At 36.7% G+C, this 122,923-nt stretch overlaps 2 protein-coding genes across 2 annotated transcripts; both read left to right on the top strand.

Annotated features, from left to right (window-relative positions):
• Positions 1-2,545: 2,545 nt before the first annotated feature.
• LOC138711923 (cytochrome P450 6j1-like) lies at positions 2,546-23,889 on the top strand. The gene is made up of 6 exons (XM_069843222.1): positions 2,546-3,250; positions 5,645-5,918; positions 11,297-11,400; positions 16,139-16,357; positions 19,442-19,708; positions 23,535-23,889. Exons 1-6 carry the CDS (start codon positions 2,734-2,736, stop codon positions 23,702-23,704), a joined length of 1,551 nt encoding a protein of 516 aa, XP_069699323.1. The 5' UTR covers positions 2,546-2,733; the 3' UTR covers positions 23,705-23,889.
• An 11,284-nt stretch (positions 23,890-35,173) lies between these two features.
• On the top strand, positions 35,174-117,768 carry LOC138711628 (uncharacterized). The gene is made up of 19 exons (XM_069842760.1): positions 35,174-35,848; positions 38,669-38,942; positions 41,348-41,451; positions 43,789-44,007; positions 44,608-44,874; positions 48,878-49,036; positions 49,786-50,189; positions 50,243-50,702; positions 51,335-52,690; positions 80,199-80,310; positions 81,655-81,806; positions 84,023-84,219; positions 84,631-84,892; positions 105,353-105,898; positions 107,997-108,270; positions 110,801-110,904; positions 113,911-114,129; positions 115,773-116,039; positions 117,448-117,768. The coding sequence occupies exons 1-19, from the start codon at positions 35,332-35,334 to the stop codon at positions 117,615-117,617; spliced, it is 6,063 nt and encodes a 2,020-aa protein (XP_069698861.1). The 5' UTR covers positions 35,174-35,331; the 3' UTR covers positions 117,618-117,768.
• The last annotated feature ends 5,155 nt before the right edge of the window (positions 117,769-122,923 follow it).

Consider the following 122,923-nt stretch of genomic DNA (forward strand, 5'->3'; position numbering starts at 1 on the left):
TAGATATAGAATAGATTTGGTGGGAGTACAGGAGGTTAGGTTAGATGGGACGGCATATAACAAATAGGAGATTACGTGTTGTATTATGTGGAAGGAAATAATAATCACCAATTAGGAACTGGATTCTTTATCCATAAAATAAAAGAAAAAAATCAGTAGTAAAAAAGGTCGAATTTATCAGTGACAGATTATCGTATTTAGTACTTAATGGCAGATGCTGTGATATCGTAGTTATAAAAGTTCACGCCCTTACAGAAGAGAAAGACGACCATATAAAGTACAGCTTCTAGGAGGAATTAATGGAACATTCTTTTGATTAGTTATCTAGATATCACATGAAAACCTTGTTGGAGGATTTCAATGCTAAATTATGACGGGATGATATTTTAAATAGACTATTGGAAAAGAGAGTCTACACGTAACTACTAGTGATAATAGAGTTAGGTTAGTCAACTCTACCAAATAAAAAAAATTACTTGTAAATGTACAACATTCCCTAAGAAGAATATACATAAAAAACAAAGTACATGATTATGTATCATGACCAGAATATTGTACAAAATGGAATTATGAAAATAGGAAATTTAGTCTTTGAAGAGATAGAAAAATTCAAATATCTTGGAGAAAAAGTAAGAAATATAAATGACACTAGGGAGGAAATTAAACGCAAAATGAATATGGAAAATGCCTGTTGTTTTTCGGTTGAGAAGCTTTTGTCATTCACTCTGCTCCCAAAAAAGCTGAAAGTTAGAATTTACAAAACAGTTATATTACCGGTTGTTCTGTATGGTTGTGAAACTTGGACTGTCACTTTGAAAAAGGACAGAGGTTAAGGATGTTTCAGAATAAGGTTCTTAGGAAAATATTTGGGGCTAACAGGGATGAAGTTACAGGACAATGGAGAAAGTTACACAACGTAGAACTGCACGCATTGTATTCTTTCCCTGACATATTATTAGGAACATTATATCCAGACGTTTGAGATGGTTAAGGCATGTAGCACGTATTGGTGAATCCAGAAATGTAAGTAATATAGAGTTTTAGTTGAGAGGCCGGAGGGAAAAAAAAAAGATCTTCGGAAAGGCAGAGACTTAGATCGGAGGATAATATTAAAGTGGATTTGAGGGAGGTGGGATGCTAGGGACTGGATTAATCTTGCTCAGGATAGGGACCGATGGCGGGCTTATGTGAGGGCGGCAATGAAGCTCCGGGTTCTCTAAAGCTATAAGTAAGTAAGTAAGTAAATAAGTAAGTAAGTAAGAAACGGAAAGTGGACGCGGGATATCGAGTGTTCATAGATCATTGGTTGTAGAAGTATTTTCTCACATCTGCAACTACTTACCGAATCCACCAAGGAATGCAAACAAAAGTGAATCTATCTGTTGGATTCCTTACTAAAGATAATTCTGAATTTGTCTTAATTCTAACGACGCAGTGGCACTACACATTCACTTGAATCTCTTCCGTCATAAAATTGGCTTCTTTTAATAGGGTAAATTAGGGTCTGTTGGACAGTCGGGCATGTTGGACACTTTGTAATTTAACGTGTTACCTCGCCACTTGTGGACACTACATTCTGCTAGAAGTCAATGACGGAAGTAGCCACGAGTGGGGCTACTTCCGTCATCGACTTCTAGCAGAATGTAGTGCCCACAAGTGGCGAGGTAACACGTTAAATTACAAAGTGTCCAACATGCCCGACTGTCCAACAGACCCTAATTTACCCTATATCGATATGTGTGATATTCAGCATTATTCAGAAATATGTGTTTAACTTGAACTTATTCACGACTTCACGTGCGGTTTCAGATTTTAAAAAGCATATTGTAGAACAACTAATGAACAAGCCTTTACCCACTTCTATTTTCTTCGTTTGGCTCCTCAGTACATAGTTTTGATAACCCTCCGTTATATCATTTATTACGGCTTAAATATAGTCTATGTTAAATAGAAGGACACGTAAAAAATAATCTTACCTAAAATAAATAATTATCATTCCAATTTCGATACATTTTATGAAAGTTTCTTCTGGGGGAAAACATATTTACCTGCACTTCGCAAAAGTGAATAAAGATTAACTCTGTCAGAAATAGCTTGCGCATGATTTGAGATAAATTCACGTTATTCTACTCATGAAATATTGGCAGTAATAAAAAATACCATGGCATTGGAAATTCCTTAATCAACAGTTTACAAATAGAATACATTGTAATCTTTTGAAGTACCGTATCATCAATGTGCGTCAAATAGAATACATTGTAACCTTATTAAGTATCGTCAATGTGCGTCATACGAGATAATCGCAGATATCTGACTCCTGTATCAATAGTGACTTGTGTCAATCAAACACTTGTAGAGAGTAATTATATCGAGAGAAAAAAATTGCACTATTAATCAGCAATATGTTCCAGACGAATCGTGTTAATGCTATTTACATACACAAAAAATTACTTGTAATTATTTACGCAATTTTTACAAGACGAATTGTGATAGGTCAAATGTAAATACAAAGATAATGAACTAACGATTTATAAAGAATTGTCAGAAACATTCAGACAGTTGTACAAAGGAAGACTCAGAGTACGCAACTACATGTCTGGAAGATTAAACTCTATTACTATTACACAATTCACATCATTGTATCTTAACGAGACGTAAGACAACAAATATAAACAGTAGAGCAGTGTTCTCCAAATTCAACTTAAAAACCAACATTATTTCTTATTTCTAACGATGGCTCTGTTATTCGACTCGTTGGCCCTTAATGTTATAACATTTCTGAGTTCAGTCACTCTCATTCTGTACTTATATTTTACACGTAAGTACAAACTGTGGAAAAATCGTGGAATTCCTTACATTAAGCCCTTGCCCTTCGTGGGTAACTTCAAGGATGTGGTCCTTCAGAAGAATGGAATAGGCCATTATTTGAAGACTATATACGACGAACACAAGGATAAACCTTACGTAGGGATTTTCGCCTTTCATCAACCGGCCCTTGTGATTCGCGACCTGGACATCATTAAGAGCGTCCTGGTGAAGGACGCTCAGGTTTTCATGAATCACAAGTTCACAGTTGAAAAGGCACGAGACCCTCTACTTCACAACGGCATTTTCTCATTGAAGGGACAGAAGTGGAGACATATGAGAACATATCTCTCCCCCACGTTTACGTCAGGCAAGATGAAGAACATGTTTTATCTGGTGGACAAATGCGCCCAGCAATTAGTGGAGTATCTTGACAAAACACAGAGTGAGTAATTTTACTAGTGTTCATTGTATTTCTTTTCCATTTCAAATTGATCCCTGATTTCACTGTTTTTTTTTTTTTTTTTTTTTTGATTTGTGATGCAGGAAACGCAGTGACGCTAAATATAGCCTGGATTATTTTCATATTTTATATTGAAATTTTTACCCAATCTAAAATGTTTAACCATAGGGAAATAGAGAGTTACCTATCTTCATCGTGATATGTGTTGAGTATTTTTATATTTTATCTTGCTTTTCTTTCCGTAATCACCTGACCAAATTCTTCCATTACCAGAAGATGGTTAGCGTTTATTCACAATAGTTTACACTTAGTATCAGAATGGGAAATATATTGAACACATGTGATAAATTAAAAATACAAATGCCCATTTTTTTTTTCTATTTTTTGTTTTCAAATACTTGCTAGTTATCCAGTTGTGCGAAGTCTTATTACGTCTCTTTTCAAATTTTATACTTTATTCCGTGCTTTATCCCCCAGAGAACTCTGCTGTCTCACACGATCTGTCTTGGACGCCATCTCTCTGCACTCCAGTCACAACGCTCCTCCTCACCGGATCATCGGGGTCTGTGGTGAAGATGGAAAATAGTGGCCACTATTTTCTTTTAAGAATCTTTCATTCAGAAAGAAAGTTATCTTAAGAAAGTTAAATTTCTGAAAACAAACCACAATCTTATCGGTTGAGTTTCATTCAAATTTCTTCTTGGAGATTCTTAAAACAAAAAGTATAACCGTTCATAAGTTCAAATCGAAACCCTTCCTCATACTGCAAAACTATTTTCACATAAATATAAAACATTACCTACACATACTAACTCTAACAACGAAAAAAGTTACTTCTAATACTCCAGTAAAAAGAAAGGAGCACTTTGGTAGAGTAGCAGAGTTTCATCTTCGTGAATGTCAACGGGTTACGTGACGTACCAAATATCTCATGCACTCAACCCGCTTTCTCAGTTGATTGCAGCTGAGTAAGCATGACCAAATAATTGCTGGGGAACTAATTACTCAATTTTTCTACAATGTATCATTAAAGCTCTAATTTTAGAACCAATATATAGCTACATAAATGTACCGATGTTAACAGGAGATGCGCGCAATATCAGAGACATATTCCTCTGCGTGTTACATTGGTCTTTCTGTTTCTTATTTTATACCCGTCTACATCTTCTTACTTGATTATTGAAAGATTCAGAATATTCGTTGCCCTAGCAACAGCTCGATATTTCCGGTTCTAAATGGATTTAATTGTTGCTCGTTGGTGTTCACAACCTCTGTTGCCTTCCACGGTGGTAAATATTTCCTCATCCTTTCATTTGAATTACGTCCTTTTACATAGAAGTAATTTAAATTTATAATGATGCGAAAGGAGAGGTTGACTTGTTCGACATAATGATACATGGTTATACAGTTTCAAAATACACGCGTCGTTGGCCAACCATATAAGATGTTGGTTTGAAATCTAAGTCTAGCTGCTCTAAATGCATAGGTCTTATATACGTCAACAAAATCACAACGAAACATATAAAGAAGTGATTTTTTAAGGACCTGGCTTTAAAAATAGTATCCCCTCACATCAAGACACGTAGACACGAATTTGTCCGTGAGCTCTTTGTGAACACATCTTTATTCGTAGGGATGAAACGAGTTAAGGATCACGAAGATATCCAACTCGAATCCACGAAGCTAAATAAATATTATATGTTATTTTTGCTCTCGAGAAAAGTGCATAAATGTGAAGACGGGTAGTTCAAAGCGTGGCACACCAGTTTGTAGTGAGCAGAAGAAGGATATTTCTATACACTGTTTCTCCGCACTTTAAAACTATACCTTTATGTACTGTTATTATAGATGTTATTTTTTGTGTGTAGGAAAGTCATAACTTAATAGTAAAAATGATTTCGTAAATAAAATACTCGCATCTACAGTTTATATGCATGTTAAATGACTGGGGTGCTATTACCAATGAATGCTGTACACTTCATGTTACCAGCGGAGGGTTAAATCTATAGGTCTAAATGCATTTATCTATTTGCCTTGGAAATATGTGTGCGTAGTTTCGACCTAAGCTCTTTAAGGTTCATAGATGGCAATGTAATTCTTAAAGTGCAGTCGGGAAATAAAAAAGGAAACTGATCTTCATACGCAATTTTGACTTTTCATAACGCTTGTATCGTGAAGAAGGATATGAATTTTGCAATCGCATATCATCGACGCGTCACAACCACTGCGTTATCAGAATCATATTATCCAAGTTGTATTCTTAACTATGGTTACACAAAACAAATGGAAAATGGTTTTATACTCTGCACACAAGAATACACATGCTGCAACCCAAACCAAAAATTATCGTTCATTCATTGTAATTTGTGTCCACAGGTCCCACAGTGCACGCGAAAGAGACTATGGCACGCTTCACCACTGACGTGATTGCTTCCTGCGCTTTCGGACTTGATACCGGGTCGCTGCAGAGTGAGGACGCCGAATTCCGCCAGATGCTGCGCAAAGTCTTCACCTTCTCTCCGTTGAAATCCATCGCCTCGGCTCTCGCCTTTTTCTCTCCCAATCTGCTCATGGTGTTAAGAATCAAGATAGTGGAGGATAGCGTCACCGATTTCGTGAGGAATTCTGTGTGGGATACAGTGGAATACAGGTCAGTGTTCGGAGGACACTGTGCGAATTATCTGTAGTAGTATCTATAGTAGCACTCACTGAATCATTTTAAACTATGCATTACTAAGACTATTAACTGGCACTGAAAATCGCATTATTAAAAAGTTTACGGATTTTTCATTCCACAATGTTTGATTGTTGTTCAGTCAAATGTACGAAATCAGGTTTCAACCTCCAGTGACGCCATTAAGGCATCACTCATGAGGAAGCCTAGTCAGGAGTAGGGTTGCCAGATCTCCGGGCGCAACCAGGAGTGTCCGATTTTATTAATCCAGCTCTGGCCGACAAAAAAACCTTTGCCCGTGGTAATTGAGTTTGAAATGTTAATAATTAGCAATTTTATAGTAAAAATTCACAGTACATCAAATAATTTTATAAGTGAGGATCTGTGTCAGGCTTACAATGGCGCAAGCATATAACTTTAAAAGTGAACGTCTGTGGTAGTATTAGAGCGCTTCTTTTTTCGCCAATCAGGCACTAGTTAACTTCTAACAATCACCAACAATGAAAGATGACGTAAATATAATATTAAAACAGATAATTTTGAAATGATTATATATATTTCACAAATATGACTTGAATCAACCATTTACAATTAACTTTTGTCATTAATAAAGTTTTGTAGCAGTATTTTAACGAAACCTGAATGCGTAAATGGAACAATTTCAAATTTAAAACTCAATATTCACTTCCTTGATCCTTCACAAGTCAGTTCTTACAGCTTTATAGTGCAGTGCATTCTGTTATTCGAAGTGCGGGATTTTTTTGGAGTGAATTTGCTCAATAGGACTATTTTCAGATTTTGCGTTATATTCCAGTTCGATGGTTGTCCCTTCAATTAGCTGTTGAACGCCTTGTTAAAATGTGGCGCGCTTTAAAAATGTACGCCTATTACTATGTTAATAGGCCCAATAATACGACATGTTCCAGCAATTCCATTAAGTAACACGCATGTGTTTAGTGTCATGAATGATGTGGACAGATGATAGGAACAGAATGTGAACAGAACTAGTGAAAGCGGAAATTTTTATTAAAATGAACTTGAGTGTAAGCTGTTAGGGATTCTACAAAATAGCCTTGGAAAACAAGACACTTCTGAAATCTGCAAGGAGCTCCAAGAAATACAAATTGTAAGATAGGCCTACTTCTATCTTAATACAGTAAAGATTTGATTATTGCTGAATTTTTAACAATTTTATAACTTTTATATACGAGGCTCTGAAAAAATTAATTAATATGCATTTAAGAGAGAATATTTTTCTGTGCCATGCCTAAAAATTTCACAATGATTGGATTTTATTTGACGGAGAAATAAATTCCTTAAGTCTGCAAATCTGGCATTAAAATTAAAAATTTAAAAGGCATGATGGGGCCGATAAGCTAATTTTAATAACAATCAAGGTTTTATCATATACCGTCTATGCTTATCCTTTTAACAAATTTATTGGTTTTTCAATATTTTGTTACATTTATTTGATTAATTGAAAGTTTTCGGCTCTATTGAGCCATCATCAGAACCATTTATGCTCATATGCAAGACAAAGGTACACATATATACAATACAAATAAATAACCCAAATAACATCAAATAACATATGGCTCCATATAAGACATTAAACATATGGCGATATTACATTGCTATTTAAACTGGCTATATTAGCCATAATCAGGTGTTGAAATTGTTAATTATTAAAATTATTACATGGTAGGAATTTGGAATTCCACATAGACATCAAGCCGTTTTAATTACAATTGTTTTATAATTTTAAAACTCAATTTATCCGTAAATCAAATGCGATATTGTTGAATTTTTAACCGATCCCCTAACTTGCAATACAAAATTGAAATATAATAAATTAATAATAATAATAATAACAATAATAATAATAATAATAATAATAATAATAATAATACAATTAATTTTATAGACTTCATAAACCTCCGGGTTTGGCGATAGTTCAACCTGGCAACCCTAGTCAGGAGATAGAGGGGTAGGTGGACAATTCCTTTCCAACTCCATTGCATGCATCGCTGACTAGTAACATATAATTAGAGTCCTGCGTTTGGTTACCTAAAGCCTCCAAGGGACCCGCAACAGCGTAGGTATGTATGGAGTATAGATCGGAAGCACCAGACCCTATACACATTTCAGGTCTGCTGTTCAATGAACACGCGAAATCAAAACAAAGTTAGGAGTTTGTAGATCAGTGCTCTAATAGAAGAATTTGGTAGCCAGCATTTCATTAGGAAAGAAGAACATACATTTTATCAAAAGGAGAAGACTTTTTCATTTCATCCACTCAGAAAGTTTAATGATTGTAATATGTACAGACTCGTACAACACACACTCATAATTTGTTTCATTTCAAGTTTCTGCTGATATTTACGTTTTGTAAATTCTTAATTCTAACCTTTAATTAACATTAATGTATGTTAATGCGTTTTACTTATTGTAAAAATCAGCAGTAGATAATTTTCTGGTAACAGGTAGCTATGGCGAATAAATACCTTTATGCGGTGCCTGAATTGTTTGTCGAGTTCAAAATTTTTTAAGACTTCGATTTCTTTCATGTCACTACGACTAACATATTATGATGTTAGCAAAAGCGGTTGTAGGATGAAATTCGAATGTGCATTTTAGATTAATGTTGTTGCAATTGTTGTGCAGCTCGAGATTTTGTTACTGCATACCTTCAGTGAAGAACAAAGAGCGTCTCTGAGAGCCTGTGTTTGCACTGCACAGATATCTAACATTTTTAAATATATTTCAGTAAATGTATATTTATCTTAGCCCCAAAGGTTTATTCATTGCATGTACTGGCTCCTAAAAATTAAGGGGCTGGCTCCCGAAATTCTTCAGTTTTGTCTAACAGTAGTGAAAAACCATTTTTATTTCATGTTAGCTGCCTTTAAATATATTTTGTGCGAGATCGTGCGTATTTGCTTGTTTTCCGCACAGAACCAATACGCGGTAAGTGTGAAATACCACATTCAGTATTCCCAACGTAACACACATAACAATTTCCCTCTTCTTACCGCTTAAGCGCGACATTCATTTTACTGCGTTTAACATAGTAATAATTATAAATTGGAAACTTACCACTGCAATTTCACCTAAATTACAATGTTAGTTATTGTTTTTAAATATTTGCAAAAATTAAGTAAAGTCTACTACTCCACGAAACTTATTGCATTCCTGATACAAGTAACATCAAGGAAGCCGTGAAAAAATCAACAAGATTCCAGATGCCGATGGTATTACTGGAATATGTTATATAAATAATATTGTTAAAATATTAAAATGAAAAATAAATGATTACATAACCTTACCGTTTGTTTTAAGTTCGCATTTATAGACTGGGGGAAAAAAAGACAGACGTATATCATGGCCTGCTGGAGTATAGTAAACACAGAAAACATTTTATAGCAACAATGTTGAAGAAAGATATTTTGGTTTTCCGAAGTTGCCGCCATTAAACAGAAACCAACATGGAGATTTCATTGCAACTAATTAGAAATTCGTCTTTCAGGTATGTAATAAACGATCTTCGCACAAAATAATGTACGATACACGAGCGGTATGTTTGTTTTCATGTTCTCGGAAATTAAAAAAGCTCAACTACGTTTCGCTTTTTCAATCTTTTCCTCGACCATGAAAACGTCAACATACCGCTCTTGTAACGTATATTACTATTGTGCGAGACCGTGCGTATTTGCTTGCTTTCCGCACAAAACCAATACGCGGTAAGTGTGAAATACCGCATTCAGTACTCCCAACGTAACACACATAACAATTTCCCTATTCTTACCGCTTAAGCGCCATATTCATTTTACTGCTTTAGGCTTTTAACATATTATTTTTAAAGACGTTCAATATAGTAATAATTATAAATTGGAAACTTACCACTGCAATTCCACCTAAATTGCACTGCTAATTATTGTTTTTAAATATTTGCAAAAAATTAAGTAAACTCTACAACACCACAAAAGTTACTGCATTTGTAATGCAAGTAACATTAAGGAAGCCGTGAAAAAACCAACAAGATTCCAGACTCATCATAGACTGGGGGAAAAAAAGACAGACGTATATCACGGCCTGCTGCAGTATAGTAAACACAAAAAACATTTTATAGGAACAATGTTGAAGATAGATGTATTTGTTTTCCAAAGTTGCCGTCATTGAACAGAAACCAAGATGGAGATTTCATTGCAACTAATTAGAAATTCCTCTTTCAGGTATGTAATAAACGATCTTCGCACAAAATAATGTACGATACACGAGCGGTATGTTTGTTTTCATGTTCTCGGAAATTAAAAAAGCTCAACTACGTTTCGCTTTTTCAATCTTTTCCTCGAACATGAAAACGTCAACATACCGCTCTTGCAACGCATATTACTATTATTCTTTTTGTTATTAAAATAAAGTAGTATTTTGTACATGAGTAGTATTCCTGTTGTTCACCGGCTTATAGACACAAGTATACGAACAAATAGATATAAACACATTACCGGAGCGTGCGGGCAGAGACCGCAGCATGAACTATTCCCTCGCAACTTGATCTCCGTAGAAAGAGCATGCTCGACGTACAGCTAACTTGTATTCAAAGTAGCCAAACACAAGATTTCACACTAATCAGACTTCAGATGTATACAAACAATTGTTCCTCCTCTGGCACACATCGTCAAGTGAGATGTATTGCCGGTAGCCTAATATTAGATGTAAATATCAGAGTATTAATCAGAGGTGCCACCCAGTGTGGTACAATCGGTATTGCTCTGGCCATCTGTGCCCGAGGTTGCGGGTCTGATAGGACTATTGTTACCATTACGTTCCGTCTACTACGTCGGTAGACTTCATCAGTGGTGTGGCACACAACAACACAAAGATCTCCTTGGAGTGTGGAGAGCGACTGTATTGCAAAGTTTGACCCTTTATTAGAATAATAGTGCTAGGTGTAAAATGGGTACCTATATTCAATTTCCCACTTACAATATGAAAATAACGTCATGGGTACAACATTATATCATGTCGACTGAAAGGAAAATAATTCAAATCTTGCAGTACTTACTGTATTTACAAACTTAGAAATTTGAACACTTAAGAACTTAATAATACAATTACATATACAAAACCAAAAACACGGAAAGGACATGTTACCAGGATGGAAAGAGATAGACTTCCGAAATTATCAATACAGTATCAACCACAGGGAAACAGGGACCAAGGAAGGCCGAGACGCTGTTGAATGCAACAAGATCACTTTATAAAATAGAGGCTACAGATCCTTTTACAAATATTCATGATAGTGATGATGAGTTACATATACATACTCTTACGGATGCTTGAATTTTTTTTAGGGAGAAAAATGGAATTATCCGCAAAGATTTTCTGGACAGCATGATTGAGCTTAGAAATAAGATGCAACAAGATCCATCTTCAGGCATCAACACTGATTCGAACAGTAAGTGATACTGCAGGCCCAACATTTCTTAACGAATAACGTTACTATTTGTTTCTGTGAATAGAACATGTCTATGTACTTGGTATTAAGACTTGGGTAGCTAAATTCTATTTAAGTCATTTTTATTACTTAATTTAAATAAGAACGTTAATATGTCTTCGATTAACAATAACTGCAGCACAACCATTTATTAATAATACTTTACTAACAAACACAGGATTCAAGCACGATTGCCTGTTTTTCATGCAGACTATAACTGTATTAACTGTTATGTGAATTAGACATAGCCATCAATCTTAATTTACGATCAAAAACTTTCGTTTATCAAGTGAAGCTGTACAATTTCAGCGATCCTCAGCGCGGTAATCAAGGTTTTTTCATCTATGAGCGTGGCTTTCCTACTTTACTAGTGATGACTATTCCTCGGATTTATAGACTCGTGTAGCGTAGGCTGAAACATACGTTCTTTAATGCAGCTAATTTTAGGCAATATCATCGCTGCAGAGTTTCTTGTGTTGCATACATTTCGGGATTTTTACATAAAATTGTTGCAACCCATAGGCGGAGAGAGAACCGTTTCCTAGGGTAGGAGGGGGGGGGGCAAAGCAAAACCATTCTCCATATAACGGGGTTATCGGGGACATCATTTATCTCCTCCATCCGTTATAGCTTCACCGTAGTACAGTATATCGAAATATGTATGTTCATTTAATAAAGATATTTTCGGAGCCATGTTTCTTACAGTCTAACATCCATATCGGCGATGTTTCGGACCGAGTTGTATAAGGCTTGAACTGTAGGTCTACTACAAATTTTAATAGGGTATAACTTAAAACAATCTCCCTCTTTTTCTCTCTCGTACAGAAACACATGCATACATCAATAAAATTACGTAACAGTGCTACAGAAACTTTTTTAAATGAAGTTCACCTTCCTGAAGATATATGAAATGTAAACTCCAATGATTTTATTTAATCTCGTCTTTAAGTTTACACATTATACCGGGATCACTTTTCTTCTCTCTGCATTATTGTGCAGTGTTATTCATATTTCTCATAATGGCAGACTGAACATCTGCAGGCTTCCAACACATGAGTACAGGCTGTTATAAACGAAAAATTACAGTGCTTCCATTCCTCAAATGAGGTATAGCAATTCTTATACATTCAGAAATTTAAAATAAATATTATAGTTCAGATACGTGATCTGAAGACATTAATTCATTAATTTAAGTAAAGAAACATAACCATAAACAAAACCAAAAAAAGATCTCTTGAATTCGATATTTTATAAGATTAATAGAAAAAGAAGAATTGAGATAAGTTTGGGGGGGGGGATACAGTGCCCCCCCATGCCCCCTCATAACACTGTCTATGTTGCAACCTCTCATTTTTTGAGCCTAAATGTCCGAGGTATAGTGATGACCCAAAAAATTGCCTTACAGTTTCTTGTCCACGAAAGAAAGTACTCCTATTGATAACAATGACCTGGTGGTCTAGCAAATATTTAATCCCTGTTTTATAAGGATTATATTTTAATAATTTCATGGATTTCCAAGTTCACGTACTAGATACACATGTGTATTGAGTTAACTATTTTAAAGATTTCGTGGGATTTTGTTCTAGCCTATAGCCTATGTCATCTAGTTTGTCTTCGGTTAAATATGATTTATGCGCATTCTTTTTTATTTACAAATAGGCCGGCGTTTCTTACTTTTCCACTAATTTTTTATTGTTGAACCGTGTGATTGTTGAACTGCAGGATACTTCTTTAGAAATATAGCACAACACTTTTTTCGGCCTACGATTTCTTTATAAAATAAATACAAAGTATTATGCTGAAACTAAAAAGAAAGAGAAAAAGGAATTGGTTGGGTTACCGGCTGAGAAGAAACTGTCTACTGAGGAATGCACTAGATGGAATGGTGAACGGAAGATGAATTCGGGGCAGAAAAAGGCATTAAGCTATATATGGATCATAATGCGATGACTGAGAGGAAGGCAGAAAATAGGAAAGATTGGAGAAGGCTAGGTTTGAAGTGAAAGATCCGCCCAAAGGCAGAACACTTATGTATGTATGTATGTATGTATGTATGTATGTATGTATGTATGTATGTATGTATGTATGTATGTATGTATGCATGCATGCATGCATGTATGTATGTATGTATGTATTTATTTATGTATGTATGTATGTATGTATGTATGTATGTATGTATGTATATGTTAAGTTAATATTCGCTGTTCTAATATCTAATTAATGAATTACCACAAACTAAACTGCACTGAAGGAAGTCAGCTTCAGACCCTCTAGCTTTGATGTCCCTTCATTCAGTGTTAAACAGTTCGTTTGTAGCTCGGCCTTGGACTGGGTGAAGATTGGATCTGTCGTGAGGGAAAGACGTCTGTGCGCGTGTTATGAGTAAAATTGTGTTGTCTCGTGGTGATAAAGTGTCTATTAGTAACGGTTGAGTACACTTTAGAACAACGTATTTTTCTCTATGGTGCGTATGTAAAATACTCTTCTGTAAGAAGGTGTCGAAGAGAATTTGAATATCGGTTTGCAGGTGTTCGAATTCCTAGCAGGTCAACTATTCGTGATCTTGTCAATATAGTTAAACGTAGAGGATCTTTTTTGAACAAGATAAGTGTTCAACAACGCCGCGTACTGACAGAAGGGAAGCTTGATGAAGTTGGGACCTGCTTAGAGCACTCACCCCGCAAATCACTGCAACGTTTAGTACAAGAGGTTAACATTTCCAAGACGTCAGCTTTTGTGGCAACGAAACTTCTGAAACTTAAGTCGTACAGGATAACTGTAGTTCATGCTTTACAACCACAGGATCCTGTAAGTAGGGTTAATTATTGCAATTGGTTTGTGCAGTCCGTTCATAATGGCGACGTGGGCCCACTTTTAACATTCTTCACTGACGAAGTGTGGTTTCATTTTCACGGTCACGTTTCTACTCAGAACAACAGATACTGGGCTACCGAAAATCCCCATAATATTCATGAAGTTCCTCGCCACGCTGCAAAGATTGGAGTTGGCGTGCAGTGAATGAGAGTAGAATTATCGGTCCCATATATTATCATATTTTGTCCACACCTGTGGAGTAACGGCTAGCGCGTCTGGCCGCGAAACCAGGTGGCCCGGGTTCGATTCCCGGTCGGGTCAAGTTACCTAGTTGAGGTTTCTTCCGGGGTTTTCCCTCAACCCAATATGAGCAAATGCTGGGTAACTTTAGGTGCTGGACCCCGGATTCATTTCACCGGCATTATCACCTTCATCTCATTCAGACGCTAAATAACCTGAGATATTGATAAAGCGTCGTAAAATAACCAACTAAAAAAAATTATCATATTTTTCCGCATTTAACAAGAAATGAACGATTGACTTGCTGGTTTCAGCAGGATTCAGCTATAGCGCACAATGCTGCGAATTCTATGCATGAATTGCGAAATGTTTGGACACAGAATAACTAGTCGAGGACTGTGGCCACCTTGTTCCCCTGACCTATCCCCATGCGATTTTTATTTATCGGGAAAGTTAAAGAATAAAGTGTGCGCATCAAATCCGCACACGTTACAAGAATTCAAGAATTGAGAAATACTGGCAATCATTCAACATGAACTTTCGCGAGTGAACCAGAATTGTTTTCGGAGATGTAGGGAATGTGTTCGAGTTGAAGGTCATCACTTTCAACAACTGTTGTCATGCAGGTAAATCTAATGTTAGTGTTCCGTACTCATGACTTGCAGGTCGTTTACGTGTAATTTTGGCGCCAGGCGCGCCAATTTTCACCCAGTCCAAGGCCGCAGCGGAACGGTCCGGCCGAGCTACGAACACACTGTATGTGTACATCTGTGCAACATAAATTAATCTTTCCCACGCTTGAACCAGGGAACATATAGGCTACACACTATTTCCTCGACAGCCATGTTCTGTAACAGTAAACGGCCGACGGCATTTAAAATTGCAAATCTACTTCGTGGCGAATGCTCTGCAATGTTATCGCTTATTTGTTACAACAGTAATAATTGTTGAGCGTGCGAAAATGTTCCAAGATCTGTAGTGCGATTAATAGTTTAATTCGTTCCTAGCATAGATATGACAATATTTAAACAAAAAAGCGAAGAGACTATCTAGATAACATGAAGACCAAAAGCTTTCGGCACGTAGCATGAGCAGTGTGACATACTTTGACTTAGAAAAAATTCGAATCGCTCATTGTAGCCTACATTCATTCATTCATTCATAGTGTTCTGCCCAAGGGGACATCTTTCACTGTAAACTCAGCATTATCCAGTCTTTTCTATTCTCTCATTGTACAGTACAAGCTCTGTATTTTCAATAGGAATAGCCTACAACTAAATCTACAACTTCAAGTGAGATTTCAGGAAGAATACAACATTTTCTCTGCAACAGTTTTATCTGAATCTCGACATTATTCTTCTGTTAACACTCCTGCAAATTTTCCGATGCCATAGACTTTTATCTGTGTCGGTTTGGCCTCTCTTCTCTCTGTATCAACCATGACTTTGTTGTCTATTTTAAAAGACAGGCTTCGTTCAACTACGTGTTTCGGAAGGGTTTTAATAATAAATATGTCCACTTTATAGTAAGTGTCCATTGCTGTCATTTGAATTTGAATTTCTGGACCTCTTCTTATTCTATAAACATGTAACATAATTATAGAGCAACTATGTATATTTACACACTATTGACATCTTTTATCCAGGGATGGAAGATGATTTTGTAGCGCAGGCCTTCAGCTTCCTCACGGCCGGCTTCGAGACTTCCTCTACCACTATGAGCCACGCCCTATACGAACTTGCCCTTCACCCAGATATGCAACAACGTCTGCATGCAGAGATCACCGATGTCCTTGCGAAGCATGATCAATGTGTCACATACGAAGGAATGCAACAGATGACGTACCTCGACATGGTGGTGTGCGGTAAGTTTTTGCTCCGAGTGTCAATAGTAATATTCTGTTTCTCTTATTTCACCTCACTTACTAATAATTCTTGTACGTTTCAATATTCTATGTCAAAACGTTAGAACCTTCTTTAGGAGCGTACCACTCAACCTCTTATAAGGGCTATTAACTTATTATAAGGGCAAGGCATAGAGAGCTCTAAGCGCTAAGATTGGCAAGTACACAACCAATGTTTTGATTCGTCGCAGGACATGTATAGGCTCCGCGAGTAGATAGCCATGTACTTTGTACACAGAGGCCACCCTTACTTAGTAACCAAACTCTGAAGCGTACAGTTGTGTGAAGGAAATAGCAACGTACAAGTTATTTATTTTACTTTCACGTTAAATACATTACGATTACACCATTTCTATATTATACAAGCATTATTAAAGGTACGTGCAATAAATTAATCTTTCAATATATAGTATCATTATTTCTTAATACTTTTGTAACTTAGTTTTTTTTTTTCTGTTACACAGGTATGAAGTTTCCCAATTAGCACAGTCATATTACGAGACGTTGTACATTACAATGCCGAAACAAAAAACAAATACATATAATAAACCGAAAGCATGTGTTTCAAAGTATGGTGACCATGTGTTTGCTATTGCGAATAATAAACTCTTCTGAAAACTTTGCAATATCGCAATTTTAGGCTGTAAGAATTTCAATGTTGATCGTCATATTCACTCGGATATACATAGAAAAGGACTTGAAAAAACAAAAGTTTAGAATTTACAGTAAGAGCACAGTGATTCGTATAGTACAGTGCATGACTTTAACACAGATTTATGCAATGCATTTATTTCCTCCAACACTCCACTCTTCAAATTAGAAAAATAAGATACTCCATACATTCTTACAGAAATACAAAGGCCGACAGATTCCAGATGAATAAACATTACGAAAAGTGTATGTAAAACAAATTTACGACAAAAACATAGAAGAAATCAGAAATCAACCGGAAAATGAGAGAGTATGGATATCTATAGACGAAACAACAAATTCAAACATAAACATTGGACATTAATCCTTCGAAGAGGTGGAAAAATTCAAATGTCTTGGAGCAACAGTAACAAATATATATGAACTCGGGGGAAATTAAACGCAGAATAAATATGAGGAATGCCTGTTATTCGGTTGAGAAACTTTTGTCATATAGTCTTCTGTCAAAAAAACTTAAAGTTAGAATTTATAAAACAGTTATATTACCGGTTGTCCTTCATGGTTGTGAAACTTGGACTCTCACTTTGAGAGAGGAACAGAGATTAAGGGTGTCTGAGAATAAGATTCTTAGGAAAATATTTGGGACTAAGAGGGATGAAGTTACAGGAGAATGGGGAAAGTTACACAACGCAGAACTGCACTCATTGTATTCTTCACCTGACATAATTAGAAACATTAAATCCAAACGTATGAAATGAGTAGGGCATGTAGCACGTATCGGGGAATCCAGAAATGCATATAGAGTGTCAGTTGGGAGGCCGGAGAGAAGAAGACTTTGGGTATGCAGTATAATATTAAAATGGATTTGAGGGAGTGGAATATGATGATAGAGAGTGGATTAATCTTGCACAGGCTAGGGACCGATGGCGGGCTTATGTGAGGGCGCCAATGAACCTGCGGGTTCCTTTAAAGCCATTTGTAAGTAAGTAAGTAACTAAGTAAGTAAGTATTTGTTGTGTACTATAATAATTCGCAGAGAGATTAACATATTCCTTATATTTCAGTCCAGAATATAGTTTCTTGATTTGTATAACTTATGTGAAGTAACAAAAGTAGCACTTTCAGTCAGTATGTGCAAGTTTCGATGGGCAGACTGTACTAATGCTCGCGCAATACCTGTATCCAGTGCCACGTGCTGTATATATACCAAGTTGCAATATATTTATTACATCTCTCCATGCCTTGCCCTACTTATTATATTGTGACAGCGACGTGAGATTCGAACTCACGACCAGCGTCCCGCAAGAGAGAAGATCGCGCGGAGCACTTTGGGACGGCGCGCGGCGAGAGAGTGGAGAGGGAGTTTGCGCGCGCATCTTCTGCTTGCCAAGAGAGGCCGAGAAATCCGTCGAAGTGGAAGACTCGCGAATTCGAACTTTCGAGGCTACGTCGCTGTGGTTATAAATTACGGTCGCGAAGGAACGACAGAGTTTTCAGTTGATAAGTCAGCCAGTCAGTGAGAAAGCCAGAGCAAGCAAGCCAGTCTTGTGTACCGGAGTTCGACTCGAGTGTGCGTCCGCAACTGTATCAGCATCCGAAGGCCTAAGTTCGAGTGCAGTGGACCGCAGTTGGAGGGACCTGAGTTCGAGTACAGTGAACTGTCTCTGAAGGTCTGTGGTTCGAGATACTGTGAACTCGAGTGACTGAGATAGAAGAACTGTGAACTGAGAACTGATAGTTCTGATTTGTAAATAGTGCTTTGTAAATATTAGTTAAGATTAACAGTTCATTGTTGTTCGTACTAGTCCAAGTAAATTGTCATTGTCGTCGGTGGAGTGCTATAACGAATACTATGTTGAGTGAAAATCCAATTGTTGACGAGAGCGTTTAAGGCGAATTGTAGAAAGGAATTATTTTTGGAAGAATAAAATCCTATTGTTGAGTTGAAATAAATTTACAATATTACTCCCATGTACTATGAGGTTTCGTCTATGCAGGTATACAAATATCATAAATATAGTGAAGAAGAAGTTCAAATGTAAATATGTCTAGTACCACTGAAGTAATATTTGGATAAAATTTCGTATAAATGCATTTTGTCCAATACATATTTCACAGATTTAGGTCCGAATCGAACATCCATTTCTTTGTTGAGACATCATAAGTTGCCTGGGTCTGAAAAAAATACTCTACAACAGACGTATAGTGTATCCATCTTCGCATTCAGTCTAGCTGGTTCAGTGAAGGGGATTGAGATAATTTAGGCCAGTAAGAGTGGCATAAGATCAATGACTGCAAAAAAAGACAATTCCAAACTGATACTTCTTATAATCACGAAATTGTAAAAGAAACAATTTAATTAGAATACTTCTAAATGTATTATATTTGTTACAGAGACACTGAGAAAGTATCCCGTACTTCCGTTCCTGGACAGAGACACAACCACCGATTACAAACTTCCGCCCCCTAATGAGAAAGTTATGAATGTCACACTTCCGGCGGGAGCTGCGGTTTACATCCCAATCATGGGAATTCACTACGACACGAAATACTACCCGGAACCTGACAGGTTCGATCCAGATCGCTTCACAGAGGAAAATAAGAAGAGTCGACCAAATTTCTCATTCATTCCGTTCGGAGAAGGACCGCGAATATGCATTGGTAAGTGAAGAGGGGTCATATACAAACAATTAACTATTTTAGCATTATCCTCATTATCTGTAACTCGATGCTTGTTACTCGTTACATATTATGTTGTAGAATGTAACAGAATTGTATTCCTAATTTCGGATGTCGCATAATGGGATAAATATCAATTCATTCATTCATAGTCTTCTGACAAAGGAAAGAGATCTCATTGCAAGTCAGCATTCCCCAGTCTTTCCTATTTTCTGCCTTTCCTTTAGTCTCCTCATATCAATATTTCTCAATGTCATCTAATATTTGATATCTTATTCTGTCCCGAGCTCTTCACCCGTTCACCATTCCCTCCAGTGCATACTTCAGAAGGCAGTATCTTTCCAGCCAGTGCCCCAGCGATTTCCTTTTTCCTCTTCCTGATCTATTTCTGTATTATTCTTTCTTCACCCACTCTCTCCAACACAGGTTCTTTTCTCATTCTGTCTGTATATTTCGCACCTTCCATTCTTCTCCATATCCACATTTTAAATGCTATTGTTCGCTTCTCCTCACTTCGCCGTAATGTCCATGTTTCTGCCCCACACAAAGCACTCACTAGTCTCTTCCTTACTTCTTTTTCCAGAGCTCCGCCCCTTGTCTATTAAAAGCTGCCTTTGCCATTTCTACTTTCTTTTGACTTCCTGCCAGCTGTTCTTGTTACTGCTTAAAGTACGTCCGAAGTATTTCAAGTTGTGTGCTTACTCTACTGCCTCATTTAAAATTCTCAAATTTACTTTCTTTACTTTTCTTTCTATAAACACGGTCTTCGTGTTGTTTATATTTATCTTCAACCGATATTGCTCACAGCTGGCATTTTGCTTCAGTAGCATACCCCTTAGCATTGTCTCATCTTATTCTAACAACGTCATATCATCAACAAATCTTATGCGATTTATTCTTCTTCCTCCTACTATCACTCATCCCATGTTCTGAAAATAGTGATTTACTTAATTCTCCAAATAGATGTTGAACAGGGTAGGTGATATAGGACATTCTTGACGTACTCATCTCCCTATTTCATTACCTTCTAACGTTTCTTCTCCTATCCTGACTTTGACTCGTTTCATACAAATATTATTGAACAACCTCCACCCTTTCCATTCCGTACCGACTTTCATTAGGATCCCCACCAGTTCATTCCTATCTACTCTGTCAAATGCCTTTTCTATGTCCACAAACATTATATACAATTCTTCATTCTTCTCTAGGTATCATTCGCCGATTCTTCGTAGCAGTCCAATTGCATCTATTATACTTTTTCCTTTCCTCAAGCCAAACTCTTCTTCTCTCTCAGAATATAAACTTCGATTCAGTATTTGCCGATGAATCTTCGCTGAGTGTGATATTAGGCTGATAGTCCTGAACTCGTTACATTCGGTATTCGAAGCAATACTGTCTCCGTAAAATCTTCAGGTCATTCGCCTTTCTCATATCTTTCGTTACATAATGATACAATTTCCTTCTTGTCCTCATCCAAGCATTTCACTAATTGAATGAAGATTCCATCAATTTCCAAGTGCTCTCTCACTTTTCATTTTCCTAAGCGCTAGTTTAACTTCTTCCTTAATTTTGAAGATCCTTTTCCGTCTATAGTCAATAAACGGCGCAAAATCAATTTATAAGTCTTTGTCCATAATCTTTCCACTTTTAAATAAGTGTGACAGGAAAGCTGGGAAAAATTCTGATGTACTGTACCCCATAGACGCCGACACTATGGAGCCGAAGGCGCTATGCCCATAATGCATTTCACACAAAGTCGGCCCACGCCTCAACATTCCCAGGTATTAATAGTAATAACGCCGAAACATTATGGCAAATGAAAAGGATGACATTAAATAGCAAACTTTTCCAGTGACGAACTTGATCCTAATAGTCTCACATTGCATTGCAATGCGATGGTGAGTGTTTGGTGCTATGAAATCAAAAGTTAATACGAACCTCTTACGTAACTTTTCCTCTATTGAACAAGTGTGAATATTAATAAGTGTGCATGTCTTCTGAGGACCGAACAGAAAATTACATTGAAGGCGATGTAGGGTGTTTTGGCACAGCATTCGTAGTATCATCTGATAGCTTCTTACAGGTCAATAAAACAAATGTCACGAATGCGACTGCTAATGTTTTAAGTTTGTACTAGGCTATAACTCTAATAAATATTTATATATTATTTTTGCAACCTTTTAAGAAAGTAAATTTTGAATGCTAGAAACAGTATTCAAGCTTCAGTAATCATATGAATCAAAATCGAAATTGTAATTTTTCTAACTGTCTAACAAAAATATTGAAAATTTCTCTAGAAGAAGTGATTTTATCAGTGGCTTTCCTCCCTTCATGCGTGTTGACATAATAAAATCTCAGTATGCTGAAAACACTTTGTCCTTAGCATTTTGTCCTCTCTGATTTGTGTATAGAACTATTGTGTCCACCATTTCATCATGAAAAAGTTGTTTCAAAATAATATCAGTGTTTTTACTCTCATAAGACCAGCAGGACCACAACTAACACTCACTATGTTAGAACAACTTCTACGCGTAGGTAAGTACGTGGGTAGGAAATCTTACATTTGTCTCCATTTTTTTTTCAAACATAGATGATTCATCACCATTGGTGTTTCATCAATCTTGATCAATTACAACTTCATTTTCACTAGTACCACCATCAAGCTTTTCATCGACGGTAATCGTATCAACAAATTCTTATACTATTTTTGTAACGTCACCAGTTTCAGAATCAAAGAAATTTCATTCGCTATTACTTCTAACACTTCTTCGGAAAGTGACTTTCAGAACTTTTAGATCTTCCACTTTTACGTTTTGACATTTTTTTATAACATCAGTTTGACTAATATGTTAATATTAGTTACTGAGTACAGTTGATTGGATTCAACAGTGGACTCAACATGCAAAACGAGTACGAAGTAAGACATTAAATTTAAGGGAACCATTCTACTAATAATGATAAACTATATTTCTCGCCGCAAAGAGGAAAATAAATAATAGACAACATAGCAGCCCATGTGGGGTACTTCGACATTCCAATTCCTAATATTTAATTTTACAAAGAAAATCGAGAGGCAGGGATCTTTCTCTCATATGGAATGTGAAATGAGAAAGTAAATGTGACACATTTCAGAAGAGCCAACACCCAACATTAAACATTACTATGTTTTGAACTGAAAAGCAATGAATAGGGTTTCAAAATTCCCCACCCGATCCTCAGATGGATTACAGAGTGGGCAGAAAGTCAAACTAAACCTGATAATTTTTCCTGCGGAAATAATCTGTGCATGGAAAATTTATCCTTCATACTCGTATGACATTGGTGTATGTATTTCGAGTTGTCATAGCGGGAGGCATCTGGCGGATGAGGGAAACCATAACACATGGAAATTCCTAGCCATTCCAAGGGTGAAAAGTGGGGAGGAGAATACGAGAGTTTTAGTATGGAGGAGAGGCTTGTTCCTTCCGTGTGTGTCCACGAGCAGCCCCATGCCAGATCTAGAAAAGCCAGCCAACCAGACTGGCTCAAAGGTTAGAGGCAGTAGATGAATATGTACGCAGACACAAATCTAACCTTCTGGTAAAGGTTGGCGTACTGTAGAAAGCCATACACTTGCCTAATCACGGCAGCTAGAATTACGCCGTAATGTCTGCAAGAATTGTATAAAACATTTGCCTACAAAAGTTTATCATATTTTGTGCGTCATTCAAAAATTCATTACCTTCAATATTAGCATTGTTCTTACTGTGCTACGGAAAATAAATCGATGTTGGTAGAATATGACACAAATATTGTAATCTTGTTGCAGGTATGCGGTTCGGAATCATGCAGACCAAGATGGGACTCATCCACATTTTGTCCAACTACGAAGTGTCGCCCGCCAAGGATACTCCTATTCCATTGGTGTTCGACCCGAAATCATTTCTTCTGTCAGCACTGGGAACCTTACCCCTCAACTTCACTAAAATCTCCACATGAAGATTTACTAAGTGTCCGACAGATCTGGTTAGAAAATTATGCCATCACAAAACAATCTCTGCTCACACAGAAGGAGACAAGCGTGAAAATGATGGCATGTGCACTCTGTGCAACCGTTGTATATATTGTAAACTAATTAGAATATTAGCAATGTTATATTTCTTAAATAAAATACAATGAATATATATTTTCTTGATTACTGTTAATAAGCGACCATTCCCTCTTGAGAACTAATCTCTTTTCAGGAATGACATTCAAGCACCTATATGGTCAAAGTGTTTTTAAAACTACAGGGTGAAAAGGCCAAATATATACCTAGGGAACATATATAACAGCGTAAAATGCGACCGAGAATTTGAGATTGTAATTTTATAACGTAAAACGAAATCGATAGAATATACGTCCGAGATTTGTTCTATAACACTTGCAAGGTCATTGTTACGCCACCTGCCGCGTAAGCGCAGTAGCGAAATTAGGACTGGCTATGTACCAGTCGATTCCTTATCAGTTCAGATGTGGATGCCATAGCGTAAAGTCTGTGCGTCCTGATTTTCATCGATATGTCGAATCATCTGAGCAACGAAATCAGCCCTTCTGCGGCAATTGTTTGGTTTAAGATTGGGTTCGAGTTTATAAGCACGAAAACAGAGATGCTTGGAAAAAAAAAAACGTCATGAACTCTTCAACGAGGAACTTGCAATTCCCTACTAACTTGCCTAATTAACTTACGTGAGTTTCTAGCAAATGACTGACGCATCTGATCCATAGTCTCTTCCCTGGTTTTGAAATCAAGCTTTCTGTCTCTAGCAGAATTGTAGACATTATTACAAAAACAGCCCTAGTCACTTTTAATGAAATTGAGTTAAGGACACATTTGCTACTATTTCAAATGTTTATTGACTCCAAAAATGACACATGCCAGGTGCAATAGCCACAAGGATAGACACCAGTTGTACGAAAACAGCTGACATGTGTTCTATTTATTTTTAATCTTCTCCTGAAAAATAACAATTTTGACCAGGGTTGTTTTTGTAACGTCGTCTTCAATTCTATCCCACTCTAATGTGGATTTGCATGTGAGAGGATCCACATTCCACTCTCTTCGTGCACGGTGCTAACACGTGTAACTGATTAAATTATGCTTACCTATGCGTTTTACAAGCTCATATTTGGCATGGTCTACATGTATTTAAAGAAAACTTTTTGACCACTGATTTACGAAAATATTATTAATGTGCATCTGTACGGTTTAATTTTCCATGCGCGTACGCATGCAAGCTGAGAGGAATATTGAAAAATTCAATCTGAAAACGAACGTTCAATTAAGATGTATGAAAATTTTGTGTCTACATGGAGCGCCGAGTTGAACGTCATTTTCACTACGTATATATAATTAATAAATATTAAATGTCAATTTAATATTTAGGCCTACTTGATTCTCAAAATTTTGGTAGGCACTCACATTTGCGAAAATCTTCAATAAGGCTAATCGTACTTGCCGATCTTCTGTTTAAGAGGTCCGCTATCATCAATAATAATGATTTTTTTTTTATTCATGGACACCTAAAAACAATCAGCCGCTCTCTATGCTACTTTTGAACAAAAAACGCACATAATACTCACCGACATACGCTATCATTTTTAGTGGAAAAGGGCAGGCACAATTGAATGCTTTTAGTTGATATTTCATGTACTGCTTTAATACTTGAAATTAAAAAATAGTTGAATCGTGTAGATGGACATTTAGCCCTCTAAAATAACGATACTTCTTCATGGTTCTTACTGTAGAAGCCTTTTTTTTTCACTAAGTATGGCTTGGAATTATCCTTAAATAATTGAGGATCGCCTTATTGACATGACACACACTATTTACTATTCCCAAAATACGTGAAGAGGTATTCTGAGTGTAACGTCAGTACTGTTGTCACAACGACAGAATTGACTTCTGACGTTACAAGTGAAGCACGTGGAAGGTAGAGATTCAGAGCGCTGAGTTGCAGGAAGCAGTATCAATTCCTCTTATTCGGAGGCAGACAGCAAAGGGGGAAAGATTTTGCCTTCATTACGATAAGCTCGGCGTGCTTACAATACAACTGAGCTAACGATCTCTGCGGCAACGCAGTCTTCACTTGTCTTCTGGCGCCGGAATTATAAGTGACAATCCATTTCCTATCGGTAGGACGATGGGGGATAAAAATGAATAAAAAAAAAAACAAACGATATGGAGCTGTCAAAAGTAGGTTCATTCTTTATAAGAGCTTTAAAATGATGCTATGTATATCCATTATGGGCATAACCTACACGAATATCCCTTTTATAGCATAATTACACAGAAACGTTTGAGGGTTTATCATACTACCTTGCATAGCATCCACCGGGGTTAATTATGATACTGACTTCTCAGCTCCATTTATCACCTAGAGGAAGCAATGCAAATAATTTTACTACTCTTTAAAATCAATCGTTCTTGACCTGCTTTAGTCTTGTGTACATCGAATTCAACGGTCAGTGTGGTAATCGCGAGACCACAGAGAATGACATTCCAATTTTTAAGGAGAGAAATCTGCTCCAAAGTATTTTACGAATGAGTAAGATATTTTTTTTTTTTTCAAGTTTGCTTTGATCTTCCTTTACTTCGAACCGCCCTGTGGGTTCGAACCCAATGCTTGCTTTTGGATAGATTCATCTCCTTTCCTCAGAATATATCTTATCCATCGTTTTACTCATTTTAATTTGTTTTGCAGCAGGTTTGTTTCCATCATTTTCCCACAAAGCGGGATCATTTATCGCTTCAAACCAAGTATTCTTCTCAAGCAGCGATTTAAAATCGACCGTTTTGTAGGTAGCCTGATTGGTTATTTTCCAAGTCTCGCACCAGTAAATAAAAATTCATTTTACATTATTATTATTATTATTATTATTATTATTATTATTATTATTATTATTATTATTATTATTATTATTATTAAATATAGGACTTTTATTTGTTTTTGTTGTTCATTTTAACACATGATTAAATATAAAATTTTCTTAAAATTAAATCGTTAAAGTTTAAAAAAAAAAGTTATAAAAATAATACACTTCAATAGTACACGGACTCGTTTCGACACCTGTGTAGTGTCGTCATTAATGTCTCTCGAACTACTGCGGCTCCAGCTCGTTTTCATTTTCGGCGATTGCTGTAGTCAGTGGTGGGTGTGTGCTGCTCTTATGGTGGTAAGAAGGTTGTTTCAACGTCGTTTATTAAATGTACACTGATCATATTCATATTTTTTCATAATGCATACAGTTCTACAAATCGTCTACTATATTTGTTTTTAATAGTGTTTTAACGTCTAGAGCAGCGTTGTCAGACAGAGACTAAACGGAGCGGAGCGCTCCACTAGACTCGTTGGGTGCTCCGGTGTTTCCACAGACATAAGCAAGTTCACGCTCCGATCAAGCTCCACAAGCGGTTTTGGAGCTTACAACTCTGACACTACTGGTTCTAGAGGGCTCCTCCGCCTAATACGGACTGGTAGGATTAAGCGAACCAATACACATCACATAGGTATAAATTTTCAAGTGGTGAGATCTGACGTTTACAGTGATAGGATGTACTGTACATCATTAGTTGTGTTTGGATTGGTAGCCTTCTTCTATCTACAAATCAATAGGAATCCAGTCCAATTCCCACCCTGGGCAGGATGCGTATCCCTTGGTTTGCTTCTCTGATGTTGTCTTTTAAATACCCCATGGGTGTGTAATATTTCTCTCTTGAGCGTGGGAGTAAATGACCTAGTAAACAAGTCCTGAATCCAGATGAAGATGAAATGTATTTCATGCCAATGAGTCCATGTTAGTGTCCACTGTTACTGCATGTATTCTACTAAAAGTCATTCTGAGATTACCCTTAGTGGAACTTCTACATCTGTGGCCGAAGAATAATTTATGCAGTGTAAATGTACTGTACTTTAAAAGTTGAATGAAATTTGGCCGTAATAATAATAATTTTGGTGATATTATTTACTTCTTGTTTTTAATGCAAGGCTGCATTCAATTGCTAACAAAACAAAATAATACCAAGTGTCAACAACGGACATGGCCTACAGCTTTCATTTATGCCTTGAGGTTTAAGTTCACTTCATGATGATGACCTCATTGATATATAGAAAAAAGTACAGAAAGCTCCCATTGAACACGACGACATTCTGAAGGAATGAGTGGTATGTACTAAGAATGCAGCCATGCACATAAAATGTTAAAATATAAAAACTAATACGGATAAATTCGACAACATAATAAGTAGAGGTTGCGCATTCCATTTGGCCAATGCTGTAGTACAGTGGTTCGCAAATGTAGTAGGCCTACATTTAGAATTTGTAGCACTCAACGTCTTAACCCTTATCCTCTAGATCAGTGGTCCCCAACTTTTTTTGACTAACGACACACTTTAGGCCCTACTGAATGTCCATGATATCGCGATACATTTATTTGTTTTTATTAAAAATAATGATATAAAAATAACAACAACCAGTGCTTTCTTCTGGAGAAAAAGGTGGTGGAACTCTGTGTAGAATATTTTATAGCGGAAGGGGAGATGACTACTGTTCACTGCACGGGAATTTCGTTGTTCTTAACCTCCTTTTCGTCCGACTATGAGTGTCATCCAAGATCTAAGCGGAATTCTAAGAAAGACACCTAATATTAAAAACATAGTTATTCACACATTATGAAAAATGTAACAAAATGATGCCGGAATGCCGTTCCAGAGCGTTGCGACAGAAAAGAGCACTAATAACAATTTCTATGTAGTGTCGGACATCCAGTGTTGTAAATAGGTCGATGTTAACACGCAATCGAGAATTCTAAAAAAAAGAAAAAAGAAAACAAGCAGCAACTTCAGTGGCATTATAAGAAAACAAAAGTATGTGTCAAAAATCTCAACCTGTATATTCTGGATATCCGATGAAAGATTTTTATTATCGTTTTTGAAATTCACATATTTAAATTAATGTGAAGTCTGCGATAGGTGGGTTGCATAATGTTTCTCTATACGTGGCCTTATGATTGACATAGCAACACCTAAATCATCCTCAAGATGTTCAAAGTTGACTATTTTCATGGTAGAAAATGCTAATTTACATAAGTATGACATTGAAAACGGCGGTTCTAAATGAATTTTAATTTGTTCGGCACCATCGACTGATTTTACAAAAGATTTCCGCATATAAGACACTCGAGATTTTGTTTATTCATCTCCACGCCACGTAATCTATATTGCAAATATTCACCATTATAATACTTACGAAACACAGTATTTTTTGCGAACCCTGAATGAAACTTTCGCTCACATTATTTGAATTAGCATTCCTGTCATCTAACAGAACTTAATTCACACTGAGTAGTTTAATTAAAAATTTGTCCATAAAAATCTAAATAAAGCACTTTTGATCAAAATAATCGCACTATCACCAACTCACATGCATATATTGAAATTGACCAATATGTTCTAACGATTCTAAAATCTGTTTATTACTAAGTGGGAAGAGTAAACGAATTACTAAGCATTGTTGGAGGCATTCACTTTCATTCGAATATCGCCAAGCAGAAAAATTAAACTGAGCATTGTTGCAGGTGTTCACGTTTCATGGGTAAAGTCTGTCTCAAAATGAAATGTACCATATCAAAGACTTCATTGTAAAGAGGCTTCCTGGATGCCATAAAATTTATTTCTATTTCCAAAAATTCGCGACACGCTCTATGGGGCTGCGCGACACACCGGTTGGGAACCACTACTCTAGATCACCTGTACCGACAGGATTTGTTGACGTAGTATACTTCAATGTGCTTAGTCGTGTATTTACGAGACGTGTATTGACTCGTATTTTTTAAATTAAAAACGTAGTAGGCCTAAATGGAATGAAGTTAAAAAGGGTAGAAAGCTTCATGTCACATGTCTGTGCTGTTGAGATAATTCCAGCAGTTTCAGCACTTGTTATAAGGTAAGTTAATATGTAATGTAATGTTGAAGTCACGAAAATTTATTGCCGAAAGCTATAGCGCTGAATCACCGCTAAGCGGACCGTTACTTGCCTGTGTCACTTTTCCAACGGAGACGCACGCCCTTTACTAACGCTGCGAACAAAAAAGTTAGCAATTTTTCCATGACGATTGCAAAGTTGTATTGAAATGCATTCCATAATCTCTCCTACACAAATTCCAAGTCGGATCCTTGCACTTAAACTTGCTTTGGCCCATTGTGTGCTTTATATAAGCGATGATTATCAGATAGTCTGAATGGCATCCGTGAATCTGGCGCTGACAGGTGAACCATCCTGTCTCAGCCTTGACGGGGCACGGTCCTATTCTCGGACGAATACTTGATGAGCTAGCCCATTTTTAACTACTGAAGATGATGGATTAAATGGGGAAGCTATAGAGAATTAATGGAATGAAAGAGGAAAACGGGAGTATCCAGAGGAAAACTATTTGCAACGTCTGCTTGTGACCAGAAATACAGGGGATCGAACCCGAAAAGGCTAGATGAAAGATCAGCATCCTAGGGCTTGAGCCATAGACGCACGTATTGATAGCATATAGGCCTAAACATGGACCCAAAATACATGATGAACTGTTGAACAGAATTACCAACCAGTGCATTCATGTTGGATATAAATCATAACTCTTATTTCCTGCAAAATATTGATTCAAACATAACGTAACCATAACGAAGGACTGATCTCTATTCAATCTCAACAATCTCTTACCACTCCTCGACAATCACGGTTACAACTACAGTATAATACAGGTATAGAGAGACTATAGAATCTTTAAAATAATATGGAATTAGGTAAAGAACAAATATCCAGCAGACCTGGAAGCAGTAACAAGAATAGCACATTGAATAGCGAGGGGATTTCAAGCTGTAATAGATTGAAATAATGCACATGCAATATAATATTAAGAATGTGTATAATGGTGGAATTTTTGTTAATTGTTATACTGTAGAAATAGATGCTTCGTACAGTAATTTAGATGATGTGTTACAATGTTCTACTATTTTTATTATACTAATATGTTACTCAGTGCACGTGGTATTTACCTGTAAGACGAGTAAACATAAAGAATATCGTTCCAATTCAATACAAAAATCACGAAAAAAATCCCGATTTGCAATATTTTTTGCATACCGTAAAATCCACGACACAAGATGCAGAATCATAACTGAGTTTATCGCAGTTGAAAGGCGAAACGATGACATGACGATAACAGACTCGACACGAAGAAAAATGGCAGAAGGGACGGAAGCACTTCGAGTATTGATTTTTTAGCCGTATTTTCACCAATGAGTTGCACTTCGTGTTCTGCTTCTTATTCAGCAACTTTTTGATGAGAAGTCATTATTTAAGAAACTAGATTTAGCTTAGACGAGTACCTTCCTTATAATAAAACACCTTCACTTCAAATGTGTAGAACGTCTGTTCTAGGGTTGCCAACCCTCCGGAATTTTCCAGGATGTCCCGTATTTGCCCCTAAATTTTAACAGTCTCCCGACTCCCGTATTTTCCTTCTCTTCGAGCTTTTTTTTCTCCCTTATTTTTGCATAATATAAAAACTATTATTGTACACATTTGATTTTGCCGTGAATGATGATTATTTATATCATCAATTTTGTTGTTCAAGAGATGCATTGAAATGTGCAGTCTTCATAGAAAGTAATGTTTGCCAAGAATGGGTTTTAGACTGGACCCGTTTAAAATCAAACCTTGTTAATGTTACAAATCTGGAAAAACTGGCTAGGTTTGTTCTTATCATACCAAGTAGTAATGCTCATACAAAGAGTGTGTTTTACCTCATGAACAATTGGACAGATGTTCGAGACAAGAGCACGACACATCTAATCAAATCAGAGCTGAAAACTGCAGTCGACTTCAACTACGCGAGAGAAATCTGTGTCAAAACACTCGTAATATACGCCCAGCTGGCGAAGTGTAGAATAAAGTTGTTTTTAGTAGCTAACTGAACGGAATATTTGCCAATTTCATATGTAAAATTTTGTCGATTCCTTAATCTCCCGTATTTTGGGAACCCTAGTCTGTTCGTCTTCTTGGTAGGTTAGTTGGCAAAGCATTGGTTTACAACGACCGTGAGAGTTCAAATCCCAGAAATGGTGGAGTTGCATTTGTGGTGGAGAAATCCAAGGTTTTGTAATTCGTCTGGGGATTCCCTTATGATCTCCGATTGGAAAACTAGGACACTACTTCTTTTTGTAAGTCACCGCGTCAATCATGCGCCATGATAAGGCTTACTAACAGTTTATCAAAAGTAAGATAAAGATGGTGGATTCTAAACAATTCACAAATCTCCATAAGAGGAATCGGAACCCTTCAGAATCGTACATTTCTAACAAGAAAATGACGTCTCAGATCTATGTCGTAGGCTACTTATTTTAAGAGGGTTATTTTACGACAACATCTTAGGTTATTTAGCGTCTGAATAAGATGAATGTGATAATGCCAGTGAAATGAATCCGGGGTCCAGCAACGAAAGTTACCCAGCATTTGTTCATATTGAGTTGAGGGAAAACCCAGGAAAAAACCTCAACCACGTAACTTGTCCCGAAAGGGAATCGAACCCGGGTACTTGGTTTCGCGGCCAGACGCGCAACCGTTACTCCACAGTTGTGGACGGTAGGCTACTTCAGACGACCATCACCAAAGGTATGGTATATGGAAATGACGGGTGAAGAGGAATGCATGGACTGTGGAGCAGGGTTAGCCAAAGAGCACAATCGGTACGCAACTCATTCCAAACAAGTGGACCATAAGGATACTTAAGTGTTTAGTATGCCGCCGATAACCACGTATACTTAAAAGTTACCGGTACTTGCTGAATCATTCATTTGCTCCTTACTATCCTATTAAGTTTTATGTAACCTCACATTTTATATTAAGCACACCAAGTTGTGGTACCTACTTCTAGTACATTTCAACGCAAGGTTAGATGTGAAATTTAAACACCTTTAGGGTTGGTTATATAGTAATTCAGATACCTATACTTTTTCTACTGCATTTCAGTGCAACGTAGGTGTGAGGTCAGTAATATCTTAATTTAAAATAAACTGCTGTATTTTAATTGGTTAACAAAGAAAGTTGAAATTTTTACGTAAGTGCACAAGTGAAAGGTATTTTCCTAATCTATTCTGCGTTATACCAATATAATGTAATCCACTTTCACTACGAGAGGGGCAGTACAGAAGGTTAGGTTAGAGGGAACGGTATATCACAAGTAGGAGATTACGTGTTGTATTATGGGGAAGAAAATAATAATCACCAATTAGGAACAAGTTTCTCTACCATCAAAGAAAAAAAAATCAGTAGTAAAAAACGTCTAATTTATCAGTGACAGGTTATCGCATTTAGTACTTATTGGTAGCTGATGCGATATCGTAGTTATAAATGCTTAATTCCCTACAGAAGAGAAAGATGACCATATAAAAGATAGCTTCTGTGAGGAATTAGTAGTACATACTTTGATCAGTTATCTAGATAGGACATGAAGATTTGTTGTGGGATTTCAATGCTAATGTAGGACGAGATGATAATTTTAAATAGACTATTGGAAATGGGACCTACACGAAACTAGTAATGATAATAGATTTAGGTTTGTCAAATTTGACACATAAAAATGTAATTGTCAAAGTACAATATTCCCCATAAGGATTTCCATAAAAGACGAAGTATATGATTATGTCTCGTGATCAGAATAGTGTACAAAATGGAAATATGAAAATTGGAAATTTATTCTTTGAAGAGATGGGAAAATTCAAATATCTTGGCGCAACACTAACAAATATAAATAATACTCGGAAGGAAAATAAACGCAAAATAAATATGGGAAATGCTTGTTATTATTCGGTTGAGAAGTTTTCGTCATTAAGCCTGCTCTCAAAAAAGCTGAACGTTAGAATTTATAAAACAGTAATATTACCAGTTGTTCTGTATGTTTGTGGAACTTGGACTCTCAAAGACGAGAGGAACAGTGATTAAGGGTGTTTAAGAATAAGATTGTTAGGAAAATATTTGGGGCTAACAGGGATGACGTTACAGGACAATGAAGAAAGTTACACAACATAGAACTGCACGCATTGTATTCTTCACCTGACATAATTAGGAACATTAAATCCAGAAGTTTGAGATGGTTAGGGTATGTAGCACGCATTGGTGAATCCGGAAATGTATACAGAGTGTTAGTTGAGAGGCAGTAGGGAAAGAAAGACCTTTGGGAAGGTTGAGACAGATGGGAGTATAATATTAAAATGGATTTGAGGGAGGTGGGATGTTAGGGACTGGATTAATCTTGCTCAAGATAGAGACCGATGGCGGGCTTATGTGAGGGCGGCAATGAACCTGCGGGTTCCTTAGAAGCTGTAAGTAAGTAAGAAAAAAGAAAGTGGATGCGGCATATTGAGTGTTTAAAGTTGATTGGTTGTGGAAATATTTTCTCACATCTGCAAGTACATACCGAATCCACCGAGGAATATAAAGAAAAGTGAATCTCTCTAGTAGATTCCTTACTAAAGGTAATTCTCGATCTGTCTTATTTCTAACGACGCATTGACAGTATTTATTAATTTGAATATTTCCCGCCATAATATTGGCTTCTTTTAATATACGACATCTGTGATATTCTGCATTATTCAGAAATATGACGAGTTGAACTTCAACTTATTCATGACTTCACGTGCGGTTTCAGATTTTTAAGAAGGATATTCTAAAAAAAACTAATGAACACGCCTTTACCCGCTTCTTCTGTTTCCTTCATGTGGCCCCTCAGTACATACTATTGCTACCTCTGCGCTATATTATCTACTTCGGCTTAAATGTAGCCTATGTTAAATAGAACGACACGTCAAAGAAATAATCTTACATGAAATAAATAATTATCATTCAAATTTTGATACATTTTATGAAAGTTTCTCCTGGAGGAAAACATGTTTACCTGCACTTCATAAAAGTAAATAAGGATTAACTCTGTCAAAAATAGTTTACGCATGATTTGAGATAAATTCAAGTTGTTCTACTTATGAAATATTGGTGGTAATAAAACACACCGTGACATAGGAAATGCCTTAATTAACAGTTTACAAATAGAATCCATTGTAATCTTATTAAGTATCGTCAATGTGCGTCATATAGGCTACAATCACAGTTGTCTCACTTCTGTACCAAAAGTGACTTGCGTTAAATCATACTCTTGTAGAGAGTAATTATACTGAGATACAAAGAAATGCACCATTAACCTGAAATATGTTCAAGACGGATCGTCTTAATGTTATTTACTTTAGGAAACAATTATCTTAAATAATTTACGCAAATTTCAGAAGACGAATTGTAATTGGTCAAAGGTAAATACAAAGATAAATGAACTAATGATTTATAAGGAATTCTCAGAAACATTCAGACAGTTGTACAAAGGAAGATACAGGGTACGCAACTACAAGTCTGGAAGAGTAATCTCTATATTTATATTACACAATTCACTTCTTTGTATCTTAACGAGACGGAACACAAGAAATATAAACAGTGGAGCAAAGTGTTCTCCAAATTCAACTTAAAAACCGACATTATATCTTATTTCTAACGATGGCTCTGTTATTCGACTCGTTGGCCCTTAATTTTATAACATTTCTGACTTCAGTCACTCTCATTCTGTACTTATATTTTACACGTAAGTACAAATTGTGGAAAAATCGTGGAATTCCTTACATTAAGCCCTTGCCCTTCGTGGGTAACTTCAAGGATGTGGTCCTTCAGAAGCATGGAATTGGCCATTATTTGAAGACTGTATACGACGAACACAAGGATAAATCTTATGTAGGGATATTCGCCTTTGACCAACCGGCCCTGGTCATTCACGACCTCGACCTCATTAAAAGCGTCCTGGTGAAGGACGCTCACGTTTTCATGAATCACAAGTTCACAGTGCAAGAGGCAACAGACCCTCTACTTCACAACGGCATTTTCTCATTGAAGGGACAGAAGTGGAGACATATGAGAACATATCTCTCCCCCACGTTCACGTCAGGCAAGATGAAGAACATGTTTTACCTGGTGGACAAATGCGCCCAGCAATTAGTGGAGTGCCTGGACGAAACACAGAGTGAGTAATTTTATTAGTGTTCATTGTATTTCGTTCCCATTTCAAATTGCTCCATTTTTTTACTGTTTCTTTTCCTTAATTTCTGATAGAGGAAATACACTGACGCTAAATATACCGTGGGTTATTATAATATTTGATTTTGAAAATGATACCGATTCCAAATTGTCCTTTTGATGGGTGTTGAGTGTTTTCCCTTTTATCTTGCTTTTCTGTACCCAATCATCTGACCGAATTCTTCCATTACCAGAAGTTGGATAGCGGTTAAGTTTACTCTTAGAATCATAATGGAAAATATATTGAACACAAATGATAAATTAAAAAGACAAATGCAAATTATTTTTTTACTTTTTTTTTTTAATATTTGATAGCTATCGAGTCAAGAAGAGTCTTATTATGTCCCTCGTCAAATTTTATACTTTATTCCGTGCTTTATCCCCCAGAGAACTCTGCTGTCTCACACGATCTGTCTGCACTCCAATCACAATGCTCCTTTCACCGGGATCACCGGGGTCTGTTGTGAACAGGCAAAGTAGTGAACGAGAAATAGCTGGCCACTATTTTCTTTTAAGAATATTTCATTCAGAAACAAATTATCTTAAGAAAATTAAATTTCTGAAATCGAACCACGATCCTATCGGTTGAAGTTCATTCAAATTTCTTCGTGAAGTTTCTTAAAACTAACAGGGAACTGTTAATAAGTTCAAATCGAAATCTTTCCTCAATCTGCATACATTAGTAAAAAATACTGTCGGCCTCGGTAGCGTAATCGGTATAGCGCTGGCCTTCTGTGCTCGAGATTCCGGGTTCGATTCCGGCCCAGGACGATGACATTTAAGTATGTCGAAATGTGACAAGCTCATGTCAGTAGATTTACTGGCATGTAAAAGAACTCCTGCGGGACAAAATTCCGGCACAACGGCGACGCTGATATAACCTTGACAGTTGCGAGCGTCGTTAAATAAACCATAATTTTTTAATAGGGTTTGCGCGCAACCTCAACGAGATATTCTTCTACATGTTACATTGTTATTTCTGTTTCTTATTTTACACCCGTCTACGTCATCTCACTTGATTATTCAAAGATTCAGAACAATCCTTGCCCTAGCGACAGCTCGTTATTTCCGGTTTTAAATTCATTTAACTGTTCCCCTGTGTTGTTCACCACCCCTGATACCTTCCACTGTGATAGCCTAAATATTTCCTCTCCCATTTATTTGAATTACTGTACGTCCTTTTACACAGAAGTAATTTAATTTTACAATGATGCGAAAGGAGGAATTTACGTGTTCGACATAATGATAGAGCCCGATCGCAAACACGTGGCACATGCGCGAAAGACGAATTGGCATCCAATTACATGGACTCGCCCAATAGTCTTGCTGGGGGGGGGGTATTTCAACAGTACGCTCTATTAGTAAGCAGTTCCCGCTCATACAGAACCCCAGACTCCGAAGCCTCAGAAAGTAGCGCATGTTGGTGCCACGAGATTGCGATCGGACTCTATGTACATGTTCACACAGTTTCATGATGCACGCGTCGGTGGCCAACCCTGTATGTTGTTTGGAATTCTAAAGGCTCATTCACAATGAAAATTAAACATAACGTAAGAGTTAACTTAAGAACATAAACATTACGGTAAAATCAAGAAGTCATACCATCATTCACGATGGGAACATAAACATAACAGCAAACATACTTGGTAACCATGGAAACATAACAACGACGCCATTTCCTCATATTCTATCGTATACTTCAGCGCTCCACGATTGTGTTCTGTTTGCAAATCACGTAAGCATAAGCATGAATGTTTGGACTTTGCAAGCTTTCATGTTAACGTCTTACGGTAATGTTTATGTCATTGCTTATGTGAATCATTATGAATGATCCCATTTGTTAGCCTGGGCGCAAACTTCTGTGTTTATGTTATGGTTATGTGTAATTTTCATTGTGAATGGGCCTTTAGTCTAGCTGCTCTAAATGCTCGTCAACAAAATCACAACGAAAACTAAAGACAAGGGATTTTTTTAACAACATGGCTTTCCATATTGTATCTCGTCACATAAAAAGACACGTAGACATGAATTTGTCCGTGAGCTCTTTGTGAACACATCTTCATTCGTAGAGATGAAACAAGGCAGGGATCTCGAAGAAATTCAACTCGCATCCATCAAGCTAAACAAAAATTCTACATGTTATTTTTGCTCTCGAGAATAGGACAGAAATGTGAAGACAGGTACTTCAAAGCGTGGCAGACCAGATTATAGTGAGCAGAAGAAGGATATTTCTATACACTGTTTTCGGCACTTTAAAACTATACCTTTATGTACTTTTATTATAGATATCACACTTTTTGTGTGTAGGAAAGTCAGAACGTACTAATAAAAATGGTTCGCAAATAAATATAGGCCTATCCAGAGTATTTATTTATATCCATGATAAATCCCTGGGGTGCTGTTAACAGTGAATGCTGTACAATTCATGTTAACAGCGGAGGGTTAAATCAATATTGCGTTTATCTATTTGCCTTGGATATATGTGTGCGTAGTTTCGACCTAAGCTCTTTAAGGTTAATAGATGGCAGTATAATTCTTAAAGTGCAGTCGGGAAATAAAATAAGGAAACTGATCTTCATACGCAAATTTTGACTATTCATAACTCTTGTATCATATTGCGTTATCAGGATGATATTATCCAAGTCGTATTCTTACTTACGGTTACACAAAACAAATGTAAAATGGTTTTATACTCTGCACACAACACTACACATGCTACAACGCAAACCAAAAAGTATCGTTCATGTATTGTAATTTGTGTCCACAGGTCCCACAGTGCATGTGAAAGAGACAATGGCGCGCTTCACCACTGACGTCATTGCTTCCTGCGCTTTCGGACTTGATACCGGGTCGCTGCGGAGTGAGAATGCCGAATTCCGCCAGATGCTGCGCAAAGTATTCACCTTCTCTCATTTGAAATCCATCGCCTCGGTCCTCGCCTTTTTCTCGCCCAATCTGCTCAAGGTGTTAAGACTCAAGATAGTGGATGATAGCGTCACCGATTTTGTGCGGAATTCTGTGTGGGATACAGTGGAATACAGGTCAGTGTTCGGAGGACACTGTGCGAAGTATCTGTAGTAATATCTATAGTAGGAGTCAGTGAAGCATATATGCATTAATAAGACTATTAACTGGTACTGAAAAAACGCATTATTAAAAAGTTTACGGATTTTTCATTCCACAATGTTTGATTCTTGTTCAGTCAACTGTATGAAGTTAGGTTTCATCCTCATAAGTGACGAAATTAAGGAAAATTAGCCAGGAGATAAAGGGGTGTTCAGTTCCTTTCCAACTCCATCGCATGCATCGCTGACTAGTAACATATCACTAGCGTCCTGCCTTTGGTGACCTAAAGCCTCCAAGAGACCCGCAACAGCGTAGGTGTGTATAGAGTACAGATCGGAAGCACCACTCATTCATTCGTTCAATTATTTTATTCCACCCTATGCACATTTCAGGTCTGCTGTTCAGTGAACACACGAAAACAAAACGAAGTTAGGCGTTTGCAGATCAGAGGTCTAATAGAAGAATTTGGTAGCCAGCACTTCATTAGGAAAGAAGAATCAAAAGAAGGATACATTTTTCATTTCACCCACTTGAAATGTTTATAGTCATTGATTGTAATGTGTAGAGACTCGTAAATCACACACTTATAATTTGTTTCATTTGAACTTTCTGCTGATATTTACGTTCTTTCAATTCTTAATTCTAACCTTTAATTAACACTAATGTATATTAATGCGTTTTACTTATTGTAAAAATCAGCAGTAGATAAATTCCTGGCAGCAGGTAGCTATGGCGACTAAATATCTTTATGCGGTGCCTGAATTGTTTGTCGAGATCGAAATTTGTTAAGACTCAGATTTCCTTCACGTCACTACGACTAACATATTATAATGTCAGCAAAAGCGGTTGTAGGATGAAATTCGAATGTGCATTTTAGATTAATGTTATTGCAATTGTTGTGCAGCTCGAGATTTTGTTACTACATAGCTTCAGTGAAGAACAAAGAGCGTCTCTGAGAGCCTGTGTTTGCAATGCATAGAGATCTAATATTGTTTAATATATTTCAGTAAATGTACAGTATCTTAATCTTAGCTCCAAAGGTTTACTCATTGCATGTACTGGCTCCTGAAAATAAAGCGGCTGGCTCCCGAAATTCTTCAGTTTTGTCTAACAGTAGTGAAAAATAATTTTTATTTCATATTAGTTGCTTTTTATGCTTTAGTTCTTTTTGTTATTAAATTCAAGTGGTATTTTGTACATGAGTAGTATTCCTGTTACTCACCGACTTATAGACACAAGTATACGAACAAATAGATATAAACACATTACCGGAGCGTGCGGGCAGAGACCGCAGCGTGAACTGTTCCCTCACAACTCGCTCTCCGTACAAAGAGCATGCTCGACGTACACCTAACTTGTATTGAAAGTAGCCAAACACAAGACTTCACACTAATCAGACTTCAGATGTATACAAACAATTGTTCCTGCTCTGATACACATCGTTAGGTGAGATGTACTGCCGGTAGCCTAATAGTACACGTACATTTTTTTATTAGGTTATTTTACGACGCTTTATCAACATCTTTGGTTATTTAGCGTCTGAATGAGAAGAAGGTGATAATGCCGGTGAAATGAGTCCGGGGTCCAGCACCGAAAGTTACCCAGCATTTGCTCATATTGGGTTGAGGGAAAACCCCGGAAAAAACCTCAATCAGTAACTTGCCCCGACCGGGATTCGAACCCGGGCCACCTGGTTTCGCGGCCAGACGCTCTGACCGTTACTCCACAGGTGTGGACCTACACGTACATATCAGAGTATTAATCAGAGGTGTCACCCAGTGCGGTACAATCGGTACAGCTCTGGCCTTCTGTGCCCGGGATTGCGGGTCTGCTGGGACTATTGTTACCATACGTTTCGTCTACTACTTCTGTAGGCTTCATCAGTGGTGTGGCACACAGCAACACAAAGATCTCCTTGGAATGTGGAGAGCGACTGTATTGCAAAGTTTGACCCTTTATTAGAATAATAGTACTACGTGTAAAATGGATACCTACATTCAATTTCCCACTTACAATATTAACATAACGTCATGGGGACTGTATTATAACATGTCGACTGAAAGGAAAATAATTCAATTCTTGCAGTACTTACTGCATTCACAAACTTATAAATTTCTAACACTTAAGAACTTAACAATATAATTACATATACAAAATCAAAAACACGGACAAAACCTGTTACCACTATATAATTAAGTAGATTTCCTAAATTAGCAATACAGTATAACCACAGCGAAACGGGGACCAACGAAGGCCGAGACGCTGTTGGATGCAACAAGGTCACTTTATAAAATAGAGGCGACAGTTCCTTTTACGAATGTTCATGATAATGATGATGAGTTACATATACATACTCTTAAGGATGCTTGAATGTTTTTAGGGAGAAAAATGGAATTATCCGCAAAGATTTTCTGGACAGCATGATTGAGCTTAGAAAGAGGATGCAAGAAGATCCATCTTCAGGCATCAACACTGATTCCAACAGTAAGTGATACTGCACGCCCAACATTTCTTAACGAATAACGTTACTAATTGTTTCTGTGATTAGAACATGGTATTAAGATTTGGGTAGTTAAATTCTAGTTGTCATTTTTATTACTTAATTTTAATAAGAACATCAATATTTGTTCGGTAAACAATAGCTCCAGCACAACCATTTATTAATAATACTTTACTAACAAACACAGGATTCAAGCACGATTACGTGTTTTTCATGCAGACTATAGGCAATGCATTAACTGTTATGTGAATTAGACACAGCCATCAATCTTAATTTAAGATCAAAAACTTTTGTTTACCAAATGAAGCTGTACGCGGTACGATTTCAGCGATCCTTAGCGTGGTAATCAAGGTTTTTCATCTATGAGCGTTGCTTTCCTACTTTACTAGTGATGACTAGACCTCGGATTTATAGGCTCGTTTAGCGTAGGCTCAAACATACGTTCTTTAATGCAGCTAATTTTAGGCAATATCATCGCTCGTGAGTTTCTTGTGTTGCATATATTTAGGGATTTTTTCATGAAAGTGTTGCAACCCATAGGCGGAGAGAGAACGGTTTCCTTGGAGGTGGGGGGAGCAAAGCAAAACCATAGATTTCCTTACAACGGTGTTATGGGGGATATCATTTACCACCTTCCTCGTTATAGCTTTACCGTAGTACATATAACGAAATATGATCATTTAATAAACAATTTTCGGAGGGCATGTTTCTTACAGTGTAACATCCATATCCGCGATGTTTCGGACCGAGTTGTATAGGGCTTGAACTGTAGGTCTACTACTAATTATAATACGGTATAACTTAAAACAATCTCCCTCTTTTTCTTTCTCGTACAGAAACACATGCATACATCAATATAACTACGTAACATTGGTGAGACAAACTTTTTTATACGAAATATACCTTCCTGAAGGTATATGAAATGTAAACCCTATTGATTTTATTTAATCTCGTCTTTAAGTTTATGCATTATACCGGGATCACTTTTCTTCCTTCTGCATTGTTTTGGAGCGTTATTCATATTTCTCAAACTGGCCGACACAGGCAGAGTGATACGTAAGAGTGATAACAGAAATATTTTATACGAAATATACCTTCCTGAATGTATATGAAATGTAAACCCTATTGATTTTATTTAATCTCGTCTTTAAGTTTACGCAGTATTCCGGGATCACTTTCTTCTTTCTGCATTGTTGTACAGCGTTATTCATATTTCTCAAAATGGCCGACTGAACATCTGCAGACTTCTAACACATGAGTACAGGCTGTTACAAAAGAAACATTACAGTGCTTCCATTCCTCAAATGAGTTATAGCAATTCTTATACATTCAGAAATTTAAATGTTATAGTTCATATATATGATCTGAAGACATTAATTCATTAATTTAAGTACAGAAACATAATTATAAAGAAAAGAAAAAAAGATTTCTTGAATTCAATATTTTCTAACGTTAATAGAAAAAGCAGAGTTGAGATAAGTGCCCCTTAGTGATAAGATAAGTGAGGCAGTGCCCCTCATGCCCCCACATAACTCTGCCTATGTTGCAACCTCTTCTATTCGAGCCTAAAGGTCCGACTGCATTTAACATTGCAAATTCATTTCGTGGCGAATTCTCTGCAATGTTATTGCTTATTTGTTACAACAGTAATAATTGTTCAGCGTAGAAAATAATCCAAGATCTGTAGCGCGATTCATAGTTTAATTAGTTCCCAGCTTAGATATGACAATATTTTAAAAGAAAAGCGAAGTAAATATCTCGATAACATGAAGACCGAAAACTTTTGGCTCGGAGCATGCGCAGTGTGACATTCTTTGACTTAGAAAAAACTCAAATCGCTTATTGTACAATTCATTCATTCATAGTGTTCTGCTCAAGGGGACGTCTTTCACTGCAAACTCAGAATTCTCCAGCCTTTTCTGCTCTCTCATTGTACAGTACATGGTATAGGCCCAATTAAAGCTCTGTATTTTCAATAGGAATAGGCCTACAATTTAATTTACAACTTCAAGTGAGATTTCAGGAACAATACAACATTTTTTCTGCAAGAGTTTTATCTCAATCTTGACATTATTCTTCTGTTAACACTCCTGCAAATTTTCCGATGCCATAGAATTTTATCTGTGTCGGTTTCTCCCTCTCTTCTCTCTGTATCAACCATGATTTTGTTGTCCATTTTAACATACAGGCTTCGTACAACTATGTGTTTCGGAAGAGTTTTGCTAAGTAAATAAGTGTCCATTGCTGGACCTATTCTTATTCTATAAACATGTAACATAATTATAGAGCAACTTTGTACATTATCGACATCTTCTATCTAGGGATGGAAGATGATTTTGTGGCACAGGCCTTCAGTTTCCTGACGGCAGGCTTCGAGACTTCCTCTACCACTATGAGCCACGCCCTATACGAACTTGCCCTTCACCCAGAAATGCAACAACGTCTGCATGCAGAAATCACCGATGTCCTTGCGAAGCATGATCAGTGTGTCACATACGAAGGAATGCAACAGATGACGTACCTCGACATGGTGGTGTGCGGTACGTTTTTGCTCCGAGTGTCAATAGTAACATCCTGTTTCTGTTATTTCACTTCACTTGCTAATAATTCTTCTACATTTCAATTTTCTATGTCAGTACGTTAAAGCCTTCTTTAGCACCGTACCACTGAAACTCTTATAAGGGTTATTAACTTATCACATTGCTCCAATGTATTATGAGCTTTCGTCTATGCAGCTATATAAATATCATATAAATATACTGAAGAAGAAATTCACACGTAAATATGTCAAGTACCTCTGAAGTAGTATTTGGATAAAATTTCGTATAAATGCATTTTGCCCGATACATATTTCACAGATTCAGGTGCGAACCGAACCTCGATTATTTTTATGAGACTTCATAATTATGTTGCCTGGATGTGAATAATATTCTACAAAAAGCTTACAGTGTATCCATCTTCGCATTCAGTCTAGCTGGTTCAGTGAAGGGGATTGAAATCATTTAGGGCAGTGAGAGTGGCTTAAGATAAATAACTGCAAAGAAAAAAAAAAGAGGACAATTCAAAACTTCTTATAATCACGAATTTATAAAAGAAACAATTTAATTAAAATAGTACCAAATGTATTATATTTGTTACAGAGACGCTGAGAAAATATCCCGTACTGCCGTTCCTGGACAGAGACACAACCACCGATTACAAACTTCCGCCCCCTAATGAGAAAGTTGTGAATGTCACACTTCCGGCGGGAGCTGCGGTTTACATGCCAATCATGGGAATTCACTATGACCCAAAATACTACCCGGAACCTGACAGGTTCGATCCGGAACGCTTCACAGAGGAAAATAAGAAGAGTCGACCAAATTTCTCATACCTTCCGTTCGGAGAAGGACCGCGAATATGCATTGGTAAATGAAGAGGTGTCGTATATAAACAATTAACTATTTTAGCAATATCCTCATTTTCTCTAACTTGATGTATGTTAATCCTTACATATTATTTTGTAGAATGTAACAGAATTATATTCATAATTTCGGGGGTCGCGTAATGGGAAAAATATCAATTCATTCATTCATAGTCTTCTGACAAATGGAAGAGTTTTCACTGCAAGTCAGCATTCCAGTCTTTCCTATTTTCTGCCTTTCCCTTAGTCTCTGCATATCAATATATCTTAATGTCGTCTAATATTTTATATCTTATTCTCTCCCGAAGTCTTCACCCGTCCACCATTCTTTCCAGTGCATACTCCAGAAGGCCGTTTCTTCCAGCCAGTGGCCCAGCTATTTCCTTATTCTTCTTCCTGATCAGCTTCTTTATTATTCTTTCTTCGTCCACTCTCTCCAACAGAGATTCTTCTCTTATTCTCTCTGTGCATTTCATACGCTCCATTTTTCTCCATATCCACATTTTAAATGCTATTATTCGCTTCTCTTCACTTCGCCGTAATGTTCTTCTTTCTGTCCCACAAAAAGCATCCACTACACTGTTCCTTACTTATGTTTTAGAGGTCCGATTTTCTATTAAAAGCTTCCTTTGTCATTGCTATCCTCCCTTTGACTTCCTGCCAGCATCTCATGTTACTGCTTACAGTACATCCGAAGTATTTCAAGCTATCCACTTCCTCTACTGCCTCATTTAAAATTCTCAAGTTTACCTTCTTTAGTTTTATTCCTATAACCATAGTATTCGTCTTGTTTGTATTTATCTTCATCCCATACAACTCACAGTTGACATTTAACTTCAGTAGCATAACCCTTAGCATTGTCTTCTTCTAACAACGTCATATCATCAGCATATCTTATGTGAATTATTCTTCTTTCTGGTACTATCAGTCCTCCCATGTTCTGAAAATAGTGATTCACGTAATTCTTCAAATAGATATTGAAGAGAATAGATGATATAGAGCATCCTTGACGTATACCTCTCCCTATTTCACTTCCTTTGTACGTTTCTTCTCCTATCCTGACTTTGACTCGTTTCCTACAAACATTCAACAGTCTCCTCTCCTTCCAATCCATACCGATTTTCGTTAGGATCTCCATCATTTTATTCCAATCCACTCTGTCAAACGCCTTTTCTATGCCCACAAACACTATATACACTTCTTTATTCTTCTCTCGGTATCTTTCGCCGATTGTTCGTAGCAGTCCAATTGCATCTCTCGTACTGTTTCCTTTAGGGAGGCCTAACTGCTATTCTTCCAACTGTTCTTCCATCTTAGAATAATGCAAACATCGATTCAGTATTCGCAAATGAATCTTCGCCGGACATGATATCAGGCTGATAGCCCTGAACTCATAAGATTTCTTGGCAATAATGTTCTTCGGTATTGGAAGCAATACTGTCTCCGTAAAATTTTCAGGCCAATCGTCTTTCTCATATATTTCGTTACATAACGACAGATTTTCCTTCTCGTGCTCACCCAAGCATTTTACTAATTGAATGGAGATTCCATCAACTCCAAGTGCTCTTCCAGTTTTCATTTCCCTAAGCACTAGTTCTATTTCTTCCCTCAAAAGTGAAGATCCTATCTTGTCTACAGTCAATAAACGGGGCAAAATCAATTTATAAGTCCTTACCCAGAATCTTTGCACTTTTAAATAAGTATGATAGGAAATCTGGGAAAAAAAAATCTGATGTACCGTACCCCATTGGCGCCGACACTATGGAGCCAAGGCGCTATGTCCCACAAATATTTAAAACGTAGCCGGGTCACGCCTCAACATTCCCAGGTATTAATAGTAATAACGTCGAAAACATTTTTGACAAATGAAAGTGATGATATTAAATAGTAAATTTTTCCAGAAGCGATCTTTATCCTGATGGACTCACATTGTATTGCAATGCGATGGTGAATATTTGTTGTTATGAAATCATAAGTTAATACGAACCTCTTACGTAAATTTTCCTCTACTGAACTATTCTGAAAATTGGTAAGTGTTCATTACAAATGCTTCGAGAATTACTAATTAAGCTTGTCCTCTGACGACCGAGTATAGAAAATTATGTTGAAGACCATGCGGATTGTTTTGACACCCCATTCATAATTTACACAATTAAGTTGTTTTCTTAATCTAAACATATTTCAATCAATTTAAAGTTCTTAAGATACACACAACTAATTACTTTAAACCTTACCCATTATATTTTGTTGTCCTCTGGTGGATTCTTAAGGGTCAATAAAACAAATATCACTAATGCGATTGTTAGTGTTTTATGTTTCTAGTATAACTCTATTAAATATTGATATAATGATTTTATAACATTTTAAGAAAACAAATTTTGAAAACTACAAATAGAATTCAAGCTTTAGTAGGTCTAATCATATAGGTCAAAATGGAAATTGTAATTTTCCTGACAGTGTCTCACAAAAATATTGAAAATTTCTCTAGAAGCAGTTGTTTTATCAGTGGCCTTCCTCTCTTCACGCGTGTTGATATAATAAAATCTCAGTATGCTGAAAAACATTTTGTGCTTAGCATTTTGTCCTCTCTGATTTGTGTATAGAACTAATGTGTCCACCATTTCATCATGAAAAGTTGCTTGAAAATATTTTCAATGTTGGTAGTCTCACATGATCAGCAGGACCACAACTAACACTCACCATGTTAGCACAACTCCAACGCGTAGGTCTGAGGAGGATAGGAAGAGCTCTTACATTTTTCTCCATTTTTGCTGTAAACATAGATGATTCATCATCATTGTTGTCTCTTCAGTCTTGATCTATTACAACATAATTTTCACTTGTACCATTATCAAGATCTTCATCGACGGTAATTTTATCAACAAATTCTTATACCATTTATGTAACATCATCTGTTTCAGAATCAAAGAAATTCAATTCGCCATTACTTCAACACTTCTTCAGAAAGTGAACTTTCAGAACTTTTAGATCTTCCACTTTTAAGTTTGGACATTTATATAAAACCAGTATCACTCATACGTTAACATTAGTTACTGACTACAATTGACAGTGTACTCCAGAAGCAAAACGAATACGAAGTAAGACATTGTGACGAATACTTAAATTTAAGCAAACCATTCCACTAATAATGATAAACTATATTTCTCGCCGCAAAGAGGAAAAGAAATAATAGACAACATAGCAGCCCATGTGGGGTACTTCGACATTCCAATTCCTAATATTTAATTTTATAAAGAAAATCGAGAGGCAGGGATCTTTCTTTCATATGGAATGTGAAATGAGAAAGTAAATGTGACACATTTCAGAAGAGCCAAAACCCAACAATAAACATTACTATGTTTTGAACTGAAAAGCAATGAATAGGGTTTCAAAATTCCCCACCCGATCCTCAGATGGATTACAGAGTGGGCAGAAAGTCAAACTAACCCTGATAATTTTTCCTGCGGAAATAATCTGTGCATGGAAAATTTATCCTTCATACTCGTATGACATTGGCGTATGTATTTCGAGTTGTCATAGCGGGAGGCATCTGGCGGATGAGGGAAACCATAACACATGGAAATTCCTAGCCATTCCAAGGGTGAAAAGTGGGGAGGAGAATACGAGAGTTTTAGTATGGAGGAGAGGCTTGTTCCTTCCGTGTGTGTCCACGAGCAGCCCCATGCCGGGTCTAGAAAATCCAGCCAACCAGACTGGCTCAAAGGTTAGAGATAGTAGGTGAATATGTACGGAGACACAAATAAAACCTCCCGTTAAAGTTTGGCGTACTGTAGAAAGCAGTACACTTTGCTATTCACGGCAACTAGGATTACGCCATAATGTCTGCAAGAATTGTATAAAACATTTGCCTACAAAAGTTTATCATATTATGTGCGTCATTCAAAAATTCATTACCTTCAATATTAACATTGTTCTTGCTGTGCTACGGAAAGTACTGTAAGTGGATGTTGCTAGAATATGACACAAATAGTGTAATCTTGTTGCAGGTATGCGGTTCGGAATCATGCAGACCAAGATGGGACTCATCCACATTTTGTCCAACTACGAAGTGTCGCCCGCCAAAGATACTCCTATTCCATTGGTGTTCGACCCGAAATCATTTCTTCTGTCAGCACTGGGAACCTTACCCCTCAACTTCACTAAAATCTCCACATGAAGATTTACTAAGTGCCCGGCAGATCTGGTTAGAATATTATGCCATCACAAAACAATTTATGCTCACACAGAAGGAGACAAGAGTGAAAATGATGGTGTGTGCACTCTATGCAACCGTTGTAAATATTGTAAAGAAATTAGAATATTATCTATGTTATATTTCTTAAATAAAATACAGTGAATATATTTTTTCTTGATTACTCTTATTAAGCGACCATTCCCTCTTGAGAACTAATCTCTTTTCAGGAATGAGTTTTAAGCACCTACACTGTCAATGTCTTTTTAAAACTACAGGGTGAGTAAGGCCAAATATATACCTAGAGTACCTATATGAAGATAAAGGGCAAAATGGGAGCGAGAATTTGTCATTGTAATTTTGTAACGTAAAACGGAATCGATAGCATATACGTCAGAGATTTGTTCTATCACACTTGCAAAGTCATTGTTATGCCACCTGTCGCGCAAGCGCAGGAGTGAAATTAGTACAGTCTATATACCAGTCGGACGATGTAAGATGGCGGACTACTAGTAGAAGTCGAATTATAGTGGTGCGTTATCCTAGCGAAAATTAGCGAGATAAAGGGCGGCAAACCAACCACAATACCACAAAAAGGTCAGTAATAGTTCAGAGACAGCCGGAGAGTGTTAGTAGCAACATCCTTGCAGGATAAAAGCCACAACAGAGAAAAAACAAACGCCACATTAAGTGAGGTTAAAAGATCGCAGAGTGCCTCCACAGGGAAGGAAGTCACACAAGCGCTCCTGACACCGGAAGTGACGCAGGGGAAGTTCAACTCAATAACCGAACGAGTTCAGCGATACCCCACCAGAAGGCGGCAAGCACCAAGAGAAGTAATAAAGAAGCGGGCGAGCCCTAGCGACAGAGGACATTACTACCAACCCGGGAAGTCAGCCCGCCCACACAGTAACAGTGCTAAAAGGGAACCGCCCACACGGCAGCGGGCAGCCAACCACCCTAAACAACACGCTAGGCGGAACCTCCTCACAAGTGCGACAAACCCAGGAGCACGTCCAAAATGGCGGCAAGAAAATCACGAAATACACCTGCACAACGGGCGAACCAACGGAACAGCGGCAGTGAAGAAGACACCGACACGAATCAGACCATACAAGCCATGTTCAGTAACATCCTAGCCGAACTAAAAGACCTAAAGAAACAAAACACGTACTTTAAGGCTGAAACAAGGAAAGACATAGCAGACTTGAGAGAGGAAATAAAAGGTTTTGACCACAGAATAGAAGAAAAGTGCAACAACCTGGAAACCAGAGTACGCAACTTAGATAATACCATGGATGAGAGAACCACACATATAGAGAAAAAATTAAGGTCACTAGAGGAAGCGGAAGGGAGGAGGCAGAGGAGAGAAAGAAGACAAAACATAATCATCAAAAACAAAGAGATACGACCAGACAACCATGAAGAAATGACCAATAAAGTAAATGAAATACTGGCAAAAGTAGAATTCAACAAACCATACAGCAAAGTTATGTACATCTGCAAAGACTACTCCGACAGAGGACTAGCCAGGGTTGAACTCGCCAGCATGGAAGACAAAATGATTATAATGAAGAACAAACACAAATTAGCGGGGGAGGAATGCTTCATCGATGATGACATGACACTCCAGGAAAGGAGTATACAAACCCAACTACGTAATCTAGCTACCGAAGAGAGAAACAAAGGCAACAACGTCAAGGTGGGATATCAGAAAATACTGATAAATGATAGATGGATACGTTGGAACGAGCTGCCCCAGGCAAAAAACCCGCCGCAACCACGGAACCTGCCCCAACCAAAAAACGCGCAGCGGCCACAACAACAAATCAGCATCCCAGGAACAAGCACTATGCAACAAACAACAACTTAGAACCACCAAGAGCGCTAACGGAATCTCACAACACACCAGTACAGACACCACACCATCGTACCACCAGACAAGAATTCAGAATAGCCACACTAAACGTGAACACACTCAGGACAGAAGAAAGAGAAGAGGAGCTAAACTATGCTCTAAAAAACATTAACTGCGATATCCTGGGCCTCTGAGAGATCAGAAGAATGGGGGAAACTATAATCGAAAAGAATAACGGCGACCTCTTCTGCTACATCGGGCAGACCAAAGGACAGAAAGGAGTGGGATTCCTGATTAAGAAACACATCAAACCCATGGTGAAGGAAATCATAGGGGTTTCAGAGAGAATAATAGTTCTAAAGATAAAGACAGCGACATGCGATGTAACTATGATACAAATATATGCACCCACAGAGAACCATAGTGACGAAGACAGCGAAGACTTCTACAGACTGCTAGAAGACACAATTGAGAGACACAGATCACACAGGAACTTCATATTAGGCGACTTCAACAGCAAAGTAGGGAACAAACTCCACGCACAAGAGGACCCAGTTGGGCCGTACGGCTACGGGACAAGGAACGCAAGAGGAGAACGACTGGTACAATTCGCCACAGAACAGAGAATGGTGATACTAAACACGTTCTTCAGAAAGCGTAGCGAAGCAAGGTGGACCTGGAGACACCCCAACGGCACGACAAAAAACGAACTGGACTACATACTAACCGACAGCCTAGCAGGTGCGAGAGACATACAAGTCGTACCAAACCTGAAATTCTCGACGGATCACAGAATGGTACGTGCCACAGTGAATATAAAGAGAAACAGAAGACATTTTGGGAATACAATAGCGAGCACAATTGACAGCTTAGATAGGCACACTTTCGGCCTTGCACTACAGGAACGACTACATGAAATGGACCTATTCTCCCAGCGCGACCCACAGGATCTATACAACTCCATCGAAGAGGCCCTTACCCAAGCATCAATCACAGCCAGGAGAACAAATGTAACTAGAGAAAACAGTTCCAAGCTCAGCCCGTTAACAATTGCATTAATTGAACAAAGGAAGAGATTATATCCAAGCAGGGATGAAACCGAGGACAATAAAAACCAGTACGCAGAGATTGATAAGCAAACAAAAAGGGCGATCAGAAGGGACGTACGTGAACACAACACAGAGGCAGTAAGAACAATACTGGAATCATCCAAATCAACAAGACAAGCAAGAAAACAGAGAGGAAGTGGGAAGCAATGGCTCTTGGGAGCACGGGGACCCAGAGGCAACCGTCTAACAGAAAGAGAAGACATTGTGACGGCAGCCACAAACTACTACAGATCATTATACACCAGCTCAAAACAGGAAGAGAATCCAAGCGACAGTATTCAGATGAACAACGTAGACGACATCGAGGTCCCACCAATACTTCAAAGCGAGGTCAGGACAGCGATAGGGGAACTCAAATCCGGAAAAGCGCCCGGAGAAGACAACATCCACAACGAACACCTGAAACTCGGTCACGACTCCTTGCTAACACCGCTCACCGCAGTCTTCAACGAAATACTCAAATCGGAGACAGTACCCCACCAATGGAAGACAAGCAAAATTATTCTACTCCACAAAAAAGGTGCCAAGGACGACCTGAACAACTACCGTCCAATCAGCCTGATGTCTAATGTCTACAAGCTGTTCTCTAAGATAATCACAAGGAGACTCACGAAAGTACTGGATGACAACCAAGCTCCAGACCAGGCAGGATTTCGCTCAGGTTACAGCACGGTGGATCATCTACAGACAATCAACCAGGTCATAGAAAAAACGGACGAATTCAATATTCCCCTCTACCTCGCATTTATAGATTTCAAGAAAGCATTTGACTCGGTAGAACACTCCTGTGTATTACAGGCGCTGAGTAACCAGGGAGTCGAGCACAAATATATCAACATCCTAACTAAGCTCTACGGAGACTCGCACGCCACCGTGATGACAGAACGAGAAGGACAAATATTCAGAATAGGAAGAGGAGTCCGACAAGGGGATCCGATCTCACCAAAGCTATTTACTAGCCTCCTGGAAGACATATTCCGTAAGCTAAAGTGGAAGAAAAGACATGGAATCAATATAAACGGATATCGGCTGACGAACCTAAGATTCGCGGACGACATCGTACTTTTCGCTAAAAACGCCACCGACCTACAAGAGATGATACAGGAACTAAGCGATTGCAGCGCACACGCAGGCCTAAGCATGAACATGGAAAAAACCCAAGTCATGACGAACAGCCAACCACAACCAATCCAAGTCAACGCAACCATATTACAGTACGTGGAGGAATAAATCTATCTGGGCCAATTGGTCGGATTCAAAAGCTGCATGACGAGAGAACTAAAAAGAAGAATTGCATCAGCATGGAGAGCTTTCTGGTCACTGCAATTCATACTCCTTGACAAGAAACTGAACCGCAAACTAAAGCTGGAGGTGCTGCAATCCTGTATCTTCCCAACCTTACTGTACGGCTGTCAGACCTGGAAACTGACCGTGAACCAGAAGACGCAGATTCAGATCTGCCAGCGCAAAATGGAGAGGAAAATCCTAGGACTCTCCCTCAGAGACAAGATTTCCAACACCAGACTCAAGCAGATGACAAACACCAGAGACATGGCACACCAAGGGGAACGCCTGAAATGGAAATGGGGAGGCCACGTGTCGAGACTCCAAGGCTGCAGATGGGCGCATATTTCCACCACGTGGGACCCACGCATCGGGAGGCGAAACCGAGGAAGACCTGGGACCAGATGGGCGGACTTCTTCAAGAGCCTAGCTGGACCCCTGTGGTCCAGAACAGCCAAGAACCGAGAAGAATGGAGATCGCTACAGTTTGCCAGTATCGAGTGAGAGCGCAAGTGTACACACACAAACGACGAACAAAACTTATATAGAACAGAATCTACAGTCATGCGGATTAGCTCACCGCATGATCTCTAAAGAGCTCCCCTTTTAGGAGGCCATAGCCCTTCACGGGAAATCCAAAGGCTATTTCATTCATTTCATATACCAGTCGATTCCTTATGACTCCAGATGTGAACGCCATAGCATAAAGTGTAGTGCGTGCATCGATGTGGAGAATCATCTGAGTAACGGAATGAGCTCTTTGTGGCAATTGTTTGTTTTAGGATTGAGTTGGAGTTTATAAGCATTAAAACAGAGATGCTTGTAAAAAAAAAAAACGTCAACTGTTCAACGAGAAACTTGCAATTCCCTACTAACTTGCCTAATTGAATTACGTGGGTTTCTAGCAAATGACTGCCGCATCTGATCCATAGTCTCTTCCCTCGTTTTGAAATCAAGCTTTCTGTCTCTAGCAGAATTATATCCCACTCTAATATGGATTTGCATGTGAGAGGATCCACATTCCACTCCCTTTGTGCACGGTACTAACACGTGTAACTGGTTAAATTATGCATACCTAGCACGTACTGCGTTTTAAAAGCTGATATTTGGCATGGTCAAATTGTATTTAAAGAAAACGTTTTCCCACTGATGTATGGAAATACCATTAATGTGCATCTACACGGTTTAATTTTCCATGCGCGTACGCATGCAATCTGAGAGAAATATTGAAAGAATCAATCCGAAAACGAACGTTCAATTAATATGAATGAAAATCTTGTGTCTACATGGAGCGCCGTGTTCAACGTAATTTAACATTTAGGCCTCCTTGATTCTCAAAATTTTGGTAGGCACTCATATTTGCGAAAATCTTCAATAAGGCTAATCTTACTTGCCGATCTTCTGTTTAAGATGTCCGCCATCACCAATAATAATAATAATAATAATAATAATAATAATAATAATAATAATAATAATAATAATAATTTTTTGTTCATTCATGGACACTTAAAACAATCAGCTGCTTTCTGTGCTACTTTTGAACGAAAAACGCACTGAATAACCACCGGCATGCGTTACCATTTTTAGTGGAAAAGGGCAGGCACAATTGAATGCCTTTTGGTTGCTATTTCATGTATTACTTTAATACTTGAAATTAAAAAGGTTGAACAGTATATATGGACTTTTAGTCCTCTAAAATAACGATACTTGTTCATGGTTCTTGGAAGTTCCCCCCCCCCCCCACACAAAGTATGGCGTGGAATTATCCTTAAATAATTGACGATCGCCTTATTGACATGACACACACTTTTTACTATTCCCAAAATACCTAAAGAGGTATTCTGAGTGTAAAGTCAGTAATGTTATCACAGCGATAGAATTGACTTCTGACGTTACAAGTGAAGCACGTGGAAGGTAGAGATTCAGAGCGCCGAGTTGCAGCAACAGTATCAATTCCTCACTTCGGAGGCAGGCAGCAAAGAGAAAAAGATTTCGTCTTCATTACTGATTAGCTCGGCGTGCTTACAATATAACTGAGCTAACGTTCTCTGTGGCAACGCAGTCTTCACTTGTCTTCTGGCGCCGGAATATAATTGACGATCCATTTTCTATCGGTAGGACGATGCGGGTAGCGGATAAAAAGGAATAAAAAAAACGGTATGGAGCTGTCAAAAGTAGGTTCATTCCTTGCAAGAGCTTTCAATGGATACTATTAATATCCGTTATACGTATAACCTAGACGAATACCCTTTTATCGCATAATTACACAGAAACGTGTGAGGATTTCTCATACCTTGCATAGCCTCCACCGGGGTTAATTATGATTAAGTTGCGGATTTATGTCTATATGCCTATTTTAATCCTTTACCTGAAGGCGGAAGATTTTAGGTTACATATCCATTTTAAGATATGTGAGTATTATATGCGAATTCAATAGTGCCTATAATTGCCTATTTCACTAGTAAATGCCTAGTTGCTTATAAATACCTAAAAGTTGCCTAAATATCCCTATTTATATTATACTTGAATTTACTGACCATTCTATCGATATTTTTTTAATCTGTAATTTGTTTCTTTTTTATCCAGCAGAGGGAAGTGATATAGAACTATCGATAATTCTGTGTGTTACGTTTTACTACCACCAGAGCGCGGAGAAATCGAATAATTTAAAATTAACCAATAGGAAAAAAATGTATTTCAAAAGCCGCATGAATCATTGTGGTAGTTGACTAGGGTACTTGTTTTAAACTGTGTATCCGTTTTGTGAGTTTGTGAATTGAGCATGGAGATGAGTTTTCTACTGTAATACGTTTAAGTATACCGTAGAGATATGCCAAAGCAAAAGTCATCAGAAGCACTGATTGGAAAATACACTGACATTACTGCGTTCCCTCTGGTTAGGTCCCCAGCTGAGATTGGATCCCTCAAGTAGGCCTATTGCTCCATCACTTCATGTGAAGTGGAAGGCAGTTGCTCCAAATTTAAGAACAATCTTAGAGACAATAGACATCAGTTCTCATTACACCAATTGGACGAATATTTAATTATTCACTGCCATAATGACATAGAAACTAGTGTATGATGCTACGCTATGGTCGCGTTAGCCATTAATAATTAGAAATTATTACTAGGCCCTTTTTAAATGCCTGTTTTAGAATTTCCAATGCCTATATTGCCTGCCTATTTCAACTGTTTTTAGTGCCTAAAAATCCGCAGCTTGATTATGATACTGACTTCTCAGCTTTATTTGTCACCTAGAGGAAGCAATGCAAATAATTTTACTACTCTTTAAAGTTATTCGTCCTTGATTTGCTTTAGACTTGTGTACTTCGAATCCAACGGACATGTGGTAATCGCGAGACCAGAAAGGACAATATTAAAATTTTTAAAGATAATACGAGAGAAATCTCCTCCAAAATATTTCACAAATGTGTCAGAAATTTTCCTTTTCAAGTTTGCTTTGGTCTTCCTCTTCTTCGTATCGGCCTGTGGGTTCGAATCCAATGCTTGCTTTTGGATGGATTCATGTCCTTTCCTCAGAATATGTCTTATCCATCGCTTTCTTCATTTTATTTGTTTTGCAGCAGGTTTGTTTCCACCACTTTCCCACAATCCAGGGTCATTTATTGCTTCGAACCAAGTATTCTTCTCAAGCAGCGATTTAAAATCGTCCGTTTTATAGGTAGTTTGATTGGTTGTTTTCCAAGTATCGAACCAGTAAAGAAAAATTTATTTTACATTATTATTATTATTAAATATAGGATTTTTATTCCATTTTTTGTTCACTTTAACACATATATAAATATAAAATTTTCTTACAATTAAATCGTTAAAATTTAAAAAAATGTTATAAAAAGTAATATAATTCAATAACACAAGGACCCGTTTCGACACCTGTGTAGTGTCATAATCAGTGTCACTCGAACTACTGCGGCTCCAGCTCGTTTTGATTTCCAGCGACTTGTGTCGTCAGTGGTCGGTGTGTGCTGCGCCTATTGGTGGTAAGAAGGTTGTTTCAACGCCGTTTATTAAATGTACACTGATCATATTCATAATTTTTCATAATGCATACAGTTGTATAACTAGTCTACTATATTTGTTTTTAATCGTGTTTTAACGTCTAGAGGGCTCCTCCGCCTAATAGGGACTGGTAGGATTAGCCGAACCAACACACATCACATAGGTAGAAATTTGCAAGTGATGAGATGTGCCGTTTACAGTGCTAGGATGTACTGTACATTGTCAGTTGTGTCTGGAGTGGTAGCCTTCTTCTATCTACAAATCAAGAGCATTCAACTCCAATTCCCACCCAGGGCAGGATGCGTATACCTTACTTTGCTTCTCTGGTGCTGTCCTTTAAACACCCCATGGGTGTGTAATATTTCTTTCTTGAGCGTGGGAGTAAAAGACCTAGTATCAATTCTTGAACCTAGATGAAGATGAAATGTATTTCATGGCAATGAGTCCATCTTAGTGTCCAGTCTTACTACATGTAATAAAAATCATTCTGAGATTACCTTTAGTGAAGCTTCTACATCTGTGACCGAAGAATAATTATGCATTATAAATGTACTGTACTTTAAAGATTGAACGAAATTTGGCCGTAATAATAATAATTTTGGTGATATTATTTACTTCTTGTTTTTAATAGATGGCTGCATTCAATTGCTAACAAAACAAAACAACAATACGAAGTGTCAAGAACGCACATGGCCTACAACTTTTATTTATGCCTTGAGGTTTAAGTTCGCTCCGTGATGATGACCTCATTGATAGCCTATATAAAAAAATTACAGAGAGCTCCCATTGAACACGACGACATTCTGAATGGATGAGTGGTATGTTCTAAGATTGCTGCCATGCACATAACCTGTTAAAATATAAAAAAAATGCGGATAAATTCTAGAACATAATAAGCTGAGGTTGCGCATTCCATTTGGCCAATGCTGTAGTACAGTGGTTCGCAAATGTAGTAGGTCTACATTTACAACTTGTAGCACTCAACTTCTCAACCCCCACCCTCTAGATCAGTAGTTCCCAACCTTTTTGACTGACGACACACTTTACTGAACGCCCACGATATCGTGACACACTATTTTTTTATTTAAAATAATGGAGAAGGACTTTGTGTAGAATATTTTACAGCGGACGGGGAGATGACTACTGTTCACTGCACGGGAATTTCGTTGTTTTTAACCTCCTTTGCGTCAAACTAAGACTTTCGTCGAAGATCTTAGCGGAATTCAAGGAAAAATAGCTAATATTAAAAACATAGTTATTCACATATATTTCCGTTCCCTGATGAAAAATGTTACAAAATGGAGCAGGAATGTCGTTCCAGAGCGTTCCGACAGAAAAGAGCACTAATAACAATTTCTATGTAGTGTCGGACATCCAGTGTTGTAAATAGGCTGATATTAACACGCAAACGAAAAAAAAAAAAAAACAAAACAAAACAAAAAAACCAAGCAGCAACTTGAGTGGCATTAAAAAAAACGAAAGGTATGTGTCAAAAGTCTCAGTCTATCTATTCTGGATGTCCGATGAAAGATTGTTATTATCGTTTTTGGAAACTCAGTACTTAAATTAATGTGAAGTCTGCGCTTGGTGGGTTGCATAAAATTTCTCTATACGTGGCCTTATGATTGACAGGGCAACACGTAAATCATCTTCAAGATGCAGCAGTCTGTTACTTTGTTTAAAGTGTACTATTTTCATGGTAGATAATGCTGATTTACACAAGTATGACGTTGAAAACGGTGGTTCTAATAAATGTATTTCTAGTTTATTCGGCAACATCGACTAATTTTACAAAACATTTCCGCATATGACAATCGAGATTTTGTTTATATTCATCTCCACGCCACGTAAAAACCATATTGCAAGTATTCACCATTATAATACTTACGAAACACAGTACCGTACTTTTTGTGAACCTTGAATGGAACTTTCGCTCACATTATCAGCATTGGCACTGCTGTCATCTAACAGAACTTAATTCAGATTGAGTTTTTTTAATTTCTTCATAAAAAATCTAAATAAAATAATCGCACTATCAGCCACTCACATGTATATACTGAAAGTGACCAATGTTCTGACGATTCTAAACTCCGTTTATTACTAAGTGGGAAGAGTAAACGAATCACTAAGCATTGTTGGAGGTGTTCACTTTCATTCGAATTATCGCCAGGCAGAAAAATTAAACAGAGCATTGTTGCAGGTGTTAAAATTTCATTGGTAAAGTCTGTCCCAAAATAAAATGTACCATATCAAAGACTTCGTTATAAATAAAAAAAAAAATGCGTTGTAAAGAGACTTCCTGGGCGACACACATTGGTTGGGAACCACTGCTCTAGATCACCTGTCCGACAGGATTTGTTGACATAGTTCTTCAATGTGCTCAGTCGTGTATTTACGAGACGTGTATTGACTCGTCTTTTTGTAATTAAAAACGAAGTAGGCCTAAATGGAATTAAGATAAATAGGGCAGAACGCTTCATGTCACATGTCTATGCTGTTGAGATAATTCCAGCAGTTTCAGCACTTGTTAAAAGGTAAGTTAACATGTACTGTAATGTTTAAGTCACGAAAATGTATTGCCCTAAGCTATAGCGCTGAATCACCGCAAAGCAGACCGTTACTTGCCTGTTCACTTTTCCAAGGGAGAAGCACGCCCTACACAAACGCTGCAAACAAAAGAGTTAGGCCTAGTAATTTTTCCATGACGGTTGCAAAGCGTATTGAAATGCATTCCGTAATCTCTCCTACACAAATTCTAAGATAGATCCTTCCACTTAGACTTCCTTTGGCCCATTTTCTGCTCTATATAAGCGATGATTGTCCAGATAATCTGAATGGCATCCGTGAATCTGACGCTGCCAGGTGTACCATTCTGTCTCAGCCTTGATAAAGTCTGGTCCCATCTCGGACGATTATCTGATGAGCCCAGTCTATTTTTAGCTATTGAAGATGATAGATTAAATGGTGCATACTTTAGTGTGTTAGTGGAAGAAAGAGGAAAACGGGAGTACCTCGAGGAAAGCCCTTTGCAACGGCTGCTTTTTCACCAGACATTCTATCACGACCTGACCGGGGATCGAACTCGAAAAGGTTAGATGGAAGATCAGCACCCTAGCGCTTAAGTCACAGACGCAACTATTGATAGTACACAGGCCTAACCATGCACCCCAGAATATATGACGAACAGTTGAACAGAATTACCAACCATTTCATTCAAGTCGGACATAAATCACGCCTCTTATTTCCTGCAAAATATTGATTCAAACATAAGGTAACCATAAGGTATTCAATCTCAACAGAAGGCTTACCACTCCTCGACAATCACGGTTACAACTACAGTATATAGGCCTACAATTATAGAGAGCCTATAGAATCTTTAAAATAATATAGAATTAGATAAAGAACAAATACCCAGCAGACCCGGAACCAGTGAAAAGAATTAGCACATTGAATACCAAGGGAATTTCAAGCTGTAACAGATTAAAATAATGTACATGCAATATAATATTAAGAATGTGTAAAATAGTGCATTTTTTGTAAATGTTATAATGTAGATATACATTCTTCGTGCAGTAATTCAGATGTTGTGTTACAATCTTCTACTATTTTTATTATACGAATATGTTCCCAGTGCACGTGGTATTTACCTGTAAGACGAGTAAACATAAAGAATATCGTTCCAATTTAATACAACATTCAATACAGTTTGCATATCACGACAGAAGATGCAAAATCATAACTGAGTTTATCGCAGTTCAAAGGCGAAACGATAACATGACGATAACACACTCGACACGAAAAATATCCACAAGGAAAGAAAGCGCTTCAAGCATAGATTTTTCAGTCGTATTTTTCACCAATGACTTGCACTTCGTGTCCTGCTTCTAACTCAGCAATTTTTTGGATGAGAAGTCATTATTTAAGGAATTATATTGAGCTCAGACGAGTACCTTCCTTATAACACAACACCTTTACTTAAAATGTGTACAACGTCTGTTCTAGGGTTGTCAACCCTCCCTATTTCCCGCCGTATTTGCCCCCAATTTTTAACAGTCTCCCAGCTCCCGTATTTTCCTTCTCTTCGAGCCTATTTCTCCCTTATTTATGCATAATATAAAAATCATTATTCTAAACATTTGATTTTGCTGTAAATGATGACTGTTTATATAATGAATTTTGTTGTTCGAGAAATGCATTGAAATGTGCAATCTTCATAGAAAGTAATGTTTGACAAGAATAGGTTTTAGTCTTGACCCGTTTAAAATCAAACCATGTTAATGTTACAAATCTGGAAAAACTAGCTAGTTTTGTTCTAAGCTTACAAAGAGGGTGTTTCACCTCATGAACAATAATTGTTGAATTATTGAACAGACGTTCGAAACAGGAGCATGACACATCTAATCAAATCAGAACTGAAAACTGCAGTCGACTTTAACTATGCGAGAGAAATCTGTCTCAAAACACTCGTAATTTAAGCCTAGTTGGCGAAGTGTAGACTAAAGTTGTTCTTTAGTAGCTAACTGAACGGAACATATGTCAATTTTATATGTATAATTTTGTCGATTCCATAACCTCCCTATTTTCTTTTAAAAAAGTTGGCAATCCTAGACTGCTCGTCTTCTTAGTAGGTTAGATGGCAAAGCATTGGTTTACAACGATCGTGAGAGTTCAAATCCCAGAGATGGAGGAGTTGCATTTGTGGTGGACAAATCCAAGATTTTGTGATTCTTCTGGGGATCTTCCGTTTTTTCCTCGATATTCCACCGACGTTCTATATAATTCCTCTTTCATTATGATCTCCGATTCGAACACCAGGGTATTACTTGTGTTTGTAAGTCATCGAGTCAATTTTGCGCCATGATGAGGCTTATTGACAGTTTCATAATGATGATGATGGTTGACCGATAGGCGGAAATAATTTATATATATAGACTATATATTGTTCAGTGTTAAAAATAACAAAGCGTGACTAGCAGCATTATGATGCCAGGTTCATACTATAATTACATACAATATTGAACGTGCTAAATGCATTATTTGTTTTGAAAGCAATAAGTGTTAAGTATAAAATGTATATTATAAATAGAGGTAAATATAAAATGTTCAATGTTAAAATTACAAAACGTGAATGCTGGCTTGATACGTAGCAAGATGCTATACAACTCTTCCGACGGAAGGTATTGTCATGCTTCGAGAGTCAGCATGGCCGAATTTCGTAATGATGGTGGTTACGAAAGCTGAATGCATACTGCGTGGCTGCTCGGCAATTTACATTTAACTCAATTTACACTGTACTTTTCTGCATTATTTATTGATTCGGAACAAACCATGTATTTAGCATGATCAATTTTTGTGAGTAATTATCGATCTGAAGATGGCATCATAATGCCCAAAACGTTAATATCTTAATAAATGTACTACAGTACCTAACACTACTTTGTACTTGGGTAAGCAAATAGAAGGTCCTCACAATATATATTTATAAATTATTGACAGTTTATCGAAAGTTAGGTAACAGCACTGATGGTGGATTCTAAACAATTAATAAAACTCCAGAAAAGGAATCGGAACCATCCAGAATCGCACCTTTCTAACAGGAAAATGACGTCTCATATCTATGTGGAAGGCTCCTTCAGACGACCATCACCAAAGGTATGGTATATGGAAATGATGGCTCAAGAGGAATTCATGGACTGTGGAGCAGACGTAGCCAGACAGCACAATCGGTACGCAACTCATTCCAAACAGATGGACCATAAGGATACTTGGGCTGAAGTGTTCAGGCTTCCACCGATAACCACTTATATTAAAAGCTGCCAGTACTTGCAAAATCATTCACTTGCTCCTTACCATTACGTTTTATGTAGCCTCACATTTTATATTATGCCCATCATGTTGAGATACCTATTTCTAGTACATTTCAATGCAAGGTTAGATATGAAATTTATACACCTCCAGAGTTGGTAATATGTTAATTGAATCGTTTGTTTCAGAAACAACACTTCTCCACTGTTTGACGGTATATGAGTTGTTAGCACAATCGCAATTACCGACTGAAATGCTACAGTTTTGTGCAGAAACAACACTTCCATCACATAACTGCTGCTTGCAAACTTAGTCGAAAGTTTCCGTTTTGTGCAGTAACAACACTTATCCTGGAGAGGTGCTGTTTCTGTTCTCCACAACGAGCGCTGCTAGTTTCCCCCAATAGTACTATTCCAACATGGCGTCTAGTAGTGATGAGGGAGCTGTTTTGTCCGTAGTGAAAAAACGAAAGAAAGGATTAAAAAGTGTTGAATACAAACGAGAACATGTGAAAAGAGGAAGAGTAAAGGGGTTAGAACATATCAACTATGCTTCTAAGGTGGTCGCAAAGAAGAAAATTGGAAATGATTGCAAGTGAGTATGCCACAGTATTAATGTTTACCTGTTCAATAGCGTTGCTGTTATGAAAATCATACTTTGCAATGTAACATGATTCATAATATGTTAAATCCATATTTACTCCTGTTATACTTTTCGTCACATAACATAATCTCTCTTTCCTTCAGGTGTAAATTGAAATGCTTTGGAAGGTTATTGGAGGGGGATCGAGAAGAAATATTTATAAACTTTTATGCCAAAGAAACTAAAGACGAACAGGATTCGTATTTACAAGCATTAGTGGAAGTAGTGCAAGTTAAAAGGAGACGTCAGCAGGGAGATGAACCAAAGAAGCCACGTTCGCGTAATTTCAAGTATTATGTGACATGTAGTTCTGGACGACAACAAGTGTGTGCCAAAGCATTTCTAAACTTGCCTGGTGTGACAAAGGGTCGCATTCGTCGTCTAACATCTTTGTTACTGCTTGGAAGATCTCCAAAGGATTTGAGGGGTAAAAACACTTCTGGAAATGCAACTTCTGGGGAGGCGTGTATATTAGTGGAAGATCACATACGCTCATTCCAACCAAAAAATCTCACTACTCATCAAGAGAAATAGAATATTTGAGCGAGAGGTTAAATATCACATTAATGCATGCCTCCTTTATGGAGAAGTATCCTGGCCAACAGGTATCCTACTGGTTATCCCGCAAAACTTTTAAGGAGCTATTCAGTCTAACATTTGGGAGGCCACAAATTGATACCTGCTGTACATGCGAACAACTATCGGTAAGGATGAAAAGTCCATCGCTGAATGATAACGCCAAACGTGTAGCAGGAGTAGAGTTTATTGTCCTTAAAAGAAGAGCCAAAAAGTTCACCAAAAAATGGAATATTGTTCTAATCTCTGAAAAAGAAGACAATGAAATTGCTTCAATATGTATATATTATATGCAGAATTTGCATCTGCCAGAGATACCTATGCAGGAAGCATTCTATCTCAGGCAACTTAATGTTAATGTATTTAATATACATAACTTGAGGGATAACACAGCAAAATTGTACATATATCACGAGGGACTGGCTAAAAAAAGATCCAGATGAAGTCTGTTAATTTATCTTAGATGACATAAGCATCGAGTTACCAAACACAACAAAATACCTACACATTTTCTCTGATAGCTGCCCAGGACAGAATAGGAATAACACAGTTGTTCGATTTCTCCAAACTCTTGTTACTACTGGCAGATTTAAAAAACATATACCATTATTTTCCGATTCGTGGGCATTCCTTCATGCCCTGTGATCGAGATTTTGGTGTTATAAAGGGGAAGATTCGCACATCAGACAGAATCTATTCAATAAAAGAATACATAGAGTTAATAGTTGCATCAAATAAGAACAACAGATTCTCTGCTCAAATGATACAAACTGCAGACATTTTGGACTTTAACCATTGGTGGAAGACCTATTTCAAGAAGTCTGTTCTGTCCATTGAGTCCATGGGAAGAGGAATAAAAAGAGATCAGAAAGTAACTTTTCATGTGAATGACTTTATGGAGTTCCAATATGAAGTGGATCATATCTCAGGAAGGAATTTTATTGATGGACTGACTGTTCATTCTTTCAAGTTGTTCCATTCTAGAAGTGTGCTTCCTATGCTGCCCAGTGTTCCTGCTTATCCACATGGCTATGTGGCTTTAAATGAAAAGAAATTATCAGACATTAAGAAATTGGAACCATACATTCCAACAGAATATCATGATTTTTATAATGAACTATATACTTGGCCAACGACATCAACTGATGACTAATCATGGTGATGCAAGAAAACGTACTAAGGAAGAGTAATGTTGTGTGTATGCTTTGATGCCATCATGAATTTATTATTGACATAATTAAAAATGTCCTGTTTGACAGAATCTTAGTGAACTTCTTTTTCTTTGCAAGTAATATTTTCTGCATTTTAAGTTGTGATTATTAGGCAGGTTATGCTGTGAAGTTTGAATGAATGGGTTTAAAACATGTTCTCTAACTTATATTAGCATTTCTATATTAATTTAAGGTTATTAACATTGAGAATCTACTTGTTGTTCTTGTTATTCCTACTGTTTGTTTCAGAAACAGCACATCTCCTCCAAATTAAACAAATTCTGTAGATGTGGGTATTGAACTCATTCAAATAACCAAGATGTCAGGATGTTTGTATTTAGTAAATGATCAAATGAAAAAAATACCACAAGTGTGAACAATAAAATATGCCTTACAGAAAGTTTTTTCAATTTCCTGAAAAATGTTACTGGAGGGAGAAGTGCTGTTTCTGAAACAAATGATTCAATTCAGGTATCTACAGGTTTTCTAGTGCATTTCAGCGCAAAGTAAGATGTGAGGGTGAGTAATATCTCAATTGAAAATAAACGGGTCTGTATTTTATTTGGTTAACAAAGCAAATTAGAACCTTTCTTCTCCCTCATGACAAAAACATTCATTCATTCGTTTAGTGTTCTGCCCTAGTGTAGGTCTTTCACTACAAATCCAGCTTTCTCCAATCTTTCCTATTTGTCTTTATCTTTCATGAATGTTGAAAGTTGCATTCTCTCATTGTATCAGAAACACGTATATGCCATGTAGGTTATTATTAATTCATTCTTGTTATGTCAGACATACGTGTGTCGAATATTCGTTGCTTTCTGCTTGTAAACCGGCGTTTTTTTATACAGTAGTTAATAAACGAATCTGCCACATTCATGAGTTTAGCTAGTGCTGTCGACAGTAAAAGCACAACTGAATACCTATACCAGGCCTGCAGAACTCCCGAAGTAGGAGAACTATGACGTCAGCCTCACTCCACTTCTATTGGGAATGACCGACTTCCGCCCCGAGAATGAATGTTGATGCAAACGAGCGTAACTAAAACTCCGTAACCGCACAGGTAGAAAAGGTGGGTGGGGTAAAAGAGGGGAGGAAAATAGTCGCTCTCAAGAGCTACAGTTCTGCAGGCATAACCTATATTGTGGTAAAAGCGTGGAACTATGCACATACAGACTTTTATTGGACTCGATTTTCTGTAATTTTGTCTTTCTTTATGCTGATGTTGGACAGGAAGATTCAGTATACAAGCGTCGATTGCGGCAGATTCATAAATTTAGCATGTATTGTCGATAGTCAATGCGACAGGAAGATTGAGTTGGATTATGTTGAATTTCTCCTTAAAATTTTACTCGTAGTTATAATTTCAAAATGAGTTAGAGGACAAGGAAGTTAATTCGCATGGTTATTGTCATGCATAATGAAACATATAATAAAGGAGATTGTAGTACTAATTTAAGAAGTACTCCTGAATTTAATGAAACCGTTTCGTCGCTTATAGTATACAGTCAGAAAAAAACCTCTACATTTGTTGGAATGTGTACAAAACGTTTGTTATAATCAACCCAACTTTGTTTCCATTGACCACAAATGCTTTGAAACTGGTCACACAGAAATGAAATGCGATTCCGTGCATTGTAAAATTGAAGAACTCTATATATATTTCAGTTTATGTCCCCGAAGGTTGAGCGGAGATAATTACGACTAGCAGAAATCCTCCTCGTCTTTACATTGTTCGTACCATGTTAAATGACGATTTTTTTAAACTTTAGCACTGAAAACCAAAGGCCACCTACATTGCACCTGCGCTTTACATGCTCGCAACACTATAAAAAGCCAATATGTTTTATACAAGGAGAACTTTGAAGACTCTTCTTTCATTGAGTTATTTCTGAAAAGGAATTTAGGTCGTCCAAAGAAAATTCGTAATGTTTCAAAAGCCTACATTGGAAAATTTCCAATTTCAGTTCAAAAGTTGAAAGTTCTCCCAAAGTGCGGGAAACTAATAATACCCAGGGAACAGCATGAGTTTTACATTGGTCCAAAAAGTGGAACAAACTATTTGCCTATCTTCGTGATGAACTTGTAGAACAAGATGAATCTGACAATGTATGAGAGTGAAATGCTAGAAAATAATAATAATAATAATAATAATAATAATAATAATAATAATAATAATAATAATATTAAATATTAATAAATATTAATAATATTTACTTACAATGGCTTTTAAGGAAACAGGAGAGTAGATAAGAAATGACGGGTACTAACTGACTCCCAATGGCTCCCATGGCTCCCCCAGTGACGTCATAGTACTAACTGGCTCCCCATGTGACGTCATTGTGGGCGTGGCCAAAGTACGACGTCAGAAGTGGGCGGGGCTAAAGTATGACGTCAGAAGTGGGCGTGGCTAAAGTATGACGTCACGGAGGGGGTGGGGGGCTTAAAGTATGACGTAGGAAAGGGGCGAAACTTAAATTAAGTCATAAGAGTTCAAGGTTAAAGTGTGACGTCATGCGGGTATGTAATGGCATGACATGTTCATACATGTTTATCTCCTCAATGTGGGGGCTTAAATTATGTCGTAAGAAAGGGGCGTAACGTCATAAATGGCAATCTAAGAGTTCGAGGTTAAAGTGTGACGTCATGCAGGTATGTAATGGCATGACAAGTTCATACATGTTCATCTCCTCAATGTGGGGGGCTTAAAGTATGACGTAGGAAAGGGGCGTAACGTCATAAATGGCAATCTAAGAGTTCAAGGTTAAAGAGTGACGTCATGCACACGTGCAGGTATGTAATTGAAGTTGTGGCATGACATGTTCATACAAGTTCATACATGTTTATCTCCTCAATGCAGATGTAATGTTTGCTATGTGTGCAAATATTATGCTGATTCATATCCGGCGAGTTAATTGTAAGGTGGGTGAAAGACACAAGTTCATATATGTTTGAAAATTCCACAATCGCTATGTGTGCAAGTATTATGCTGATTCACTCGCACTGCTATGTATGCAAATATTATGCAAGCTAACATATTGCGAGTGTCCAAGAATTAATCTATCACACTTAAACACATACATTCTTTTTCTTAAGATTCTTATGTAATGGTAATTTAATTGATAGGGAATGGGGGGGTGTTGGAATGTGGGGCATAAATGGTTCTACTTTCCGGTAAAAAATTAATCTAGCACACTTGTAAATTAAACAGGATGTGGCTCAATGTAGATGTATATGTTGTGTAATGCATAAGTGTTCAAATATTATGCAAGCTTGCTGAATCACTTCCGGCGACAATGCAATTGCTGAGTAATGATAAAAATATGTTTTTGCAGCACCTGGAACGTGTTATATTACACAAATATTGCATGATGCAAATAATATGCAGGCTGTTAATTGACATCCGGCGATTGTTCTCGCAGCGTCTTATGTTACTCAAATATTGTATTGATTACAAGTAAATAATAGCTATCTGCTATGTGTGCAAATATTATGCAATGTCACATCCGACGATGAAATTGCTGAGTAATGATAAAAACATGTTTTTGATTATGTAGCATAATGACCTTGGAGGTAATATGGCTGGATGATGAGGTGAATTATTTAGAAGTGTAATGAAAGAAGTATTGCAGTTTGGAATAATTGACATTGAACAAGTTTACACAGCAGTGGGAGGGGGGCAAGATGATGAATAATACGCTCGAATTTATACAACTATTACACTATCATATATTTTATAATACATATTTTATAAAAGATCTTTGTCAAAAAAACTTTGGTAGTGTAATAGCAGCCATAGCGTTAATAATGTCTCACAATATTTATTTTTTGCTTTAATTTAGATAATACTGCATCTCCAGTCTCGGTTTGAGCTGAAGAAGAAGAAATCGCACAATTTAAATGCTCTGAGTGTAAAAAAACAGTGACCATGATGAAGCGTGGTGAATGTTAAGCTTGATTATGAAGAATGTTCGAATTGTAATAAATGTTCTTTTTGGAAATAGTTTTGCACTGTAATTTCTTCCATGTCTTAACCATCCATTTCCATCCCACATAACCAAAGGGTTGGGTTCGTTTAGAGAATTAACCTATAACACTTTCCTTTCAAATATTAGTAATCCTTTTCCAATATTAAGAATTGGTATATAGGTTTTCAAATATTAATAATCCTTAAGAATTGGTGTATAAGTTGAGATTATTCTAAACATATATGTTACCAGAATATAACATAATTCCAGTGGTAGCTTATTGATTTGGGAGTGGTGGATTCATTACATGTTTGTATGATAAAACATGAGGATGATTGAGAGAATGTCAATGATTAAACTGAATCTAGTCATTGGGGATGGGGATGTGCTTGGTAAAACAAAATAGTAACAACATAAAATTATGCGTATATATTTATTCATAAAAAGAAATACAATGCACTGAGTAGTGAAATATATTTTCAGTTAGTGAATCCCAATTGTGATAATGTTTTCACCAAAATTGACATTATTACCCACATTAAATTCATGAGAATGTGACATTATTATTATTATTATTATTATTATTATTATAATTATTATTATTATTATTATTATTATTATTATTATTATTCCAATTTAATACATTTTATTCATAAGAAGAAATACAATGCACTGAGTATTGAAATATATTTTCAGTTACTGAATCCCAATTGTAATGTTTTCACCAATATTGAAGAAATTTTACATTGTTTCTGCAATGATAGAAGCACATGTTCCTTTTCTTTTTAACATAAATAAATTAGGAAAATCAATTTATTCCAAATTATACACATAACTAATGATGAATAATTGTTCCAAGAATTCTTTATTTTCCACACCCTTTATATAAACACAACCAATACGACGGCGCCAAGTGACGGGGTGTTTTCAGCATCCTTGCTGCAAATTGCCATGGAGACGGCGAGTTCATTTAAAATGCAGTTGTTTGTCCAAGCTTCTCGGAAACCATGTACATCATAATAGACGTTCTGAAAAAAAAAATCGGTGTAGCATCATACATGTTGTAAATTGTATAATGTCACAGAAAATAGTAACACATACTTACATTTTTAAATATATGAAAGCACTTTATACATAATCCAATAGGAAACCTTGTACATCAATGGACATCCTGAAACAAAATAAAAATGTGTAGCATGGTACTTATTGTAAATTATGTCACAGAAAAAAAGTAACACATACTTACATTTTTAAACATATGATATGAGTAAAAGCACTTTATACATAATCCAATAAGACACTTTGAACATTGTGTTCGAACAACGCTCTTACACCCTTTTTGCACACATCTCTTCCGACTTTTGAATGGGATATATTGTACCAAATGATTTATACCATCATATCGAGATTCTCTGCTGTTATATGTAATCGGAGAACAAGTTAGTCTCACACCCGCTTTCTTTGTGATAAACATTGCAACTGATACGAAAATGGCATTCTTGTGACATATACGTTACGACTTGTCGAAAATCGTAATCTTGTGACATGTATGTTACAGCTTGTCGAAAATCGTAATCTTGTGACATATACGTTACAACTTGTCGAAAATCGTAATCTTGTGACATATACGTTACAACTTGTCGAAAATCGTAATCTTGTGACATACGTTACAACTTGTCGAAAATCGTAATCTTGTGACATATATGTTACAACTTCTCGAAAATCGTAATCTTGTGACATATACGTTACAACTTGTCGAAAATCGTAATCTTGTGACATATACGTTACAGCTTGTCGAAAATTGTAATCTTGTGACATATACGTTACAACTTGTCGAAAATCGTAATCTTGTGACATATACGTTACAACTTGTCGAAAATCGTAATATTGTGACATATACGTTACAACTTGTCGAAAATCGTAATATTGTGACATACGTTACAACTTGTCGAAAATCGTAATCTTGTGACATATACGTTACAACTTGTCGAAAATCGTCATCTTGTGACATATACGTTACAACATGTCGAAAATCGTAATCTTGTGACATATACGTTACAACTTGTCGAAAATCGTAATCTTGTGACATATACGTTACAACTTGTCGAAAATCGTAATCTTGTGACATATACGTTACATCTTGTCGAAAATCGTAATCTTGTGACATATACGTTACAACTTGTCGAAAATCGTAATCTTGTGACATATACGTTACAACTTGTCGAAAATCGTAATCTTGTGACATATATGTTACAACTTGTCGAAAATCGTAATCTTGAGACATATACGTTACAACTTTTCGAAAATCGTAATCTTGTGACATATACGTTACAACTTGTCGAAAATCGTAATCTTGTGACATATATGTTACAGTTTGTCGAAAATCGTAATCTTGTGACATATACGTTACAACTTGTCGAAAATTGCAATTTTGTGACATATACGTTACAGCTTGTCGAAAATCGTAATCTTGTGACATATACGTTACAACTTGTCGAAAATCGTATTCTTGTTGCGATAATGCAACACCATGTCGAAAATCGTAATCTTGTGACATATATGTAGCAACTTCGACATGTTCTTACATTATCGCAACAAGAATACGATTTTCGACATGGTGTTGCATTATCGCAATAAGAATACGATTTTCGACATGGTGTTGCATTATCGGAACAAAAATACGATTTTCGACAAGCTGTAACGTATATGTCACAAGATTACGATTTTCGACAAGTTGTAACGTGTATGTCACAAGATTACGATTTTCGACAAGCTGTAACATATATGTCACAAGATTACGATTTTCGACAAGTTGCAACGTATATGTAACAAGATTACGATTTTCGACAAGTTCTAACGTATATGTCACAAGATTACGGTTTTCGACAAGTTGTAACATATATGTCACAAGATTACGATTTTCGACAAGCTGTAACGTATATGTCACAAGATTACGATTTTCGACAAGTTGTAACGTATATGTCACAAGATTACGATTTTCGACAAGCTGTAACGTATATGTCACAAGATTACGATTTTCGACAAGTTGTAACGTATATGTCACAAGATTACGATTTTCGACAAGTTGTAACGTATATGTCACAAGATTACGATTTTCGACAAGTTGTAACGTATATGTCACAAGATTACGATTTTCGACAAGCTGTAACATATATGTCACAAGATTACGATTTTCGACAAGTTGTACCGTATATGTCACAAGAATGCCATTTTCGTATCAGTTGCAATGTTTATCACAAAGAAAGCGGGTGTGAGACTAACTTGTTCTCCGATTACATATAACAGCAGAGATTCTCGATATGATGGTATAAATCTTTAGGTACAATATATCCCATTCAAAAGTCGGAGGAGATGTGTGCAAAAAGGGTGTAAGAGCGTTGTTCGAACACAATTTTCAAAGTGTCTTATTGGATTATGTATAAAGTGCTTTTACTCATATCAAATGTTTAAAAATGTAAGTATGTGTTACTTTTTTTCTGTGAAATAATTTACAATAAGTACCATGCTACACATTTTTATTTTGTTTCAGGACGTCCATTGATGTTCAAGGTTTCCTATTGGATTATGTATAAAGTGCTTTCATATATTTAAAAATGTAAGTATGTGTTACTATTTTCTTTGACATTATACAATTTACAATATGTATGATGCTACACAGTTTTTTTTTTCAGAACGTCTATTATGATGTACATGGTTTCCGAGAAGCTTTGACAAACAACTGCATTTTAAATGAACTCGCCATCTCCATGGCAATTTGCAGCAAGGATGCTCTTGGCGCCGTCGTATTGGTTGTGTTTTTACAAAAGGGGGGGAAAAGAAAGAATTCTTGGAACAATTATTTATCATCAGTTAAGTGTATAACTTGGAAGAAATTGATTTTCCTAATTTATTTATGTTAAAAAGAAAAGGAACATGTGCTTCTATCATTGCAGAAACAATGTAAAATTTCTTCAATTTCGGTGAAAACATCACAATTGGGATTCAGTAACTGAAAATATATTTCAATACTCAGTGCATTGTATTTCTTCTTATGAATAAAATGTATTAAATTGGAATAATATTAATAATAATAATAATAATAATAATAATAATAATAATAATAATAATAATAATGTCACATTCTCATGAATTTAATGTGGGTAATAATGTCAATTTTGGTGAAAACATTATCACAATTGGGATTCACTAACTGAAAATATATTTCACTACTCAGTGCATTGTATTTCTTTTTATGAATAAATATATACGCATAATTTTATGTTGTTACTATTTTCTTTTACCAAGCACATCCCCATCCCCAATGACTAGATTCAGTTTAATCATTGACATTCTCTCAATCATCCTCATGTTTTATCATACAAACATGTAATGAATCCACCACTCCCAAATCAATAAGCTACCACTGGAATTATGTTATATTCTGGTAACATATATGTTTAGAATAATCTCAACTTATACACCAATTCTTAAGGATTATTAATATTTGAAAACCTATATACCAATTCTTAATATTGGAAAAGGATTACTAATATTTGAAAGGAAAGTGTTATAGGTTAATTCTCTAAACGAACCCAACCCTTTGGTTATGTGGGATGGAAATGGATGGTTAAGACATGGAAGAAATTACAGTGCAAATCTATTTCCAAAAAGAACATTTATTACAATTCGAACATACTTCATAATCAAGCTTAACATTCACCACGCTTCATCATGGTCACTGTTTTTTACACTCAGAGCATTTAAATTGTGCGATTTCTTCTTCTTCAGCTCAAACCGAGACTGGAGATGCAGTATCATCTAAATTAAAATAAAAAATAAATATTGTGAGACATTATTAACGATATGGCTGCTATTACACTACCAAAGTTTTTTTGACAAAGATCTTTTATAAAATATGATTATAAAATATATGATAGTGTAATAGTTGTATAAATTCGAGCGTATTATTCATCATCTTGCCCCCCTCCCACTGCTGTGTAAACTTGTTCAATGTCAATTATTCCAAACTGCAATACTTCTTTCATTACACTTCTAAATAATTCACCTCATCATCCAGCCATATTACCTCCAAGGTCATTATGCTAAATAATCAAAAACATGTTTTTTATCATTACTCAGCAATTTCATCGTCGGATGTGACATTGCATAATATTTGCACACATAGCAGATAGCTATTATTTACTTGTAATCAATACAATATTTGTGTAACATAAGACGCTGCGAGAACAATCGCCGGATGTCAATTAACAGCTTGCATATTATTTGCATCATGCAATATTTGTGTAATATAACACGTTCCAGGTGCTTCAAAAACATATTTTTATCATTACTCAGCAATTGCATTGTCGCCGGAAGTGATTCAGCAAGCTTGCATAATATTTGCACACTTATGCATTACACAACATATACATCTACATTGATTTATCTGCTACAATTACTGTATTACGAAATAATAATGTTACATTCTGATGAATTTAATGTTGGTAATAATGTATTAAATACGCTAAACAAATCACTCAATTTTACTTCAAAATGTATTACATTGGAATAATAATAATAATATGAGAAGAATGTATGTGTTTAATTTGCAAGTGTGCTAGATTAATTATTTTATCAATTGGCTTAAAGTACAACCATTTACGCCATCAATAATTCCCCCATTCCAATTTCAATTAACACTTGCGAATTTCCCTTACCCAATACTATTTATCAATTAAATTACTATTACATTAGAATTTTATCAAATCCTCCCTCCCATTTCCAACTTCAATTACAGATTTATAACATCACACTTTAAGTTATGCCGTGTGTATTTCAAATTATAAACAGCCCTCACCCATTTCCAACTTCAATTACAAATTTATAACGTCACACTTTAATCTTCTTTATGACGAATAATAATAATAATGAGAAGAAGAAGAAGAAGAAGAAGAAGAAGCAATTACTATATTACGAACTGCTTCGGTAATAATGTATGGCTTAAAATAAATCCAATAAATGTTACTTCAAAATGTATTAAATTATTAATCGATCCAATAAATGTTACTTCAAAATGTATTAAATTGGAACCATAATAATAATAATAATAATAATAATAATAATAATAATAATAATAATAATAATAACAAGGTGGCCATTATTCAGCACTTGCGTCTTCACCGGATGTGAATTAACAGCTTGCATATTATTAGCATCATGGAATATTTGTGTAATATGACACGTTGCAGATGCTTCAAAAACATGCTTTTATCATTACTCAGCAATTGCATCGTCGCCGGAAGTGATTCAGCAAGCTTGCATAATATTTGCACACTTATGCATTACACAACATACACATCTACATTTATTTATCTGCTACAGTTACTGCTCTAAATCATAATAATGTCACATTCTGATGAATTAAATGTTGGTAATAATGTATGGCTTAAATTAAATACGCTAAACAAACCACTCAAAATGTATTACATTGGAATAATAATAATATGAGAAGAATATATGTGTTTAATTTACAAGTGTGCTAGATTAATTTTTTTTATAAATTGGCTTAAAGTACAACCATTTACGCCATAAATAATTCCCGCATTCCAATTTCCATTTCCTAATACTATTTATCAATTCAATTACCAGTACATTAGAATCTTGATATTTTTTATCAATTACTCAGCAATTAGCTTAAAGTACAACCAGTAAAATTAGCAACCTTGCATAATATTTGCACACATAGCAGATAGTGATTATTTTAACATTCACAACTCACTTCCAAATATACAAACATGTATGAACTTGTCTATTTCCCCCCCCCCCACCTACAATTTACTATACAAACTTGTATGAACATGTGCATTTCAAATTATTACATTTCCAACTTCAATTAAAAATTTATGACGCCACACTTTAAGTTACGTCACTATGAGCGTTCGTATTTCAAATGTTTACCCCCCCTCCCTCATTTCCAACTTCAATTACAAATTTATAACGTCACTTCAGCCACATCCTGTTTAATTTACAAGTGTGCTAGATTAATTTTTTACCGGAAAGTACAACCATTTATGCCCCACATTCAACACCCATTCCCCAATCAATTAAATTACCATTACATTGGAATCTTAAGAAAAAGAATGTATGTGTTTAAGAGTGATAGATTAATTCTTGGACACTCGCCGGATGTGACCTTGCATACATAGCAGTGCGAGTGAATCAGCATAATATTTGCACACATAGCAGATAGGATTTTCAAACATGTATGAACTTGTGTCTTTCACTCCCCCCCCTTACAATTAACTCGCCGGATATGAATCAGCATAATATTTGCACACATAGCAGACATTACATTGAGGAGATAAACATGTATGAACTTGTCATGCCATTACATACCTGCATGACGTCACACTTTAACCTTGAACTCTTAGATTGCCATTTATGACGTTACGCCCCTTTCCTACGTCATACTTTAAGCCCCCACATTGAGGAGATAAACATGTATGAACTTGCAAACTTGTATGAACATGTCATGCTACAACTTCAATTACATACCTGCACGTGTGCATGACGTCACACTTTAACCTTGAACTCTTAGATTGTCATTTATTACGTTACGCCCCTTTCCTACGTCATAATTTAAGCCCCCCACCCGCTTCGTGACGTCATACTCTGGGAGCCAGTTAGTACTATGACGTTACATGGGAGCCAGTTAGTACTATGACGTCACTTGGGGAGCCATGGGAGCCATTCGGAGCCAGTTAGTACCCGTCATTTCTTATCTACTCAGGAGGTTGACTGCCACCCTCATATAAGCCCGCCATCGGTCCCTATTCTGTGCAAATTAATCCAGTCTCTACAATCTTATCCCACTTCCCTCAAACTCATTCTTATATATATTATTCTCCCATCTACCGTACGTCTCGGTCTCTCCAAAGATCTTTTTCCCCCTCTATTCTCCCAACTAACACTCTATATGCATTTCTGAATTCGCCCATACGTGCTACATGCCCTAACCATCTAAAGCATCTGGATTTAGGGATTCCTAACTATGTACTGTATGTGAAGAATACAATGCGTGCAGTTCTGGGTTGTGTAACTTTCTCCATTCTCCTCTAACTTCAACCCTCTTAGCCCCAAATATTTTCCTAAGAACCTTATTCTCGAACCTTTGTTCCTGTCTGAAAGTGAGAGTCCAAGTTACACAACCAAACAGAACAACCGGAAATGCAAATGTTTTACAAATTCTTTCAGCTTTTTTGAGTGTACAGTGTTAGTGGAATGAATGAGGGAAACGAGAGAACCCCGAGGAAAAACTTTTGAAATGTATCGTCGTTGTTCCTGCAATAACTCTTATCTGACATATTTATCGATTTTCAGGTTTTTGCTTTATTAAATAACTTAAATAGTGATACAGCCAATAATAAAATCTCCTATATGTAATTATATTTCGTTTTGAAAATGTAAGAATTCACAGTCTCCTATGTACGGCTGCCATAGGATGAATAAATGTGTTTTTCTTCCTACTTAAAAATTCTATATTTTGAACATAGGAGTTATTGCAGGAACAACGACGGTATACTTTATCACCAGAAATGCTATCTCGAACTGACCAGGGATCGAACCCGAAACGGCTAGATGGACGATTAGTATCCTAGCGCTTGAGTCACAGACGCAGCTATTGATAGTAAATAGGGCTAACCAATGTCCCACAATACATGCTGAACTGTTAAACAGAATTACCAACCAGTGCATTCAGGTCGGATATAAATCACGCTTCTTATTTTCTGCAAAATATCCATTCAAACATAAGGTAATCATAACGAAGGACTGGTCTCCATTCAATCATACTCCTCCACAATCACGGTTATAACTACAGTATATAAAGGTACAGAGGATCTTTAAAATACTATGAAATTAGGTAAAGAACAAATACCCAGCAGACCCGGAACCTGTAAAAAGAACTAGCACGTTGAATAGGCCTACAAGGGGATTTCAAGCTGTTATTAGATTAAAATAAAATACATGCAATATAATATTAAGAACGTTTATAATGGTGGAATTTTGTTGTTATAATGTAGAAATACATCCTTCGTGCAGTAATTTAGATGTGTGTTGCAATGTTCTGCTTTTATCGTACCAATATGTTATCAGTGCAAGTGGTATTTACCTATAAGACGAGTAAACATGAAGAATATCGTTCCAATTTAATACAAAAATCAATAATTTTGCATATCACGACAGAAGATGCTTACAAGTAAACCTTCAGGTGGGGTAAAAAAACAAAGACTTACCTTTATTACCATTCGATTAAGTATTAAAAGCAATGCAAAATACGTAAATTTTACAACTCGAACGCAATGAACACCAGAGATCGCGACCAATCAAGATCAAGTTGACATGGGCTACTTAGATTGCAAACAACTATACCACGCAGCAATGCTAGATGCGAGAGCGAAGACAGTACTGCTGTAGACGCGCTGTCAGCTAGTTTGTACCTTGCAGTTTATTGTGTAATGTTATGTGCAGTGAGCTGAAAAAGATGAACCCAGTGAATATAGTGATTAAAATTCTGGATAAACTAAATGAAGAGGGTTATAAGGAGACAGTGAAATGTCGCGGAAGGAACTTGAAATTGTTGATGATATATATATGACTTATTAAAGAGTTATGAATCGGAAGCAATTGAAGAAAGTCATACTCTGGACACTGATGAAAATGAACCATGAAATGATGACAATGTCATGCTTCATGTACGAGAATGGGAGACTGAAAAAACAAATACTACGTCAGAAGAGGAATTAAGTACTTCACAAAGTTCCAGTTCTCAATACGCTCCATCCCCTCCCAAAACATCCCGAGTCATTGACTCTGAAGAAAAATGTAAGGTAATAGTATTGGATTCTGCCAGGTGTACCGACAAACAAAAAGAAAAAGTTTAACCATAGGTCATGGAGCAGTATGAAGCATAAATTCACGTGGTTAACACACGAAAGTCAACTGTCAAAAGATTGCAACTCATAAGTCGTATTTGGTGATATGATTTTGGACAGTTTGGACATGTACAATGATGATCAAGTGTTTAATACAGACGAATGTGGGTTCCATAAGGACATGCCTTTCGACAGAACATTAGAACGTCAAGGAACCAGTAAAGTGTATGGTGTCGTGCAATCCAAGGGGGAAACTACACATTCCTACACTATAACGCCGGTGGTTTCTAAAGCTGGAAAACTGATGCCAAAGTTACTACTTATTTTCCAAGATCCGAAAGGTATAAGTCAAAGAGTTGCGGAACGCATTTTCCGGAGTGACAACCTGGTAGTAAAATGGACTTCGTCGGGAAAAATGGCCAAAAAAATATGGATACAATTCTTACGAGAAATATTCCTTGATATCGGGAAAAATGGCCAAAAAAATATGGATACAATTCTTACGAGAAATATTCCTTCCTAATTCTCCAACTTGCAATCTTCTGCTTTGGACTCGTATGGTGTCTACTGCGACGAAAATACAATTAAGCAACTGTTAGAAGAAGGGGACTATGGTCTCGAAAAACGAGTAGTTAAAATCATACCACCAAATACGACTTATGAGTTGCAATCTTTGGACAGGTACTTTTTTCGAATGTATAAGCATATGATTTGACACATTTCTCATAATGTAGATTTTGATGATTCATCTGATACATTACAACAACGCAACAGTATAGGCCTACTGAAACTACAGTCGCTTGTTTACCAGAAGTTTCCTTCTTCACGATTGCAACAGGCGCATGGGTATGGTTGGGTGATAGCTGAATTGGGATCCAGAAGTGGACAACGTTTTCAAAACACTACAGAGTACTGTATCCGAAATGTACAAGGAATATGTACGATATGTGCAAAATCAGCGTGTATAAAGTGAGGGTGTTGTACTGACAATTTGTGTTTCCAACATTTTGCATTAGCTATCACTGTTGTGCGACATAATGTTTCTGGATAAAAACAAATCAGATTCTGGAATACGATGAGTTAAGTAACATGTTGACCACATCATCGTTTTCCTTCTTATGCATTAATCGCTAGTTGAAGATGTGTTTTCTTCCTGCTTGAAGCCTCGTTTTCTGCGCTGTGTATCGCATTTAATAATTGCAGTCGAGTTACGAAATTTTAGGATTACTCATATTTTATTATGCTGATACCATAAATATAAGTCTCACTTTCATTGTTTTTTACCTCAGGTGAAGGTTTACTTGTTAGTCATAACTGAGTTTATCCCAGTTCAAAGGCGAAACGATGACATGACGATAACAGACTCGACAAGAAAAGAAAATGGTAGAAGGAACGAAAGCACATCAAGTATAGATATTTAGCCTTATTTTCATCAATGATTTGCACTTCGTGTCCAGCTTCTAACTCAGCAACTTTTCAGATGTGAAGTCATTATTTAAGGAACTAGATTTAGCTTATAATAAAATACCTTCACTTGTGTACAATTTCTGTTCTAGGGTTGCCAATCCTCCTGTATTTCCAGGAATGTCCCGTATTTCCTCTAATTTTTAACAGTCTTCCGGTTCCCGTGTTCTCATTCTCTTCGAGCGTTTTTCTCCCTTATTTTTGCATAATATAAAAATCATTATTCTAAACATTTGTTTTTCCGTGAATGATGACTGTAGATAATCAATTTTTTTGTTCAAGAGATGCAGTGGAATGTGCAGTCTTCATAGAAAGTAATGTTTACCAAGAATAGATTTTAGTCTTCACCCGTTTAAAATCAAACCATGTTTTGTTACAAATCTGGAAAAACTGGCTAGTTTCCTTCTAAGCATACCAAGTAGTAATGCTCATACAAAGAGGGTGTTTTACCTCATGAACAATTGGATGGATGTTCGAGACAAGCTCACGACACATCTAATTAAATCAGAGCTGAAAACTGCAGTCGACTTCAAACACGAGAGAGAAATCTGTCTCAAAATACTCGTAATTTAAGCCTAGCTGGCGAAGTGTAGAATAAAGTTGTTTTTAGTACCTAACTGAACGGAATATTTGTCAATTTTATATGTAAAATTTTGTCGATTCCATAATCTCCCGTATTTTCTTCAAAAAAAGTTGGCAACCCTATTCTGTTCGTCTCCTTGACAGGTTAGTTGGCAAAGCATTGGTTTACAAGGACCGCGAGAGTTCAAATCCCAAAGATGGTGGAGTTGCATTTGTGATGGACAAATACAAGGTTTTGCGATTCTTCTGGGGATCTCCCGTGTTGTCCTCAATATTCCATGAGAATTTGAACCTGGGTCCGCTCGTTTCACGGCCAGACGCGCGGTTCACATGAACCGAATTTAAATAAATCTCTTTAATAAATGAGTACCTCCATGGAAAAAGGTTGGATGTAACATGTTAACCAAGTGTTACTTCGAACCTTGTTCCATGTAGGTACTCAATTCCTTATTAAGTGTAAACAAGAAAAGAGTGAAAAATGACTCAATGTTCCGCTTACATAAAAATTGTTACTTTTTTTTTCGGAACGTAACGATAGCCACTTAACTTTAAATATTGTGATAGTAAACATCCATGAGAGTTAATTTATTTTTAATATTTAATAACCTTAAGGCCTTGACCCGAGGCAAACGCTTAAAAACATGACTGGCGTGCAGTTAATATTCATCTTCATGACACTGCAAGTTCTTCAATGACGAAAATCACATACTCATTGTTACGCTTCAAGTGCAAAATTATCTGTTTGTAAAACAGCCCAATTATTCATACGAAGTAGAACTCATCCAGTATAATATAGTCTATTATCTATTAGAAACAAAATCTACTATTATATAGTGTATCCCTTTATTATTCATACAAGACCAAATATATTATTAAAAAAATATAGAATTTTTAAATAAGTTACTGCACATATTAAATTGTAGTTTGAATATAGAGACCTAGCACGTGACAATATTCAAAGCAAAAACCATTTCAAAGCTAAAATATTTCATTTATAACAGAATAAGTACTTTTAACCCTAAATACAAGCCACTTTCTTATTCATACACCTGAGTAGCTGCGTAGTAGGCATTTTTGTACTTCTTGCAAGGCTTCGCTTATTTACACCGTATTTAAGATTAATAAATATAAAGAGCTCAGTTCCGACCTCATGACGACAATTTTATTGTCAATCTAGCCCTAAAAGGACATTCTTTGAGAAAAACAGGGCAACTTGCAAACGAAGTCTGCAACGGTGCAGTATATTGTTAATAAATTTAGATATAAAGTTCAGTAGAGAATATACTAAGAAACCGAAACGAAGTTAAGTGAAAAAGAGAAAGTAGCCATTGTGAGACAAGTAAAATGGAATCCTATGATAAGATAAGTGCTCCAAAACTGAGGTCAATACTGAAAGTAACTACAAAAAAAAAAAAAAGTTCATTCACTGCCTTTTCAGCTAGTTAAGACAAGGGGAGGGAGTTTGCACCTCTCCTTCCTCCTATTTCGTATACTCTAGAAGGTGTATGGCACGTGCCAACCTGTAACCAAGAGAGTTTGCAGCGTTGCCAGATGCATGTAGTGTGTTCTCGAAACGGATTGTTTTATATCCATAGATTGTTACCAGCAATTCAACACAATAACGAACAGATACAGGTACATCTTTGCAATAATACACATAATTTACAAAAATTCATATTAATGCTAAGTATATTTAACTGAAATATGATTAAATTACGTAGTACATCATTGTTGGTGTAGTTGTCACAAGAATCAATATCGTTAAATACTAGTGTAGGATTATTGTTGTTGTAAAATGTACCAAGTCAATTTAAATAATTATTGTGAGCGTCCTTCATCATTAGATATTAACAGATATACCGTATTGGTCCGAATATAAACCGCACTTTTTATTCAAATTTCAAACTCGAAAAGTTGGGGTGCGGCTTATTTGCGCGGCCGATAAATTTAAACTTGAAATGTGGCGCATGTTGCTACCGGTAATTTTATCATTTTGAAATGGAGCAACAATGCCACGCGCTCGTGTTTGAAATTGTCAGCAGTCGTATGGTATATGACGCAACAATGTACCAATCTTCATATTACAGTGATCGTACTCTTGTGTATGATAGGACAGATTAAAACAGTTTGTACGTAGCTACGGGTTCAGCCATGAGCGGAACCGTAGAAAGAAAAGCTTCAACAAGCTTGGGAATTCGGCGCAGTTGTGACGCTAGTTTCAAACTTGCAGTTATTCGTCATGCTAGGAGTACGTCTAATAGAGAAGCCGGCAAAAAGTGTAGTGTGGATGAGTCTAATGTGCGGCGCTGGATCGCCTCGGAGGATAAACTGAAAAATGCCAATACAACCAGAAAATCTTTCAGAGGACCCAAGGCTGGGAAATACCCTGAACTAGAACGTAGGGTCCTTTCCTTTGTACAAGACAAAAGGAAAGAAGGGATGCCTATTTCTCGACAAGTAATCCAGGTAAAATCGTTGGAAATAGCGAAGACCCTAAACATTCCACTTACAGAATTCCATGGGAGTATAGGTTGGTGCCGCAGGTTTATGCGTAGAAGTGGCCTTGTTCTCCGACGAAGCACTTCATTAGCACAGAGAGTGCCAGAGGATTTTACTGAAAAACTCATCAACTTCCAGAGGCACGTCATTGAATTGCGTCAGCGCCACTCTTACCCATTACACCAGATCGGCAATGCCGACGAGACGCCTGTATTTTGGGACATGCCGAGCAATATGACAGTTGACAATAAAGGGGCGAAAAGCATATCATTGAGAACAACTGGAAATGAAAAACAAAGAATCACTGTGATGCTGGCGGTTACGGCAGATGGAGGAAAACTGCCTCCGTACGTTATTCTGAAGCGTAAAACTATGCCCAAGGAGAATTTACCTAAGGGATTAGTGATTCGTTGCCAAGAGAAAGGATGGATGACAACCGAACTAATGGTGGACTGGCTAGCTACGGTTTGGAATCGCAGACCAGGTGCGCTGCTCTGTAAGAGGGCTATGTTAGTATTGGATGCCTTTAAAGGTCACCTCACACCCGAAGTAAAGAAGAAAATTACTGCATTGAAGACAGACCTAGTCGTCATACCTGGAGGTATGACATCAAAATTGCAGGTGCTTGATGTCGTCGTGAACAAGCCTTTTAAAGACCATCTCCGAAAAGAGTATTCGGATTGGCTTCTAGAAGGGGGTCATGCATTCACTCCATCTGGAAAGATCAAGAAGCCATCAGTCAGCCTTATGTGTGAGTGGATTCTCTCTTCATGGCACACGATATCACCAGATTCAATCATCAAAGGCTTCAAGAAATGCTGCGTGTCTAATGCTCTGGATGGCAGTGAGGACGACGCACTTTGGGCGGAGAGTGATGAACAAAGTGACAGTGATGAAACAAATACCGGTACCGGTAGTAGTGAAGTCAGCAGTGACATTGGAGAAGACGGTGATTAGTTGTACCGGTATTTTTGGTGATTTACCCACGTAATACCGTAATTGAAGAAAAAATGTTTAAATAGTGTAAACAGTTTTGTAACTGCATAATGTGACAGGTAAATTTCACTGCACTCAATTTTCTTTTTTTTCTCATTCTGCACTCAATTTTTCTTTTTTTTTTCTCCTTTCCCCCTAAAATTAAGGGTGCGGCTTATACTCGGGTGCGGCTTACACTCGGGCCAATACGGTATATGACACTTAATTCAAACATGTTTATGGCAGTAATGTTACAATTTATGTACTCTATGTATGGGTACAGATATGTCTACAGGACATTGAATTACCGATTCCATTACAAATAATATATTCGAATCCTTTCCTTCCTCCAATGTGCAAAATCAAAAGTCTTTCCCCTTTCCCGGTAGAAAGTATTGCGTCACACGAATTAGTACCATCAATCCATCGACAAAATATACCAGTATGCGTATCGTATCATGTCTCATCTAAGTACAGATCTTGATACCCTTTCTGTCCATAATTCTCAATTTTAGTTAGGTACTCTGAACGCCATATTTGTATTTTTCGGGATTCCATTGCAGGTATTCGTCTGTTCTGTGTCTTGAATTTAATACCCATAGATCGTAGAATTTTATGTAGCGTTGTCCTGCCATACGGAAATTCATATCCCGTGTCGTTTGTTTTCGTTCTCACCGCAGAAATAATGTTATCAATGGTAGGCGCTGTCTGTTGTTCATAAAGTTGGTACACGGTTTACCGAATCAAACTACGATCGAAATAGTCTATTTTGGACAGTTTTTTACACATCCGGTATTTCTTTGTCGGGGTTTCGAAGCCTGACAAGTCTAGTGAAATTATTCTTTTCACTGTCGATAATGGTACTCCTGTCGCATTAACTGTCTCTGTTGGTGGTGATTGGGTTTATTTTTTATTTTATTGGGTTATTTTACGACGCTGTATCAACATCTAGGTTATTTAGCGTCTGAATGGAATGAAGGTAATAATGCTGGTGAAATGAGTCCGGGATCCAGCACCGAAAGTTACCCAGCATTTGATCGTATTGGGTTGAGGGAAAACCCCGGAAAAACCTCAACCAAATATCTTGCCCCGACCGGGATTCGAACCCGGGCCACCTGGTTTCGCGGCCAGACGCGCTGACCGTTACTCCACAGGTGTGGATGTGGTGATTGGTTTCCAGCATTTTTAAAATATGTGAAAACATTTTGAATAATATATGCAGCTTGTTTCTGAATACGTTTTTGCTACCAATGGGGATGCATTTGATTGGCACTCGTTACTATTATTTAGAACTATTTCACTTGAGGGTCTTCCCACCCACTTTGACTGTGTGCACTGACTCACTTAGTATCACCACAAGACTGCACGTCGCAACGCCGCCTGCTCCGTTTACCACTGTGCTCTTGTTGTGGAACGAACCTCCTAGTACAGAACCCTTTCCATGTCTTACGCTCCTTGTTCGTACCCTTACTTGAAGTTGAAAAGGCAGTGAATGGGCTGTACTGGTAAGAAGGTATGTACTGAAACTGTCCTTTGGGTATTTATACACATGGTAGAATTATAAGGAAGAGGCATTTGTTCGTAGGAAGAACCGAACTGCAAACTGAAGTTCGTAAAACAACATGTACAGTTCCCCTTAAAAAGAATGAGACGACTCTTGGTCGTCGGAAGTTAAAGTTCTACAGCGCGGTTCACTCGATATCGAAGTAGCCAGGAAGACATCCGGTCGTGCATGCGTAGGCTTATTTCCATCCTACTCCAAAGTGTACACCAGTGCAAAATGTTATCAGTTGTCTGGTGCACGGGTCTTTTTACGCTCTTCATAGTTTACCTTTAATGAAAGATAGAAATATACCGTGTAACACGAAAGTCATTCGCCAAGGTGCAAAAAGAATATTAATTTTGAAATGACAAATGTAGACATATGTCAAAGACAGCAAGGAACATTGTAAGGACCACGACAAAGACAACAAGGACCACGACAAGGACAAAGATCAGGACCATAGTTACATACAAGAAACACGACAAACACCACGACAAGGATTATGCCACGACATAGACCACCATAAAGATTAAAAGGACCAGGACCACGAAAAGGACTACTAGAAAGACAAGGACCGCGATAAGGACCAAAATCAGGACCATGATAATATACGACAAGAAACACGAAAAACTCCACGACAAGGATTACGATAAATACCACGATATGGACCATGATAAGGACTTCGAAATTTACTAAGATAAGGACTATCACAAAGACAATAAATACTCATTACGGACCATGACAAAAGCAGCAAGGAGGATAATAAGGACTATTACTATGCCAACAATGACCACAATAAAGACAACATAGATCATGATAAGGGACATGTCAAAGACAACAATGACCACGACAAAATAATAAGGATCACGATAATGACCATGACAAGGAAAACAAGAACCAATATAAGAAACGCGATATGGATAAAGAAAAGGACCACGATAATAATTACGAATTATACCATGATAAGGGCAAGGTTCATGATAAGAGTCACGACATGAACCACGATAAGTACCAAGATCATGATAAGGATCATAACAAAGACAACAAATACCACTATAAGGACCATGATAAGGACCACAACTAAGACAAGGATTACGATAAGAAACATGACAAAGACAATAGTGATCACGATAAGGACCGTGGCAAAGACAACAAGAATCATTACAAGATCTACAGCAACGATCACGATAAGGACCATGATATAATCACCATAAGGACTTCGTCAAAGACAAAGACGATGTTAAGACCCATGACAACAAAACAAAGACAAGGACCACGGTAAGAATAACGACATGGGTCATGACAAACACTATGATAAGTATCACGATAAAGACCATGACAAATCCCACGATAAGCTTCATAAAGACCAAGACAGCGATTAGAACTATGCGAAGGAGAATAGGACAACTATAAGAATCACGATAAGGATAAGGACGAGGACTACGATAAAGATCACGACATGGTCCACAACACGCACCACAAGGTTCAGGATGATAAGACCCATAACATGAAGCACTTTAAGGACCACGACACTGTCTACGGTAAGGATCACGACAAGGACTACGATAACGACCAAGACTATGAGAAAGACAAGAAGTTAGATAAGGGCTATTACAATGACAACAAAGATCACGACAAAAGCAACAATATCACGATAAAAAAATGATAAAAAGAACTAGGATCACGATAAGGACTATGCCAGAGACAACAAGGACCAATGTAAAAAGCGTCACATGGCCGAAAATAAGAACCACGATAATAATCACGACATGGACCACGATAAGAACCATGACAAAACAAAATGAACGATAAGGGCCAATACAATGACAACTACGACCACGACAAAGACAACAATGTTCACGATAAAAAATATGACAAAAGCAACAATTATCAATGTAAGGACCATGATGGAGACAACTAGGACCAATATAAGGACGCGAAATGGACAAAGACACAGACAACTATAAGAATCACGACATATACCACGATAAGGACCAAACTCACGATAGGGACCATAACAAAAACAAGATCGAAAAAGGCCATTACAATGGAAACAAGCACTGTGATAAAGGCGCCAACAAAGCAGAGAATAACTACAACAGAGACAACAATGACCACGATAAAGACCATGGCAAAGAAATCAAGAACCACTATAAGGATCTCGATAAGGACAAGGACCACGATAAATATCATGACATGGACCATGATATGCGTCACGACAATGATCGTAATAAGACACCATGGCTTGGACAACAATAATGACCACGACAAATATTACGACAAAGAAACAACGTCCATTATAGGACCACGAAACGGACGAACACAAAGACAAGAATAACAACAACCGCAGTAAGGATCAGGACATGCATCGCGATACGGACAATAATCAGGATTACGACATGGACACAACAAGGGCCATGGCACGCATTACGACAAACACCAAAGCCACGATTAGAAACATGACAAAGACAACAAGGACCATTATTAGGACTACAACAAAGGCAACAAGATGACGATAAGAATCACGAGAAAAACGACAAGGACTACGATAATGATGACGACATGAACAACGTAAAGCACGACAAGGATCACAATAACGACTACGATATGGTCCACGACTAGAAATACGAAAGAACCACGATAAGGACCAAAATCACGACAAGTAGCATGATAAATACAACAAGAATTGTTACAAGGACCACAACAAGGACATGGACCAGAAGAAGGATCACGAAGAAGACAGCCACTAAAGACCACGATTTCACAACATAGTTCGGGTCACAAAATATCATTGCTTCTCTGTACCGAATGGCAAATGCCTGCTGTGGGATCTAAATTCTGTACTTCTGCTAATGTCTCTGTCTTGTCTCGGTAGCTCATACGAGTACAGTAGCGTGTCAGTTCCACTGTATAACCGAAACGTCTCCTGTTTTTAACGCCTTATAGTATAGGCTATAGTACATAAATATTATTGACAACTTAAACATTCAAGATTTTCCAAAAGATACTGCAATTCGTTATTTAACATATGCATTTAATAATTAGTGTTAATATATCTAATTAGTCAATCACTGCAACAGTGCTTTTTCATTCAATCATAAAATGAATAAAATTGAATTCACATTAAACTAAACACTATTGCAAACACGTAGATAAAATAGTTAAAATCAAATGAAGGGGTAAGAATGCAATAGTTAAAAGTCACACTTTTAACAAAAATTGTTTTGTGCGAGTGCATTTCTTACACACATGGGAAAGCTATTAATAAAATATTGTAATAATTACTCAACAAATGGCATAGGCCTAAGGACTCTAAACCTTTGGAAAAATTTGTGTGTGTGGCTTAGGAATATTTTTAAAATTTCATTCTAATTGTTAGTTTTTAATATGCAAATGCATTCATTAGATTTATGTTTATAATATTATAATTTGTAATTTTGTATTGTTTGCGACCATAACACTTAATCTCAGGACTTTGTAAAACTCTATTTCAACGTTATTTAGCTATTTGAACGTTATTTAGACAAAACAATCGTTATGTAGACCAAGAATCGAACTCGCATCCTTATACACAACACGCAGAAGTCCTAGCGTCTGAGCTATTGAAACGACACGAAAGCTTTCCTTTCTGTGCAGAGTGTCGATCTGGTCATGAAGGTCCAATGTCGATTTAACTACACGATTTATGTATATATTTATCTATTATTTACGTCATATTACCATATTTTTTGCAGTTTTTGTAGTGAATTTCGGAACGATGCTAGTAACAAACAAAATAGCCTGAATTTAAGGAACTCAATATTCGTTATCTTTTGTATCAGTGCTCTGATTATGCGCAGTGTCTTACATCTGAGACTTAGGAATATTCAATCGTCTCATTCTTTTCTAGGGAAATTGTACATAAGGGCCAGGAATTTTGGAATAATGTTGTCTCCTCTGATGAGACTAAATTAACCTACTGGCGTCAGCAGAACGCGGAGGAAACCCAATGAAGACAATAATGTGGCCAACACACTAGTGTCGTGCATTACAGGCGCTTGTTCGGTTCAAGTTTTTCGAGTATGGTCAAGTTCGATAAATCGGCGATGTTTGTTCTTACAAGGTGTGTTCTACCTTGTTATAAAATATTTGCTGTTCTGCACTCCCACTTCTTCATGTTATAACCGCTTATGAATTTTAGCACAGATCTTGCGAATAGTTTTTCACATGTAATAAGACGAATTTTATAATATCTTGGTTGTCCCTCTCATGTTCGAACATGCAGGACACTACAACACACTGCCCACTATAAAGAATGGGGGTGGCTGTTATGTTGTGGGGATGCATATCAGCAAGAGGGATGGGAATATGCAGTTCATTGATGGTCTTATGGACAAGGAATTGTGCGTGGACATTTTTAAGAATAATGTGACGCAACAGTTTTCCTATATCATTACTACGAAAGGGAGAAAAATTTTATAACCACTGCATACCTAAAAACAGAAATTTTCCATTGCCACTATACATATTTCATGTATCATTTCAAAAAGTATTAATTTAATCATAAAACCCATACGCTGTTTTGTTAACCATAGTGCAACGAACATGCGGTAAAAATTTCATTTTTCTAGCATCAAAATTGTAAGAACCTTTACACATCGAACCTGGCGAAATGTGCTCGGAAAAAAGTGTTAGAACTTGTAAAATCTGCATGTAATTGAATTTCAAGGATGCAGCCATTTATATATTGCGTAATTTTTATGCTTTCGAACGCCGCAGGGCATTCAAACTTGCTCAGATGTAAATCATAATTGCTGATTCATTCTTTACAAGAAAATGAAAATGAGATTTTGACTGAAAAAGACCAGAATTTCATTCGTCATCCCATTTAATGGAAACATGTAAGTCAGCGATCTGGCACGTGATGTCCGAGTGTTACTATTTCATCACACATTCTATCTTCTATGTAGCTCCTTGCTTTTTGCGTTTTCAAGGAAAAATTATTGTAAATCTTATAAATATGTCGTATAGTTTTTCAAAGTAATGAAAATATTAAGCATTTATAACTAATGACAAAAATATGCACTTACATGCAACAAAACCATACTCAACCCTTCAGTATGCGCGTGATTTTTCATAACGTGTTCAGTGGAGAGGGTGACAGCTGTCATCCAAGTCATTCGTGCTTTAGAGAATGAATTTGTACATTGTTTTCAGTATGAATGGTTACATAAATGTGTTACTATAGAGTATACACAGTTTACTAATAAATAAATATAAAAATAGTTTTAAAACAGAATTAGTTCATTTATAATTAATAGATAATTATGTATGTGTAAATTTCAAATAGTTTCTATTTTTATCTACAAAATTAACACTGGAAACACGTTTATAATCTTTGCTTTGTTGTGAAAATCTTTGTATACAATAATACGTGAATAGCTTATATCTTATTGTCCTATTTTGCTTGGACTATCCTTCAAAAGTCTTCATTCCTAAATCCTTTCTGCAGATATGTCTTTACAATATCTAGTTATTTACAAGCAATTTACACAGATATCCCTCAAAGGGTCGGCACATGTCCATTTTGAACATTTTACACACCATATCTAGTCGTTTTGTTTCGAGACCTACTAACGGGCTCTGGATCCATTCCTTTGTTCAGGGACTGGCGTAGCGGATACTTGAATTCACAGTAATACTTGAGAACGCCTTCTAATCTTTGAATAAATTTGATGAACGTAGATCTACAATCCTTCGAAGTTCAACAGGAACAAATTATCCCTAAAGATATAGTATATAACTCACAAAAGTGATACTGGTAACAAATACTTACCGAAACTTTGCAGAAATCGTAACGTAAAAAATCGCTTGGTTGACAAATTGTCACCAAGAAGAATAAAACCTTAGTTACACAAGTTCTACGAGCAACTTCAAGACTATAATGTTATTATGTGAGCTTTGTTTTGAAGGTACATAAAGCCTCATGGTTGTAAACACTCTCTAGGAAATATATCAATGAAAAGAAATATGCTGGTTGACAGGTTTCCCCCACGCGAGTCTGACGGGTTAATATAGCGGTTCCCAACCGGTATGTCGCGAAATTTTGAAGTTGAAAAATAAATTTTATATAATCCAGAAAGTCTATTTACAACGTATTTTTTAATTTACAACGAAGTCTTTGAGAGAGTACATTTTATTTTGAGACAGACTTTACCAATGAAACGTGAACACCTGCAACAAAACTCAATTTAATTTTTCTCCTTGGCGATAATACGAATTAAGTGAACACTGCAACAACGTTTAGTAATTCGTTTACTCTTCCCACTAAGTCAGAACATATTGGTCAGTTTCAATATATACGCGTGAGTAGATGATAATGCGACTATTGTATCAAAAGTGCTTTATTTAGATTTTATCATGGACAAATTTTTAATTCGAAAAAGACAATCGGAATCAAGTTCTGTGCTGACAACAATGCTAATTCAAATATTGTGAGCAAAAATTCCCTTCAGGGTTCACAAAAACGTACTACGCTTCGTAAATATTTGCAATATGGTTTTACGTGGCGTGGCGATGAATATAAACAAAATTCCGACTGTCTTATAGGTGGACATTTTTGTAAATCAGTCGGTAGTGCCGAAAAACTAAAAAAATGTTTACAACTGCCGTTTTTAACGTCATAGTTGTGTGACTCACCATTTCATACTATGAAAATAGTGAAATCTAAACAAAGGAACAGACTGCTTTATCTTGAAGCTGATTTACGTGTTGGTCTGTCAACCATAAGAACACGTATAGAGAAACTCTGTGCAATCCACCAATCCACCAAGAGCAGACTTCACATTAATTTAAATAGTTGAATTTTCAAAAACGATAATAAAAAGCTTTTATCGGATATCCAGCATAGATAGGTTGGGACTTTTGACACATAATTTTGTTTTCTTCTAATGCCACTCGTGTTGCTGCTTGGTTTTTGTTTTTTTTTTTTTTTTTAAGAATTTTCGATTGTATGTTAACATTGATCTATTTACAACACTGGATATCCGACACTACAAAGAAGTTATCAGTGCTTTTTTTCTAGAGGAATGTGCATGAACGGCGTTCCGGCATCTTCTTCTTACATTTTTCGTCGTGAATCCGAAATGTGTGTGAATAACGATGTTTTTAATATAATTTTTCTTTGAATTCCGCTTAGATCTTGAAAGTCTTAGTTGGACAAAAAGGAGTTTAAAAACGACAAAATTCCCGTGCAGTGAACAGTAGGCCTAATCATCTCCCCGTCCGCTATAAAAATATATTCTACAGAGAGTTTCATCACATTTTTTTTCAGAAGAAAAGCACTGGTTATTATTATTATTATTATTATTATTATTATTATTATTATTATTATTATTATTAATAAAAACAAATAAATGTGTCGCGATATAGTGGGCCTTCAGTGAAGTGTGTCGCCAGTCAAAAAATATGGGAACCACTGGGTTAATATATTCAAGAATTTATAATTCCTATAGTTAATGTGGAAGCAAATAGTACCTTTCGCAGAAAAGCATATAAATGCATGAAGTTCAGGGCCGCAGTCATCAACATCATCATCATCATCATCATCATCATCAATCATCTGCTTTCCAGGTTAAGCATTTGAAGTGTTCCGCCTTCAGGAGAATTCATCCTGCCACCTTGTTCTAGGTCGCCCAGTATCTCGTTATGCTTGGGGTTTATAATTATTTAGTACTACTCGTATTTTCGGTAACCTAATCCATTCTTAAAATATGCTCGTACCAGATGTCTTTTTGTCTTGTAAATTATATCTATTTAGTTCAGTTCTTTTTGTCTAAACGGGTAAAATCAGCTCTCAAAAATTTTATTTCCATAGTTTCTCTTTTTTTAACCTTTTTCTTATTGTCCAATTCTTGAAGCTTTGGTTTTTGTCTTGGAGATTTTCCACTAGTCCAACCTAAAGATAAAGACAGCGTATTGTGTCCAGTGAAGGGCAAAAGCCTCCTGTTAGAGGAAAGCTCTAACTTTCTAACTCGATGAGCGAATCCTAGTTATAAGTTACACTTGATTATGTATTGAACTTTATTTTCTAGTGAATTTTAATTCCTGGCAATATTCTTCCAGATATGTTTAGTTTAATATCTGTATCTTTATACTGAATTTTTATGATATATTGAAGCCTAAGTAGTTAAAATTCGAAACCTGTTCAATTGATTTATCTGGGACATCTCCGACCTTGAGTGATATTTATTAGGGTTATTTCGTGAATAATATAAAAATGTAAATAATATATGCCTAAAATTCGATAACAAATTTTTAGTAATTGTATATTTATGAATACTTAATCTATAAATATATTGTGAATTTTAAATATATGAATATGGATTACTGCAATAAAGAGATTGGATGTTATTCAGTAATGCCAATTGAGAAAATAAAAATACAGGTTTAACAATTTTAATTATATGTACTGCGCTTTGCTCATGTTATTATAACAGAAATACATTTTCATTATCTGCTGAAATCATAATTTAATGTAAAACATTTTAGAATATAATTACAAATAACGTGACTAATACACTAAGTGAACAATTGTTATGTAGGAGTGTCATTTTCTTTAGTTACAATGGACATGAAATTAGAAGATGAAGATGTAGAAGTAGGATTTCTGACTTTATTTAGTACAATGGATTCATGCTCATCGATTTACGAGGAAACATTTGGCGGCACGGACTAAACAAAAGAACGATCATGCGATAAATTTATAGTGATAAATCGAGCTGCAAAAATTATTGCGATATATGACTGTGACTGGTTGTAATTCAAATTTCATTACACTCCATTGGTCGGAAATGGAAAGATGTCATATACACGAAATAATCGTTAATAACTACTTTGCATCTAATAAGAATTTCCTTCGGAAATGCCATAATCTTAGTTTCAGTATATATTTTATTACACTATAACCTTTTGAGGATTATATATTATTTTAATGTACCGAAGTACATTTGATATTTCCATGCAGATATTCTGCGTCATCATACGATGAAAGAGTAATGGAACGGAGAAAAATTCTCTCCGGCGCCGGGATTTGAACCCGGGTTTTTAGCTCTACGTGCTGATGCTTTATCCACTAAGCCACACCGGATACAACTCCGACGCCGGTTAGAATCGTCTCAGATTAAGCTCCAACTCTTGGGTTCCCTCTAGTGGCCGCCCTCTGCACTACGTCATAGATGTCTATGAACGCAGGACCGAAGTCCACACATGTGCTGAGGTGCACTCGATATGAGTGACTAGTTGGCCGGGATCCGACGGAATAAGCGCCGTCTTAAATCACGAAGTGATTCACGCATATCATATATATTATTTTAATGTACCGAAGTACATCTGATATTTCCATGCAGATATTCTGCGTCATCATACGATGAAAAATTCTCTCCGGCGCCGGGATTTGAACCCGGGTTTTCAGCTCTACGTGCTGATGCTTTATCCACTAAGCCACACCGGATACAACGCCGACGCCGGTTAGAATATCTGCATGGAAATATCATATGTACTTCGGTACACTAAAATAATATATATGATATGCGTAAATCACTTCGTGATTTAAGACGGCGCTTATTCCGTCGGATCCCGGCCAACTAGTCACTCATATCGAGTGCACCTCAGCACATGTGTGGACTTCGGTCCTGCGTTCATAGACATCTATGACGTAGTGCAGAGGGCGGCCACTAGAGGGAACCCAAGAGTTGGAGCTTAATCTGAGACGATTCTAACCGGCGTCGGAGTTGTATCCGGTGTGGCTTAGTGGATAAAGCATCAGCACGTAGAGCTGAAAACCCGGGTTCAAATCCCGGCGCCGGAGAGAATTTTTCTCCGTTCCATTACTCTTTCATCGTATGATGACGCAGAATATCTGCATGGAAATATCAGATGTACTTCGGTACATTAAAATAATATATATGATATGCGTAAATCACTTCGTGATTTAAGACGGCGCTTATTCCGTCGGATCCCGGCCAACTAGTCACTCATATCGAGTGCACCTCAGCACATGTGTGGACTTCGGTCCTGCGTTCATAGACATCTATGACGTAGTGCAGAGGGCGGCCACTAGAGGGAACCCAAGAGTTGGAGCTTAATCTGAGACGATTCTAACCGGCGTCGGAGTTGTATCCGGTGTGGCTTAGTGGATAAAGCATCAGCACGTAGAGCTGAAAACCCGGGTTCAAATCCCGGCGCCGGAGAGAATTTTTCTCCGTTCCATTACTCTTTCATCATCTTTTGAGGATTGTATATATGTTTATAAACTGTCTTCTGATATTCCAAATACTGCCTGGCCTAGGTAAATTAAAATTTCTTTTAAGATACAACATATATTCAGATAGGCTATAAGTTCACTGTACAAATACCTTGAGGAGAAAATCTCTCTGATTTCTTCACAAAAACCAACAACGAATGGATCGCATGTGCTGCAAATATTTTAGAGTATTCATGCGCAGTACACATGTCCACACTAACATGATTTGTGAAAACACGCATACATTTTCGCCGAACGCGACACGCCATATAAATGTTTACTAATGTGGACGGGGCTTTACGTTAAATAACAACGGCGAGTACTTGGAAATAGTAGTTAAGTAGCTACCCTACATGAATGGCTATACTGTCACGTGAGATGCGAGCACATAACGGGCTGTCCTAGCTGAGTAAGCATGATAGGTCTACTACTCTAATCCGGGGTAGTCAATTTTTCGATAATCTTAAGCAAACTTTAATTTCGCAACTTTACAGTTAGTATGGTCAGATAAATTATTTTTATATAAATGGCTATCTACTATGGAGATATAGCAATATGCACACTTTGAGGGATGGTTTCGACATTAGCTCATTAGCACTCTCGGATGTCTTCGTATGCTTCCGTATACATATGTATATACCGGAATGTAGGATCCCTATTCTGTGTGAGATTTCAATCCCAGACATTTAAATTCCATACTGACCTACCACAGTACACTCAAGTGCAGATGTGCTCATAGTGGGCAGGAATCGGCCATTCTCTGGGTGAGGTGGACATGTACACGGTGGTGTGGGTCAGTTCCCTCTGTCTGTTTCTCTGCATCGGACCATGAAACTTTTGATAGATGTGTGCAGAAGCATGAACTTGACACTTTTTGAAGAAATTAGAAGAATTGGTTGGAATTAACAATTTTTATTCAAGTTTTCATGTCTGAAAATCTCGCAGGTTGAAGAGTTCAGTGGCGGCCACTCAGCCGCTAATCTGCTAGTGAAAGCGTTCTTAACCTGGGATCCATGCATCCCTTGGAGGTCCTTGGATGGTCCGTCAAAGGCACAAAAAAATTTACATGTATATTCCATATATTATTTCAACGTAAAAAGTAGAAGCGTATCTAAAATTGTTTTTATTTTTTTACATTTTCTAGGGATGCATTTATAGCTTTCAACAGATTTTCGAAGGGGTCCTTGACTCAAAAAACTACTGTCCTATTGGGACTGACAAGAATATTTTATCGCTTTATTTCATAATTATGTTTTTTTTTTAATTAAAGAGTTGTATTTATAATATAATTAAAGTATATGCGTAAAAATATATTTTGCTTTATGCATTTTCTTTTATGTTTTTGACAACAATATTTAATTACTTCATTTCAGTTTGTATTTTCAAATTAGATAGCAATATATTTACATTATCTGCACAACGAAATGCTATTATGACTTTGCTTTTTGTATTTTCTTATAGTTTTGCTTTCTGGTTTTGCAATAACCAGGTAAATGCATGAAAAAAATAATTTCTTTTCCTAAAATAATTCACCTCAATTACGACGAATTGCTTTAAAATTTCTATAGTTGCTTATGCTCACCTGCAACAGTATTATACTGTATGTTTGAGCATGCCTGTTGTAATGTGACTAACGTTATGTTTTTTTTTTTATAACAGAGTGACCACATACTAAGCATTTGGCACGATAGCCATTTTGAACAGAAAGAAACTGTTCCTTCCATTGAAAACCTTGGATCATTATAAATGTAGTGCCGGTACTTGTTCTGTTCCCTTTGTAAATAGTTATTTTATTGTAGCATAAAATACTTCAACCTCCAGTAACATTTGATCCCTATATAATATTCTACGTTTAATTTATACTTCAGTAGTAACTAATACTTTATTTCGGCATGTAGTACGTATGTGCGAATCCAGAAATGAATATAGTGTTTTAGTTGGGAGGCCTGAGGGAAAAAGATCTTTGACGAGGCCGAGATGTAGATGGGAGGGTAATATTAAAATTGATTTGAAGGAGGTGGGATATGATTGTAGAAACTGGTTACATCTTGCTTAATTTAGGGACCGATAATGGGCTTAATTGAGGATGGCAATGAACGCCCAGGTTCCTTAAAAACCATAAGTAATTAATACTTTATTTGTTCTTCATTTCTACAGTAAACTGTCAAGTCTTTATTAATCAGGTAATGTTTTAGTATTTTGATTTTATTGTAACTGTATTTGTAATTCTCTTGCAGAGGAGAAGAGAAGACCTGATGACCTTATCTCTACCACATTAAATAAATAAATAAATAAATAAATAAATAAATAAATAAAGAAGTAAAGAAATAAAATAGAAAGAAAATAAATAAGAAAGAAATAAACAAAGAAAGAAGAAAGAAACAAATAAAGAAAAGAAAGAAGACGAATAAATAAATAAGTAACTTCGGTAACGTTTTTAGTAGGTTATTTTACGACGCTTTATCAACATCTAAGGTTATTTAGCGTCTGAATGAGATGAATGTGATAATGCCGGTGAAATGAGGTCCAACACCGAAAGTTACCCAGCATTTGCTCATGTTGGGTTGAGGGAAAACCCTGGAAGAAACCCAACCAGGTAACTTGCCCCGACCGGGAATCGAACCCAGGCCACCTGGTTCCGCGGCCAGACGCGCTAACCGTTACTCCACAGATGTGGACACTTCGGTAATGAAATAAGTATCTGGATAATAAATAAGTAAATGAATGAATTAATGAACTAATAAATGTATACTGGTACCGTATCAGCAGATATATCCATTTTACAAACCACCATCAATGTTACTGCTTGGTAACAAAATGCCCACCGTGAGTACGTCTACTATAGTGCATTGATGGCAGGACGATATAAAAAAATTCTATCACATCCCTGACCCAATGTAGAGTCACAATTTCAATCTGTGTGCCTTATGACTGCAGCAAGGCGTTCAATTTCTTGACTTCAACCTAGTGCAGTAGCAGACTTCATTACCTCATATAATTACATATTATGTTTCTATTTCAAGAGTCGTTTAATATTGAAATACAAAATAGTCTCTTATTTTGGAATCGACGCTGATATATAATTTACATCGTATTTTTTATTACCCCATATAAAATCTTCGTTATTCATTATCCGGAAACATTTAGCCAGGAGGTGCTGAATTCCACCACTGACTTCCCTCCTTCCCACACTGTACATAAAGCTCGCTACCAAATATCTTACTGGTTGATATTAATTTTTTAAGCCTAAATAATTCTCTGTTATAGCTATTATTTTCTCCATTAATATCAAATAATCTTATTGCTTGTTCTTGTGCTCGGGGAATAAAAGAGGATTTGTTTACATCTTCCAATCATGAATACACTTGTTTTAGAATAATGCCGTGGCCTAGTCTTTCAAGAACTAATTAAACTATCTTATTTTTAAGTTAAATCTAAACCTGTATTATTAAGTTCGTCCAAATTCTTTATCATATAAGGTACATAATACTCGTCTTGGAAAATATTTAGGTCTATTTCTTCAAAAGCAAGCAGAACGAACTTGGGCATGCGAATTTTTGCTATAAGACAAAAAATGTGACTTGAATACGAGGAAGAATCAGTAACTTACAAATTGAAGTATCGAACTAAAATTTTGAATGAGGAGCCTGAAGTTATCATGCTAGATGACAGTAGTGTCGATGTGCTCACAAGCGAAACAGAGAAGCAGCAGTTTAAACATGGCGATACCTCTGCACACGCAATACATTGTTGTAATTTGATCCGAGCATTGATCAGACTTTATCTCGGGATCATATGGATGCACTCAAAACTCATCGTCTGAGACTATCCGGGCTAGCATATCGTCCCCTTCATTCTGTCTGCTCGGATCAAGTCCGAAAGCAGTTGCACATTTGCTTCCGTGTGACAATCTCGAAGTTCGATATCTGTCCACCCTTCAGAGAACTTCTGCATCTAATTGTAGACAGTTTGACGTGCCAGAAAATGCTCACCATACATGGGTAGCATTTCTTTATGAATATCCTTTGCTTTCAGAACTTTTGCCCAGAAAAATCGCACAATGGAGAGCTGATCGACAAATTTACACTCGCGCAGAGTTACCACCTTATAGGAACTGCTGCTTCGTTGTTTCGTTTGTGCACACGACCATTTTCACATCTGGATAATATAGCTATCTAGCGATGATAGCTTCAAGCTCCTCATTCAAAGTAATAAATCGGTACCGTACTTCAATCCAGGCCCTAGGGGCAAGATAATGGTAACTCACGACATTTTAAATTCTGACATATTTTTGTTGTAGCTCATCTCCCTAGATATCTTTGATATCCTGTGTAAAAACCGGAAGTTGACAACACCAGTATCAATTCTGAGTACTATCATTTTGCCGGTTTCCTGCCTTTGGTGTGAAGATAATAGTATACAACAATTCAATATGGTTGTTCAAAGCAACATGTGTAGTGAAGATCTTATAGGCTGTGAACTATCATAAAATGAAATTAATTATTTAGAATCTTCAATGGCTCTGGATTATAATCTGAACTATCAGGTGAGTCATGTAATATAATGACAGTAAGTATTAAATTCTCCATTTTGTAATAGTGATTTCCATATTGACCTTGAACTAAATTAAGCTTAGCCTACTAAGCTCCATTATTTTTATTTGTAATATATTGAATTCCAATATATATTGAATTCTACTAAATACGTAATTTTCAAAAGAATTACCATGTTCACTACTGTAATTTCATCTAATGGCTAAGAAGCGATACCTCGTATCTGTAAATTGGCAGGTGAATAAAACAATGTTTTCAATTTAATTTTTGTCAAAACAGACAAAATTTTCATGTATGCAATTCTACTCTGCGAGATCTCCTAGTGGAGGGCAAAATATTAGCTAACTAGCGAATTTTATTAACATAATGTTAATAATATAGTTATAATACTGTAATAATGTAGTTAAATGTTAATGTTATGTTTTATTTAACGACGCTCGCACCTCCCGAGGTTACATCAGCGTCACCGATGTGCCGGTATTTTGTTCCGCAGGAGTTCTTTTACATGCCAGTAAATCTAATGACATGAGTCTGTCGCATTTAAGCACATTTAAATACCATCGGCCTGGCCTGAGATCGAACCTCCAACCTCGAGCATAGGTCAGCGCTATACCAACTCCGCCAACCAGATCGACTAATGTAGTTAAACTAATGACCATTCTTGTAGATATGAGACATCACTTCTTAGCCAACAACATGTTATGCCCGAATGTATTTATTTCAATGTATTTTTTATTATATGAGGGATAACATTATATTGCCTGCAAACGTTCCAACTTTGCTGGTTACACCACATTTGCTGAAAATTCCAAGATGTTATCCCACAATAACTTGTAACATTATTATTTTCATTTATTATTTGTGCAATTTTGAGACATCAAAAGAAAACCTGAATAGAGGTGTCCCAAAGTCGCCTCTGAAACGTAAACTGGTCATTGGCATATTCGTAACTGGATAAAAAAATTGCAGAAAAAAAGGAAAGAAATAGTGGTGAAAGTTATGTAAACACTGCAAATAGATCCGTGGAAAGATCAGCTATAGGCACTTCATGCCAGTGCCCAATGAAATAGCTGCAGATTTTATCAGGCCAAACCAGCATTGAATGTGAACTCTGCCTCAAAAGATTAAGGTAATGGTCCTCATAAGAAAAATAAGATGACTTGATATCTTTACTGCCGTATATTCCACTCATATATCACAACTGGTTCAAGAACATTCCTCATGAGGACAAGGATGAGTAATATCATCAACCAAAAAATCATTAAATTATTGAAAATACACTATAAACCTCTGATGAAAACTGTATTTATGATGAAGACATCTTATTTTTTCCTAAAATATATTTTCAATAAAACCATTTTTAATGTTAACACAGTAAAGAAGTTATAAAGTTAATCACTGAAAACAATTTAATTTAATATGTGATATAAAAAAAAACAAATAATTTTCCACACGTAACAAGCAAGATAATGGTACTTATATATGAAGAGTCGGTGAGCGGAGAAAAATTCTCTCCGACACAGGGATTCGAACCCGGGTTTTCAGCTCTACGTGTTGACACTCTATCCACTAAGTATATATTTTAATTCTACCAGGATTTTGAATAATTTCACATATTATTTGTCATGAAAGCAGTAAAAATGAAGGATCTGGAAATCGCTATTAATCAACAAACATCCCCAATTCGATTAGAAATGTTATATTTTATTTAACGACGCTCGCAACTGCAGAGGTTATATCAGCGTTGCCGGATGTGCCGGAATTTTGTCCCGAAGGAGTTCTTTTACATGCTAGTATATCTACTGACATGAGCCCGTCGCATTTAAGCACATTTAAATGCCATCCACCTGGCCCGGGAACGAACCCACAACCTTGGGCATAGAAGGCCAGCGCTATACCAACTCGCCAACCAGGTCGACAATTCGATTAGATAATGCAGTAATTATTCCCTAAGTCACACCGGATTCCAATTCCGATGCCGGATTGAATCCTGCACGGAAATATCATATGTACTTCGGTACATTGCAATAATAAGATAATAGTAACCCAAAATTATATTTCTACTTTAATATCCTTCTAAAATGTTTCTGCAACATGAGTAAACAAACTTTGTGTTCAGAAATAGTGTGAATTAATTACTAAAAGCCAGGAAAATATTATTATATCAATTCAAACACCATGTTTGTAACAAAAAATTGTATCAATTTCATTTTCTGAGAATTAATGGAATTGGTGGTTACCAATATCTTGCGCCAAGAGGCTGAATTTATAACTTACTGGCTCGCCTCTGTAATAATGAAACAAGATCTACACTAGTAGCAGTAGCAGCAGCAGTAATGTAATTGCAGCAGTACTACTTCGTTTAACGATGATTTTTACTGAAGAAGTTATTCACCGTCGAAATTCAACGTTAGGGAGAAATAGCCTCAGATCTTACCTTAAGCCTACTATCAGAAGCAGCGTCATTTAAGTGTCATGAATCTAGTACACGGCCCCTTAATCTTATATCACTTCCGGAGGATGGTATGCTAACAATTGTTTTATTTTAAAATCAATTGCTATCTGCAAGATTACAACCCGGGAACTTCAGATCCAACGTCTGGTACTGGTATCCGTTACACTAGAAGTGGGCAAACTACAGCGCGCAGGCAAAATACGACTCTCCGATGTCTAATCCGGCCCTCGGATTAAGTAACTTTTCAAACTGTTGTTATTTTTTGGGGGTGCAAGTAAATATGAATGTATGTCAGTATTTAAAAGCATCGTATTGTGTTCATTTGGATTTAAATTAAAGAATCTGATTTCAAAACAGTGCATCTAAGAAACAGGAAGTGGAAGCGAAATATCGAGTGTTGAAAGATGATTGGTTGTGAGAATATTTATTTCACATCTACAACTACTTACCGATTTCACCAAGGAATACAAAGACAAGTGAATCTGTCTGTTGGATTTATTACTAAGAGTTATTCTCGGTTTGTCTTATTTCTAACGATGCAGTGACAATATTCAGTAACATGAATCTTTCCCGCCATTATATTGCCTTTTTTTTAGGTATGTGTGATATTTTATATTATTCAAAAACAAGTGTTCATCTTGAACTTATTCACGAATTCATGTATGGTTTCAGATTTTTAAAAAAGAATATTGTATAAAAATTAACGAACAAGCCCTTGACAAGCCAAAAAATTTGCTTTCTCCATTTGGCCTCCCTGTAAATAAATTTGTCCACCTCTGCGTTATACCATCTACTACAGCTTTAATATAGCCTATGTTAAAAGAGGACATATCAAAGAAATAGTCTTACAGAAAATAAACATTATTCCAACTTTTTATACATTTTATAAAAGTTTCTCCTTGAGGAAAACATAGTAGTATTTACCTGCACTTCATAAAGGCAAATAAAGGTTAACTCTGTAAAAAATAGTTTACGTAAGAGGTAAGATCATGTTGTTCTACTCACAAAATTTAGCAGTTATAAAAAATAAGATGATGATATAGGCAAAAGCTTTAATTGGCAGATTACAAATAGAATGAATTTTAATTTGATAAAGAACAGTAAATGCGCGTCATATGAGATAATCGCAGTTGTCTCACTCCTGTATCAATAGTGACTTGCGTGAAATCAAACTCGTGTAGAGAATAATTATATCGAGATACAAAGAAATGCACTATTAATCAGCAAAATATTTCAGACGGATCGTCTCTTAGTTATTTACGCACACAAAAAAAGACTTGTAATTATTTACGCAATTTTTTCAAGACGAATTGTGATTGGTCAAATGTAAATACAAAGATAAATGAACTAACGATTTATAAGGAATTCTCAGAAACGTTCAGACAGTTGTAGAGAAGAAGACTCAGGGTACGCAAGTACAAGTCTGGTAGATTAAACTCTGTGTTAATATTACACAGTTCACATCATTGTATCTTAACGAGACGGAAGACAAAAAATATAAACAGTAGAGCAAAGTGTTCTTCAAATTTAACTTACAAATCGACATTATTTATTATCTCTAACGATGGCTCTGTTATTCGACTCGTTGGTCCTTAATGTTATAACATTTCTGACTTCAGTCACTCTCATTCTGTACTTATATTTTACACGTAAGTACAAATTGTGGAAAAATCGTGGAATTCCTTACATTAAGCCCTTGCCCTTCGTGGGTAACTTCAAGGATGTGGTCCTTCAGAAGTATGGAATTGGCCATTATTTGAAGATTGTATACGACGAACACAAGGATAAACCTTACGTAGGGGTCTTCGCCTTTCATCAACCGGCCCTGGTGGTTCACGACTTGGACCTCATTAAGAGCGTCCTGGTGAAGAACGCTCAGGTTTTCATGAATCACAAGTTCACAGTGCAAGAGGCAACAGATCCTTTACTTCACAACAATATTTTCACACTCAAGGGACAGAAGTGGAGACATATGAGAACATATCTTTCACCAACGTTCACGTCAGGCAAGATGAAGAACATGTTTTACTTGGTGAACAAATGCGCCAAGGAGTTGGTGGAGTATGTGGACAAAACACACAGTGAGTAATTTTATTAGTGTTCATTATTAATGTTTCGTTTCAATTCCAAGATGCTCCCAGGTTTCACTGGAGATATTTTCTTAAATTTCTGACAAAGGGAACGCATTGATCCTAAATAATAATAATAATAATAATTATTATTATTATTATTATTATTATTATTATTATTATTATTATTATTATTATGATTACTACTACTACTACTACTTCTACTACTACTGCTACTACTACTACTTCTAATTAATTCATAGTTTTTCTGACCAAGAGTAGTTCTTTCACTAAAAACTCAGCATTCTCCAATCTTTTCTATTTTTAACCCTCCTCTTGTCTCCGCTACGATCCAAATATCTTAATGTTGTCTTGTCATCCGATACGTTCTTCTGCCGTGAACGTTTCTCCCGTTCATAATTCCTTCCAATGCCTAGGTAGTTTCATCTTAGCCAGTTATTATTATTATTATTATTATTATTATTATTATTATTATTATTATTATTATTATTATTATTATTATTATTACCACTAGTACTACTATTATTATTATTATCATTATTATTATTATATTTGTCTATTTACCTATTTATTCATCATCCATTTATTTATTTAAGCTTGCAGAGTTAAGATCGTAAGAACTTCTCTTCAATTGAACAAGCTAAAAGAATATAGGGAATAATTTCTTGTATCCGATTTTAAAATTTCTACAAATTCGGATTTGATATATCATAGAGAGAGAATGTTACATGTCTTCTACTTAGAGTGTATTGAGTGTCTTTTAATCTTGTTTTGTTTTTGTCTTCCCAATCACCTTGTCGAATTCTTCCATAACCGGAAGAGGGATAGCGATTGTTCATAATACTTACAGAATGGAAAAGATCAGACAAATCACTTTACGTTTCCATTTCAATGTTAGAAGATGTCCGCTATCGAGCAGTCCTAAGTTTTATTGCATCCGCTATCACATTTATTTCTACTTTGTTTCCTCCTTCGTTCCTCAGAGGACCCCGCGGTCTCACAAGACTTGTCTTGGAAGCCCCCCCCCCCCCATTCCTGCGCTCACTGTCACGTCACTCCTCACTGTGACTGTCTCGAACAGGCAAAATAATAGTAAAGGGAAAATAGCAGGCCGGTATTCTTTCTGAAAAGTCTCTAATTCAGGAACAAAATTCTCTCAAGAAAACGAAATTTAAAAAAACCAACCACAAGCTTATGGGTTGAGTTTTATTCAAATTCCTTCGTAAATATTCTTGAACTAATCAAGGAACTGTTAATAAGATCAGATCCAAACATTTCCCAAACTGCGCACACAGATCTTCACAGCACATAAACAATTTATTATAAAACGTTACCTACTAATACAAAAGGGATTGGGAAAGATTAACAACGGTGAATACATAGCGAAAGTTGATGATTGAGAAATACCCGGGTTGTCTGCACCCACTTGTGCGTTGGAGCGATGTAAGGGAATATTGTTCTGTGTTGTATTTAAGCAATTTTTTTTTAATTCCACGTGAAAAGTCTGCCGAAAGATATGTACTTTTGATTTATAATATAGTTTAATTAATTTATATTTAAAAGTTTAATTAAATCATACTGTAATAATAGTGTTCGGTATTACTGAATTGAAAATTGAATTTCGGTCATGAAGGTCATTTTTATACTGAGCTTTAAAAAAAATCGGCACTTACTGGTACGGAATTTTTCAACCCAAATACAAAACAACATTTGGGCTTTAAATCCCATATTGCGGTTTTTCGGCAGATGCGCGCTTTTTTTTTTTTCAATGACTAATTTTATTTTAGGTGACGGCCAGCAAAGCGACCTTCGGTGACTCGTAAACAGTTATATAAATTGAAGCTCAAGAAGAAAAGCTCTTCAAAATCATCATAAGCTTATCTCCGTACTCCCTGCTATAGAATACGGTCCGTAGTCATCGGTATCAAATTGTCCATATCCTAAAAAAGACACCAAATCTGTTGGTATTAAGTTCGTTAACTGTGACTAGCAAAAATAAGTGAATAACGGTTTTATACTCTAAAATATATGTTGCAATGCAACAGAACATAAAAGATTATGGTTCTTATATTTCAATGTGTGTCCACAGGTCCGACGGTGCACGTGAAAGAGACAATGGCGCGCTTCACCACTGACGTGATTGCTTCTTGCGCTTTGGGCCTTGATACCGGGTCGCTGCAGAGTGAGGACCCCAAATTCCGCCACATGCTGCGCAATGTCTTCAACTTATCCCCGTTGAAAGCCGTCGCCTCGGCTCTCGCCTTTTTCTCGCCCGACCTGCTCAAGATTTTACGAATCAAGATAATTGATGATAACGTCACCGATTTCGTGAGGAATTCTGTATGGGAAACTGTAGAATATAGGTGAGTGTTTCGAGGAGATTCTATGAGTCCTCAGTAATAGCAATCACTTGACCATCTTCAAACTATGCATTACTAAGGCTCTTAACTGGTACTCAAATCTTTTTATTAAAAAATTTCAAAGGCATATTGGTTCCGTTAAGTTCAATGTTAATTGAAAAATGAGTTCTATTCAGTCAATACTTAACATAAACATAATAAAACATGTTATAATAACATTTACACAGATTTAAAAACAAACGTTTTCGCCAATTTTGATTGGCATCTTCAGGTCGTGTAGGTCGAATGGAACATGTTATAAAAAGTGAACACTTGGTATATGACGTTAAAAACCAAAGTTACAACTGTAATATCACTTAAAAACAGAGAATAGAATATAGCAAAAAGCCTCCACGATGTGTGTAGAATCAATGTGTTGAAAGAGGCGTGTGTGAACCAAGGAAACAGCAAAACTCTTCTGTCATTGCAGATACAGTTTTCAAGGTAGATTTGAAGATGCTACGAACAGGTCGGTCGTGTGGCCGTTATGGAGAGCAGGAAAAATAAAAAAATGGAAGAACGTCTTGATATCCATGAGGACGGCGACACGACTGATCTTTACATTAAGTGGTCACTTGGCGAAAACGTTTGTTTTTAAATCTGTGTAAATGTTATTATAACATGTTTTATTGTGTTTATGTTAAGTATTGACTGAATAGAACTCATTTTTCAATTAACTTTTTATTAAGAGCTTTTATGAATATTTGATTCCCTATTAAGAATGCTTAAGTGTTAAATTAAATTTGGAATGACTTAATGATTATAATAATAGGCTTACTGGATTTAATATTGAATAAATGATTCGTAGTTATATTTTCTCAAACACTTATAGCCGCTAATACAATTAACGTAACGTCGCTTTCAACTACAGACGTTATTCAGCGTCGAAATTCATCAAAGATGACTAGAAATGGCCTACAAATTTTGCCTGAAGCACACTATAGGGAACATAAGTATATGAAAGGGATTTACAGCTTTATTTACTTCTCTACAAAGCTAAGCTAAGGATTCCGTCATCCATTGAAATCTATCCACCAGCACTCGCGAATCAAAAATCCAATCCGACTGAAGTCGACGATAGCTAGCCTATATGCGTCGTAGTATTTCTGGCATGTCACGCCACAAGCTTCTACAGTAGATCCAATCGGAATCAGTCGGTGCTTCTCGAGTTCGTGTGAATGTTTCAGTACACTAAATAAGAAAAACTAACATAATTGGGCCTATACTGTATGTAAGATAAATAAATGGAAGGAGAGATTGTAAAAATACAAGTACTGCATAGGCAGGCGCGGGAAATAGTGTTTAGAGTGTACCGTTATTTTGAAAACGTTGATGAGCAGAATGCTTCTGGCCGTCATGATACTAGCTGCAACGTTGCCAACGCACAAGAAACGACTGCAAAAGCATGTGGTGTGGGTATGCGAACCGTGCAAAGAAATGTTAGTGAAGGAAAGAGGGTTTGTTTATGTCATGCTTACAGTAATAAACGATTAAGTTGTTATTGTCTTCTGTGAATATAAATTTTTTTTTCTGCGCTATTTGTATGACGTGCGCGTGTGAAGTACGATGTGGCAATGTTGTACGCTGCCTTGCTCTCTCTATCTATCTCTCTAGTACGCAAACGCTAGCAGACGTCCGTCTTCCCATTTGCCGTCGACTGTAGCACGGTATCCGCTAGACTACTTTTAATGACCTCTCCTTAGATCCTCTTTGAATCTTTGAAAGTTGTAAAAAATTAACGCCAGACACCTAAACAGTAAACTCTGCGAGATCTAAGGCACGTTATCCAGGAGGACACGTTCTTAAAAATATTGCATTTCATTGTCAATTTTTTTTTGCAATTTTTTATAACCTGATTATTGCGTAAAGTTCTTTTTGGATTATATTTTTTGAATTTAATATACAGTATAATACTACATAGTTTAACTTTATATGACATTATTTCTTAATCTGTATGAGATACAGGTAATTATCATGCATAGTGTTGAATTTTTTATCCAATGAAAGAGTCCTTAATTTGTCATTATTCGCCCCGACTCTAGTCATGGACTCAGAGATGTCACTATTGTCGAAAAGCTTATAACATTTTGTCTGTCAAAGACTATCGAGATTGCACTACAGGCTGTGGACCTATTAATGAATCATGATGAGAATTGTAGGGACGGGAAGGCGAACAAGAATACTCGGAGAATATCACTGTGTTATCTGGACCACGAGCTTGCATAACACAAGATTTTGAAAGTAACGATGTGCATTTTTTATCTTACCCGTATAGCGAAGCTTGGCCCTTGACTAGAATAGCAATATTCCGTGTAAAATGAAAACATATCATGTAACACGTCGACTGAGAGCAAACAATTCAGTTCCTTGAGTATTTATTAATAAACCAAGGAATTTCTAACCTATAAGAAATTAAATAATGTAAACACATTCATACTGTTAAGGATGAATGAAATACGACCTATAATTTTTATTTCTTTTATTGTTATTTTAGGCAGAAGAATGGAATTATCCGCAAAGATTTTCTGGACATGATGATTGAGCTTAGAAAGAAGATGCAACAAGATCCATCTTCAGGAATCAACAGAGATACGGACAGTAAGTGATACTGTACGCCCAAGATCCCTATTTGGATGACGCTACTGTTTGTTTATGTAAACAGAACATGCCAATATACTTTGTACTAAATGAATTTCTTTTTGGGTAGGAATATGAATTTTATTTAAGTTAATACTTAATTCGAAAAAGAACTTTAGCATCTGTTCGATTAAAAATAGCTGAAACACAACTATTTATTTATAAAACTCAACTAACAAATGCAGGATCCAAACATTAAGACGTGATTTTCATGAAGACCGTAGGGACTACTTAACTTGTGCTGACCTAAGAAATTATCTTACAGTATATTGGCTGCAAGACGAGACAGTGGTCCTGAAAAAAATGATCTAGTGTTTAGCAATAACTGAAAAGTGACAACGAATGAAGAAAGACAAGTAACTTATTTCCTTCAATAATGATAATGACTGTGACGATTATATTATATTCTCTTAATTACGTAGGTACTCAAATCATAAATTAACAACTAATTATTGTTATATACATTAACAACTCGAATCAGAAAAACTTTATAAGTCATACACGCATATATAAGTTTATCTGGAAACAGGTTTCGTTTAGTACTGCGCTGTTTGAAACGTAACATGGATGAGTAACAGCCTGCTTATCGGTGATTTATCTTACAGCAAAAAGTTTCGCGAATAACACATAACTAGAATCCTGCGTTTGGTTACTTTGAATACAAGTTAGGTGTACGTCGATCACACTAGGTTGGTATGGAGAGAAATTTGCGAATCCACAGTTGATGCTGAAGTCTCTCCACGCACGCTCCGGTACTGTGTGTTTACATCTATTCGTGTCTCTAGCAGCCGTCGATGACCTATGTCCATAAGTCTATGAACAACAGGAATGTACCCATGTAGAAAATACCACTTGAATTTAATAACAATAATAACGAAGTATTCATTTAAAGAGAGCTTGTATGCAATAATATATATATATATATATATATATATATATATATATATATATATATATATATATATATTATTTACCACGGTTAGAGAAAACTAAACATTTTCAGGAGCCAGCCCCTTTATTTTCGGTAGCCACCACATTTTGCCCACACATAACACATAACTATTCGAGGTAAGATGATACATTTACTGAAACATATTAAACAATATTAAATATCTATGTGTGCAACGCAAACACACGCTTTCAGAGACGCTCTGTGCTCTCCACTGAAGCTATGTACTGACTACTGACTATATCTTGAAATAAGCAACAAATGTACTTAACGATATTAATCTAAGAAGCACATTCGAATTTCTTCCTACAATCGCTTATGTATTAGTCGTACTGACATAAAAGAAATCAGTCTTAAAAAAATTGAACTCAATAAATAATTCAGGCACACAAAAAATCTTCAATCGCCATCACTATACATGCTGCCTGGAATTTATCTACCCCTGATTTTTACAGTAATTAAAACGCATTCAGGTGTTTTAAGTTTAATTAAAGGTTGGAATTACGTAAAAAATGAAAATGTCAGCATAAACTTAACAAAAAAACAAATTATGAGTGCGTGATGTACGAGTCCCTTAACATTACAATGTTTGATTAAACATTTCAAGTGTTTCAAATAAAGATTTTTTTTTCATTTCTGATAAAATACATGATCTTCTTTCTTAATGAAGTGCTGGCTACCAAATTCTTGTATTAGAGCACTGATCTCCAAGCGCCCAGCTTTGTTTGGTTTTTGCATTTTCACTGGAGAGCAGACCTGTAGTATGGTCTAGTACCGCCGATCTTCTATCCATACGTACCTACACTGCTGCGGGTCCTTTGGAGGCTTTTAAGTAACCAAACACAGAACTCTACACATAACCTTATAGTTAGTTAATTTACTGGCTTCTAACTTTGTCTACAATAGTGCTGGAAACGTTGACAAACCTGTCTAATGCACATTTCACACCTGTTCAAAAGATTTCTAGACGCATGACGGATATCGATATTTATGAAATTGAATCCTACTTACATTGTACATGGTCAGTTTCAGACTACCGTCTTACAAGGTTATAGTTTTACCAATTTCGTCTCTTTCTAAAGTGATGAGTTATATACACCTGGTTGTTGAGATACCTTACCGATTTTGTGGGAGATTATTCTAAGTTAGCCTAAGAGCTATATCATCGAGCTATTCTTCAGTTGTAATACTATATATAAGCTTTCTTTTTATTTAAAAATAAACCAGTTTATCTCACTTTTTTACCAAATTTTGCATTGTTGAACCAGATGGTTGCTGAATTTCAGATTATTTCCGCAGAAATACAGCACAACACATTTGAACGATTTCCTCGTAATATACGCATTATAAAAAGTAAAGATTAGTTTTTTTTAATGTGTAATGTATTGCCACGAATTAAACTGAACTATACTGAATGGAAATCAGCTGTATATTAATGTTCTAACTTCGACGTCTCTTCAACCGTGTTATTTGTCCACACTACGCAACATAAAACCTTCCTACGTCGAGCTAGAGAAAATATACACAGTAATTCCTCAGAAGTAAAGGCCGACGATATTTCACCGAGCGAAGCCTGTTTCCTGGAGAAATCTCTGCAACGCTATTATTTTTATTACAACTGTACTACATTAAAGCTTTTTATTTTCAATGGGAACCTGCATCTTCAACTAAGATTTCAGGAAGGTTACAACATTTTTCTATAAAAAGCGTTACCTCATATTGACATTATTCTTCTATTGGTATTCTTTAACATTTTCCCCACGTTACTGCCAAAAGTTAGTCTGTGTCGGTTATGTCTCTCTTCTCTCTGTATAAACCTTATTTTTATTGTGCTTTCTAACAGACCACTTTTGTTTAACTGCTATACTTCTCAAGTTTCGCCAAGTAAATGTGTCTACATATAATAAATGTATTTTTTATGATTGATGTAATTTTAATCTTGTTATATTATAAACATGTAACATAATTATTGTAGTGCAATTTTGTACACTCACACACCATCGACATCTTTTATCCAGGGATGGAAGATGATTTCGTGGCGCAGGCCTTCATCTTCGTCACGGCCGGTTTCGAGACTTCCTCTTCCACTATGAGCCATGCCTTGTATGAACTCGCCTTGCACCCAGAAATGCAGCACCGTCTGCGTGCAGAAATCACTAATGTGCTTGCGAAGCATGATCAGTGTGTCACATACGAAGGAATACAAGAGATGCCGTACCTCGACATGGTAGTATGCGGTAAGTTTTGTATCCATCAACATTAATTCCCTGCTTCTGTTATTTCACTTCACATGATACAAAGTAATACGTCTACGTTTTAATCTTTTATGTATACCAATACGTTATAATTTTCTTTAGAAGCGTACCGATGTCTCTCTGATAAGGGGTTTTACGTTGCTTCCATACGTATGCAAATAATACAATACATGGAAATGACTGTAAAACTCACAAAGTTTTCAGTTCACTGCACTTGAACATGGGTGCCTCTTGTAGCACGAAAAATATCCAGTCTGTACACGATCATGCCATGTGGCATGAAACATATTATTTACTATGATTACATGGAGTTTTTCGGAGCCCAAATTCGCACACTGTCGCATTGGCTTTCCCTGAAAGATGAAAGGTGGCCTCGTCTGAAATCAATATGCGCGATGAAACGTTTTAGTCACCAGCAATGCCATTCAACATATCGATGGGAATTTTAATGATTCTTGCTTTGGTCGGTTCGCTGGATTTCTTTTCCTGCAAAATTTGTGCCTTGTAGGCGTTAAAATGTAATCGTTTGTGAAGAATTTTGTGTAATGTTGACCGTTTCATTTCAAATTTCCTCGCTGTTTGATTGAGTTTTTTTTTTTTGGCTTAGTACAAACTCTATTCGCACATTTCCAATAGCCTGTTTCTGGATACCGAGATTCTCACCTCCGTGTCCTTTCAATATACTACCGTTGGCTGAAAACTTACTACACCACTCCTTCATAGTCTTAAATGTCGGCAAGGTCTTATTATATTCACGACTGAAGTTTCTTTGCACCTGAATAACTGATTCTGTCTCTATACACCACCAAACAACATGGGCACACTCGCTAAAAGTTTTTGAGTCTGATATTATTTTCTGACGAGAATCGCGCAAGGAACGATTATCGAAAAGCAATGGTGGCGTTGCTGTCTGTTTTGACGTGTGTATGTAGGCACGCCTAGGGGGCGAGATGTGCGAGCCGATGGAAGTACTGTCTCTTCCAAGAAGATGAACAGATGAGGACTCGCTGTGGAAATAAAGAACGTAGCAAGAGAAAAAATTCGAAGCTAATTAAACGCGCAACATATGTTTACGAATGAAATAATAATACCGTGCGATACAAGACACGTATCCACATGCAATGGAACAAACTAAAGTCTTAATGTAACTATCACAACGCAAGACTGATTCTATCGATGTCATTTCTCTTCCGACTGTACTCTTGAATGTCATTCAAGCTATCTTGTGACCTTTCCTGTCGCTCTCTCTTCTTTATTGCATAGTTTGATTCGTATTCCTTCCGTCGGTATTCCCTGCTTGCGAGATCTATACTTCCTGACATTAAATTAAAAATAAATTTACACAATAACAGGCTGTACAATGAGCCTAGGTATATGTAGGTATCTAGAAAGTTCACATAACTATACTGAGGAATAATTTCACACGTAGACATGTCATGTAAAAAGAATCACTGAAATAATACAGTATTTGTAGAAAACCTCGCATAAATTCATTTCTTCCAATACATATCTCACAGATTCAGCTGCGAACCGAACCCCGGTTTCTCTGTTGAGAAATCATAACGAATTTCCGAAAGAAGCATAATTTAATTACAATAGTACAAAATGTATGTCATTTGTTACAGAGACGCTGAGAAAGTACCCCATAGTGACGTTTCTGGACAGAGACACAAACACAGATTACAAACTTCCGCCTCCTAATGAGAAAATAATGGATGCCACACTTCCGGCGGGAGCTGCGGTTTATATCCCAGTCTTGGGTATTCATTATGACCCAAAATACTACCCGGAACCTGACAACTTCGATCCGGAACGCTTCACCGAGGAAAATAAGAAGAGTCGACCAAATTTCTCATACCTTCCATTTGGAGAAGGACCGCGAATATGCATTGGTAAGTGAAGAGGGGTCGTATAAAGTCGACTAACTATTGCAGCATTAGCCTCATTATCTCTAAATCGATGCATATTACTCGTTACATGTTGCAGAATGTAACAGAATTGTAGTGCCAGCTTCGGAGGCCCCGTAATGGGATAAAAATCAAACAATAATCGGCGCAAAACCAATTTATGAGACCTTTGTATATAAACTATCCACATTTCAATAAGTATGGCAGGAAATCTGAAGAAAGCTTCTGATGTACCATACCCCAGGGGCGCCGCTATGCTTCCCGAACATTTTGCAAGAGGTCGGGCTCCTTCACAACAATCTCAGGAACGTTGAAATATTTTTGACAAATAAAAGAGATAACACAGACAGGAAATTTTTCCAGAGACGATTTTGATCCTGATAGACTCAGATTACATTGCAATGCGATGATGAATATTGAATATTATGAAATAAAAGTCAATACAAACCTCTTAGGTAACTATCTTTCGTTGAACAATTCTGAAAATTGATAACTGTGCATTACAAACGCTTCGAGAATTAATTAAACTTGTACAGAGTGAACGGAAAGTCAAATCGCAGCTGTTTAATTTTTCCGCAGAAAAAATCTGTGCATTGGAAACTTATCCGTATGACATTGGCGAATGTATTTCGAGGTGTTGTCATGGCGGTAAGCATTTGGTGGATGAGGGAAACCGTAACACACGGAAATTCCCAACCATTCCAAGAGTGCAAGGTGGAAAGGAGAATAGACGTGCGGCTCGCGACAGGATCATCTTGGCTGTAAGATAACTGCACATGCGCAGAATTTGCGGACTTGGTTAATAAAAACCTAAACTAACCAAATCTATCCTTCGTATATGCAAGATGTGTAACCGGAGCACGAAGGGAACCTCTTGATTTGATCTTGATATGGTCTGGAATGTGCACACGAAAATAAATCCAGGTGAATGTTACGCTGGTACTGCAGGACAGGTCCGCGAAAGCGCCACAGCCAAGATGATCTATCACGAGCCCCCTCTGAGAATACGAGAGTTTTCAGTGACAGGTGTATCTTTCATGTGAGTCCAATGGCGGCTACATGCCGGCTCTGGAAAAGCCAGCCCCCCAGGCTGCTTCAAGGGTTACAGAAAATAGGAGACGCAAATCAAAGTTTCTGGTAAAGATTGTCTTACTGTACAAAGCAGTACACTTGGCTAATCGCGGTAAAACTAGGGCTAGAATATGATTAGGTTATAAGATTCACAAGCATTTATTGTATAAAACATTTGCCCTAAAACGCTTATCACATTATGTGCGTCATTCCAAAACCCATTACCGTCAATATATTAATATTACCAGCATGCTCTTACTTCGCTACGAAAAGTACGACGATGTTGGTAGAATAGTACACAACTACTGTAATCTTGTTGCAGGTATGCGGTTCGGAATCATGCAGACCAAGACGGGACTCATCCACATTTTGTCCAACTACGAAGTGTCGCCCGCCAAGGATACTCCTATTCCACTGACGTTCGACCCCAAACCATTTCTTCTGACATCACTGGGAACCTTACCCCTGAACTTCACTAAAATCTCCACATGAAGATCGACTAAGTGGTAGGCAGATGTAGTTAGAAAATTATGCCACCACAAAAATAATGGTATGTGCATACTGTCGAACCTTTGTATATATTGTAAAAAAGTTAGAATATTAGCTTTTTTATATGATTTAAATAAAATACAGTGAATATATATTTTCTTGATTATTCTTATTAAGGACCATTCCCTCTTAAAGACTATCTTTTTCAGGAGAGACTTTTAAGCACCTATATGGTCAATGTCATTTTAAAACTACAGGAGGGAAATGCCAAATATATATCTAGGGAACATATATAAGAGCATAAAATGCGAGAATTTTTCATTATAATTTTGTAACGTTAACCGAAATCGATTGAAAATATCTCCAAGATTTGTTGTGTCAAACCTGCAAGGTCATTGTTACGCCACCTGCCGCGCAAGCGCAGAAACGGAATAAGGACAAGTTATGTACCAGTCGTTTCCTTACCACTTAAGATGTGAATGCCATAGCGTAAAGTGCAGTGCGTGTTAATTTTCATCGATATGGTGAATCATCTCAGAAACGAAATCAGATTTTGTGGCAATCGTTTGGTTTAAAATGGAGTTGAAATTTATAAGCACGCAAAGGGAGATGATTGAAAAATGTCGTTAATTGTTAAGCGAAGAACTTACAATTCCCTAGTAACCTGTCTAATTGACTTATGTGGGCTTCTAACGAATGACACTTCGGTCACATGCTTTTTAAGATGTTTCTCTGTTTTTGAAATCAAGCTTCCAGTTTCTAACAGAATTCTATCCCACTCTTAAGTGGATTTGGGAGTGGGAGGCTCCACATTATATTCCCTTTGTGCACGCTGCTAACACGTGTAACTGAATACATTTTGCAAACTACAGCACGCACTGCACTTTATAAGTTGACATTTAATCGGTCACCCTGCATCTAATGAGCAATTTTACTACTGATACACGAAAATACTCTTAGTCCTCTAAAATGTCGATATTTTTTCATGGTTCTTACCACCTTTTCTTCTTCTTTTTTTTTTTTTGAGAAAATATTTAGTAGAATTATCTATAAATTGAGGATCGTCTTATTGAAATGACATACATTCCTTACTATACTTAAAGCGGTATTCTGAGTTTAACGTTAGTACAGTTACCACAAGGAAGTAATTGACTTCTGACATTACAAGTGAAGCACGTGGAAGGTAGAGATCCAGAGCGTCGAGTTGAAGCGAGCCATATCCCTCACTCACCAAGGAGCAGACAGCAAGCAGGGAAAGATTTACTGATAAACTCCGCGTGCTTACAATACAACTAAGCTAAAGATGTATGTGGAAACACAGTCTTCACTTGCCTTGTGGGGCCGAGAAGTTAAGTGACGATCCATTTTCTATGGGTTTATGATGCGGGTAGCGGACAGAATGGAATTTTAAAACAAACGATACGGAGCTGTAAGAAGTCGGTACATTCCTTGCAAGAATGTCCACTGTTATTAATAGTAAAAATCTTTCTGAGAATACTCTCGGTGAAACTTCTACTTTTATCGCCGAAGAATTGTTTATGCAGTGAAAATGTGTATTTTGTGTCGTAAGTAGTCACTAGTATCCACAGAAAAGAAAGAAGTAGAGTTGTCAAATTTAAGTACTGTAAGCATAAAGTAGGTCTACTAAACTGGTCACGGTTTTTCTTTCGGTAGCCACTTTTGTACACTAGTACGGCTTTCGTAATAGGCCTAACCGCAAACAGCGTATTCCGAATCCTACTGGACCGGTGGACATCAATGACGTCACGCTGCAGCGAAAAAGGAACAAAACTGCTGGAAGTTTCAATGGTTATCATGGCGGCTGTACAAGTTGTTGTTGTGCTACACTAGCAAGATTTTGCGAAATTTCCATACTGTCATCTCGCTCAAAGAAAAGAGAGCACAAATAATTTATTTCTTGAAACCAGTAGTAATAACTGGTCCCTTGACATGTTCATTCACAGGCCATTAACATATTTTTTTAAGTTGTGCACATTAAAAACAATATAGTAGGACACACCGCCATGACACAACAGTGCACGATGTCATTCGTCTGCTAATTCCCGTCCTATACAAGAACCAATCGGAGTTATTGATGGCGGCTGGTGGATTCTGTCACCACCTCTGCAAGCTGATGGAACCGGTGCGACAACGCTGGAGCATCAGTGATGTCATCGCTGAAATTCGGAACACCGTGATGCCATCAGATTTCTCAGCGCTAAGATTCGGAATACTTTTTTTTAATAGGTTATTTTACGACATCTTAGGTTATTTAGCGTCTGAATGAGATGAAGGTGATAATGTCGATGAAATGAGTCCGGGGTCCAGCATCGATATTTACCCAGCATTTGTTCATATTGGATTGAGGGAAAATCCCGGAAAAAAACTTCAACCAGGCAACTTTTCTCGACAGAGATTCGAACCCAGGCCACCTGGTTTCGCGGCCATACGCGCTAACCTTTACTCCGCAGGTGTGGACGATTCGGAATACGCTCTAAGTTAAGAATAGGGAAATAGCACTCCACTCATTGATTTCTGCCCAAGGGCAGGTCTTTCACTGCAAACCCATATTCTCCACTTCTCCAAGTTTTCCGTCTTCCTCTTAGTCTCCGCGTACGATCCATTTATCTTAATGTTATCTGTCATATAATATCATCTTCTTCCCCGAACTTTTGTTCTTTTCACTAGCCTATTTCTTCTGGTTCATCCTTCAGTAGGCAGTTTCTTCTTACTCAGCCTTTTTTTTTCTCTTCTTGATTAGTTTCAGCACTGAAAATAGCAGTAAACGAATGCACTTCTAGTACAAATAGGAAATTATGTAATGATAAGTTTTATGGAAATTATACAATTAATTTTCTATGATTATTGTTAGTGAACCAACATTTCAAAATCCTGTCTCATGTAGCCTATGTACAAACTGTTACAACAGCATAATATCCGCCGCTATGGCTCAGTGGATAGTGCGTACGCTTTCCATGCGCGGTCCATGATTCGATTCCCGGTGAAGAATTATCTGCATTCCATGGGACTGTCCCTTGCCCTGTCCTTGTCCTGGGATGTCTCTGCGATGACTCTGCTAATCATACGATTAAGGAAGGTTCACCATGTGAGAAAGTATATAGGAACCTATACTTTTGTATAGTATTTTCATAATTCTGGATACAAAAATACGGAGATTTTGTTTTCGCAAAAATTAATGATTAATTTCTGAAAGAAGTTATTATACTAATTCTAAAACTTTTTTCGAATTCGTTACATTTCGTTACGCTTTTGAAAACTTCTAGACGCAAATTTACGTCTTTCAATTCAATTTTCGACTATCATTCTTTTTCTTCCATTTTCTCCACATTTTTTTAATTTTTTTGTACGATCTCATCGAAACGTTTGTCAATATTTACGACTCAATTAGGATTATAAACGAGTGAATTTATAAACTGAGCTGACTTCTCAACACTGTCCCAGTGTAATTCATAACCTGAACTTACTTGAATCTAAAAAAAAAAAAACTACTCACAACCTTCAGAACTCCCCTTCCATAATTCGAGATACGAAATGCGGTGGTCATAAAAGTTTAGAATATTTTCTTCGAAACCTCTTCTTTCATTCCAGCTTCAGTGACCTATATCATCAGTTTATGTTTAACTGAGGAAAAAATAGTAGATGTCATATCTTGAAGATTGTAACAACTAATAATTTATTACACTCTATCTTGTCCGAATCTGAAAATACCTACATTTCGTCACATTTTACTTGTATGATACAGACACGGATATGGATCTCAACATGCAAACTGTCCGTACAAAATAAGAACGTATGGCAACCCTACCTTTGTATGAATATTATATAGTCTCAAACGTAAAGAAATCCTCAACATCTTGTATTTAACATTATCCCACTTAAAGTTAGCACTGCTGTATAATATATGTGAGAAGTAGTAGGTCTGTGTGAAATAGTACGGAACTTTAAACGCCTTTCCTCGAAACTGCCATTTTTCGCATACGTCATAGCTATTAGTTACAGGGTTAAAGTTGATAACAGAACTTGACGGCCTTCCTACATACCACTCCATTACACCCTTGTTGATGATTTCACTCGCGATTTACTTCGACGTACAGTATATGAGCGCTTAAGGAGTGTCGCCCACAGTGGAAGCGCTTACAAAAATAATGCAGGGGTGTGTATTTATAACCTTAGTTTCAGGAGAGAAGTCCGTTATGTTTTGTCACGAAGTACATCAATTGCTTAACGGTAAAACAAGAACATATTTAGAATTTTATCATTTTAGATTTATCGTATATTAGGTCTATAAGACGAATATCTAACTCGCTTCTTAGTGAAATGAGTTGATATTTTAAACAATGGAACTCATATTTCACAACAGTCAACAGTTGCAAAACCTCATTCTAGCATTATAATTTATATTAAGTAGGCCTACGTATAACTTCTATATTATTAAACTTAGCCAAGTTACTTCTCGGGACATGAATTGTGATTACAAACATCGATGGCGACGACTTCGTAGGAATTATGTTTTCCTTCCTATTCGCTGGCTTCGAAGTGGCAGTCTCTACCCTTATTTACATATTGTAGCCTGCGCATTAGTGTCAAACACTGATATCCAACACCGACTAAGAAGAGATGTAAATCAAGTGCTGGATAAACATGATCAGCATGTTTTCATCTAAAAGATGACCTATCTTGAGATGGTGGTCTCAGATAAGTTTACACCACTTTACATGCTTTGTGATATTTTCTCGACGCTTTGAAATGAATAAAATTGATGACGTATTGCCCGAAAAAGTAATCAACAGAAAATAACTAAACTCAAAGAATAGTTCATGTTCCCACCAATGTGCTGTATAATGTTCATAAAACTTTGACCAATACATTCCAAGACCAACTTAATTTTCCACCCTTAAAAGAAACTATATATTGCATTATCGAGTCATAAGCTCATATCAGTAGATTCAAAGAGAATATGAGTATTTATATTCTACTCACCATAGTGAAGCTCCTGAGTTATTGAAGATACACCTGAAAACAGCAAGAAAAATTTTGCCTTTAGTACTGTCAATAACACAAGGATACAACGAATTTACGTTTACACTTCTTAATAAAAATCATTAGCCTAGAACAGTTTTAGAATGTTTAGTCTTAAAGAAGCATTACTCATTCTGTATTACTACCGTCGTATTGAATGATATCTTGTGTATACAACTACGAAAACTATGAAATACTGGTGCAGGAAATGGCATCGGGCTACATATTTTCATTGAGCTATTCAAAATGTCCCTCACTCACAAGCAAAC

This window comes from Periplaneta americana, chromosome 13 (assembly GCF_040183065.1).
Source record: "Periplaneta americana isolate PAMFEO1 chromosome 13, P.americana_PAMFEO1_priV1, whole genome shotgun sequence".
In the NCBI taxonomy this organism is placed as follows: domain Eukaryota; kingdom Metazoa; phylum Arthropoda; class Insecta; order Blattodea; family Blattidae; genus Periplaneta; species Periplaneta americana.

Coding starts and splice junctions, on each gene's coding strand:
- LOC138711923 (XM_069843222.1), top strand. CDS start 2,734: ATGGCTCTGTTATTCGACTCGTTGGCCCTTAATGTTATAACATTTCTG. Junction 3,251..5,644: donor GTATCTTGACAAAACACAGA/GTGAGTAATTTT, acceptor TTGTGTCCACAG/GTCCCACAGTGCACGCGAAA. Junction 19,709..23,534: donor AGGACCGCGAATATGCATTG/GTAAGTGAAGAG, acceptor ATCTTGTTGCAG/GTATGCGGTTCGGAATCATG.
- LOC138711628 (XM_069842760.1), top strand. CDS start 35,332: ATGGCTCTGTTATTCGACTCGTTGGCCCTTAATTTTATAACATTTCTG. Junction 50,190..50,242: donor GACCATACAAGCCATGTTCA/GTAACATCCTAG, acceptor ACGTACTTTAAG/GCTGAAACAAGGAAAGACAT. Junction 114,130..115,772: donor CCTCGACATGGTAGTATGCG/GTAAGTTTTGTA, acceptor CATTTGTTACAG/AGACGCTGAGAAAGTACCCC.